The 144179-nt window shown below is 40.3% G+C and overlaps 1 protein-coding gene across 4 annotated transcripts; it reads right to left on the bottom strand.

Annotated features, from left to right (window-relative positions):
* Positions 1–80973: 80973 nt before the first annotated feature.
* Positions 80974–121280, bottom strand: CERK (ceramide kinase). 4 transcript variants are annotated; one of them, XM_079303520.1, is made up of 13 exons: positions 120980–121280; positions 112158–112271; positions 110996–111118; positions 108921–109046; positions 108343–108406; positions 104150–104295; positions 97269–97343; positions 95692–95844; positions 94797–94902; positions 92648–92718; positions 87813–88018; positions 84643–84851; positions 80974–83703 (listed from the first exon to the last, which is right to left on the bottom strand). In XM_079303520.1, exons 1-13 carry the CDS (start codon positions 121116–121118, stop codon positions 83604–83606), a joined length of 1632 nt encoding a protein of 543 aa, XP_079159646.1. In that variant the 5' UTR covers positions 121119–121280; the 3' UTR covers positions 80974–83603. The 4 variants fall into 4 exon arrangements, with proteins under 4 accessions (XP_079159646.1, XP_079159647.1, XP_079159648.1 ...); XM_079303521.1 differs by having other exon boundaries at positions 87813–88015; XM_079303522.1 differs by lacking the exon at positions 120980–121280 and adding an exon at positions 119591–119614.
* Between the last annotated feature and the right edge of the window lie 22899 nt (positions 121281–144179).

The raw sequence follows: 144179 nt of genomic DNA, 5'->3' as shown, positions 1-144179 counted from the left end.
CTGCAAGGATCTTCCTGAGGGATGTAGCAACCTAGGTCAGTGAGACAGTGTGCAAGATCTCCCTTGTGACTACAGGAGAGGAAATCCTGATGCCTGAAGATCCTGTCTGAATTTCTTTGAAGGTAAGACTGCAAAGAGCACTGGTGCCTTGGGCTGCAGGTGCAGGCCAAACATTACATGGTGGCATACAAGCAGTGTTCTCTTCTCCTATTCCATGCCTCTAAACCCTCTGCCTAGGTCTTCTGGCTGTGGATGTGGCCTGGCAGACTGTTTATGCACATTTGTGCTCCCTGGGTGGCTCATTGAAGCTGCACCTTTCTCCAAATCCATTGCTGAGATGTGGTAGGATCAAATCAAAAGCTTCTAGTAACATTGGCTGCCTGTGAAGCCTAAACACATGATTTTGGTATAGCATATGGGGCAGGCAGGTTTAATGTGGACAGGAATGGGGTCCACATCCCTAAATGCAGAATGATGGGGATTTATGCACAGCTCTACTCCACAACCAAAGACCAGGAGCAGCTCAGTCCTCCCACTCAGCATCCTGCACCAAGCAGCAGTCACCACCCTGGGACGTGGGTGCTGGTGATGGAGGGTGTTGTCTTTGGGCACGATGCTGTGCCCTGTGGGCTTCAGCTTGGAGTTAAGCACCATGGTGGCTTAACCATGGGGCTGGACACCTGCATGGCTGTGCTGCTCTGACATCTGAGCACTGGCACTTGCTGGGCACCCTCCCCAGAGGGCAAATCCCCAAATTTCGCACTGAATTTATCCAGCAGCAATGGGGAGGGTGATGCTTCTGGCAGAGCTGCCATCCAAGGCACTTCCATGGGATCCCTGACTGAGAGGATTATCTGCAACCAGCTCAGACAACAGAAATTTCAGGCTGCTTGTACGCTGCAAAACAAACAGGCATAGTTTCCATTTGTTTTCATAAGGAGACTAGATATGGCCTGAGGTATGCAAATACCTTGTGATGAAGAGAAAAAGATTCCAGGGCTGTGGAGGTGTGAGAGTTGACAAATTAGGCAGCATTATGGAATAACTCTAGATCTTTTTGCAAATCGAGGAACAACATGTCAGTATTTTGGGAGCAGAGGAATAGAAAGAATTGCTGTGACATCCATGGAGAGGAAAGGAAGGGAATGCAGCAATGAACAGGTGAAAGCCTCACGTTGTTATCCATAGGAGGATAAAAGCATCAAATCCTTATTTAATCCTTGCAGAGTTATTTAAAATATTATAAGTGGTGAGCCTCAAAGGGGATTAGGAATGGTTGCAGAGGGTGAGTTAAATTACCAAGTTAACATTTGAGGTTTTTGTACTCATTTGCAGGAGTACAGCAAGTACTTATTTTTCCTCTTTTTTGTTGTTGCTTTTTAATTGACAAAAATATGCACACCACATACTTAACTTACCAGTATTTGTGTCCCTTAAACCCAGAGTGTGAACCTGGAACCTCATTCCTTGCCCCAGTGCTCAGAAGTCCCCAGCCCCACTCACCTGACCCCTGTTTCTGCCACTGCTGAGAACTGACACCTCACAGGTTCTCAGTCAGTGTTAGTCTCCTGCCTTCCCTGCCTTTTTCCTCCTGGAGTGTAAGCAGTGATCTGATTTGCCTATTTCATGAAGGTGACACTTGTCTCCCCTGCTTTTTGACCTGGGGCTTTTTTATACCTTTTTCTCTAGAATCAAGGGATGAGTTGAGTCTTGTCTTCTAACTGCATCCTTACTCCTCCCAGTCCTTCCTTTGTCTTCTGGAACTAGTACTACTCAAGCTGTTAATGATCCCTTGTGAGAAAGGGAAAAATTAATGGTTAATGGCTCATACAGTTGGTCATTTGCTAAAGCAGCAGGTGCTCTGCTGATGCTGTGCAAGGTCACAGCCCAGGTGCACAGGTGTGCACAGCCCCACCAAAGGCTACAAGCTGAGTTTTCACCCAGATAAGGGAAGAGGTCAATAAGAAGCAGACCCTGCAGAGGTGGGGTAGTGCTTTTTATAATATCAAATTCCTCTTTACACAACTGGCTCAGGTGTCAATCTGCAGTGGAGGTATCAGAACATTCACAGGCAGCCTTGAAGGTGTCCATCCCTTCTGATGGGGCATAATTGACTCAGCTGTGCTGACCTGAGAGGCAGCTGAAACATCTTAGAAGGTGCCATAAGCCACCAAAGACCCTGAAGCACCCCCAGACTCATTTCTGAGACCTTCCACTGGAGGACTGCATGTGATCCACAGTGTTACATCAGAGAGTGTAAAACTCCCTGCCCCAGGAGGAGTATCTGGGCATTCCCACCCGAGCCTGAACCTGCTGAATGAACATTGTGTTTCATGGGCTTGCTCCTCCCCTGATCAATCAAGACTGTGACCACCACTGATCAATGGGCATCAAAATTGCAGCAATCAATTTCCACATTGGATAAATGGGTGGCAATATCCTTCTACTCTAACCCTTCCTTTTCTTCCTTTTCCTTATACAGTTTCTTAATTGCTATTTTGTGCTTTTATATTGCTTTATTTCTACAGATAATAACAGCAGCTACATACCTACTTTCCATTGCAAGCAAATGGTTTTGAAATAAACCTGCCATATGCATATTTATAAACACTTGTCATTTAGTGGTGTTTCATTCTAATCTGCCCCTAGGGATCTATTAAGAAGAATCTCAGTTACTCTGCCTTCAGGGGTGGGTCATAACATCCCTGAAAAGCTCTACTATTCCAGTTTAATTTACTTGCATTCATGCTGATGCATCTCAGACCTGCCCATCACACTCTTACAGTAACCTCATACTGGGGTGGATTTTGAGCAACAGGATCAGGAAGGACTGCTTGAGCAAAAGGCTTGGACACTAAAGCTCTTCAGCTTTAGTGACACTTCAGCAGCTGAAATACTTGTCTTGCACCAGGATGGAGTCAGTTTTCCAGGTGAGGTGGTCTGGAGTGAGAGGGGCTTTGGTAGGTGTTGGAGGATGGATATCCTGGAGCCTCTGACTCCAGTAGTTGAAGATTAGTGAGCTCTCTGAGACACCTGTCCACAGGTAGGGGAGTGCCACCTTCAGGACAGGCAGTGGAAGGTCCAATTTAAGTGCCTGTGTTACAAGAGGACAGTTTCAAATGTTCTGTGTGTATCTGAAACAACTTCATCATCCCTGCAGATACAGCAGGGACTAACCATGTGCTGCTGCTGTGGACACTGTGAGAAAGAAGATTCTTGAGCACCTCAAATGTCACTAGAAGCCTCTCTTTAGGCAACTGAATACATTTGGTTGAGCTCTGAGAGAAAGTTGTCCACCCAGCTATTGAGGGTGCTAAACAGAGCCTAAACACTTGCACTATTCTAGATGTCCCAAGTTACTTGGAACACTTGCTGAAGTGGTGAGCATGGCAACAAGCTGGGGGTCACTGCTGGAATGCCAGCAAGGTGCCTACAGCATCTCAAATGGCCCTTGGTGTCTGTGAATCAATGACTGTGCTAGAGAAAGCTGAATCACTCTTTGTGCTCCACTGACTCCATTGAGTAGGCTCCCCCTGAGTGTAATATGAGCTGAAACATGCAACTAAAGTGGTACCTTGATTTAGTCTGCACTTGAACCCTGTCTTTAGACCTGACAGTCTAAATGTAGCCCTGTATTTTGTTTTACATTTAGAAGGACCTAGCATTAGCATTTAACTTCAGGGGTTAAAAGTCTCAATAATAATGACAAATATCAGTGAAATAACAGAATTATTCTTATTTGAATTTGCTAAAAAGAAAGTCTTATTCATTCTTCTGTTTCTATGGCTCTGTAGTAAAAAAGAGACAAAGTTTATTGGATCTCCTAAGTTTATCTGTAATTACATTATGTATATTTAAATGAAATTTAGAATATGTTACATATTGCTCACATTAAGAAATAAAAACTACTCACTAGCAGAAGTAGAAACATGAAGATGCTGGCTACAGCCCCCTTGGAGCAATGAAAGTTCAGGGGCTTCTTGGAACAAAGCCAATTTGCTTTCTCTCCTCCACCTGGCACATTCAGACACACGGAGGGCTCCTGCCTGATGCCACGTTCCCCAGCCTTGGCTGCTCAGCCTCCCTGCTCTTGGCTGCTCAGCACTGTGCTGGCTTTGCTTTTGCTAAGGCTGGGCCAGCAGCACTGTGCTGGGATCTGCCAGAGCTGCCTCTGATAGCAGGGAGGGTGGAGAGCCTGGCTCTGCCCATCCTCATGGTTAGTCTGACGAGTCGCTCCTGCAGGAGGACCAACTGAAATGTTGTTTCTCCAATTCATCCTCTGCCAGCTCTAATTTTTCATTTTCTATCTATGCTCTACAACTTAGTTGATGCAGCAGGTGCTTTTTAAATAAAGGGAGAGAAATACTGCTTCCTCTTTATTTATATATGTTTGATAACTTCTAGGAGGACAGATTCTGCCTGTGCCATCTGTAAAAGAAACTGTAATAGATTTGGGAGATATGCTGCAATATGAGAGAGCCAGGTGTTAGAGAAGGGCTCATCCTCCAGGCAACCTTAAACTTTCTCCCATCAGGCAGGACTAGACTTTGCATACATGGTTTCTCTAAGGTTCTGCTTTAAACCTAAGCAAATGATCAAATGGCAGGAAATGAGATCTTCCTTCCATACTGGGGGTGAGGAGTGAGTTCATTGAATTTTTAAGGAAACAGTGGTGCACACCAAAAATGGCAAAAATTTGTACCTGACTTACACCTGGTGCAGTTACCTGTATTTAGGTTCCTTAGTGCTCTCCTCTTGGCTGTGGATTGTGAAGTGGGTTATTTTTACTCGTCTACAAAATGGCAGAGTTTGTTGTTGTACAGTAAACCCTTGCAGCCCAGGACAAAGAGGACAAAGCCCTGTTTGCCTGTTTTATAAAACAAAACTCTCCTTTGCTGTAGTGGGAGACATCTCCTGCTCCTCCAGTTCTGCCCTTAGCAGGTGAAGGGACAGAGGCAGAGGTGGATGGGTGGCACAAGGCTGCAGGAGGTGAGAAGGTGGCACTGGGATGGTGGAGACACATTGGGAACCAACTAACAGGGATAAGAAGGTGCTGAAGGAGGTGAGGATATACAGAGCTGGAAAAGAGCAGAAGTGTTCAGTTGGTGGGTGTGTGAGAGGATGGTTAAACTGTGTGCAGAAAGAGCAGCTGCATTGTCTGGGAGATTGGGTGGGGCAGGGCTGGTTCTAAGGACAGCAGTGAACAAATGGCCCAGGCAGAGAAGAAGTCACAGAGAAAAGACAAGAGAAGATGTGAAGACAAAGGAGATGGGAAGGGAAGGGGGCAATGCTGAGGTGGCATGTGTGAAACAGGGAACAATTGGATATGAGAAGAAAAAAAGCAAGGAATTGATGAGAAAGACAGAAGGAAGAAATGTAAAACTCTAGCTGCATTTCACAATGATTTTCAGGGGTCTCAGGGTGAGTCTCCTCCTGCATCCAGCCCTGTTCATGCTTCCAAACCAGCAGACACCAGGGACAAATAGCAGGATGCAGCTCCTCATGGTGCAACATCTTCCAGTGTGTTTGTCTGGACACAAATAATTTGATCTCCACCAAGATCCTGTACTGCAGTCTCATCAGTCTCCCTGTCAGTTTTATGCTTATGCAGCATACAACACCCCCAAAACATCAGCATCTCCAGTTTAAGGATGTACTGGCACAAACATGGATCTAGTCAAGAGATTAGTGCAATATTTGATTTGCTAAAAAGGCTTAAAAACTCTTAGTGCTTTTTCGTATTGAGCTTCAGGGTCTGTATTTTAAACTAAAGAGGAGCACCACTACAGTTTTCATTAATAAAATACCAGCTTATATGGGTTGCTGCCGGTAAGGAGAGAAATGCAGGAGATATGTTTTTATTTTTTTTATTCTACTTACTCTAAAATTGACCTGACAATTTCTAGCTATTCCTTGGTGACAGATTTCAAACTATTCAAACAGATAATTTTCAGCTCTGGCACTTCTCTTTGGAACTTTATGCAAAAATTTTCCCACAATATTTAGCATGTCAAAGGCTGTCTAACAGCTCTGAGCCTTGCTTGTAAAATACACATGCACAAAAATGTAACAAGGATGTGTTTTGGCAATAAGCTTAAATCTCAAAGAAATGTTCCAGTACCTTGATTAATTAAAGACAACCCAAGTGTTACCTCCAGCCTGCACTGGTACATCATTAAGCAGCCTAATTAATACTAGGACATACTGAAACAAGAGAGGTATTTTGGAATTTCAGTTACTAAGGGAAACCTAAGTGCTGTCTGTTAAATGCTTTGGCCTCCTTTTCTTGTAGAAAATGTGCTTTATAACTTCTCCATATGCTCCTGCTGTTCTCTCCCTGATGGATGTTGCTATGGAAGCAAACTGGGGAAAAAAAATCAAACAGCTAATAATGTTTCTGCAAATGATTGCACAGGTGGAGATGAAAAGTATGGATGACACAAGTTAGTTAAGCAGGGGATTTTAGCTGTTGCAACAATTTGAGGCCAAAAATCAAAACACACACATGCTTTGCTTTCTTTCCTCTTTATGCAGATGTTGTGAAATTACAGATCTTTGCAGGCTGTTGAGGTTTATTTTAGCCTTTATTGAGTAAACACATTCAGAAATTTTGCCCTAAAGCACAGAATGTCCTAAAACACTGAATAAAATAATAATAAAATTATGGAGGTTTAGAAGGGGAAGAGCAGGGCTGGGTACACAGCTAGTGAGTGGGATAGCCTAGGAGGATGAAGGTCCCTTGAGGCTATGGGATAAAGAACTTCTGTCTTCCACTCAAATTAAAAGTGTTCATTCCATTCTGCATCATATTTGAATATCATTATAGCAGCAGGGGAGGATGCACATACTGTTGGGAAGACAAACCTGTGTTACTTTTTTATATTCCTTCACAGAGTATAAGCTTTCTGACATAAAGCACATACCCAGGGAGTGTATGTGAGTGAGAAATGCACCAGCATGCTGATATAGAGCATCTAGTTAAGTACTGAAAATGAGGACACTGAGAGCCAAGGAGTGAGAGTGATACAGCTCACACCTGGCATCTCTCAGGCTGCCAGCCAAGGCCAGCCAGGCTGGCTGGTGTCTCCAGGGCACAGAACAGGGAGCTACTCTATTTACTGCTTGCTTGCTTTTCAATCATGTTGGCTGCTGCTCACTCTGACTCCGTGACACTGAACTTTTCTTTGGCTTTTCTGAGTCTTAGATAAAGTTACACTTATGGATTCACTTCAGGCTTATGCTGCTTAGTTCTGTGTCCAGGCATCCATTCCTCTCTGCTAACAGCTTACAGCCTGTGGCTTCTTCCCCAGACCCCTTAGACTTATTTTAAAGAGCTGCTGCACCCCCTGAATGCTCTGGGATGGGGCAGACTTGTCTGGCCTGGAGCTTGGTCCCCACGAGGTCTCCTGAGCCCACGGTGCAGCATGAGGATGGGCAGAGAGCACCCTGCCAGTGACCATTCAGCCAGAGGCCACTGCTCTCATTTCACCATCATGCTGTTTTCTTGGGTTCTGCTGCACACCACAGTGTAACATGCATTAGTGATGGTAGCATGGTGCTGGTGTATGCTGAGAGCCTGAGTGCTCCCTCCTGGAAGAGATCTGTGCTTATCACCTTGCTCTACACAGAGCTTTTCACTGCAGATGCTGCCAAGCAGAGGCTCGTGTGTCATGTCCTGTGTCTCATGTCTCGTGTACTAAATCAGAGTCCCATACATGTTTAATTTTAAGAAATATCCCCCTTCTGCCAAATCTCCTTATGAAACATTTAATTAAAGTAATACAACCCATCAAAACTTTACGGTGAAAGTTTTTAAACACTTGTAATCAGGAGGTGGATTTCAAGCAAGGGAAAGGTCAGCTAATCCACCCAGCTATGTGTGAGCCAAGTGCCTAAGGCCTGGATGACTCAATCACGTGTTACCTCATGGTGCAAGGATGAAGAAAAACAAGAATCAAAATATTCAAGAATGCATTAAAGCCAGTTGTAGTCCATACATACCTGGAAGACACTGGAACATGCACAGGTGCACATGTGGTCCATCACCCAAATCACATAAATCCTGGTGCAAAATTTGACCAGCCACTTAGGAATGGGACATGAATCACCTAATTCAGAGAGCCTTACATCCAACAAGTATCAAAGTTTTGGGGGAGGCTGGATCCAAACTCTATAAATTCATAGCATTGGTTCTCCATTGCCACTCCTGCTTAACGAAGGCACATGCCCAGGTCCATGTACACATTCTGCTGGTGGTGTGTCTCACTGTATATGTACAAGGACATAAGTAGCTTTCTGCTTCTAAAACTGGTTTAAAAACAAGTTTCCCAGCTCCTGGCAGGGGTTTTAAAGTGTGCTGTCCTGCTCCTGGATACATGACAGCTCTGACTTGACTGCAGAAGACACCTGATTTAGGCTATCCTGTCCCCTCACATTACTCTTTAAGAAGAAGAATCCTCTTTTTCTCCAAATGGAAAAACTTTCCAGCCACTTCCTTTGATTATTTTATCTTTTTCTGCTATGTCTGTGTGCTCCTGAAAGGAGGGACAGTGCACTGCATGCAGCCATAGTCACTTGGTATTCAGGGGAAGTTCAGAGTCAGTGAGGCGCCTCTAGAGCAGCTGCAAAGGGCCTAATATAAATATGAAGAGCTGCCGAGATTCATGATTGCACCTGGCTGTCCTGCTGCTTTACAGCCATTGCAAATTAATTCTTTCTGCATGTGAGCAACTAAGTCAAGTCACTTAAACTGGTGGCCTCCTGCTGTTCTCTTAGGAAAAGGAATAGATGATTTGCACTGTAGAGACCTAGTCCAGTGCCAAGGGAGCCACCAGCTACTTCACTGTGCCTTTCTGTGATTGTTGGAGCAGGACAGGGAAGAAATTTCAGTTTAAACTGAATAACCCTTGCTAAGGGTCAGTTACAGTCCCTGGACCAGCATTCCTTGGGCACACAAAAGGAGCATGTGGATCTGCTCCCTGGTCCTGGTAGAGCTCCAAGCACAGCAGTGCAGAGGAAACAACTGTGTATTTTTCCATTGGCTTCACTGGAGCATGCTGGCTGCAGCTGGAATGCAGGGCAAAGAAAGCAGAACCTGTTTGGGAAGGGGCATTGTTCAAAATGGCAAAAACTGCTGAGTGCTTGGGCCATGTCCTTGACCCCAGTGGTGGAGGAGCAAACTCTGGATCCCACAGGCAGCTCTGAGCTGCACAGCCTTGATGCCATTATGTCCCAGATTACAATGTAAAGATATGCACAAAGATATGTATTCTATCATCATCTGCTGAAACCAGGTGGGGCAGTGATTCTTATCTCTGTAGGAGATATCCTCTGCTAATGGACCATCTGTTAAAAACCAGATGGGGCATTGTTCTTTATCTTTCCCATGACCCACCCTTTCCCCATGAAGATATCTTCTGTTAATGGGCCATTGAGTCCCACTGCATGACTGATAAAGTTATATCATCCCATTGGGAGATGCTCCACCCAGGGGAGGAGCCAAGCCTTTCCTACCTAGATAAAAACTGAGATTTGGAACACCAAAGCAGCCCTTACCCACTGGTTTCCAGAGGACAAGAGTTACCAGGCCTTTCTACAGAATCACTGCTTCAAGCAGATCACTTCGTCTGGACTGCTATCACCACGCTAACTAGCAGGGTGTCAGGTTGTATTCTGACTCTGTCAGTGGTTTTTCTTTTGTATTACTGCATGTATTTTATTTTTCCCTCTTTTCCTATTAAATTGTACTTCTAACTTGGAGTGTCTCACTGGTTTTGATTTCAAAACTATTACACTTTAGGAGGGAACAGTGTCTCCCACACTGTGTGGGGATGAAGGACAGATCACCTTCTTTTTCTTTCCAGAGTGTCTGATTTATGGACACAGATCCCAGGCTCTGCAGAGGCCCTGTAAGCACAGCAGTGTTTGTGGTGCAGTATATCTAATTCCTCTAATGTATGCAAAGCTCTCAAAATGCTAACTTTTTATTTCAGTCTGTGAGAGAGAAATATATTCTCTCCTGAGCTGGTGACATTATTATCAGAGTTAATACTGTCAGAGAGAAATGTCTCATGTGTATCTGTCCTGTGCTGTACTCCTGGGTCTTCTGCTATGGGGAGAAAGATTCTACAGCCACCCTGAGAGTCTAGGGGCTCCTATGCCCATGTGAACATCACTAAAAAATCAATCCCTCTTCAAAGTAGGCCAAGAATGCTGTGTCTTCTATGTTAGTTTGCAGCAATTCACCATACATTTCTGCTCCTTCAAACACATCTGAAGAAAACATCAGTGCAAGCAACTGAGGGGGACTGTCTAATATGCTTGAACAATCTACATCTCTGTAACAGGCATTTGCTATTTAGGACATATTACTGGCCAATGGTTCAGTCATGTCAATAGTACAGATCTGGGAATCCAGCACATCCCACTTCCCAGGGAACAAGGCTGGTACACCCAACAGGGCTGTCACCTGAGCTCTGTGTCTGTAAATGTGCTATCTGCACCACTTAATTAGTGGCTTGTTTGCAGTTTCTTCTGTCTTCACTCAGAGTCAGCATTAAAAACACGAAGGAGACAAATTTTCTCATGTTCAGGCTTGGCTTTTTATTAAATCTTATCTAAAGTATGGAGACTTCAGCAACATTTCTGGCTACCAGCTAAAAGTGAGCAAAATTGAGATGTATCTAGCTAGTTACAAGGTCCTTTAAAGCTAAACAGCCCAATAGATAATTAACACCTATATTGTTTATACTTTTGACAATAACCAAACTTCTGTGACCTGCAGTGCACCACTAACTGTCCAACCAGAAACTACTACCTGAAACCATGAAGAAGGAAGAAGACAGAAAGATACAACACCCCAAATCCTCCATCTTGTCCCATACCTATTCCTATATTCTAAAACCTTCAAATTCAAAACCCTTCACCATGTGAAATCACACATTTCTATTTAACTATATACTCATGTCTTTAACTTCATCAGTCAAATTTAGAAGCCTTCTCCACTGCCTCAGGTCAAAAGCAGTGTTCTCCAGGGGGTCAGTGCCAGAAAGCACAGATAGCTCAAAATTCCCAGGTTTCTGGGGTCTAACATGTGTCCTTCCAGGGAGAGGACTGGAGAGGTAGGTGAAAGTCCTTTCAACCTCACACTGGTTCCCCACGTCCTTGGTAGAAGGGCAGTGTCAGGTGCCCTGCATGTCCTCCTCTGGTGGGTGGTTCTTTATTTGCTATGGAAGCCAAGGAGAGAGGGACAAGTGTGTCAGTCAATCAATTTGTTCTTAAATGGCCTCCAGCCTTCCTCACCCAGTGCTGGCTCTGGCTGCTCAGGGCTGCAGTGCCTTCACCCTCCTCTGGGACTCAACAGAGCATACCTCACCTGAAGGAAATGAATGTGAGATTGAATATTAGCAGAAGATTTGATGATGCATTCGTCCAAGCCTTATGGACCTGACTGAGTGCACAATGCTACACATACACATATGTGCTTGTTGCTTTTTAATGCCTGTGGCAATCATATTTCTGCTTGACCCAAGTTTCATTTATTTGCAAAAGTAAAAATGCTATTATTGCTGGCCATAAAATTATTCAGCCCTTTTATACACAGCTATAGGAGTTGAAGTGGTCCACTGATTTTAAAGGATGTAATTGAGGATTTGTGTGCAAGCAGTGCATAAATATGTACTTTTGTTGCTCAGATGTAGTTTGCCTGTCAAATAAGCATGAATTTGCTGTTTTTGCAAAAGTGGTCACTGCAGCAGCTTTTCCAAGACTCTCCAGCAATACAAAAATCCACATTCTGTCTCTTATCTGAATAAGCAATTTTTTCATCTCTTAATCTTCTTTTAAGGAATTGGATAAAAAAGGCTGCGGTGAATTTTGCTGCAACATAAAGAAATTACAAAACCATTAAAGAAATTCCCTCTAATTTTCAAAGAAGAATCATCCTTCTTTTTCAACTACTTCATCAAATTAAGACCAGACTCTGCCATCTGCCTAACAATAGTTTCTATGCATTGATTTAATAAACATATTATGGTACAAAACTAAAGAGAATTAGGATAAATACTAGGATATCTATATATTTATACTGAGATTTATATATTGAAAGTACACCCCAAATCCACACATTTACAATCTTCTTTGATTTTCCTAGCACTAATATAGCTGTGAAGAGAAATTTAAACAGAAGCTCATGCTCCTTTTAAAGGAAGGAGTGTTGTATGTAGCACTGAACACAGCATAGCAGAAAAATGCACATTGTTATGGACCTGCACTTGTATTCTCACTTGCATTTTGGAAACAGGATAATAAGGAGCTGAGGAGATGGATCTTGTCAGTTAAGGAATATTTCATTTAAGGACAAGTTGATTGGATTTTTTTCTGTGCTATTTATTATTAGGAAAATTCCTAATATTAACATGGTACAGCTACTTCTATCTCTTGGAGGTATGCAGTTGGAGATTTTTCCTTACTTCTGACTAGGATGTAATGTTACTGCACCATTTAAATTTGCTGTTCAATTTGTATGACTGTAGGGGGATTAAAAAAATCCTGTTAAGAAATGATTAATGGTCAAGTCACAGCAATGAAATAAAAAGCTAAAACTAATTAATTCATTATCTTACTCTAACTCCCCAAATGACTGTATCAATTGCAGCCTAATTCCTAATGACTGGGACAAAGAGGTGACATGTATCCTTGCAAGAGCTGAGGGACAAAACTTTTTGTATTCCACCAGATTTCCCTGAATATTTTTGCTCAGAAGGCAGAGCTCAGAAGCAAAAAAGAACATAGTGCTTTTGAGCTGCGGCAGTAAGATTTTTTTTCTGGAGTTAGCTGATGACCTTACCTATTCAATCCATCCCTCAGCCTTCAGAGTACTAAAATGAGTTCAACAGACATGACATTTGTATAATACTTCTTACTGAATAGATGTGCTGTTAAGCATGTTGCCCAGGTTTCCATGTCTCTTCACAAAGCCATTCCCTGCCTGTGAAAAGCAGTCTGCCTTCATCCAGATGTGCAAGCCATGCCTCGAAAGCATCACTCCTTTCCACCAGTGCCATTTCTCTGATGTCTGGAGCACATAGCATGCTGAGTGCCTCCCACACCTCAGCTCATCCCTCCCTCCCCTGCCAGCTCAGAGGAACACTCTGGGACCTTGGGCTTCCTCAATGCCTCTGAGGAGCAGGAAAGAAAAGTCTGACATTTTGCTGGAAGAAACCCAGCACAGGAAAGCTCCAATCACTGAAATTTGCAGCTAGGCAGGCAGAAGTAGGTCAGGCCTGATGCTATTTGCAGACTGATTTTTCAGGGAGTGGGGAATAGGCTAATCAGTGCCAGGGGTTATTGTAGATGGCTGTGATGTCAGTTCACCTGTTCCCCAAGGTGAGGTTTGTATTTGACCTCCTCCAGTGATGCCTGCATGCTCTTAGGACTTATTCTAACATGAAGAGCTACAAATCCATTCTTCCCATGCATATTTCACTCAGGCTGCTGTTGCAAAACCTTGGTCTTTGCATTATTCCTTTCTGCCCCTCTACATCCAAGGAAGACCTACATAATCTGTATCTCTCTATTAGGAAACTGAAGTAATGCTTTATATTTTATATTTGGCAGCTGTGTAAAAGTCATGTTTGGGCTCAAGTCTGATTTGATTTAAGATTCGATTTATCTTCATAAATGAGAGTTTATGGTTATGCTTTTATATTTGGCATATTATCAAAAGAGAGGTGTCCTGCCTGGCATTCTCAGGGCATCATTTATTTTCTGAGCATTTTCTGGAACTGTGGCAGTGTTACATAGCTGCTGTGCATTGGGATGTGTCATGGATATAGCAGTATCTTCCTGGGACACAGCTCACCCTGAACCACAACTCATTCCTGTTTTCACCAGGAAGCTCCTGTTGCCCTCAGGAGGCAGGATTTTGGTGAGTCTGGACAACATTTTGGCTGGAATGAATTAAAAATGATGATTCATAAGCACATGAATGTTGATTCAGGTGCTAAGAGGAGGTTATTGGAGCTTTGAAAAGAAGGAGATGCAAAACAACAAAGCCATAACCCCCATGCAGGGTTGGCAGATGGGTCATCACTCTTCCAAAATGTCTGCAATTCCAGGGCTGATACCAACTTCATGCTCTGCTTTGTAATGTTATGTCTTTCTCAGATATCACTATGGTGTGTGCTTAAGCAGGATCCCCTTTCCAAAAATAATTTATGTGGAATTTATATGGCAGAGACATCTGTCACTTTCTTTTGTGAGCCCATGCTCTGGTTTTGATTTAGTGTATTGGGTTCCTTCAGTGCCAAGAAAACACTCTGCTCCTCTCAGGCTGATAAATTCTGATGATTGCTCTCATTCTGTTTTCTTATGCAAGGAGATGTTTTAATACTGCCTTCTTATCCATCAAACCTCTTCTTCATCTCAGGGACTCAGGCAACTACCTGTTTGGGAAGTGATTTCTTGTAAGTGTCATTTTCTAAAGGTGAACTCCTCCTGGCCACTGCTTTTAATGGTATTTTAATGGGAAAGGGCTTGCAGAGGGATTATGTAATCAAAAGATGATTTTGCATATCCTCCCAAGGGTTTTGCCACAGCTGGACTCAGCCTGCTTTCCCCATCCCTTGCCTAGCAGTCATGGAGAGGAAGAGATGTATGCTGTTCAAGCTGTATGTTTTTCAAGCTCAGTTGACTATTAACCCAAAATGTTAAGTGGGAAGCAATTCCTGGAATCTGTGAGTCTCATCTGCAGAAGATACATGCATTTGCATTCACAACCACCAAAGCCATTTGGTTCTTGCATGAGTGTGCAGTTCACAGTTAATTGCTATTTGTCCTTATGTCCAGGGAACAAAAGATTGCAAATGCTTTCTGCTGGCAAGAATCAAATATCTTGCTTTTGTCAGTAGGTCTTTGATATGCAGGAGCAGCCATGGGGACAGTGAAAGCAGCCTTGTAGCACTGCTCTGCACCTGGGCAGGTGAGCAGCAGAAGGCTGTGCTGGCAGCCTCCAGAAACCAGTGACACCAAACACTGCTTTCCTTAAGTAAGGGAGAAATAACGAGCCTAGGGGCAACCAAAATTGTGTTTTAGCACAGCTTGTGTCTGTGTAGCATTATTTGCCTTCTGTCTGGCTCCATTTTAGGCACTTTGAGCAAAGCATCTTTTTTGGTATCACATTTTCAAGAACACGTGGTGTTTGACTCAGGAGCCAGATCTAATGCTGGCTATTGGTCAGAAATTACAGAGAATACAGTTTGTGAATAACCAGTCTTCAAACAATAATGAAAGAAAACCTTTGCTTCTTAATCTCAGCCCTTTTTGTGCTGGCCAGTGCTGGAGAAAGGGCACCTGACCCCTGGGAGGTGTTTTGTTCTGTCAGGAGGCATCACTGAGTTCAGAGGTGCATCTAAGCAATGTGTCACTCATTCTTCACCACCTCACTAGTAGCTGGTGAGGATTAGTGTGACAAATGAACTTGAAATATTTTACTACTGTGTTCTTTGATCTCTTTTTCTGTTTTTTTCCAGCCTCATTGATAATAAAACTCTGAACTTTTCTCTTAACCCTAAACTAGCATTAACCTTCCACCTGCAACTGAACATTGGCAGTTTTCCTCTGGCCATCACCCCATACTAAACTCAGCTGCCACCTCTGAAGCCTCTGCTTACCTTCTGCAACCCCATTTCAGTCTCTTTCAATCCTAACCCTAAACATGGGTTGGGAAGTTCTGCCAGACTCATATTAGGAAAATAATTTTTTAAAAAAGCAGTCTTTCTTTTCCTCTAGTAATAGGGCAAGGCAAGTGTTAGGAATAGGGATGGATATAAAGGTCACAAATGGGTTAGGACTTAGGTTGGGGCTGAGAAGAGAAAAGCTCTTGCTTTGCCTAGGGGGCTACAGCTTTTGGAAATGTTCCTAATGCTCTTCTCACTACCAAGTTTCCCCAGGCAAATCCCTCTCTGGTACCCTGCAAGGAGATGATTATTTCATAAGAAAATGAGGTAGTGCATTCCCATAAAAAACAACTTGTTTCCTGGCTTTGTTCCATGTACAGAAGAATCACAAACAGATTTATCACACTTCCTTGGCAGCCTTCATCTGGACACTGGTCACATTATTTTAAGGCATTTTTCATTCTGCAGTGCCTCTTCCCTGACCCCAGGTGTGGATTACTGCAGAGAACACATGGACAGAGAGCCTGTGCACAGCTGTGTGAGGTGGGTGAGCAATTCTCTGCTCCCAGAGCAGGTTTGTGTCCTGCCTAGCTTGAGCAAAACAGGTCTAGCAAAATTACACTGCACTAGAACTGCACTCCAAATACAGCAGTGACTGAGATGCTTATATTGTATATCCCTGGGGTGTAAGTATTTGGGGAGTAAAGGTTTCTCTTATGGTACAAAACCCTTCTCTGAGCTTAGCAGCTGACAAAACAACAAATGGAAATGTGAATAGTGTATTAACACAATCATAACAGGCTGCTTCTCTTCCCCCACAGGTGAAGGAGAAAGGAAATCTGAGTGGAGAGGGCTGGATTTCTTCCATTGGCACTGAAGAGCAAGTGCATAGCCCTGAACCCAGCATGGTGACATGCTGTAGGCAGAGTTGAAAAGCCAGCTATTGGCATGTCATATCTGGTTTTCATTTGTTCTCACAGGTCAGCACACTCTCTGGGTTTTGCAAACAGGCTCACTTGTTTTGTTTTTTTGTTGCTTTCATAATAACTCATATGGGCTCTTTTGTAAATTGCCACTGTGGTTTCTTCCACTTACATCACAGTTTTTTGACACTTCAGTTCTGAAGTATCATTAAACCTAGATTAATAGTATAATGGGAATTTGGACAGCTGTAACATACAAGCAGTAGGTGTTCATGAAGCACAATTATAGTACTGAGCTAATCAGCACTGCATTCAGTTGACTAATTCTCATCTTTTAAATGACAATAAAAAATCTCCACATAAGAAAAGTTAAGGATGATGCAAATGCAGGGAAAATTCAAGGCAAGTTCATCTGTTTCAGTGGGCAATGTGTCAGAGCTGTCCTGTTGGTTAAAGTCAGTACTATTATTGCACATCCTGTAACTCCTGCAGGTTTAAAGGCACAGGAGGGTAACACACAGCTCCTGGTGGAGGAGTTTAGGATGGGATGGGGGCAAATGGTGTACTAAAGTTGGCAAGGATGTGCATACTGGCACTCTCAATATCCCTACAGGAAAAATTGTTTTATTTGAGGCCTGCTTCAACATTCTCCATGCAATGGATGATGATGCATGTCTTATATTTCTACACATTGTCTCTAAAGGTTTTAGACTTTTTATCACGGATTTCCTTAACCTCTCATGTTACATCAGTACATGCTCAGTGAATCTGGAGGCAGAATGTACATCAATAGGTCAGATGAGTATTGGCTGACCCCAAAGAGTAAATTATATTTAAAAGGAAAAATTGCTGCCTCCTGGATCTGATTCTTGCAGGTTTTTTCTATTTTAATTTTAAATTTTGTGTCAAAACAGAGTAACTCTCAGAAAATGCCTGCCTCTACACCTGTCTCTTTTCCAAACTTGGGCTGTTTTCAAGACACACTGTGCAGAGTGGCCCCAGTGAAGTTCTACCTCTTGTTAAACTTGGGCTTTATCCATGCAGCAGTTTTAGCCCAGTGGTGGCAGCCAAGCCAGGCACACCTGCTGCTCTGTGGCTCTTGCACTGATTCTGCACTGGTGACCAGTCCCTGTCCCATCTCTGCTGCTCTCAACCACTCAAACCTTATTAGCAGGTCATCACTCATACATGGGCACTCATTTATGTAATTCTTTTCTAACTTTCACTCTTTGTGCCCAGAGACACACTTGAAATGCAAATATCTCCCATGATTTTTAAATACAAGTGCTCTCTGCCCGTCAGTGGGGTGGCACACAGAAAATAATTCTCAGTAAGGTGTCCGAGCCCTCCCTTTCAGCATTTTCTGAACTCCAGTGGCTTAGGGCTCAATTGAAAAAAACGTGTAAGAAAGGCTTCACTAAGTGGAGCACATCAAGAGAAAATAAAGAATGAGGCCCTGGTTCCATCCACAGAAGCTGTCATGATTTATTTGCTGTCACTTGAATCTACATTAAAAGGCTCGCTGCGACTTCACCAATTTCTTTCCATTCTGATTGTCTCGATCTCCGCTGATATTTGAGGCCTGGCTTGTTATATTTGAATTTGAAAGATATGTAGCCACCCGAGCCTGGCAGCATGCTAGCATTAACTTCTCCTGCCCAAGGGGCTTTTGCTGGTCCTTTATGGAAGATGAAAATGGATGAATCAACTTCAGAGGCTTTCTGGATTGTACAAAACCCATCCTTCTTCCTCCCCAAGTAAAGCAAGAAGTCCTGCTAATGAACCCATCGGAGGAGGGCTCTGTCTGCTGCTCTGTGGCAGCGACATCCAGCAACGCTGTGAACTTTTTGAGCAGCCATTTCTAAATTGGGAAGTCTCAGATTTATGTGGCCATTTTCTTGTTTTAAAAGAAGAAGTCAATACGTATTCACAGTTTGATCCCCATTAAGGGCTGAAGTGATGCCACGTTTCACCAGGAGAACGTTAATGCTATCAATTTTTCAGCTTTCTTACTTTATTTTCAGCATGTCATGTCCTTTCATATTTAGCATGTTATGAGGAACCACTGGAATTCAATTACTGCCTGTCACTGCTGTTTATATTGATTTATAGATCATCCATTTTGACAAGTTCATTGCCAAGCTTTAATATGCCTTAATAGCTTTATTGTTTATTAATGGCAATGCAGTGGTCCAATCCCCAGCCTGCAGTAAATGCCAGCCCTTCCTTTCAGTGCTGGACTGCAGGCTGCAGAGCATGGGTGGGCACATGGCCATGACCAGGGGCTTGGCAGCACCCTCCTCCCCCTGCCCAAATGCCACCAATTCCTTTGGTTAATGGCCTCCACAGATTTCCTCCAATAAAGAACTAAGAAGAGATTTGTTTAACAGCTTCTTGCCAGGAGGACTAACACACCCAGCAGTGCCAGCAGGGTTTTGGCACTGCCAGTGCTGTGGTGTCTCTGGGCATGGAGCAGCCCTGGCACACACCACACCTGGCTCAGCACACAGACCACACCTCACCCCCAAAAAGATGTAGAGCAACACTGAAACTGTGTTGCTCTGGTCAGCATATCTGAACAGAGGAACATAGCTGAGACTATTATGGGGAATGCAGAGGTGAAAAGTGTATGTGCATCATGGGGCTTTTTTATGTCAGGCTATGTAGAGTTTTATAATGAGGGCAGAGTTCACTGGCAATTATTGCTTAGGAAAGTTTCCATGGATAGCTATTTTTCTTTCTTTTCTTGCCAACTGGTTTTTTGAAATATCAATTTACCATAGGAAAAATCCTCCTCAAAAGCAGGAGTCCACAGGCTAAACTACGGGTCAGGATATTTCAATGCAACTATGCTGTAAGAAAAAGGAATGTCCTCAACAGTAACATAATGGCTTGCATTTCTTAGGCATAAACTGTTGCATATTGGTAGGATAAGAGATGAACAGCAGCACATTTCTGAGTATTTTCTGCCTAGAAACATACAAATTTTTCAAATGAAGCTGTAGCTGTTTCTCCATGCATGAGTTTATGTGTTTTCCCCTTGCCATTGTCAGCTGCTGTTGCAGCACCACACCAAGCATGCTGGTTTGTTTTTCAGGACTGTTTGCAGTCTCAGAGGAGAGCTGCTGCAGCTCAGAGGTGCAGGGCTGAGCTGTTTATCCAAGCTGGGGAAACATGAGGTGCAAATCATTTTCTGAACAGCAGCTATCAGCAGCTCAGCTCAGGTTCCTGGGCACAGAATTGCCCTCTCCTGTGAGCTGCTGGCAATGGCAGCCAAGGACTCTTTTCTTTCAAGACCCTTCCAGAAAGCTTCTTACTTCCCAATATCTTGCTCAGCAGTGCTGAGCACCTTCAGAGAAATAAAATTATGTGCTCATTTCTGCCTTGGTCTGCTGCATTTCCCCAGGAGCATTAGTTCACATACTTCTCTCACCTTGACTAAAATGATGAGAAATGTATATCACTTACAGTGTCTTTCTCTCTCTCTCTTATACACACAAATACACACATAGTTTTTAAAGAACCAGCTTAAACCTAGGTCATAGCCCAGGAAAAACAACTAAAGGTGTTTTTTTCCTTCCCTCAAATTCAGTTTTCAAAGTGAACTCAGAGGGAGTTGCCACTTTGGCTGATGAGATGTGACCTGTTTTAATCACTGCTGTCCACTATCAGGTATGTCAGGCAATTTAGCTTCAGGTGCATAATGGCAAATTATTATAGAGACAGAATGATTTTAAGTTTCTAGACAGTGGGAGCATTCCCAGAATCCATTACTGCCTGATTAAATTACTCAGATTTCTGTGTGTGAAGGTTTTGTACAGCAGCATGTAATCCACAAGAGTAACTAATCATATCATATTGATTTAGATGCTGCTAGAATGGGAAATCTAATTGTAATACTGTGAAAGCTTCTTGGGGAATCTGTGCTAATGATTGCATTTGTAATCCCATTTGCAGGTGAAAGTTCTGAAGCACAGCTGTGAGATGAATGGCAATGGACACAGCCCTGCAAAGCCCTGCTCAAGAGGAGACTAGCAGAGGTGGCCTGGTGACTTGGCAGCAAGTTTGCATCCTTCTGGTTTTCTCCACTGTTGCTTCCTGGGACTTACACATAAAGAATGTGAGCAAAAGGGGCAGGCAAAGATGAGAAAGGAGGCAGAATTCACCCCCTGTCCTGCTCAACTTCAGAGGCCATCCCAGGAGCCAGTGCTGCAGTCTGAGCTCTGCTGGGGTTTCACAAGGACACCACTTCTTTGTGCTCTCTCTTTTCTTTTTATCTGAGGATGAACACATTTGAAGAGCACTTTTAATTCAGGGAAATGAAATGCCTACCTGCTTTTCATTAAAATTCTTTATTGTTGTTTTATTCTTCTTTAAATGCAAGTTTCTATGGTGTTTCTTTTGTGTTTGATGATTGCCAGCACCTTGATCTGACTTGACCTTTCATGTCTGTGCTCTGGCAATTTCTGGAATATGTGGGCTATTAACATGTGAATTATATGAACTGCTTTTTATCTTTCCTCTTTGTGATACTGTTGCAGAGCTGTATAAATATAAAAACATAATGTGATGAATTGCTTTGCTCCCTTACTGTCATGGGATTTTTGTAGCTGTTGTTTATTTTTCACTTTTCTGACTTGTTTATAATGAAATATAAATAATCCTATCAAGAAACATTTGCATCTTTTGCAAGTGGTTTAATGGGTGAGAGGGCACAATTACCTGGGAGAAGAGCTGCCCACCAGCTCTGACAAGGATTTGAAATATCTGTGTAGGACAGGTAGCTTTCTGTAGGACAGCAAGCTTTCAGTTTGGGGGACAGTTTCCTTCAAGACACTGAAGCTTCCTTTCCAGTAGGGCTCAGCTCACTTTGCCTCTTTGGCCCCTGCCTGCATGTGAGTTTTGAGGCTCACACAGCCATGTCTCTCAGAGGCAAGGTGTGTTTTTAACTCTGATTTAATGCTCACTTTTGGAGAATAGTGGAAGAGACACCTTCATCTTTCCTTTGGGAGCTGTCTCAGACAGATGCCAGCCTGGACTTCACAGCCCTGTGTCCTCTCCTGCTCATCCTGCAACCCACACCAGGGAGCCCTGCAGAGCTCCAGGGCAGTATGTGCTGCCATCACCTTGCTGAGCACTCCAGTGGGATGATGAACTAGACCTAGGACAGGGATTTTCCTGGGGACCCAGCCCCAATCAGGACTAAGGACAGCAGATAAAAACCACAAATTTAATCTGCAGCCTTGCTGCAGGTGCTCTGTAAAGTCACCACATCCTGTTGTGAATCAAAGCCTGTGAAGAGAGGGGTAGTTCCCACCTGCCCTTCCTGCTGCAGCTGCCCAGAGCTTCCCAGTTTACTCTTCTTGTCTGTGCTTTGGGTGAATAGGTACAAGGCAGAGTAAACTGGGGTCTTGGGCAGATGCTACCTGGCTCCAAACAGGTTTTAAACTTTTTTTATAGTGAAACATTAATAATTTTTATGGCAGTGTATTTTCTTGCACAGTTCAGGTGTAGTTTAATTCCACTCATAACAGAAAGATTCTGAGTAACACAAGAGACAAAAGAAAACCCTGAGACTTCAAAATAAGCTCCTATTATGGTTTCTAGTCATGAACAGACGTTGCCTTGTATTGGAAGGATCAGCAAAACTGGAAATTAATTAAGCACAGTCTAAATAGCCTTTAAGATTTCCAGTTATATATAGGAAAGCATTTTGCAAGTGTGTTTAATGGATGACTCCTATCCTGTCTATTAGGTGTCATTGAAACCCCAGGGGTGTGTATTTAATGCCAAGACTTCTCAAAGTTTTAGAGAGCATTTGAATTTAGGATAAACTACAGTTTGCTTCCTTGACAAGTATGCAAAGGTCTAAAAAATGCTTTGGAAAGCCATCCTAAGGGTGTTTATTTTTGGTAATATAGATTCCCAACAGCTGTGAATCATGTTTCTAAAGAAGGTTTGTAACCAGAGTCAGTTCCTCAGGGTGGCATGGTCCCTGCCAGGCAGGAACAGGATGAGATGGAAGGAAGGTAGGAAGGCAAACAAGCCTGGTTCATATGCTGTGATCCTATACTCAAGGACCACCATAAATGTGTCATTAAAATATATTACAATTAAAATATACAGATTTTCCACATCACTGAGTTTTTCATGGGGAACCATACGGCAGTGCCCCAGATATCTGTTGCTGCTCAACAACCGACAATAAGAAGAGCATTTAATGATATAATTAAAGTTAAATCCTATTTAGTATGTGACTATCAGATCCTGCCTTACTGTGAAATTGCAGGCTCTTTCCCACAATTATATGAGATATACTTTCAAAAAGTCTCAGATTTCTCCAACAGAGATTTCCTTGAGGTCTGAAAAATGCAGAGCAGATACAGAAATGCTTTAATGAATGCAGTCTCCTCTACTTCACTGTATTACTTTCTTTTCTTTTTCTGGGCTGCAAAAAAAAATCAGTAGTGAGACGGGGACTCTCAAAGTGATGCTGACATCCATCCAGCCATTTCAGTTTCTCTGGAGATTGCTCCATGTCTATCAGCATCTAACTGGGTTGAGGTTTTAACTTGTATGTTGCCATCAGCTCGGCTGCCTTCCTGTCAGCTGGCAGATCTGAGATCTGAGCTGTCCTCTCTCTGATTTGATTTGCACATTTCTCCATCTTTTGTCTGTGAAGCAGTCTTGGTAAGTGTCTGAGAACTGTTTCCCAGCATATAGCATAGCTGAGCTGTGCTCTGTACAATGCCTGAGCCACAATCAGGCCTTGCTGAGCTATCCTGGACTGGACTCTTGTTATGCACCCCCACACCATTGTAGCAATTTCTAGCCTACAAACAGGGCTTTTTGGTCAACAACACCAGAGGGACTGAAAATAACTGTGTTTAAAGGTAAGAAGAGTATATATATGTGTATGTGCTGATGATAGAAAAAGCAGTAAGTATAAAATTGAAGAAAGCATTGAATAAAAAGTCTCAGGAAGCTGGCTCATTCTTTTGCCCATACCAGAAGGTATGGTGCACCCATGCTGATATTTTCAAAGCTTTTCCTGTCTCTCTCTTTCACTGCCCTTTCTGTGCCTACGGCAGGTTCAAACTATGAGGGTGCTGCTGCTGCCCAAAACTGTTCAGAGACCAAGTGCAAGCTGCTGAACAAAAACCTCAAGGCAGAGGATTTGGGAGGGATGTGTGTGCAGCTCAAGGCATGGCATCCTCCAGAGCGTGTGGACCTGTTTGCCCACAAGGCAGTGTGGGATCTGCAGAGAAGACATCCAACAGGGCCTGGCTTCATGCCCTCGGCTGGGGGCCACCAGCAGGGTCTGAGTCTGTGCCTGAAGCCAAAGGGGACCATTCACACCAGACAGAAGGAGCCCTGTTGAGAGAAGGGACTCTTCTCCCCTTGCCCGACTGCTGCCCGTGGAGTTTTCACCTCAAACCAATGCACCTGAAGGCATTTTGCATGATGTCTGAGATTTCTCAAAACAGCAGTAAAAAACAATTCCATCAAAAATCTCAACTCTAAAGGAGATTAAATCCTATAAACAAAACCTGTTGAACAGCTCTCCTTTATCATTGTGAAGCCATAAGGGGCAAACTTGCTCCAGCAGGGTGACATGCACAGGGTGCTGCAAGGCATCCCTGGCTGAGTGAGCCCTTGGTGAAGACAACCATGTCAGTCACTTTCTCTGGAGTTCTTCTATGATACTTCTCAAAACAGGATTACTCCCATTTCATGCTCAGTTTGTATGTTTAGGTTTGGGTTTTGTTTTTTTTTCAGAAAGGGAAAGTGATTTTTTTTTGTTTGTTTTGTGCTTCCCTGTAATTAGTCTGCAGCACAGATAGATGTTTTCTTGTGCTAGGTTTCTGTTTCCCAATATATTCAGGCTTTATATCTCAGTCAACATATTACTTCCCCCTGAAAAAGAATTATTTCTGTAATCAGATTAGTGTTGAATTTATACTAAGTCTGAAGAACAGCTTTACTCACTTGATTATTCAGTTTGCTGTAAATATTGGAAATAAATTCCAAGAGAATGAATCAAGCAATTTATTTTTTTACTACCCTTATACATATTTCTACTTATTTGCTATATACCTTTACCACCCAGCTATAGTTATACAGAGTTGCCTTGCAAGACTGTATGACCTATCTGAATGCTGAGATAACAGCTTTAAAGAATTTTTCCAGAAGAAAACTTCAAAAGGTTCTATGAAATTTTTTCTGAGGTAAGAGCTGTGAGGGTATTGTCATTTTTGGTTTTTTTAACACACATGGCTCATCTGTGATGCTAAAGAGATGTTGTGACAGAGAGCAACTTCACCCACTAATGCAACACGATTCACAGTTTTTGTGTATGTGTGAACTTCTATACGGCCAACCCATGTTGAAATGATCCAGGCTGGATGGTGTCTGTGCTTTCTGCACAGTGCTCACTGTGAGGAATATTGTTTGTCTTAAAGGCATGTGTTTTAGGACATTTCTAGGACAAACATGCTGGATATGAAATATAGATAGGTAGAAATTTCTATAGATAGAAATGTAAATGTGAATGTGATATGCATATGAACTGGGAAGATGCCCAAGTAACATAATTCTTATAAGTCCTAAGAGGTTTCTTTATTTTATAAAATTTAAGAGGATTGTTTCTTGAGTGTTAGGGAAAGAGTTAATAAAAGTAAAGTCTGAAGTTGCCAAGTTCTTAATTTTCCATTCAGGAATGGGTTGCTCTGAATTCAATTACCCTGCTGCAGAAGTGCTTCCCAATATTTGATGACATCTTAAAAGTGTAAACGCTGGTGGGCACATGGTGCTGCTCAGAAATGAAAGACTCTGCATGTCACATCAAGCTGGCCCTGGCAGAGTGTGCCAAGGTGAGACCCCTGTCCCCTGCAGGGCAGCACATCCCTGCCTGGCAAGAAGCAGCAGTGCAGGAGCCTGGTGTGAACTTCCTTGAAAAGCAATGGTCCATATATTGCCTTTGCTTTGATACTCTCTAGACCCAGAACCAGATCATCATTGCTACTGAGTTACTAGGAAAAATGTACTTCATGCTCTATTTCATCTTGCTCTCTAGTAGCCCCAAGTATCACCTGAAGCTGAAATTACTGCCTTGAATCTCAGAAGTGTCCTGTGGCTACTGGGGGAAATATGGGGAATACAGTTTTCTCTAGGAAGTAACCAACGGGCAGTTTTCAGTCTGTTTATTCAGGATTTCTCACTGTCTGGTTTAGTTTTCATTGTCTTGAGGGATGAAATTGCCAGTGTGCACATCGACAGAGTCACTCTGGAAGAGGAGCATTTAAATCAGCTCCTCTGGCAGGAAGCACTCCTTCAGTCTCATCTTTCCTAACCATAGTATTGTTCTCATTAATTTTGGTCTTAATAATATCTCTGTGGATGAATTATTCTAGTCTCTCCTCGGTTTTCACAACCATCAGGGATTTACAGAGCCTGAAAGAAGCCATGCACTAAGAGTGCTGTAAAACAGACAAACGTGCTGTACCAGAAGTACCACATTATACTGGCATAACCCAGGGCTCCCTGCTCACTCAGGTGGGTAACATCACAGTGCTCTTGCAGACCATAGCAGAAGGAAAACTAATAAATACTTTTAAGTATAGATTGCATAATCTTTTTTTTTTTTTTTTTTTTTTTTTTTTTTTTTTAATGGTGGATGGTAAGGGATTTTTTTCTGTTAAGTTGCATGTTGTTATTTAAGCACCAGAGAGCAACCTGAGGTGGGGCTATATCCCCTTTTGTCTATGTGTGTGGAGCTCTGAGATTTTACTAGTAAAGAATAATAGATAAATAATTTGCACACGATTTACTAACTCTGTCATGCTCCAATGAAAATACAGGGCTGCATATGCCTTCAGATGCTCAATGAACAAGCAGGAGCAATCCAAATTTCCTGACCAGTTTAGGGCATTCCCAGTTGGCCATCCTTGGCTAGTGCACATTCACAGGTGTCAGCACTGGAAGGAGGCAAAATTGATCTGCAAGGTATGATCTAGAAAGCAAATATTCTTGGTTTTACTTTCCCAGTGCCTGTTTTTTAAGGTCTTTACAATGGAATTGAAGTCTAGCAAAAATAACATATTTCTTTCCCCTCCCATCTGAATAGCTCCAAGCTGTCACACTCACATAGAAGTTTAGCATCATATGTCAAAAATACTGTCACCTCTGCTTGAGAAACAGAGCAGCCAGGGCCCAGAGGAACCTCTGGCAGTCTGCCCTGGGTCACAGGTATATTACATTGGGACCTGAAAAACCTGGTCCTTTCCCATGGTGTGATAGAGTGTTTCCTGGGGACTTGTCCCTTCTGCATCCACACTGTTCAGGCTCCAGGGGCTGGAGGCTGGGGGGTTTCCAGCTGTCAGCAGCTCCTGCCAATCTCTGGAGGTGGCTGGTCACCACACCCCTGGTGGCACCCAGGTCACATCTGTCCTGCACAGGCATGCTCCTGGCAGCTGTGCTTGTTTCTGGGTGGTTTTTTCTATTTTTTCACCTGGTATAAGAGGAGAAGGTTGACAGCCATGACACACAGCCTCTTCCTCAGGCTACTCTGCCAGAGCTACTTTTTTCAGCTGCAATCTCAAGTCGTTTTAAATAACTCCCCAGCAGCTCTAGCACACACTAATGTGATTAGGCCACTAGCTTCTTGACCATATTGCCTCATCCTGCATTTCAGACAGCAAATGCATTCCCCCCCTGCAGCCACCTCTCCCAGTTGCTCCTGGTGCCTGAGATGTTTATAGCAGTACAGGAATTCATCACTGTGCCCCTGTGGCAACAACTGCACTTGTGTTCACCCTCTCTCCTACCACAGACAACAGGCATTCTGAAAGATGTGAGTAAGACCAACTGCACTGTCATCCTGCATCCTATTTTGAAGGTGTGGTGGGATTTCAGGCTGTGGTGGAAGAGCACCTGCTCAGGGTGGGGACAGGGCACTGTGCTGTGTGCAGCAGGCAGCTGGAAGAGCAGGCAGCTGACAGCACAGCAATTAAGCAACACATTCTGTTTCCTGCTACAGGCAATATTTTCATAGACTGTAAAATCTCTTTTCCTAGCAACGGCTGTCCTCTTTCTTGATTTAGTACCGATGGTGCTGACAGTTTGAAGTCATGTTTATTTTACAGGTAGCTTAAGCAAATCTCTGGGAGGGTGGCTCTTGCCCTTTGAGGAAGATAGACTGGGTCTCTTTCTGCAGAGCAATGCCCTTAAATGGGTGTCTCTGGAGCTATGAAGAATTTGCTCTCTACCAGGGTTTGAGGGGAGAAAACTCACTCCCCTAGAGAACCTACATTTCTCTGGGGAGATCTCTTCTCTCACTGCAGATGAACAAGCAATCAAGGGAAACCCTTCTAAGAAAATAAATGTCAGAGAAACAGGGCTCCTGCAGACAGCTGTAGTTCAACCACATCTTCACTTGAAGGAATTTAACTTGATTTTCCTTAAGGAAAACCAATAGCCAGTGTTGTGTCACTGACCAGTGTCACTAGTGCAGACCTGGGCAGCCAGGCTGCTTCCCTGGGCTCCTGGGATCAGAAAAGCCTTTTCACTGAGCAATTCTCTGTTAGACAGCATGAGCTGTCAAATACAAAACTCTCTTAAAACAATGGGTCTCACCTTGATACAGCCAGTTAATTTTTCCAATGGTCTTCTCCTTCACTGACAATTGTGAGCACTATAATGTAAAGACAAGATAGGGAACTGGGCTTTATATATTGCAGTATGACATATTTAGTATCAGCTGAGTTTTCCCAGGACAGTAGGATGCTGATAACCAGCTGAAGAATACTTCAGCTCTTCAGGACTACTGGTGTAGTATATCAGTCTGAAAAAAGGTTTACTATCATCCATATATAACCCTTGTGACAATGTGTCATTTGCAGATTTTACAGGGAGAAGCTGTCTTCTGAGATTCACTGCCATATATTATTTTTATGCAGGTTTATGTTTAGATGCACTTACAGGTGACTAAGATAGAGTGGTTCTGTTTAGCATGAGATGAAGTTGTGTGAAATCCAGGCTGCACAATCACTGCACTCCTTTAGTCTGGCTTTGCCCTGTAAAGTACATCCAATATTGAGCTACAACAGGCTGGTCCTATAATTTGATTAAATACTTATTTCTAATGGGAAGGGAAAATCAGTTTATAAAAACAGAATCACATAATGATTTAGGTTGGAAAGGACCTCTGGATGTCATGGAGTGGGCAAGTGTCTAAGGAGAGCAGGTTGCTCAGAGCCTTGCCCAGCTAAGCCTTGAACATCTCCACAACTGGAGCCTCCAAACCAAACTGGGGTCCTTTTCCAGTGTCCAACCATTGTTACTGTAAATATTTATTTATTGTGGCAATCTGTCATTCCCCATGCCGCAGTGTTTCCTAGTTGACTATGTATCATTGTAAAGAGCCTGGATTTGTCTTCTCTGTGGTACTGGAAGTTAGAACTTCAAACAGGGTACAAGATCAGTGTAGTCCCCCTCAGTCCACATTTCTCAAAGCTAAACTGGGCCTGTTTCTACAGATTCCACCCACAGTCTGTGGTCCTGACCCTTAACCCCCTGAGCTGCACTTCTTCCAGCTAGTCCATAATTCCTTAAGCTTGTTGGGGCTGCTCTGAATATCCTCCCTGTCCTTCTGCATACCCACCTTCCCCTTAATTCAGTGTTCCCTTGCTGAGAGCACATCCTCTCCCAGCAGTCAGATCACTGACAAAGGCATTGTGAATACCTGCCCCAGTATCCATCCCAAGGAGCACCACCTGCCACTGCTGCCTGGGTAGACATGAAACAGAAGCCACTGTCCTTTAAATTCAATAATCTGGCCACTTTTTATGTCCCTTATTGTCTCTCTGTCTATTCCATATCCTTTTTCCCTGGCCACAAACTCACCATCTATGGAGCAGAATGTTGAAAGCTCTGCTAAAATCAACACTGGCTGTTCCCCTGTATTGCAGAGCTACACACTGCAGCACAGGGGCAATCAGGTCATCAGTGACCTGCCCTTCTTCCTGCCCTGCCTTTGTCTTTGATCAGATGAATTCTCTTACAGGACATCATGTGTGCCTCCAGAAAGTACAGAAGATGTGTCACTCCCTTCTTTGTTGGGAAGGACATGCAGAGGGACAAATTTGCACCCTGTTTAACCAAAGGCTTTAAGGATGTGAAAACTTTTCAGTGAAAAAATTTAAGTTAAGACCAGCACCTATCTCTTCATAGAGACAGATGATTGCTGAGCACAAGCACTCAACTGAAACAGTTTTTGTCAGCTCAGATTTTGCAGCTTCTGAGAAGAGATGTATCTGATTCAAACAAGACCTGGCTTTGGTTTCACAGTGCCAAACCAAGCTAGAGAAGCAGTTTTTACTGCAGGCAGCAATGTCAGTTGCCAAAAACTCATGTCTCCATGCACCAGAGGAAAGAAATATCCTTATTGCTCCTGTCACCATTATTTACGTATTCGTGTTATCATTGCACTCACAGGCCAGGTTTCCCAATGCAGGACACTACAGAAAGACAAAGATAACAGAATGGCCTCTTTCCTACAGCTCTCATTTACTAAGCCACTGTTTTCTCCTCTGCCAAGCTCTAGGTGCAGCTCTGTGTATATGCGAGAAACCTGGGCTTAATTTTTTTTTTTTACACAACTTGAAAGATTTGCTGCAGTAAAGAGCTATACCTTGTGGCTAATGAGTCAGAGGGAGAACAGCCTCAGCATAATTAATTTTGGAGTACTGCAGCCCCCATGGTGCTGACTGATCCCAGTAACTTGCAGGGGGTGTCACATTCTCTTAGCTCCCCATGCTAACCAGGATTTCATTTCTTTCAGCAATGGGATCACCAAATCCAGACCCTCCAGCTCTGTTCTGCAAGAATGTCTGGGCAGGTTTTATCAATTGCACACCCAAATCACATTCTCTTTCCTTATATTAGTTCTGAGGATAAGAGCAAGTGCTTTTGCTGGGACTTTATCAGGCTTTATAATGCGCTTCTGAACTGGGGTGGTGTAAGCTGTGGAGGTGGCACAGAAATATGCACCCATTTTATTTATATGACCATCTGTTAGTGCAAGGGCAGTAGCCAGCCATTCTAAAGTATGAGCTCAAGATATATCTCAGGGGGAGATAAACACCTATTAAAGAAGAGATTAAACCCATGGAAAGCAGTGGGAGCAAGTATTGAGAAACAGAGAGCACAGACTTTTTAGGAAGGTGCTGTGATTTTTGCATATTGATCACCATTACCAATAAGTGCAAAGACCAGGGAGTACTACACTGATGGAGAACACTGGGACTAAAAGATCAGAGTAATCTAGCAAGGAAAAAACAGAGTTTTGGTAGGATCAGATAAGCTAGTCAGAGAGGAGACATAATATTCTTATCATGTCTGCAAGTTCCCAGTCCTCTATAGTATTGTCCACTGCAAAATATCATCTCCGCTGTTCTAAAAACAGAAATTGTATAGATGGAAGCTGGATGTAAGGGTCAAGGTATTAGCAAAAATGCATTTGGCCAAACTGGTGCAAAAGAAGGTCACAGCTCAAAGAAAAGAAGATTCTTTCTTTAAATTGCTGCTTGGTCCAATACAGGGGTGTGCCAAAAAAGTAGAGAAGCACTCTGTATTTCCTCAAATACCACTTTGCTAAGATTTATTGTTGGAGGGCTGTGGCTTATGTCTGATACATGAATGCCTGCTCTTCTCTCTTGTGCCTTCCACTTGCTCTAAGAGACTCTGTGCTTGCCTGGGTCTGCTGGAATCCCAACACGATCTTTGCTGCTCGGCTCTCTCCCCCAGACCACCCTGGTGGGATGTGCCTTTGACAGCTGCTGTCAGAGGATCTCCCTGCAGGCAAATTCTCTTTTTAACATTCCTGACAGAAATGTCTTTTGAAAGGTTTCATTTTGTAAGTGCCTTTCATTTGCTCCCATACTGAAACCTGGAAACTGGATTACCTTCCCCTGGATGTCTCTGGTGGGTGTTCTTGTACCCAAATAAAAAGATGCAGGATACAGGTTTTCTGGTCTGATTAGAGGAGTAATTTATATTCAGCAGATATCCAGAAAGCATGTCTGAAGATCTACAGTACGTGACATCTTGAAATAACTGGAGTAGGGTCTACAGTGTTAATTAGGAATTACGTATGTCCAAAAAATATGTAAATAAAGTATAACAAGCTAGGAATGCTAAAGATCACAAAGACTGAAGGTACTCAGCAATGCCTAATTAAAGAGACTGCCAGTGTAACTAATTAATGAATCCTCTTTTTCAAGATGATCCTTCTAAATGACAACGCTCTAAAATGTGACTTTTTCATATTCATTTGAGATCAGGCACCAAAAAGCACATCCCAGTTAGAGACCAAAAAAAATATTACTGCACCATGACTAATGCCTGTGGGGTGGCCCCAGTCAGGGTGAAGGGGTCCAGCCAGGCTGTAGAGCAGGTGGCTGTGGACCACCTTTGGGTGTTGGTTTAAAATAAAATGTACAGCTGCTTCCTAAAAGATGACAGAGTGCACGGAAGTTCTGTCCTAAGCAAAAGCTTTCCAGAGCCTTGAACTTTTTTCCTTTCTATTACCATGTTTTTCAGACAGCATGGGATGGAAGAAAATGGGTTTGTAAAACAAAGCCAGACGTGCAGCAAAGTGCTGTAAAGGGACCTTTGTGTTGGAGTCACTGCAGTGCCTCTGAACTGATGCTTTGTTTCCCAAATAAATCACAGGTACTGAAGGAGTAGACAGCTTGGAGCATGGCTGTAAAGGACCTCTGTCAAGAAGGAGAAACTGCTGGCCACAATAAAAGGAATGGTTTTGAAGGCAGCTGCCCCACAAGCAGGATGGTGAAGCCACTCATCAGCTTATCAATCATGAGGAAGAGCTCAGGGGAAGAGAATATCTCAAAATGGGGTTGATTTCCCTCAAATTTTAAAAATAGGATACTTTGTTCTTGGGGTTTTAAAAATGATGGACAGAGTTGCCCATCCATGTCTCTGGCACATAAGCACAAACAAAGACACAAATATATAAAATACATATATGCATCTGTGTGACATGCAGCACCCCTTTGAAGTATCAAAACAAAGGTGCTGGCCCACCTCCCATGCACCCAAACTGGCCATTGATTTTTGTCCAGTGCTGTAGAGGTAGGACTGAAAGTAGATGTGCCATCAGCATGCAGAGATATAATGTATTGAGTCAAAGTCTATAACTATATTGCAAGGAATGGGTTACTCAAAGCTATTTAGTTTTTTTTAAAAGAAGAACGTCAGTTTATTTTTTCTTAATTTTTTTTTTTTTTTCAGTGTGGACAAGAAGAAATCATGTCTTATATTTGTTTATTTTACTCAAACAATATTACTAAGATTTGTGTTCAGCATTTCTGTGCAAGAATCTTGCAAAGTAAAATTGTTCAATGCCTGTGTCTGCAGTTTTGCCAGTAGGTGATGCTAGCAGCCCAGTTTTGTAGCCCTTCCTGGAAAATTATTGGTAAGGCTACAGAAGATTCCATTTTAAAGGAGTATGGTTTTTGAGGAAAATATGTAAATATAAACTGTTTGAACAACACAACTTGGGAAATCATGCTCTGATCATTTAAAGTCTGTGATAGGCACTTTTGATGGAGCAGTGTCCAATTCTTTACCCATTTTTACAGTTTCTGGATGCATCAGGTGCACAGGCTCTGCCCATGAAGGAGGTCACGTTTTTACCAGCATTTACCTGACCTGTGCACAGACTGTGTGGGCTGAGAAAGCACAGATTAGTTGGATATACACTTATTCACAGGTGTACCCTGCTGCTGAGCGTGTGCCTGGGCACACACTGCAGCACTCGGACCTGCTGCAGCTCTGGATTCATGCCTGGATGCCCTGTTACTATGGGGATTGGCTCTGCTGAGCTCTGTGACAGCAAAACCCCAGGCTTGCATCTAGTCATCCAGGGAGGGTTAAAAGGCAGAGAGCCCTTTGGAGGGGGAAAGCATATTTACTGCTCAAAACATGCTAAATGGGCATATATTCACCTGCACGCTTGAGTGCCTCCAAAATAGGGAAAATATTAATCCCATCATCTGAATAGCACTTATCAGCAGAGGATTTGCTTAAGAAGATTTTCTATCTTGGCCTTTTCAAGGAGGGGTGAAGCTGCTGCAGCAGCTGGTGGGCAGCTCAGGGAAGTCTGCCCATCAAGAGAAATAAGAAGGGAGGCTCAGGCAGTGAGAAGGCACGAGCGTGGAGGTGAGGAGTGCCTGGCTGTGGCTTGGGGAGGTGGTGGGGCTCAGGGCCAGGGATTGCATTTGATTGATCCTGCCAGACACCCCTCTGTGCTAGGGGGACCTTCAGAGGCAAAGAGCCAGAATCTCCAGAGCACACTAAAGTAAGCCCATGCCTGATTTCTGCTGGGATATGAGAGAAAAGGAGTGATGGGCACAGAGGGATGGTGCTTCTGCATGCTCTGTCTCAGAGTAAATACCCATTTATTTCAGCAAGAGGGATAGGGCTGATTATCTGTTAACCAGAGCTGTGGGGCTCCCCAGGAAAGAAGTGCTAGAGTTTTTCTAATTGACAGTGCCAGAGCAAGGAAGCCCCTACAAGTGTAAGATTAGTGCAAGTTTTGTACCAGCATATTTTCATCTGGGTTGTCTGCATCCCATGCTCTGATTTTGGTGCGTTCCACACAGCCCTCAGGATCAGCCCTCTCCTCAAGGAGGCAGCTGGAGTGACACCCTGTCTCTGAGCACCTTCCTGACCTGAGCTTTGCTGGGAGCTGGGGATGCCACGTCTCCTCTGAACAGTCAGACTGCACTTGGGGAAGGGCTGTGGGGCTCCAGGCTTCTACCTGTACACTGAGAGCATTTCTGGGGGGTGGTGACTGCTGAAAAGACCTAGAACAGGTGCTGCCCAAGGCCAGGAAGGGGATTCTGAATGGTGGCCAGTGATGGAGAGAGGACTTTGGGAAGGAACTCTCCTGTCTGCACTGCCCAGGTTTCAAGTCCCCTGAATTTTGATTTCCACTGCAGGGGAGAAAAAACAAAGGGGAGAGGAGTTATCCTCTGCAGAGCAGTCCCAGGGGTGTCTTACAGTGCTGGTTTCTGGAAAGGTGAGGGAGGAGTCCTTGCAGCAGGAGGGAATATTTAATTAGAACTACTCTTGCCCACAGAGAGGAGCTTGCGGGGAGCAGGTGGAAAAGGCTTTTAAACACTGCAATTGAACTGCCTTAATCAGAACATCTGGTAAATCTCTTGAGGAGGGTATGGCACTTTTGAAGGTGATGGAAGGAATTCTCTTCTCTTGACTGCCTCAGGCAGCTCCTGCTTTTCCAAGCCCCTAATGCTGAAAGGTGGCCAGCATCCTCATGGGCAGGCCCCATGTCTGTTCACCCACCAGGGAAAAGGGAAAGATTTAACTTGCAGATTGGAGTGAGAAAAAGAGACAGCTACTCATCAACAGACAAAACCTGAAATCTTGCCCAAGGAAAAGAAAAACTGACTGAAAATTCAATGAAACGTGTTTAAGGGCTCTAACCTCAGAAATCTCATCTGTTCTAGTGCCTGCAATAGGAATTGCTTTCTTTAAGTTTCATGTCTGCTTTGGTGGGAGCAGCTCCTCTGCCACAGGGCTCTGGCCATTCCAGAGCAACAGAGATCTGGAGTCTGTCCTACAAAAACACATCTTTTGCATTTTAAGGCCAGTGTTTTCTCCTCTGTGCAATCCCAGCACAATGTAGATTTGCAAAGATGACTGAAAAATGGGCTGTGCAAAGTCATTAGCAACATTGATTCTCATTATTGTAGCATATGCGAGTGCAAAAACATCCAGCATTTGCAAGATGGATGAGTTGCACCGGCTGGGCTGCGAGTGCCTAATTAGTTAAAATACACAGCATCATAAATGCCAGCACTGACAGCTGAGGCCTTGCAATGTCACTATGGTGAGCAGCATTAATTTGTTCTGACATCAGACTGCTCCCTGGGTGTGGATGCCAAATCCTTGCTGTCTGCTGCAGCCAGAGTCCTGCACCTAAATGCAGGGCTGTGTGTGTGTGTGTGATGAAACTGGCCCAAGGTACAGCAGGTGCTGTGACAGGCAACAGCAGCAGCAGCTGCAGCAGCAGGGACAACACGAGGCAAAATAGGCTCTGCAGGAGGCTGGCTAAGTGCTGTGATGTCCTTTTGCTCAGCCTCCATAACCCAGAGAGCTGCAGGAATGTGCAGGCAGGGACTCCCCACTGCTCAGCATGCAGCTGTCCCAGAAAGGGGACACAGCTTTGTGGTGTCAGTGCAAAATCAGAGCAGGGACTCACTGGATGTGCATCCATCACTACACAGCTGAATTGAAGCCCTCTGCTATCACAAAGTCTGGCTTTAACCTGACAGCAGCAGCTTGGACAGTGCCTGAGAACACTCTCAGCACATCTGAGGGGATCCCATCCTGCAGGGCTGGTGTGGGCATTCTGTGCCCTTATCCCACCAAGGAAAAGTCACAGCCTCCAGCAAAACGCCACAACTTCTTTCCCTGCTTCCCCAGCACGGTTAATGTAACCTTTGCCAGGGAAAGCATCCTGTGAATCAGAGGGTACCGTGCCAGCTGATCTGTGAACAATTTAACCGATTTTTCATTAACCAGCAGCTTATGGAGAAGTTGCTAAATTTTATGGGCCATTAGCAGCTTCTGACGCTGCAAATGACTATGAAATTCAGGGTCTTGCAGTTTTGAATCTTGTAGGCTTGATAAATAGCCCTTGTTAGGAGTGTAGATGTGAACAAACACACTCAGTATAGCCCCATACAAGAAAACTGTTGGCAGCATGGAGAATGGGAGATGTGGGAATGGGAGTGACCGCAGCAAGCCACAAGTCTGTCTACAGCTCCCCCAAAGCAGGAGTTTCCTTGAGGAAAGGTGATTTGAGAAGGTCTACAAAGGTCTTGAAGAGTGGGAGTGAGACAGTGAACAAGGGTCAATGCAGTCATTAAAACACCTGTTAATTGAGTGTAAGGGAGAGCTGAGCCTGCTGACAGCTGTTTAAGCATGTGTAGCTGGATATCTGCAAAAATGTCATTTATCCTCATTTTATCTTCTTTTTACACAGCAGCCTGCTGCCTGCCCAGCTAGCCCATACACAGGGACAAACTGACTTTCACAACTTCCCAGCTCCTGAAAGCGTTCCAGCAACTTTGCAGCAGAAATTAAGTTATTGCTTCTGCCTGGCTAGAACTATCCTATGTAGGAATGTTACTACCCATCCATGAAGGTAAGAGTAGCCCAGGCTCTTGGTAACAGAGCCCTTGGGGCTGATTAGAGTGACACAACACTGAACTATCAGTATTTGTAAATTTATATATGTAGGTTTATTTTGGAGCAATTTGGTTGCAATGGAAAGCAGGTATGTAGATGTTTTAGTTCTTACTATCTATAGAAATATAGCAATATAAAAGTGTACAAATAACACTCAGAAATGGATGAGGGGAAGGAAGGAAGGAAGGAAGGAAGGAAGGAAGGAAGGAAGGAAGGAAGGAAGGAAGGAAGGAAGGAAGGAAGGAAGGAAGGAAGGAAGGAAGGAAGGAAGGAAGGACGGAAGGAAGGAAGGAGGAAGGAAGGAAGGAAGGAAGGAAGGAAGGAAGGAAGGAAGGAAGGAAGGAAGGAAGGAAGGAAGGAAGGAAGGAAGGAAGGAAGGAAGGAAGGAAGGAAGGAAGGAAGGAAGGAAGGAAGGAAGGAAGGAAGGAAGGAAGGAAGGAAGGAAGGAAGGAAGGAAGGAAGGAAGGAAGGAAGGAAGGAAGGAAGGAAGGAAGGAAGGAAGGAAGGAAGGAAGGAGGAAGGAAGGAAGGAAGGAAGGAAGGAAGGAAGGAAGGAAGGAAGGAAGGAAGGAAGGAAGGAAGGAAGGAAGGAAGGAAGGAAGGAAGGAAGGAAGGAAGGAAGGAAGGAAGGAAGGAAGGAAGGAAGGAAGGAATCACCAGCCATAGATCTTGTGACAAGACTTGATTGTTGCAAAGCAATGTTCACAGTCTTGTTGAAGTGATGGTTGCAGTTTTGATCTCTCAGGGGTGGGGAGATGCTGTAAAACAGAGTTCAATGGGTTAATATACTTCCAGTCTGTGTGGAAATGCCCAGGCACCTTCCTAGGGTGGGGGACTTTCAGAACTCTGGTCTCAGAAATGAGTCAGGGGGCTTTTCAGGGGTCTTTGACGGTTTATGACACCTCTTAAGACATTAAAGCTATGCCTCATGTCAGTGTAGCCTTATGTGTGAATGTGAATATCCAGTGTGAGTCTGACCTTTCCTGGGAGTGGTGGAGAGCTAGGGGAAGACAATTGGTATGATGAGAAGCACAATCCCACCTCTCAGGATCTACCTCTTTTCTGGCTCAAAGTACATCTCCTAATCTCTGGTGGTGGTGGGTTTTACCTCTCTGCCTTGTGTTCTGCTATACATGGATCAGAAATTTTGTCACCCCACACCCAAATCTCATTTCCTCCCCTTGGGGGTGCAAACTCTGCCACAGCAAAGCACTCTGACCTTCCACAAATGGGCAATTGTTTTGAGTCATTAACCATTAACATTTCAGTTTCTCACCAGGAGTCAATTAAACCACAAAATTTAAGCCTAAGGTAAATGGTGAGACTTTGAAGATAGGGTGTTCAGGTTTTATTTTTATCTGATGTTCAACTTCTAATTAAAACAAGGCTGCTGGCAAGAATAGTCCAACACACTCACCCCCCCCCCCCCTCAAGGTCAACTGAGGACTGGACTTGAAATCTCTGAACTCCCTGACAGGCAGAACTCCCCTCTGGAGATGGGGATGTCTGGGGGCAGAGCCTTGCCTGCCCCTGACCTGCAGAGAGGTGCAGTCCCTGATCTCCCAGGATGAACAAGGGCAAGAACCCAGTGCCATATCAGGCTGGGCTGCAACCATGCAAGAGAAAATTTAGCCCAGGTGTTTTCACCAACAAGCCTTGTTAGCCTTTGACAATCCGTGCATCCCAGAACCAACTAGTGTGGCCACCTGAGCACAAGAGCATTTTCTGTGGTGCTCATTTTGCCTTTTGATGAAGGGATATGGGTACAGGAAGAAATGTGGAGGATGAAGCTTGGGTCTCACCCTGAACAAAGGCTCAAATGAAATTTCTGACCCTTTTCAAAGGGACCTGTGGTTCAAGGGGCACAGCAAAGCCCTTTTGGGAGGCTGCCCAGGCACAAAGAAGCCCTGACAGCAACACTTGCTTGCACAGCTTGGCTGGTGACAGGGGATCCCAGGACTCAAAGAGACAGATTTTGGCACCTGGCTGTGGGGAGGAGGGGGAATATATGCCAGTTCCATGCATTCTGGAGAAGGGTATGGAAAGCCAAGACTGACCCTATTAATGAAGGAGAAACCTGAGCTTCCTCCTGTGGCTAAATCTGCTGAGTGCTCCCTGGCAGTCTGCAGCCTGCTGCCCATCACTGGGATGAAAGCAGATGTGATTCCTGATTATTCCCAGGCTTGGTTTTCTTCTGCCCCTCAATATCACAGAGAGGTTCCCATTTGGAAGCCCAAGTTTATTTATTAGAGCATTGCAGAGGGATGAAAAAGTGAAGCAGCTTGTGCTCCCCACTGAGCTGTGGGCCAGAGTCTATCACTCCAGCACCTGCCCATGATGCATAACCACCACAGCTTTAAACCACAACTGCTACCAGAGTTAATATGAAAATAAAACGAGGAAGAAGTGTGAAATAGACTTCCAGGACTGAATGATGGTCAGCTGCTTATTGGCAAGTCAAATGTATAGAACTGGTACTGAGAATTGAGCTGGATTGCCATTTAAAAATTAAAAGAAGATTTGAAAATATGGAAAACATGACTCAGCTGTATGAAGTCACTGGCAATAAATGTCAGACTTCATTTGCAAGTGAAAATTTGTATCAGCCTCATGTCAATTGCTACCTGATGCCCCACGTCCAAAAAAAGATAAATGTGTTATTGTGTGTGTCACCCACAGCTCCCTAAAAATATAAAGATCCTGAATAGCAAGTCAGGTCAGGATGTTATTAAATGGTTGAATGGTGAACCCATTCCTGTAGGGTGTGCAGTTGGGGACCAGGGCAAATGTTGTCTGCTGTGAGCAATCAACACTCTTTTCAGTCACCAGCCCTGGTGATCTGGGGATCTTCCCAGAACAGTGAATGCAACTCAATAATAATTGAGAAAAATTATAAAAGTATGCATTAAATGCAAAAAGACTAGGGAAAAGTCAGCTTTGGCAATGTGAGAGTATGTGCCAATATACATTAGATCTCCTCTAGGCAGAAGGGTGTGCTCAGCACGTAATGGGTATGTTAGCAATTCAGAAGGAGATCAGTCAGGGTAATATTACAGACATTTATCTGTGCTGCTTTGATCAGGTTTTCTTTTGAAGTTTCCTGAGTCAAAAGTATTGAAGCAAATGATTTCTCTCTGCATTTTTGATACTTGTGCTTCTAAAGAGTCATTAAATGAGAAGGCCCAAGAAATGTGAGGAACATACCTCAACATCTGTGCTTACTATGTATGAGCCATCCAGTGTTTGCTATGCCCTTCCTTTCCTGGTTCTTCCCATGTGTGGATTTAAGGCATGAAAAAATTTGTTCATCACTTCCTTAGAATTTAAAATACTTCATTATTCCCTCTGTGGGCCAACCAATAGCCATCTCTCTGGGTGCAAATATGTTTAGGTGACCTGCCATCTAGCACAGCCATAACAGTTTGGAATCATGAATCAGCCTAGAGAACAGCACCATTAATTAAAAAAAATATCTTTTTTTAGAAGGCAATGGGGGACCCTTTGGGACAAGTACATGCCTGGAGAGTCCACAGCACCCAGCATAAGTGTCCACATGGCTCTGTACTCCTGGCAGTGTGTCTCTCCTCAGATTAGATCTGCCAGGTGGAGCTGTAGAATACAGAAGAAGCCCAGTGCTGGCACTGCTGGTGCACATGGAGCCACAGCCAGCATCAACACACTGACCTGGAAGGAGCACAGCACTTGGCTGACACATGCTTGGGACAGGGGCTGCCCCCTCTTTGCCCCATATCTCTTTCTTATCTCCCTGGACTCGTTGGCTGCCCATTCTTTGGCTAGAGAAGCAGTGTTATGGCACAGTCAGTGCTCTCACAGACACTATAGGCACTGATAAATTGCACAGAGTTTCACCTATGCAATGGTGTGCTTGGTTTAGAACTTACCTATTATCATGTCATATTAATAAGCCAGATGCAGCCGAGCTGCTGGCAATGTGAAATGCTCCTGTATCATCAGGGGAATGTGATTTGCACAGCGTTCAGCTCCTGAGGAGAGCCTCAGAAGAAAGTGTGCTGTATTTCTTTCATATTCTTTTTAAAAAGTCATGGCATGGAATTTTTATTAATTTGATATTCAATACTCAACCCTGTTTGAACTCTACTATATTTTCTTTCATTTTAAATTTCTCTCTGTTTGTATTTGTCATAAAAGAAGGTAGAAAGGTTCAATTCTGCATAAGAGGATGGCATAGTTTTGATTTCTATCAGCTCTTTATAGGTTGAAAATGCATTTAAATTATGAGAAAATTCCCACAGAAACACATTACTTCACAAAGCTGGAAAGCAAACAATTGGAGAAACACTTCTTATACATTTTTGGACTATCTGTGCTAACTTGCTTTGATCTTTTTTACCTTTGAACAACCAAAGAATTAGAGGGTCTGATGGATAATCGAAGTGTAAAAGGACATTCATTCAGGGTAAGTGATGACACAGCAGAAGAGCAAAATGGATATTTGCACCAGACTTTACCATGAAAAGGAGCCATCTCACACTGAAATGCTAATTGAAGTGATATTTAAACTAAACTGACAGAGTTAGTAGTAGTGAATCACCTGGGTCACAAAGTGCTTGTCAGAGAGTTGTGTGGTAGTTGTCACAAATTGCCCATTGTACCAGAGAGAGAGAAGGTGGGAAATATGTTCAGGGCTCTAGGTCTGAGAAACAGTCAAGTCTGATTTCTGTACCAGAAAAGGATTCTATGAAAAAGACCAAATGAGGCATGGTAAGACCTGAGCTTTTCAATTTCATTCCAATAAGCACTGACAGAAGACATATCTTTTTTTTTCCTTTCACATTAGTTTTACACATTATATAAAATACCAAATAATAATATGAATCCAGTGAATTTGCTTTTTATTAAAACACTGCAAAAATCCCATGAGTAGGAATGTTTTATCTGATTTTCAGATTTCTTTAAGTACGTAGTGTTGCTTTGAAAGAAACCAAGAGGAAATAAAAACCCAAACAACTGACACTAACAGAGCAGAAGGAGATTCATGATTTGTACTGGCATCCTAAATGAAGGTTCAGAACTTGGAGATCCAGTGCTGTTCAACAGAGCTGGGACTCAAGTCTCATTATTTTTGCAGCTTACAATAACTTAAATTTTATTAAGAAATGTTAGATTTGGCCTCCCAAACTCTGGGTTTTCCTAGCTCTTTATTGCTCTCTGCTCTTTCTAGACACTGAGCTGCTCACTCCACTCCCAGGTGGAGCCTCTCCCTTTGGCTTAGTGTTCTTGGCCAACCTCCTCTGCACAAGAGATGTCAAGCCACAATCAATCAGAGCCATGCATTTGCTTGCATTATCTTCCACAGACAAGCTAAAGCACTTTGGGGACAAAGTAAAAGCAAAAGAGCTGCAATAGTGCCAGAAATGTGAGTGATTGTTAAGATTAACAGTGTTTAGTTTTTGTTTACTTTTATTTTTAGCAGATTTTTAAAAAATTAAGTATTTTCTACAAAGTCTTGGAAGTATTTAAGTTCTAGTAGAATAGAACCCCTATGGAGTAATTATCATAATTTCTCAAAATATCTAATAATTCACCACTATCTCTTCCCCAGAGTATGGTTTAATTACTGCCATATCAGATGAATTGTATTTTGTCTAATGTGACTGCAACTGATTAGCAGGCATTGCTGCAAGCTGATAATGAGTTAAGCAGCTGAAATTTCACCTAAATGGAGGATAGAAATTGGTGCTCCTGGTGTTGATTAACCAGTATTTATTTCACAATTATAAATAAAGCTCTACTACCTAGCTGTCATTTTGCAGAATGTGTTTTCACTATGTCTTTTGGATTTAGAATAATAGGCATTTCTATGTGTTTGGTTTCTTAGTGCAAGAAAGCAATTTGTAAAAGTTGTTGATAGGAAGCAGTGTTTGTTACCTTAGCAGGGAATTTAAGCACAGATGTTTTTGGAAGATAATTTGTCAAATGACTCCAAGTCACTTCAAATATTTGCAGATTTTCAGGACTGTGGTTTGAATATTTTTTGGTGGATGAATAATTTGAACTGCATTTTCAAAGAGAATATTTACTATGTGCCACAAAGATTAATACTAAAGAACATCAAAATAATTCAAACAGAGGACCTTGCTGCCAGTTGATCTTTAGAAAATTAAAGACTTGAGTAAGTGTTCTGGGCATGGGTGACCCGATGTCTTAATCTAGCTGCCATTTGCTATTAGAAAACAGAAATCTTTGATTGTCCTGATTATCCATTTCTAGTTCTGAAAGGATTGTATTTAGAACTTATCTTTCACCAGTGTCACAGATGCCTGTATTCCTGGATCTTGCAAAGTCCAAACATTTTCACTTTCCCTTGTTCTGAAGGAATTAAACGATACAGAAATCACAAGTACAGAAGTCATTGTTCTGGTGGCTAGAGACAAGTATATATATATACAATATATAAGACCTACTACTTGGAAAAAGCTTCCATATCTATGAAATCTGAAATGAGTGTTTAGCACATCTCCTCCATAATCCCAAAGGAGATGATACTTCTGCCAGAGGATGTATTGCAACAAGCTTTGCAAAGGCAGGTAAACAGAAAGTCATAATTCATCACAATTTTGCTTTTGACATTGCCAGCAACATCTCCTGGGGTATTTTTAAACTCATCAGTCATAAAATTATAATTTTGTTGGTTTTTCCTGAGAGGTTCTGTTAGAAGGGGTAGATTTTGCTTGGTGCTTACTGCAAGCACAGGAACGAAATGAGCACTTGCTCAGGAAATGAGCAGGCTACATGAGAAGGGAAATGGTGAAGGAGCATAAGCAGTAGCCAAGCTGTGCTTCTGCCTGACATTAAACAACACATGCTCAACGTTTCACGACAAACTGATACACAGCAGAGAGATATTGAACAAAATCCTCCTGTCTGAGAAACTTGCCAGGGTCATCATTGTGCCAGAAATTGAGTGATGGAGATTTTTAGGAGCTGTATCACAATATCATGCCATTTTAAGAAGTAATGAAATATGGTAATTTGAATGAGTTTTATCATCCTAAAAATTGCCTCTTCTGGAGTGTTCTGGCCAATATCCAGTCATCTCAAGCCTTGTTCTTGCTTATGGCTCAGAGAAGAGTAGTGATTTCTGCACGGCTTGGAACAGCTATGGCTGAGCCAGCCCACACACACCATCCACTCTGGTGTCCTGCCCTTCTGACTAAGGGACACTTCCTTTCCTGGCATTGGCACCAGAATTAGTGCCTTGCATTGGTTTAATTGGAAGGTCCCAATGAGAAGTGGTTCCAGCTATTTAGAAATGACAGCTGTTCACTGTCTCACTGTAAATACCTGTGTCCCCAGATGATTAAACTATTTCAGTTTCTCTTCCTGTAGTTTGACAGACATTTGAATCCTTCAGTCTAATATGTTTAGATGACTATTAACTATCAGGTAGTTTTAAGGTCTGTTTTCCATGCATATGATATAGCACTGGCAGCCTGTCCTAACAGTTTTGCTAAAAGCAAAGCAAACTCCCAGATGCTGAGATGACCTGTCATGAAATCTTGACACACTACATTGCTTAAGGAAGGATTCCTAGCACCTTTCCCAAGGGAAAAGTTCACAGCCAGTAACCAGATTTCACATCTGGTGTGCTTGTCACATCCTCAGGGCTAACTCTTGCAGCTGCAGCTTCTCTGTGCCTGCTGGCACTGGGCTGGGGTTATGTGTAGGGTTAGGGCTAGGCACCCCTCAGTGTGAACAGAAAAGCAAATATGAAAAATGATGGGCTACGCTGAATTAAAGAAAACAGGCAAGAAAAATTCTTTAAAATGGTAAAGATATTTGGAGAGTGGAGGTTTGGTTCCTTTCTCCAGCAAATTAAAGAAATGCAACATTCAGACATTGGAACCTCCCTTACCTGCTTATGCCTGAAACTGTATAACAAAAAGACCCTTTGGATGTCTTCCCCAGCCCAAATTTTACACTCAGTTAATGAAATGTGTTCTTATTTTAAAAGTTATGTAATCAGAGAGCAAAAAAAATCTTTACATATAAACAGGGGAATAAAAAACAATGTGGAAAACAACATTCTTCACAACATCCCTGCAACTTCTGCCTCAATTAAACTCTAAACCTTTGAGAAGGATTCCTCCTCCTCAAAACGTGTCTCTGAGATCAGGACAGTGCTCAGCTGAGCTCCTGATGGCCTCTGCCAGCCCCACACTGTCAGCAGTGTTTGTCAGCTGTGGGATCCTGGTTCCCTTTGAGAAAGGAGCTTGTTGGTGGCACAGGAGAGTCTGCTCTGAGCTCAGTGCCAACAGCCTGTTTGAGAATGCTTGTAGTGGCAATCTTGAAAGGTTGAGCTGCCCATGTGCCTTTATCTTACCTCCTTTGCCACTGGTGCAAAATCATTTTGGTCTAAAAATAGTGTGAGGTAGATCATAGAATCATAGAATGGTTTGGCTTGGAAGGGACCTAAAAGATCATCTCATTCCAACACCCCTGGCCATGGGCAGGGACACCTTCTACTAGACTGATTTCTCAGAGTTCTACCCAGCCTTGCCTTGAACACTTCCAGGGATGGGGCAATCCCAGTTTCTCAGGGTTACCTGTTCATTACCTCATTGTCATGATTTTTTCCCCAAATATCTAATCTATAACCTCTTTCAGTTTTGAGCTGTTTTCCCTTGTCCTGTCACTGCATCCCCTTGTAAAGTCTCTCTCCACCTTTCTTGCCAGCTCCCTGCAGATACTGGAAGGCCATAATTAGGTCACCCTTAAGCCTTCTCTTTTCTAGGCTGAATAAACCGAATTCTCTCAGCCTTTCCTCATAGGAGAGGGGTGGGATTGGGAAGCAATTTGTGGGGAGGCACCAGGGGCCATTCTTTGTCTTGTTGGCTGTGTGGCAGTGGGTCAGGCCAGGCTTCATGGGCATTTTACCTACATGGGCATTTTACATTTGCATACATTTTACCTCTTTTATACCCTGTTTGCTATTAGTATTGCTGCTGTTACTGTTCATTTTCTTATTTTGCTGCTGTCTCCAGAAAGCAGTTCTTATCTCAACTCAGAATCTCTCCCCCTGTCACGGGAGGCAGAGGGGAGAGTGGCTGCATGGGGTGTAATTTCAAACTGGGTTTAAATGACAGCACCTCCCCAACAATCCTATCAGCTGCCCAATTGGAGCTCTCCAAAGAAATGCTTCCAGCCTCAAATGAATTGAGAGTCTTACATCAGTTAATGGTTTAAACTAAATATTTGTCCTCAATTTGTAAAAATATGTAGGTTCTTTCTTTTTTCCTTGCACTACCCATCTAACAACCTGACAAAAATCAAGACACTGTATTTTCTGCTCTTGTTAATAACCAGGAGAATTGCATCACATTTTGAATTGCACTTCAGCAAAACAATAGTCAGGCAAAGCCAGTGCAGCAGTGGCTGTCTCCATGGCTTTGTTGTACAAAGCCTGGCATAACAGGGCTTTGCTTTCTGCCAGCCCCTGAGCACTTCTGGAATAAACAGAATAATAGCTGACTGGAACCTTTGCTTAGAAATATTTGTGAATGGCATTGTAAGTGTCAGAAAGCTGTACATAAAGCTTGCTGCTGCTGTGGAGGTAGACCGAGCTCTGAGCAATTTTGACATTCAGATTTACAGCAGACTTTTGGCATCGTCTCTCTTTTAGAAATGAATAAACTGCCTTCACCCATTTGAATAAAGCTGTTGTTTCATTATCTGCTGCCTCTGTCTCCTCTTCATGTTATGTTTCTTTCAGGTGTGAAAAGTGACTACACAAAAGAATTAAAGGGTGGGAATTCTTAAGGCCAGCATTGCACTGGCACCCGCTTTATTTCTCTAGGAAGCTCCAGAGTGCAGCGTAATCTTGAAATGCCTGTAAAGATGTTTATGCAACATATTAGTTAATAAAGACCGTGGAGAACAGCTGGAAACACATAAACAGGTATTTGTACTCCAACATTGATCTGGTCCAACTGTTTAATTTCTACTTTGATTAGGAATAGCTAAAATATTGTTATCTATAAACCACACCAGGCAGCTCTCTCAGTCGTAAAAAAAAATTAATTTTTTATGTTTATTTTTTTTCCCTCAGTGAGGGAGGCTGAGGCTTTCAGGACCTAGTCTGACTTTGACATGCTTCAATATGTCTGAGCTGAATACCTGAGCAAGCCACAGAACACTTCTGTGATTTTCCTGATGCTACACCTAGATGCTCATTTCTGGAAACCCATTGAGTTGAACTTTGCCTGTGACCCCCTCATGCCTGGCAATGTCTCAACACAACTGCTGACCACAGCAAGTGGGTCTCTGAACAGGGAGGAGACATTTGAGTGACATGTGCCACCTTTTCAACAGAGCACTCTGTAGCACACCAAATTTTCTATTGTCCTCTCAAGCCTTGTGTGTGTTTAAGAAGGATAGAAACAAGTGCCAGGTCTCACCCAGCCTCTGGCCATCACCTGTGCCTGGGTTCTCTTCTAAGCCTCTGAATGCAGCAGAGCAGATTGCACCAGCAGAATGACTACTGGGTTTCCTTTGCAGTTTTCTGTGATCTACCTTGGTCATCATGCCTATTACCATGGCAGAAACACAGTGTATGATGATGCCGGTGCATCTTTCATGGCTTTCACTGTCTCCCCCTCTCTTTCATCTCTACCATTTCACTTTCTATTTCCTGCAAAACATCTCCTTTCCTGAAGGCCATTGTGCTGTAGTTTTCTATACAGTTTCCCTCTCTCACATCCCAGTAATCTCTCATTACACAGTCCTCAGCATCTGCACTGCCTTCCATAGGAGGCTAATAAACATGCACAAGCCAAATGCAGCAGAAATCTCTCCAAATACTTTTGTGGTAAGAAATGCCATTTACACAGTACCCTGGTGGATGAGAGCAGAATTTAGCCATCACTTCATTTGAGAGTTTGAAGGGCAGAGCTTCAAGTGAGAAACTTGAAACTGAAATGATAAATGTCTCACAAAAGCAATTGTTACTGTCTGAGAGGTAAGATTGAGGGAGGGAAGGAGGGAGCGTGGGCTGGGAGCTGAGTGGAGCACAGGAGCTTCAGCCTGAGTGATGTGTTTGTGGTGTCTCATAATTAACACCTGGTGGTTTTTAAGCTGATAGTAGGCGCCTGTATTGATCAGGACAATTTGCTAATTCTATGTCTGTGTCAGCTATGTCTCTCTAAAAAAATAAGATAAAAACATTTACCAAATGGGTAAAATTAATGTGCCTGAATGCTCTGAATCTTTGCATTCATTATGATGTCTGGAGCACTCTGAAAGCTCTACATGGAGTCATCAAACCCTCTTTGTGGTGTCTTTGGGTGTCTGCATTAGACATCTCTCTGCCTCCACAGACCAGCACAATTCTGTAAGGGAAAGGGGATCTTCTGTCATCCCCATGGGCCCTGTATGAATGGGTTTTTTACATGGCACTGAGTATCTGTGTTTGGCCAACAGAATCAAGACATAGGTGGTGGTTTGTATAGATTTCCTGAAATAATTCCCTGCCAAGACCTAGGCAGACCTCCTCTACACTAAACCACTCCAGCATTAAAGTCTTATATTTCACATGCTAGGTAATATGGGAGCAGCTTTCCTTCCATCTTGTCTGAGAGTCCTTGCAGGATGGACAGACATTGATGTGAGCAGACACAGGGGCTCAGATGTCTGGTCAGTGCCCTGACCACACTCAGCCCATAACACCTGGCTGGTCAACAGAGTTACAAGCAAAATCAGTTGAGGAAATAAATCCTAATCATGGTTAATTCAAGAATATAAAATCAACTTTTCCAAGGATAAATTTGCATGGACTCTGAATTTATGGCCAAGACATGGATGTTGGGACTCAGGCACAATGGTAACTTGCTAAATTACTCATTTTAGTTTATGCACTTTCACTAACCAAAGGAGTTTCAGGATATGTTTTGCTTGAAAGGGGGATTTTCTTTTCTCTGCCAATGGAGAACAACACTGCCTGAACATCAGGTACTTGGCTGAACATTGAAAAGGGATTTTCAAAGCCTTGAATTGCTTCATAAAATTAATACCTATTAGTGTATCTCAGGTTGTGCTCTTTAAGAACAAGAGGTCTGATTAAAATAAGTGAGCTTAGTGTTGTTGCAGTAGCATGTCAGGAGCAGTTATCATAGTCAGGCCAAATAATCTGGTCTTCTGCATTAGAAATGCAGTTAGAGCTAATGATGAATTTGAAAGATTGTAATCATTATCTAGCTCAATTTATCTATTCTAACCTCAGTCAGAGACCAAATTGTAATTGCTGTTGTTCCTGGTCCAATGATGAAGGTTACTCTGCTCTAATTCCTACCAGTTTCATAATAGCTCAGAGATAATAATGACAGAGAATTATAGACTTTGTTCAAATGCTGTCAGATTGGACTGGAGCATTACACAATTGTACTATACACATAACACATGTTGGAAATGTTAAAAAAGAAAAATAAGAAAGAAAATAGCATTAAATAAATCAATTATTAATTGGTGTCCTGCATTTGCCCTTAATATGTGAACCAATTTGTGGCAATTCAGCTCCAGTAACACCATGGTAGGTTTAATTTCTGTGCCATAGGGGAGCGTGTAATATGAATGCTTGTCTTACCCTGTCCCATACATTTTATCTGCATAGAAAGGAATTAAGTCCCATTTTTAATCTCTTTAATATTTACTTTTGTTAATAATATATTCAATTTTTTTAATGACACAAATGATGTAGGCAAATCATCTAGATTCATTTGCAATTCAGCTATGAATTCCAAGAAATGTGTAGTAGTTTTTTTTTTTGTGGGGGATTTTTTGCAGAGCATTTATAGCATAATAAAAGTTTCTTTTTTTCTTTTCTAGCCATATAATTGACTTGGCTCTTTATGGTCTTTGGCAAACATGACAGTAATTAAATTTACAGATCATACTAAATTGTAAGGTGTTGCAAAATCCAGAATAGATGGCAAAATAATAAAAAGAGACCTGCAGAATTTAGAGGTATAAGTTGGCAATAAAATGAGATTCAGTCTGGAAAAAAGAGCAGGCAGGGAACAATGAAAGCAAAATACAGAAATGCACAAGCTCCATGGAAAGCAGTAGTGAAATTTAAGACCCCGAGTGTTGGTTATGGGTTTATAAACTGCAGTTGTCATTGGCTGTAAATGCCAGCCCCATAAGCAGGTAGTTTGAGAGGAGACCTGTACCCATCCTGTGGTGTACCAGTACAACAAATTTATTGATATTTGGACAGTTATAATTCAATCTAAGATCCATTTCATTAATTTGATTAGTCTTTATTGCAGCACACATTGCTGCAGTGCCTTAAATATGCTGAATATAAACAGCGCTCTTTCTGAAGGAGCTGGGTACATAAAACAGGTACAAGAAATGATGCCTAGGAACTGCAAAGGCCACCACAAATGAAGACCACATAAAGAAAATGAGAATAAATGCACAATACCATCAGTAGTACAAGATTTATAAAAAAAATTAATGTCAGTGCTATGTGCTGTTGCAAATGAGAGTATATGCAAAGATGAAATTGCCAGATTCATAGTCCCACTTGAGAAAACGTGAGACAAACATCTCCAATGACAGCAGAGCAATCAGCTTGGGTCCTTCAAGGGGAAACCATTCTTGCCCAAGATGATAAACTGTGATGAAATGTTTGTCCTGGTAGATGATGGGATAACAGTGATTATGTCTGCCTGGACTTCAGTGAGTCACTGAACTCTGCTGTAAGACTGTCCTAAAGAAGGGCACCTGATGAGGTGTGGGCTGGATGAGCAGACAGTGAGGTGGGTTGAAATCCAGCTCATGGAAATCCCCAGGCACTAGTGGTCAGTGGCACAAAGTGAAGCTGGAGTTCAGTCACTTGTTGTGCACCCCCATAGTGCATTCTGTTCACAATTTCATTGATAACTTGGATGATGGTGTCCCCCCAACAAGATTGCTGATGACACAAAACTCTGATATTTGGAGGGAGGTACTGCCACCCAGAGAGGCCTCAGCAGGCTGGAGAAATGGGCTGGTGTGAAGCACATGAAGCTCAGCAAGAAGGCTAAAAGTCCTGGACCTGAGGAAGAACAGCCCCAGGCACCAGTTCATGCTGGAACCATCCAGCTGGAAAGCAGCTTGGCAGAAAAGGACCTGTGGTGAACACCAAGCTCAACATGAATCAGCAACATGCCCTCACTGCAAAGAAGGCTAATGGTATCATGGGCTACATTTACCAAATATTGCCAGCAGATTGAAGGAGGGGATTCTTCTGCTTTATTCAGCACCATTGAGGCCCTGTCTGGAGTCCTATGTCTAGTTCTGGTCCCCCCAGTAAAAGAGGGCATGAAGATGATGAAGGGACAGGAGCATCTCAGCTATGAGGAAAGGATGAGAGCTGTGACTGTTCAGCTTGGAGAAAAGAAGGCTCAGGGGATCTCACCCATGTATCACCATAAGTATCTGAAGGTGCAGAGGGGACAGAGCTGGGCTGTTCTCAGCTGTGCTCAGTGACAGGACCAGAGACAATGGGCACAAGCTGAAACTCAGGAGGTTCCCTCTGAATGTCAGGAAACATCTTCTCACTGTGCAATGACCAAGCACTGGCACAGGCTGCCCAGGGAGGTTATGGAGTCTCCAGTCTTGGACACCTTCAAAAGCCCTCTGACCATGTACCTGGACAACCTTTTGCTGGAGCTTGACCAGAAGGTCCCTTCCAACCTCAGCCACTCTGTGATTCTTGACAGAAGGATGAGCACAACATAGTACTTAATCTCTGGGAGGATAATAATGGTGGTCCAACATAGGCTTCTACAGATAAAACTTCAGTATATTCAGTCTCAGGAGATGATCCCTTTGTTGCCTGATTTTGATTAAGATTTCTGTTTAAGAAGATGGTTTGTATGTGTGGTTTGAATTTAAAATTTTGAATTACACAAATCAGCAAAAACATTATCTTTCTTATCCAGGATATGATGAACACAAATCAATGAATAAAAAGTCTGCATTTAATAAAAGCACAACACTCAAGCAATTTTAATGGATTTTTCAAGTAATCTCAGATACGTTCTCACTACATATAGAAAAGTGGGATCCATTCAGATTACTGTATTTTGCTACTAGACTATTTTTTCTTATACAGATCACTATCACCCCCATAAAAGTCTCAATATATTTTTCTTTAAAACTGTGCATATTCAATTTCACCAAGCAGTTCAGCCCTCTGATAAATTTTATCCAAGCTGCATTCCATATCTACTAAAGTGAGATTGCAATATATCCATCTTGGGGGAGGAAAGAGTTTTTTTATTTTCTGCACTTCCCTATAAAATGTCATCAATAAATTTCTTCTGCTGATTATATTTGCAGTACTGATGGTGTTTTCACTGGGTGTCCAAAGGACCTCATACCTCCAGTCTGGTTCTGCTGGATTTTGTGAGATGATGGGTGGCCAGGCAGACAACCTATTCACAGAATTCTTTGTTCTCAGCCTCAGCTGGACCTGCAGTCTGTTCTGCAGCTCTCCAGTAGCAGGTTTTCCACCAGAGATCCCCCTTGGCTTTACCTGCTGGTGGTCCAGCTCTGCCTCCTTCCTTGGGCTCAGGTGGTGCCAATGTTGGTGTTGAGCTCAGTTTGTTGCTGCCAGGATAATCCACTGGGTGCCAAGACCATCCTTGAGCCACAGACTTCAGATTTACAGATTGAGCCCCAGGGAGAATCAGAACCTCAGCAAAGTCATCACTTTTTAAACAGCAGACATTTATTTCCCACTTTCCTTACTGCCTGATATTTTAAAAAGCAGGAATGAGGAGAGATATAGAGTTTCATAGCATTAAGCAAATTGAAAGAGAGATCAATTTACCTTTCTTATAATACAACATCTTAGTCTTTTCAAATCATCATGAATTTCCCTCTTATAAAACTGTTTTAAGTTGTCATGAAGGAGTAATGTAGGATAGCCTTCTTCAGAAAATTTAGTTATTGAAATTATCTTCTCTTTTTACAATCTGTCATATATCATTAGTTTATGAATAGTAGAAACACATAAATAGATATAATTCCCAAAAGTTTTTTGATTGTCTTGCTAAATAATTGCAGAATTTAATAGAAACTAAAGAAATTTATAACCCAAAATGTGCATACAGCTGGAAAACACTTCAGTACAGAGATCTCTAAGCACACAAAATCACATCTAGACTTATTCAAGAAAAAGTTATTTGCTGGTTTTTTATTTCATTTCAAGTGGAGATGGAAAAAAACCCCCAAAACTACAAAGGAAATCTGACCAGAGTTTCTCATCCCTGTTGCAGCAGTGGAGCCTGTGCAGGACAGAGCAGCTGGGTGGTGTTTCCAGAAAAGGGTTTTGCCACTCCAGCCCCTCAGGAGGTAACTGTGGTCCTGGTGCTCAGGGGACTCTGCCAGCTGAGAGCTGACACAGCAGCTTGGGCAGCCAGGAGAGCCAGCACCAGGCACATCCTGGGCTGGCAGATTGCAAGGGTGCACCTCACCTTCCACATCTGTATGCTCATCACCCCTTTTCCTTGTTTAACAAACATGATGAGGAGTTTTTGTTTCTATTGAGAGATTTCTAACACAATCTCATGGAATGCAGCATGGCACGTGTCCTGGAGAAGAGAGGGGCAGAGCAGGACTGAAGGAGTTCAGTGACATCTCCTGAAGCAGCCACATGAAGTGACATTTGGTTGGGGTGAAACACATTCCAAAGCTGAATGGCCTTGCTGAAAGATGCTCTCTTGTTTTTGGCTGGGATAGAGTTCATTTTCTAGCCTGTAGCTGGTACAGGGCTATATTCTGCTTTTTAAATGAAATTAATATTGATAATACACTGATGGTTTAGTTATTGCTGAGTAATGTTTATTGTCCTGTCAGTGAGAAGACTGGAGTGGCACAAGGAGCTGTGAAGTGACACAGCTGGGACAGTTGTTGGGGATGTAGGTGGTGTTCCTCACCCTGTGGCATCATGCTCAGCATATGAAGCTGGGGGAAGCTGGCTGGGCACCAGTTGGCAAGTGATGAGCAATTGCCTTAGGCATCACTTGTTTTGTGTATTTAAATTCTTTTTTTTTTTTTTCCCTTTGTCTTTTTCTGTCCTATTAAACTGTCTTTATCCCAATCCACAAGTCTTCTCACTTTAACTCTTCCCATTCTCTCCCCTTCCTGCTGGAGGGGCAGTGAGGCTGGTGGAGCTTAGTTGCTGACCAAAGCTGATGTTTGCTGTAACTGTTATTAAGTTGTCATGAATGCAAGAACAACTGGAAAGTGGACATGAACCTTCAAGGAAAGACAGGTTTGAGATATGCAGTGCATTATGCAACTAATTTTCACAGAGCTATGAAAAAATACAGGATTTTTTTGCTACACAACTGAATAGCACCACAGAACAAATCTTTGCTTTTGATGAGTGGTCTGGAGCAAAATAGCTGGGCAAAGTGTGGATCTGGCCCATGTTTTGGTACACCACTGACTGGTAATCACTTCACCCAGGGTGTTAGAACCAGGCTGTTATACCCAGCCCTGCAGATTGTCAGATCTCAGAATAGAGATTGGATCACTATTATTAGCAGATAACTTTATTTTTTAGAATTAGATTCCACATGGATGAACAGAGAATAGCAGGAGGGGAAGGCAGTTGTTTTTATAGATGCAATTTTTGGAATATACCTGCTGACACAACAGTAAAAGTTTGAGGCACTGCAGGTGTAATTTAAAGAAACAGGAAGTTAAATTCCCTTTTGAGGTTGGAAGTGGATTTGTTCATTTCATTAAGCAGCAGAGTTTGTTTGAGAAGTAAGTGAAGTCTGTCCACACTATCAGCTAATCAGGATTACCACATTCCTGGGGAGAGGATCCAGGTTTAGCTGAATGCTATTTTCCTGGTTTGTGTCTGTCTGCACTTAAAGGCATGTTAGGTTGGACCTGTGAGAAACTCCCATGGATGTCAATAATGAGAAGTGCTTTATTGCTTTGCCACATGTCAGACCTAGCACAGGAATCACAGCTCTCTAAATCACAATAGCTCCCCTGCAGGGCAGAGCACAGCTGGAGCCTCTGCACACTGCTGCCAGGCACATGGGGGCACATGGCACAGCAGGGTTAAGCAGAGACAAAAGGCTTGAGGACAAGAGCTCTGCAGCAGGGAGAGACTGTGCTCTGTACTGAAGAGAGCCCAAAGGCTAATGGGCTGGGCACTGTTAGCTGCCCCATGCCTGGCTACACTCCTGTGATGCTCTGAGAGCGGGTCAGCAGCTGCCCAAGTAAGGAAGATTTTACACTTCATGTGCAGGGGTCTGGTTTCTCAGAAGTTTGCCCAACCCACAGAGGCTTCTTTACCCTTCCTCTGGCACCAAGGGGCTGTCACATTCTCAAGGCCAGGCACGGGCTAGACAGGAGCTGGTGGATTCAGAGGGGATGCCTGGTCGAGTGAGCATTGTCCTGGCTGCACCCCAGCACTGGCTGAGCTGGTGTCCTGACAGGGGCTGCTCCACATGCAGAGCTCTGTGTGTGCCCACTCTGGCTCTCCCTGCATGGGGGACACCTCCACTCCTTCTGCAGGGGCTGACAGAGCTTTCACCCACAGCAGCTACCCGTCTGCAGCACAAAGTAAAGCACAGCTTAGACTGCTCAGGCTTTATCCCAGCCCATGACTCCAACAGGGGCCCCAGCATTTTGCTCTTTGCTCAGGGCAGCTCTGCTCACCAGCATTGACAGCATTATCTGTTGAGTACCTTGAACCTTTCTCCCCAAACAGTTCCAGAAGGAGGAGCTGTTTAAATGTGTGATAGGCTCATGCTAGGTACTGGGAGGAGGAAGGTTAGTCTCAGTCTAGCTCCACCCCACCTTCCTTGATCACTGCCACAAACCCAGTGAGAGAGTAAATTTACAATAAAATGTCTGGTATTTCACACCCACCAGTGCTGATTTCTGTTAGCAGCTTTGCATGCTGTGTATATTGAAATAGATGTGTGTCTGCTGAGCTCTGGACCTCGCTCCTTGCCTCAGCTCCAGACTCCCATGGGCTGGGAAGCACAGCAGCTCTGATGGGGAAGGGCACACCTGGCAAGCAGCAACACCAGTGTTTGTGTGTGTGTGTGTGTTAGTGGCTGTCACCAGCATGGTCCCTTCACAGAATATGGAAAACTGATTTATACTGGAAAAACTGGCACAAAGAGGGCTCACTCACTCCCTGGGGTATTCATTCCACACTGGAACTCAAACAGAATATTTCAAGGACTCTTAGAAGCCTGGTAGCCAGTTTTAATAATAAAAATAAACTAAATTAAAGAGGAAACACTGTTGGGAAATTAATTTTTTTTTTTTTTTTTTTTTTTTTTTTTTTTTGCAATAAGTGTGTTTGAAGGCCACATCTCAGAAGTGGAGGAAGATCAGTAAAACATTCAAATTAAAATGCACAGTCCCACTACCAGAGCTAATTACAGGAAAGCTCCTGATGGTTCCAGGCTATGAGGAGCCCTATAAACAAAGAATTCTCTTTGCTAAACACAACCTGAGTTTTAAAGGTGATATAGAAGTGACTTTAATGAAAACAAAAGAAAAGGAAAAAAAAGGAGGAGGTGTGGGTAGATGGGACAGGCTGAGTGTATACAGTTCTTTTAATCTAATCTAGAGTTGAGAAGTTATGATGAATTACAGGTTTATTCATTTTCTGAATTGATGTTTATTATTTTCTGAGTGTCCATTTCAGTGGATTATGAGGTTTTTCTCTACTGCTAATTTTTCTGTGGCAAAGATTAGGTAGTAAACAGTATTAGAAAAAATACAAATTACATATTAGACAAAATCTTCACAGTAGAGAAATTTCATCTTAGTTCTCATCTGTACATTCACATTTTTCTCAACTTAAGAGAATATTTATGTTTCTTTAATTCCAGCCTTGCACAAAATGCAAGCAAACTCTCAGAGACTTTTCAGAGGAGGAGATTTCCTTCTATTCCTAGCATTTGACCATTTTCAATGTTCATTTTACGCAGTTTTGAGTTGCAATTGATGCACTATCTTAAAATATTTGTTCTCTGATGAATACAGTGCTCTTTCTGATCCATCCAGCGTGTAAATCTGTTTATGAAAATGTTGCTGTCAGCTGGTGGTGATCCCTAAGATTCAGTGGAAATGAAGAGTTGAGGTGCTGACAGCAGGTGGGTGGGGAAGGGACAGGCATTCCCTGGGTCCTGCCCAGTAGGTGTCCCTGCCAGCCACAGCACTCCCCACAGCACAGGGATGGGATGTGGGATGAGCTGTGAGCCCAAGCTGCACTGCAGACACCTTTCTCTGGAGAGAGATGGACACAGGGAATGTGACAGATAGAGAGGCAGCAGATTACTTCATGCACTCTGGGACAGAAAGCTTTTGAGTGGATAGTGTGGAGGAAGATGTAAGACCTGATATAGAACAAAACCAGTATTGAAATGTACCCTCTGTGAACACCTGTATCAGAACTAATAACTGGAAAGTTAACAGGAAGCACAATGACAAGGGAATTCTGCCAAAGTCAATTCACTCAAATATGACATAAAGAAAAAAAACACTTCAGTATCTTTGATTTGCAGAAATGGTTGAAATTTTATCCCAGTTTTCAGCCCAAGTATCAATGAACACCAGACTTTGCCAGAATCAGCCTCACACTGCACCTCTAAGGAAAAATGCTGGGATTGCATTGCTTTTGCTGCCAACACTACATCAGGAGTTGCCTGCAGTTTTTTGTCTATGGTTGCTACATATTGAGGATGATTCTCATTAATAACTTTCTTTTGGCATTCAAAAGTACTCAAACACCCAGAAAAAGGCTTCCAGGTGAACCCCATTCAGAAGAGGCTCATTCAGGTGTTTGCCTCCTGATGTTCAGGTTCTGGCAGTTTGTAAGCAGGTATGACCTATGTGGAACAATCATGCAAAGGGCAGAGTGGTCACTGGGTTTTAGTATCAAATCTTGAAGACATGGTCTCTGTGAATCCCTTCTTTGTCTTATGAGTTATGGTCCCATGTCAATATTTTCCCCCTCTCCTTTCAAAAAATATTAAAGTAAAATAAAATAACAATTAAAGGTTATTTTTATCCATTTGAGAGAATAAAAAATTGTAAATCTTATTTTCCTCTTTAAACTCATTTTTATCTCCTGCCTTAGAGGTGCTTAGAGGTCTGTGTTGTCTGGATGCTTTCCAGAGCAGCCTATGCACTGTAATCTTAAAACAAGGATTCAAAAATAGATGAAAGACTTATGTGCTTTAATCAGACCATCTCCTGAAATTGCAGTTCCCATTCACTCTCTCACAGAAGCAGCTCAGACCATAATGTGACCTTCTTCCAGCTCCCCTTGTGCAGCACATGGCTGATCTAAGGGACTGCTGAAGAAAATTTCAGCCCTCCTTGGTGTCCTGACCCTGTGCATTCTGATAGGGAAGAGCTGGGGTGAAAGAGGGAAGATTACTAACACTGATCAGTAGTTCTAAGTGAGCTGGAGTTTGCAGGCAGTTTTTTATGTTTTGGAGTGTCAATCAGCAGCTAGATGAATCCAGATGCCAGGAAATAAATATTGAGGAAAGTAAAATTTTACTGAAAAGGTCTGAGGTGGAAATATCATCAAGTGAAAGTACAGTAGGAAAAGGTAATAAAGAGATGTCTTTCAAAAGTTGGATTCTACCATGCTATTCATAAAAAGATATAATCTTTGGTTTTCATATATTTTTTCCTCTCATGCTTGCTCATATTTTTTATCTCACTGTACTGAATGAGGCAAGAAGATGGATATGATACCAGCTGTGCTTAGAGCACTTAAAAAGGGCTGCTCACCTGAGGGGAAAAAACAGCTCTCCTTTTTTGAGAACAATTGGACAGCCCAGGTGATCCTGGGATAGGTATATGAGAATGATTTTGTATTTTTTAAGAATTCAGGTCCTAATTTGAGTTTTTGTATAATTTGGTCCAAATTATGATTATTTGTAATAATAGTAGTAGTCTACATATTCATTATAGTAGTTCTAATTAAAAATTCCACAGAATCATCCCAGGTTATTTTCATCCTGACTGCTCTAAACCATACTGAGTTCCATAGGGTATTGGTGTGCTTATTTTTACCACAATGTCCAAAGTTTACATGCAGTTTCTCACAGAAGCCTATTAAGAAACTGAAATCAGGTATTGGTATAAATTATTGCACTTTTTTTTCCTGATAAGGAGTGGCATTTATTGATTGCCAGAAAGAATTTTTCTATCAAAACATTACAAGAAGCTTCTATGGAGACCTTGCTCATGTGGTTATGCAGAGAGAGCTGCTACCATACAGCAGCACTGCCTGTTCTGGGTCCCAGCAGAGAGCATCTTGTCTGTCACATCTGACTGTCATGTAGTCATAAAAAATATCTGGATGGTTCTAGGAATATGTTTGTATGTGGTTTATTTTAGGAGTGAGGATGACAAGCACATGTTCCTAAAGTGGTTGTGTGCTTTAAGAAAAAAAAGGAAGGAAAATATTTTATTATCCCTTATAATGTTGCTTCTATTTTATAAGCAAAATGTGTGTATTTTTCTTACAGTCCTCTACACCCTAGGAAAATATTTTAACCTTGCAGCTCTTTACAGCACTGCCCATTTAGGCTGTCAGGAACTAAACTAATTAAACAGAAAAGCTGCTCACTTCTCTTCCTGTATAAGCTTAGGAAAAAAGAGATACAATTACTGGTGAAAGTAGGACACTGAGCATAATTTAAAACTATGTGCAGCCTAGAAGCATTATGAATATGAAATCTTTGTTGCACAAATTACAGCTTGCATGCAGGCCTGGGCACCAGCCTTCCTAGGAAGATGATGACTAATTATAAAGAACTTTAAGAGGGATAAAATGCCTAACATAAGGGCTAGAGGAGATGATCCATGGAGAAAGCACCTACGAGCTAAAGATTTTAAGATGTCTCACATGGTATCCAAAACTGCTATAAGTGTTTACATGTGCTTGAAAGATACAAACAAGGAGGAATTAGGTGACTGTTTAGAGCACTTCTCAGGGGTATAATTGCATATAAAGGTAAGAAAGTGAGCAAATGGAGATTTGAGTTGACTACTCAGCCAAAATTTTAACAAGGACGTGTAATCGACTGTGAAATAGCTTCCCTAGAAAAAGTGTTAGAAGTCACATCTCTGAAATGATTTAAAAGCAGACTGGACACATCACATGACAAGGTAATGGATGGAGAATAGAGAAGTGGCTCACAGTATATTTCTAACTTTTGGTTTAGGCTGTGCTCCTGCTGCTGCTGTGCTGCAGGAGCAGCACTCACCTCTGCCCCTCCAGCTGGGAAAGGAAGGCACAGCCAGGTATTTCATGGTCAGAAAGGATGACCCTGTTGCTTAAATATTAGGTGTTGAATTGAGTGAGTAGGGTGAGTTGTCTGCAAGGGGAACCTGTGTGCCATGGCCAAGGATGAGTGGTGGCAGCACAGCCCTTGCTCTTCCATGAGCAGCAGTGCCCAGGAGGTGCTGAGCACCTGGTTCACCACCCACTCTGGGGCTGAGACACTTCCCAGCTTGAGCTGCCCTGTTGTGGCTTCTGCTTTCTTCTTCTGAACTCCCCCAGCTCTTAACACAGCATTACATATGCACAAAACAAACAACAAACGTGAGGAAATCAGTATAAAAATGTCAATTTTCTGTGAATTCTCTGTGTTAATGCATTTTCTGCTCTATTCCTGCAAAAGCGTGCTGCACAGAAGGTTTCTCAGTAAAAATATGTGATGAATTATTGCATGGAATGCATGTTAGAGAAATGCAATTTGTCCTTGTGAAAGGAGTTTGTTATACCTGTTCTTAGATAGTTTATTCATCCAAATAGTCCTCTGCACTGCAATATAGAGAAGGAGAAAAAATTGAAGATTGAATATTTTCCTCTATCAGTTCAACAGGGCATCTGCTGAAACAATGGTGCTAGCAGCAGCAGTAATAGTACAAATGCATCCTTGAAATGAATGGTAATGATGGATCTGTGGTTAAGACCCAGAGTAAGGAGACCAAGAGACAGACTTATGGCTTCCACACAGGCTATCCAGTAAGGTGAATTCCCTATTTCCCTCCAGTTTTGTGTCTTTCATCTATAAAGCAGAGATAGTAACATGCATTTGCTGTATTAGAGTGATGCAAGTCACAATTCTTTAGAATTTGCAATTCTTTAAAAGCCTCTGGCAATAAGGACCTCAACAGCAAAGGCTGAAGAGCAGAAGCAGCACTGGTTGTTGATACTGGTGTGAATCATGCTGGGCAGGAAACCTTCATCCCTGAAAATAGCAGGATTCTCCTGGCAGGAGATGTTTAGGTGCCAGAAATTTGTTCTGACTGAATTAGTTGACATGCAGCTATAAAAGAAATGAACAGGAAAATACATTAAGCGCTTAGTCTCAGAATCTTAAAATAATCTTTGCCATACAAAGCAGTTATCTCCTTTCACGCTAACTCTTTTGATCTAAGCATGATAAAAACATGATGTGCCAAATTTGAAACAGAACAGCCAAATAAATCAATGGCAGCCATTGTGACAAGCAGGCAGCATGACTTGAGTTTTGTTACAAACCTGCAACCACAGGGCCTGATGAATTTTGTCTAAAAACAGGAACACAAACCCAGCTTTCAATTCACTGATAAAAATGAACTTCCCCTCTAGCTGGCCAGCTGGAAAATATGAAGGAATGCTGAGACCTTCTCTACAGATGATCAATACTTGATTCCACTTGATAAATGCACTCAAACATTGGAAATAATTGCCTAAGCACTACAGTGCTGTTACGTGTTTGAAAAATTAGCAAGAGGAAATGTAAACCAGTGGAAGAACAAACTGGGGAGTACATTATCATCAAAAGCAATATGTTCATGCAGATAAAGTAAAGGCTGTGGGGACAGGGCTGCATTTATATGTGCAAAAGGTCTGGAGACATGACTATTTAAATATTATATACTTACTTTCTACATGTTTACTTTCCTGATATCATAGCAACTTAGTAATCTAATTATCAAAAGTTTAAAACTCTAAAATATTTTCTATGTATTTAGCACTCAAAAGCTACCCAAAAAACCATTTTCCCCATTTCACCCTGACTGTCCCTGGGAAACTGCATCAGCCAGTGCTAAGAATGTCCATATGTACTGTCTGCCTCTCCCTCCCCAGTGGAAGCATGTAGCAGCAGGTGAACAAATAATCAATACAGCAGCCGAGCTCTCGTGGGTGTGATTTGGGCAGAGATTGTTTTGTACAGTCTCACACAGCCCTGACCCAGGGAGACCATTTGGCACAGCTGTTAATGGTTCCTCAAACCCTTCCTGACTGATGAGGCCAAGAGTAAAAATTAGCAAAGGGGCTGGAGGAAGGATGTGGGTCTGGTGGAACTCCAGCCTGGCTTTTGGCTGAGTTCCCAGAGACTGGTGTGCTGACAAAAAGCACTGGCCCAACCTGGTTGTGACCCCCAGGGGCTCAGTTTCATGGAGTGGGGCTGGGAACACGGGCTCCTTCCCGGGGCAGGGACATGGGCCCAGGGAAGCTGGAGCTCCACTCGGCTGCACCAGAGCAGCTGGCTCTGTTCAGAGTTCTGTACTCCCTGCCTCTCAGTCCCTTGGTGCTCAATCAGCAGAGCTCACACCCACATCTCACAGGTGATATATAGTGGCACATTTTGAGATCAGGATGGACTTACAGAGATACTTTATATTTGAATTTGTCATACACCTTCAACCACTTTATCTGCTTCTCAGACCTGATCGCCTAGCTTTTACTGCAACAGTCCCCAAACAGGAACAACTTCATATAGCTAATATTTCCAGGTTTTTTTATTTCAGACACAGAGTTTCTCCTAAAATGATACCTGTGTGAGCTATTAGAAAGGTAAGAATCGGTGTTACAACAGTGACAAATTTTCTTTGCCTAGAAATGTCAGAGCTTTAATGTCCTGTATATACTATATTGGATATGGCTAGAAATAGAAACCTTTATGCCAATTGAAAGGAAAGATTCTCAGTCTCCCAATTCTAGAAGACTTCAAAATATCTGACCCTTAAAGTATGAATCATTTTCTATCATATAAAACCCATTTTTGAAATGTTACAGCTAATTCTTGGCTCAAAATATCTGGACTAGTAATCATAAAAGCGCTTGGCTCTTGAGATTGAAAGAAGATATGAAAAATGTACCTTCCAGACTACCAAGAGTTCTCTTAAACTTTGTAAGTAGGTTGTTTTTAATTTTGTTTTCTGCTCTGTTTGTTGTTTCTCTATTACAAGCTCATGGACTGGGTTAATTCTCACAACAACCAGGAACACCCTGATTTTTATCTGCAGCACATAAATAAGAGAATGTACTGCTGCTCCTTCCCAGAAGGCACAAAATAGCTCAACCAGACTTCCCAAATTCTTATTCTTTATAAAGCAGAACAAACAGCAGCCCATAATGCTCTAACTCCAATTTAAAATTTTGCATTTTGAGTATGATTCGGGGTAGGTTTTTTAGGAAGAAGGAAAAAAGGTAAGGCAATTTTGCCTCTGCATCTGCACCAGCACTTGTATCTCTTACCCAGATAGATCATGGTGGATTTGTATTCACACAAACTCACACAAAACTGGGCAAATGTGGTCTATAGATCTGCATATCTCAATGCTTCCCAGAATTCATTAGTAAGCATTTGCTGTAGGTAACAGCCGAGACAAGTGGAAAATATTTCACAATTAGCTTGTGAGGCATTGCTTGGGCATTTTCCCAATGACGTGACATTTCAGCCTGGCAAGGTTTCACTACTAACCTTCTTATCAGTGTGTGGCCATTTTTTGTTCTTATTGTCTTGCTCCACATCAGGAATGTTGTTCCAGGATCTTTGAAATACACATTTCCTTCCCCCACAGAACACCTTTATTGCTCTGCCTTCCTTGTGCCTGGCAGCAAAATTTAGGTCGTGTATCCTCTACATTGAAGGCAAACTAATGTGACATTAAACAAAAATTCATACACGGATGAAGAAAAATGGGAGAAAATATCTGAGCATGCTGAGGATTGCTATGATGTGGTTTATCTGGAATAGAAACATCAAGCCAGTTTTCCTCGTGGTGTCATACCACAGCAGCCATCAGATCATCCTGTCTGCCTCCTCTGCTTAATCCAGCAGAGTCTGAGGCAGCACTCGAGTGGTGCAGGCACAGCCCCGACTGCGTGGGACCACAGGATCACTCAGCCCCACACAGTGTGGGCAGGGGTGTGCCCTGATGCCTTTTTTGGGATGCAAACCCCTGACTGCCTCTGCTGCAGATCCAGCACCCTGCCTTGGTGGCAAGTATCTATCCCACGTCATTCCTCCCTTCTGGAGGCAGTCTGCTGTGACAGAGGGAGGCTGCTTGCACTGCCACTTCTGCTGCACATTTCTACACCCTGCATGTCTTGCCAGGTATTTGCAATGTACCAAATGACAGGTGCGTGTCTTAATAAGTTCTACCGGGGGCAGGAATTAGTAGATGAGGGAGCAGGCAGCAGTGGAAGCATCTGGTAGGAAGAAAAAAGATTGTCTTGTACTCTGTCAAGTGTAATTAGAGTTGCCAGTTGTCATTGCTGCTAGCGCTTACTTAAATAAGTTTCTCTGATGAGAAACTATCTGACAAAACTCAAAACCATTTAAATTTGTGAACAACATGGTACCAAAATGGTCTTTTTATTAAACAATCATGTTGGAGTTCAATACTCTCTGAGCAGCTTCTCTTGGCTATGCCATGGGTAAAGGGTGTAAGGCTAAATGTCAAAGATACCCATTTGAAGATGTTATATAGGATTTCTGATCTAGCAGAGTGATGTAAAATATACTGAAAACATAATACAAATGTAAATTTGTAATTTACAAATGTAAATTGCATCCACCATCCAGTTCAAGTACAGTACAAATGTTATTTCTCATTTGCCATTCTCTTTAATATGCTCACTATCACAATGGGGGAAGTCCCCAGTCACCAAGAAGGAATGTGTAGATTGAAGCCAAGGCCATTACTCTCTTTGAAATGCTTTTGTTAGTTGCCTGGTTAAAACTCCATGTGAGCCTTCTTCCATGGCTGAGCTCTATTGGTCAGTCTAAAGCCACCAGCCTTACTAGAAAAGAGGTAAAGATTTCAGCAAGTTGAAAAACTGCTCCATTAAAAATGCTCAAAATAATTTGCTTTCAGCAGTAAGCTTTGGGGGAGGTTGGTGATAAGTGTTCTACAGTCTAATTAAGCAGGATAACCATTTGTTATTTTTAATTGTGTCTGACAACATATTTAATTTGCCCCTCCTGGAGTGCAGCACAGAGGGGCACTCCAATCCACACCCCAGCACACTCTGAGGGTCTCATGCTGGGAGAGAAGCAGTGCACATCATCCAGCTGCTGCAAACAGCATCTCAGCTCTTGTTTTAGATTTTAATCCTTCCTTTAATTAATTATAAATATTTGTTATTTTGTTATTATAATAGTGTGTCATTATATAATGGCTTTGTTCCTGTCACCTGAAAGAATTTGGAAATTATTAAAAAATGATGATGCATTTTTGTGTTTTCTTGGCTATTTTAAATTCTGATTCTTACACAAAACATCCCACAGCTGGACACCTGTATGACCAGTGTAGTCCATGTCCAGTAAGGAGTTTGACTTTATTTTGGGAACTATCCTATATTGTACTGGGAGATGGAAAGCATAAATAGACACCTCTGAGCACAGGTTTTAAGGAATAGGAACAAATGAAAAACATGTTTTAAAAGTGATGGCTGTGGAGAAAATATGTATTAGCCAGACATGAACTGCAGTCAAGTAATAAGCTCCCATAAAATCACAAAGAACAGCAGCCCTGCACCCCTCTCAAGACACTTCAGGGAGTAATACTGACTGCTGGTTTGTGAGGTCCAAACAGCCACATGAAATATTTTTTAAGAACAGAAACAAAGTCATGAAAATAGATGAGCTAAAATAACATAATATACCCTAAACCAAGGAGTAAAGTCCTGACCCTTTAACCTTTAACTGGTGCAGACCCCCCAAGACATTGTAGAATGTGTAGGAAATAGAATTATTTTCCCAATTTATACAGACTCACAGCATCAATGAAAGCCCATAATAATTGTAATTTTTGAGAGAATGTAATCCTGCTCTGTTCCTCCCAAGGGCAGATTTGTCCCCAGGCTTGGTAAATCCAGGTGGATGCTGGCATCTGCCTACAGTCAGCTGGGTCTGGCAGCACCATTGTTCAGGCTCCTGCTCTCTGAGCTGTGGGTAAGCTTTCAGAGCCCTTTTGTCAAGTCATATTGGCACTGGAGAAATATCACAAGCAATCTACTTTGTACATGAATTACTTTTTAAGTAATACAAGCAAATTAATAAAATAATAAAGGTTGTCTCTTCTGGAATAAAAGACAAAGAGAAAAATGGCTTAAATGTATTGAGAGCATTATTAATTATCTATAGGTCCAGTGACTGAGTTTCAGCTGCCCTAGTTAGGGCTCTCAGAGAGTGAACTTCCCCCTCTGGGTATGAACTTACACTGAGAAATGATGCAATTGCCCCAGACAGCAGATCTAATTCCCCTGGATTGCTAATAGCACCCAGATGTCCAGACACTATTTGGAGCCACTCAGCCCCATTTAGGTTCATTTGCTGGCTCCCCCCTCATGCCCAGGAGGTGACTGCAAGATGTGCCATCCATCACCCAGCACTCTCCTCCCAGAGGATGCACAGTCCTGCTCCCTCCTGCTGCAGGGGCCCAGCAGGCAAGGGAGGGACAGTGGCTGGCCACACACCTGAGAGCCATGTCACAGTTATCCATCTCTTGGAAACCTGATTAAGGGATGGGGCTGCCTGACAGGCTGCCTTCCCCAGCCACAAGTGCTACTCCAGCACAAATCTCTGGAGAGGTGAGCAGTCCCCAGTGCACAACCAGCCTGGGTTACTGGGATCCTGTCCATTATCCATGTCATAATTCCCATGTTTTCAGGCTTCCCTTAATTTTTGATAGACATGTGCACACTGTGAACTTCAATCCTCCTGGAATAAGCTGGAGACAAGAGAAGGAGAAAAATATGGAGGATATTTGGTGATTGTGAAGGAAATAAGGAGTTTCCCATACCCAGCTTCCCACTCCTCACACATACTCACTACAGAAGAGCCTAGAGAGGCAGAAAACCCCCTTGGAAGCATCCTCAGATGCATCAGAGTCACACAGGAGTGTCATACCCCAACCCACATGCATGACTCACCAGCCTTCCCTATTTTCAGAACATCATTAAATGTTCTGCCATTAAAGACCATACTGGGACTTTTTCCCCATTTGGCAGAAGTTCCCCTGCATTCACCTTCCAAGGCACACAAACAAGCCACCCACACAGACAGGGGATCCCTCCAGGATGGAAGCTTGGGAGATGGTTGGCGTGTCTTGCCTGCATGCCTCTCCAGGGATCAGTGAGAGCCATGTCAGAGAGTCTGGAGGAGATGAGGAGCCAAGGACAGAGAGGGTTTATGTGGAAGGGGCTGATGGAGGAGAAGCAGTCACAGCTGTCATTCAGACTGAGCAGTGTGCTCTGTCTGCCTGCCACAGGACAGGAGTCACCAGCAGGAATTTGGGGAGTGTGCACTGCCACCAGTCACTGCAGTGGCTTTTGTTGTCAGTGCCCCAAGGTGGAAGCAGCACCATGGGCTGCAGAACCAGTCCTTTTCACCCCTCAGCCTCAGGTTAACGGGATGGGAAGGAGCTCAAGGTCTAATTTTGGCCTCATACTAGAGAGTGTGCTAACAAATTAGTTTCTTGATGTACTTGCAGGGCACGTTCACAGATTCCCTCAGAGACCAAGCACTAACCAGTACTAGTCATCAGCCTGGGCATGCATGGAAAAGAGCCAGCGGGCAGAATAGCTCCAGTAGGTTTCACAGACATCTCAGGAGAGGTGGTGACAGCAATTCTGCTGACAGCCTGTCTAAAGGCCATTGCAAAGGCACTGCATAATGCACATGCCCTGCTTGACCTAAGATTTTTGATGTAGACCTTGTCTATGAGACCTGAAAACTGGATTGTAGATGAAAGTCAAAGGATTTAACAACCAAAGAGCCTCCTGCAATGCCCAAGTCTGCTCCCTTAGGTCCTCTGGGCAGGAACTAGTGGTAAATGCACCAGGCTGAGTGTAGCAGCTTGCATGCAGGACCTGAATTCTGTCTCCTGCTCTCTGTGTCTGCAGGTACAACCTCTCCTGCTCCTCAGCCCAGCTCACCACCCTTTCCTGGCCAGCCCCACCAGACCCTAAAGCATCATCCTGCCCCACAGCCACAGTGCTTTCCCCAGTGCAGTGGGCCCTGGCAACACATTCAACCAACTTATTTACACCAATCTAATTTATTTGATTTGCCAAAAATATTAGCTGTTATTTTTATCTCCAATACTTTCTAACCCAGGTGACATAAACAAACTGAGACAATGATGACTGAGATTTCAGCTGAGTACAGGACTCAAGCAGAGCAGCTGCTGTGGGAAGAGCTGTGACCCCCAGTGCTGTTGCTCTCACCTGGGTCTGAGTGGGCTCTGTGACATTGGGAGGCTCATGCTGGAGGGTGATACCTTTAAAGAATGGGAGGACATGGCAACAAATGGATTTTTAGCAGAAAACAAGCCATGAATGTTGACTGGTGACCATGTTTTGTCTTAAACCTGTAAGAATGGGAGAATGACCCAGATTATACAAGTATCATTACTTTTTGCTTTGGTATTGTTTACTATTCTAGTTTCAGGAGTTGTTACTTTTTTTCCCCCAGATGTTGACATGAGTAGATGGCAATAGCATGGTCTCATGCATTTAATACCATTTTGTGGATGCTATGTTGAGTGTACATTATTTACTTCTTGCACAAAGAATATATTAATTATTCAATAGGGCAAGAATTGAGTGTCAAAATGCCTCTGCTAATCCTGAATTATAGATTGATCTGTATTTATACATGTTTTGCTCTTATGAATTGTACTTTTAAGACTTTCCCTCAGTGAATTGTTCATCAATATGACCCTGATTCATTCCAGTAATCAACTATCAGCACAGGGATACACTCTGTCATTGGCAAGGCATCTAGCCTTCAGCTCTGTGGCCCTGTTCTCCTTACTCTGACATCAGGGACTAGCCTAATGGGAAAAAAAATTAAAAAAAAAAAATTAATGTTCACTTTTGTCCTGATAATTCAAGAAAGACACAGAAAGAGGGTGCTAAGGAAGGCTATGAAGATGAGCAAAGAACTGGAGAACCTGCCCTTTGAGGAATGACTGAAGGGGTTGTTTTTAATCCCTACAGAAGGGAGGGGTCAGTGTGGACCTCATTAAGTATTCCAGTATTTAAAGGGGTGCCTACAAAGAGGATGGATGTCCCTTCTCTTCACAAGGCAGCTTGTGGAGTAGACAAGAGGTAACAGGTACAAATTGTACCAGGAGAGGTTTTATCTCAACATAAGAAAGAAATGTTTTACAGTGAGAACACTCATTACTGGAATAATCCCCCGAAAGATGTGCTGAAGTCCCTGTTGTCAGAGGTTTTCAAAATGTAGTTGGTTAGGATCTAGGCTCCTTCTCCCATGCAAGTTTGGACCAGATGGTCTTTTCAGGTCCCTGGAAACCTGGGCAGTTCTCTGACTGTCTGGTTATTGCCTTGTATGAAAAGCATTCCCAGACAGAGTTCTGCTGTCTTAGTGATGGCATCATAAGCATGTACATCCATCTCCTGCTTCAACTCTGAGTACAACCATCTCCCAGTTATGTATGGACCTTCTCACAAATGGCAAAAAGTAAGGGAGCACTGGCCACGTGATAATCTCCTCTGAGATTGTGGGTCTGGAAAGGGCCATGGAGAATCTAGCTCAGGAGTCCTTAAGAGCAGGCATTTTTCAAACCCATGAAACCACAGACTGTTATACTTCAGGCACTTGATACAGCTGAAAGTAATTGCTCCAGTGCTGAAAAACAAAATTGTTCTCTAGGGATGGTAGTGTTCTTTAGTTAAAATCACAGGAAAATAAATAACTTACTTTTCTAAGAGAAAGCCAAAAATGTCATTTAGAGCAGAGCAATCATTTTTAAAAGGCAGCACTTGTCTGACACGACTACAGAAACAGCACTCCTCTCAGGAAGGAGCTTCTGTGGTTATTATTGTAATTTGTGCAGGTCCAGCTGCCTTGCCAGCAGCATGTGGAGCAGCTTTAATCACCATTTTAAACTAATGTGGCAGATATTTATGATAAAAACAGTGGTGTCAGCTGTGTCAGATGCTGTAAAAAATCCCTCAAAACAATCAGCTGTCAGATTGATTAAAACCCCCCACATTTTCCTCTGAAAGTGCTGAAGTAATTTAAGAAAAAAAATTATAAAGAGCAAAATTAGTCTAATCAAACTATTTCAATTATAAATTGCAACTGGAAAAGCCGCCTGGGGTTACAAAGAACATGTTTATATTGTCAGGTGTGTCAAAAAGAAGATTAGATGGAGATATTTTATTGACAGGGAGAAGAAGGGAAAATTGTTTCTGTTTCTCTCAGTTCTCTGCTGTTGGAGCACCCCAGAAGTGCCATATCCCACCCAACATAACCAAGTGATGTCCCCTGACTGCTCTCTGTGCCCACTGTGCAAAATGTTCATCAGGGGAAGGTGGGGCTAATCCAGTGTGGTTTATATGGCAAATGCAGTCATAATCCATGCTGAAGAGTAAGCACATTAGAAGGGATGGGTGTGAAAGTCATCAGACAGCCCTGTGTATTACTCTTAAATTTGGGAAAGAAAAACCCCTAAACTCATCTCCTTGGTTGTTTCTGTATTTTCAATGGGAAAGTTAATATGGGGAAAAATGAAACAAGCTGATCACTCAGTGTAATGCATTAAATGTTTTCATTCAAGAGTGTTGTACACAGAAGACAGCAAATATTGTATATATGTCAGGGATGATTCAATGTTACTGAAATAACTTGAGAACATAAGCTCTCCTTACCACTGTCAGAACAGCTAGACGTGTTTGATTTAGTTCATTCTGCTGTGCCATGTTGCTCTGCTTTTTCTGCTAACTCTACAATTCAACCCTACAATTGGGAATTCAGATAACACAGCCCTTCACTTCTGATCTTAGCTGAATACCAATGCCATAATTTTATGCTTCCTTGCTTTCTCTACTCCCTGACCTTTCATGTTTCTTGAGGGACATCTCATTTCCTCTAGCTTTCAAACACCCTAACACTTATTTCTTTATATTGGTGATACAATTAAGTACACATCCTTAATTGAGTTACAAGCAAATACATAGAATAATAACAGGGTGTTTATCTTTGTCAACCCTAGACAGGTAATTAAAAAGTCTCCTTCACACTCTTCTAGGCAAACAGAACCCTTTAAACTGATATGCCTCCTTTACATAATGTCAATAGACTGTCTTCTCCTCTCCTGTTTAGATGGCCTTGTGTATTCAATAGAAAATGCAAATTTGCCTTACTCGAAACCCAGTTGGAAATAAACCTAACACTCCCGTTAGTCTAGCTCCTCCAGTTCAGAGTACACTGAATTAGAATAAAAAGTTATTTTGTTTCTAGAGCTGACAGAGAGCAATTTCAGAGGTCACACCTTGGGTGCAAAGTCTGTTCAGATTTTCAGTGCAATAGTCCCTGATATGTGCTTGGATTTAACATATATATCAGCTAGGCAGAGCAGCAGATTTTCATCTGTGGTAAACTGGTGTGGCTCTATTAAAGGTCAAAGGAGATGATTTCCATCAGCTGAGGACACAGCTGATGTGCCACTCATGCCGTGTCCCTTTGCCCTTCAGAAGAGGAGGAAACCCTCTGGCAGGCAGCAAGGTACTGAGGGCCAAAGGCTCTGTTGAGGAACAGCTGAATCTCAAAACATTTATGTCAGGCTCTTGAAGAGCAATGGTCACATGCCAAAGGCTCCCAAGCACAGTCAGTTTGGATTTTGTAATCAACATGCCACTGGCTGAGACTGGGGCTCAGCCAGTAACCTGACCTGGGATCATCAACTTGCAGAGGTCTGGCTGCAGCTTGTAGCTTGCTCTGCTCTGTTATTCCTCCACTGCTCCCCCAGAGGGATTGGTACTTCTCCTGCTACCTTTTCAGCAGATTTGTGGTCTGTCTTATCATTTTCCTCTACAAGCCCCAGGGGTCTCAGTGCTCCTGAATTAAAAGATGCCCACAGAAACACAGAGTACACAGCCCTTGTGGCCACAGGAGCAGACATTTCCCAGCTTATGGCTGCTGATGAAAGCCAGTTACAAGCATTGGGATGGATGCACTTCAACAGAGTGTTGAGTGGATTATGGATCCCATTGTAAACAAGCCAGCTCATAGTACAAAATGCAAGGAACATTTGCCCTGAAACCACTCCTCTCTATTTTCTGCAAAATTGTTCTTACACATATATCAGTGCTCTGCTATAGAGAAGAAAACATGTAGAGCATAAATATTGACATTCACATTGTTCATACTTGGACATGCTAAAGAAATTATTATTTTTTAAAGGCTTTCAATAACGATGGCTGTTGGAAAGTTAAGAGAGGGAACAAACACCTTAGCAGTGCCTCACAGTAGCTCTGTTTCCTTGGAGATACGTTTTAATGTAGAAATAAATAAGAAAAGCTCACGGTTCACAGCAATGTGCCTCTTTTACCTAGTCCTTTAGACAGAAAAGAAGTATGAACATGGCAGTGCCTTACCCCAGTGGTGGTGTTATGTAGCCTCACATCAGTGATACTTGGTTCTTAAATGTTCCCTTGGGGAACATGCACTTATTTGCAATTGAACTATACATAATAAATAATAATTTTATATAGTGCTATTATTATTCATGCATTACACATCAATATTTCCCCTTGATAAAAGCAGTTTTGGAGAATTTTCAAATGCTCAGACAGAAAAGCACTCACAAATCCACAAACCCAAAGCTGATCTTTGGGTTTGTATATACCATAAGGTAAAAAACCCTTGGTTGCCCAAAGACATGTCCAGATGTCAAACATCTTTTCTCAGATATCACAAGTAAGTGAATTCCTTGTTTCAGATATATGTCTGCATCACAAAATCAAACAGAACAACACAGAGGAAAGCTTGATAGCCTGTGTGCTGGAGCAGCAGGCAGCCAGACTGCTGGAACAGAGGGAGTGCAGTGCTGGAGAAATGGAGACCAAAGGAACAGAGAGCAGTATTATCAAGCCAGTAATACAGGTACCATACTTGAACTCCAGAAAGGGCCAGTAAAACAAAGTAATGGGAGTAGAGGAACGGCAGGATGGTAATGACGAGGTGGAAAAGCTCAGGGAGACCAGGAGTGCTCAGAAATAATGCTATTGCCACAAAAGGAGCAAACAGGGCTGATTATGAGAGCAGGAGCTGTCAGGGGAAGAAAACCCACACCATATCTAGTCAGGTTTGCTTCCACCTCCCATACACACATGGCACTGACTGAAAATGACAGATCATCTGGTCTGTCCCTGCAGACTCACTGCCTAACAGATATGGCAGCTTAGGGCAGAGCAAAATGAGAACTAGAACTATTTCATACCTGGTGGATATTAACTTGAGGTCTTAAATATTAACAAATATCTTTAATAGTGTGCTTAAGATACTTGCAACATACAGGCAAATTCAGCTGACTTGAGAAAAGTGGTATATGAACAAGGGTCCCAGATGCTAAAATTTATGATTGTACTTTTCCCCTGCTTGACCTGTTTCTGTTCCTTTTTAAGTAAGACATTGTTCACATCGTTCAGTTTTTTTGAGGCAAAAAACAACTACATAGAATTTATTATTGTTTGATCACATTGAATCCTATAAAGAAAATTAAAAATAGAAATCACTGGTGTGAAGTGACATATAATTTGAACTGAAATATGTTACTGAAAATCTCATCTGTAGGGAGCCATATGAAATGAAGACTATCTTAAAAATGACTGCTTTATTTTGAAATGTGGAGTTATTTTCAAGAGAACAAATTTTCAGTAGAGGGAGCTGCAGGATCAGGTCAGACTTAAATCACTGAATAGCAGTTACTGCAGTAAGGTAGATTTAAAAGTATTTATGTTAACACACAGAATTATTAAACAGTACCAGAGGGTTCATTATCATAAAATTATTTAAACTTTAGAACTCTCCACTGCATCTTTGGGTATGGAAAAATAAGTGACATATATAACTGCATGTAATGGCATTGTTTGATGTTTTACTGAAAAATAATCTTCTCTTTCCCTGGATTATAGGCCCTGATTTGTAACACAAAGACTCCAAAAGCAAAACAAAGCTATATTTCTTCCCTTATTGAAAGCTAGTGGTAATAGTTCTGATATGGTAATTTTGGACTGCAGGTTCAGAGATTCAATCAGTGCACGTGGGAGAGCAATAGGCAGAGTTCTCTGTGCTGTCTCCATCTGCTCATATTTGTATGCAAAATAATCTGCTTCTACCCAAAGGCAAACTTGAGTGTGTGCAATTTGCTGTGGCTGTGTCACTTTCAGGGGTCATCCTTTGGGCTCAGCATGCACTGAGCCTTTTCCTCTGACCAAGGCAGGCCAGCAGTGACATCTGAGCACTGTGCTGCTCACAGATGTTTAGCATTGCTCAGGCTAGCAGCCTTCTCTCTGCTGACACCACCGTGCTGGCAGTGTCAGCCAAGATGGAAAAACAAGATCTTGACAGGTTCTTGAACACAGAAAAATGAGGTTACAGCAAAATATTTGATGTTATTTACAAATCTCGGACTACATCCAAGAATGAAAGCGTATCTTCCAGTGGACCTGTGTGAAGAGGCCTCAAAAATAAATACACCTTTACACACAATTATTTCACAATTTTCACAATTAATAATAATTTCACATTTTTAATTAGAAATTAATAATAATTTTCACAATTATTTCATCGTGTCAAATCGTTCCCAAATATTCAGGGTCAAAAATATGCTGTACCACAGGAGCAGCAGCAGTAGGGCTGCTCTTCAGTCACTCACTTCACTGCACCAGTCCTGTCCATGACACATCCATGTCACCTGGCACCTGCCACAAACCCAAACGACAAGGCTGAATTCCTCTGCACCACACAGGCCCTGCTGCCCTGTATAACAGGTCATGGTGCAGCAACCTTCCAGTGTCACTATTCTTCCTGCTCATTGGGAGGTTTTAACAGGCTGGTATTCACAGAATATGCTGGGTTGGAAGGGACTCACAAGGATCATCAAGTCCAACACCTGGCCCTGCACAGAACCGTCCCTGCAAGTGACTCCATGTGCTGAGAGCATTTTCCAAACACTTGTTGAATCTGCCAGTGCTGTGACCATTGCCCTGGGGAGCCTGTTCAGTGCCCAAACACTCTCTGGGAGAAGAGCTTCATTCTAATATTCAACCTAAACCTCCCCTGACACAACTTCAGGCCAGTCCCTCGGGCTCTGTCACTGTCACCACAGAGCAGAGATCAGTGCCTGCCCCTCCTCTTCCCCCCAGGAGGAAGCTCTAACAGTGAGGTCTCTCCTCAGTCTCCTCCAGGCTGAACAGACCAAGTCCACTCCTCACACAACTTCTCCTCAAGGTCTAGTTGGCTGCAGTAAGAGAAAGGCAGATTAGCAAGGAGGAGCTTGGAGGGAGCTTAGGGTGGGTGGGAAAGCCACATGCTGTGCCCCAGAACTTCTCAGAAGCCATGCTGCCCATGCCATTATTCAAACAATGGAGCACGAGTAACTTGCTGGAGGCCACCACTCACGAGATCAGGCTTACCATGTCTTAGTGACCTGGGACTTGCATCAGGACCTTTCAGCCTTTCCAGTACAACACAGCCACCTACAAGTGCTTTATTTTTAGATCAAGTCCTGACTTGCCAGTGCAGGCTTCCATGTCTCATTGCTGTCAGTGAGCTGTCTCAGCCCCTGCAGCTCTGTGGCACTGCAGGCCACAGTCACCACGTCCACTGCAGACACTGTTAACACCATCTCTGCCTTCTCTACTCTAAGTTGTTCTGCCTGCTCCCTGTTGGCTGTTGCTCCCAGTGTCACATCTGCACTCTGGAGGAGGAGCACAGCCTGTGCCAGAGCCATCAATGCTGTGAACATCCTAACACGAGCTCCTTTGCCAGGCAAGCTCCACATTGGTGCTCCTGAGGGCCACAGGTCACCCCTGCTCACCCACACCAGCTGCCCAGCCATGGAGATACCCACCCCTTCCTCTGGTACAGACCTGGGTTTCCCAGCACACATTTCAACATGTATGAAAGACAACTGCATAGTCATCAGCAATGTGCACTTCTCTGCTAAAACATCTGAGGCCCCAGCTCAAAGATTGTGGCCACCTCATTTCCTGATGGATGGTTACACCTTCACATGGCCCACAGCCTGTTGGTGCTGTCTAGGGCATCAGTTGATGTCAGTAGAAAGGGCACAGAGGGCTCATTATGGCCCAATGTGGCTTCCCCAATCTTTCTGAATATAGCAGAGATGCATTCCCACCTGAGTGGCTTCAGGAAAAACACTAAAACCAGCAACTGTAGTTCCTTCCACCAATACCTTGCATTAAGAGCATAGGCATTTTCCATTTCACAGAAAATTCTGGCTGTCACTACTGTGGTGTCCTGGAACCAAAGAGAATTGAAATGCAGCTATTTGTGCTCTCAAATGGGAATAACATTCACTCCCTTAGCCACTGCCCATGCCAAGTGGAGAGCAGAGTTCTGGTATCTCAGCTTTGTTGGAAGGTAGAAACCAGAACTCCTGGTAGAGACCAATGCAAGCAGCCATAGCCTCCCACTCCCCTTGCATGTGCAGTGTGAGGTGCATTGTGCTGGATTACTTCAGTAAGAGCAGTGGGAATCAACAACCCTTTTTGGCCTCCTTTTTCTTCTGTTTTAGTGTCAGTGAATGCACTGAACATAGTCACTTTTACCAATAAATTCCTGCTCTCTCATAGCAGTGTTACAGGACAGATTTATCTCAAACCAGTGAAATTTCCTCCAACAAATGAAGGCAGGGCAGAGAGCAATGGCCTTCAGTCCCAAACCTGAGCAATTGAAACAGGTATGGGGCAATGCTTAATTTACTGGATGCATGAATTTGGACTGCTGAGTCTACACAGCCAGTGATCTTTGGATATTCCTGCATCCCTCTTCTGCACTCGTCCATGCATTGGTGCCTGGTGTTCCCACCACAAAAGCTTCAGGATGGACTCCCTGAACACAGGGAGGAGCAACCTTGTGCTTCACCTTCCTCCACTGTAAACTCTTTTATGCAGCAAAAAATACAATTTTTTCTGCTGGCTCAAAGCTTTGCCTGTACACAGAGGAGAACAAATAGTACTATCTGCTGTTCTGGTGAAAGAAAACACCTATGTTAACTCTTTCCCAAATCTACTACCAATATGCTGAGGATTTTCTGAAAGTCTTTACTAGAAAATTATAACAGCAACATCCAGGTGTTCAGGTTTTGCCTGTTTTACATAGAAAATTCAAACACTGTGAGACACAATGGAAATGGGAGCCTCCAACTACCTGAGAGCTACTTATTGGGTTGTTCTTTGGTCTTGGGGCAGGGCAGCATCTACCAACAGAATAATCCTTAGAGTAGCTGTTTATCTGATAGGTATTGCTGAGGGGAAATATCTACCTGAAATGCATCCATCAGAGCTTTTACAGCATTCTGTGAAAACATGGTATCTAGGTACTAAACAGTAGCTGATTTGATTGAAGACTTTGCACAGCTACTCATTCTAAAGCAGCCCTGCCAGCACCAGCTCTCTTCTACAGAGCCCCTTCTTTGGAGATAAATAAAAATCAGCTTAAAGTGGTTTTTCATATCAATAGGTACTTGAACATTGTAGGGTTTTTCCTTCTCTGTCTGAATAGCAATACTGTTTAGGCAAAGAGCAGGAGACTGAGAGGCAGCAGAATAGCCCAGGGAGTGGATTCCCCAAAGGCCACAAGTTGTTCTCTGTGCCCATGTAAATACAGCAAGGGAGATTCAGCTGAGTGATCAAGGGTTTCTAACTAAAAATCTTTTAGAAATCTGTTTTGATAGCTCATCTGCTTTGCTGAACATTCATCACTGAAAGCTCAGAAGAACAGATTACACAGATTACACAATATTCTAGGTATTTCTGTAGGGAAACCTTTTCTGTGGGGACTTCCCCTGATGTTACAAGGTCTGTGGGACAGACCCTTAGCTGGGGTTGAGCTGCTATCCCACCACCTTGACCTCAGCAGCACTGAAACACTAACCTAGCATTTCTTCTTCTTGTCCAATCTCCCCTTTCCTAAAATACAGCTGCTAAATATTAACATGAAAAAGAATATTTTGGGAAATTAAATTGAACAGTCATTTCAGAATGTTTCACATTGCAACAGGAAACCATGAAACTGCTTTTATAATTCTCCTTTAACAGCTCTTCTAGCTCTGCTGCTGTTATGGTAAAGTTTGTGAGTGGAAACACAGAGGGTGACATAGCATTTTTTTAGAAATATGTCTTCGTAACAGTGATGAAGCTTTTATTATCCCTGTCAGTTGTAAATAGTCAAATTTCTAGCAATCTACTCAAACATTTAGTGCTAGCTTTACTGTGCAGTTACAAGTACAAGTACCCAGGCAAAGCTTTCCAGCAAAAAAATAAAGGGGGATAAAATCTGTATTTTGTTTTCTTATATGTTTTTTTAAATTTTTCTTCTATTAATAATTATTTCGCAGTTGTTCTCTTTCATCCTTTCTGGAATTTGGTTTTCATGGTTTTTTAAATCAACATCACTTCTGTTACTTGTTCAATGTTTTTCTTTTATGAATAATTATTTTTCCACTTACATTTTTCTGTCCTATACTATTGAAATATTGAAAAAAAATTAAAAACCTGGTAATTTTATTTATTGCTGGAGTATTTCTATAAAATAAGCCAGAAAATTGCACCTTAGGTGAAACAGCTACCTACAAAAGTAAATCATCCTTTCAGACATGCAAGTCACAAAGGAATAAAGATTTTTTGAAGACAATCTCATTGGCAATTTTGGTAGGTACATATTAAGAATAATTTCTTAATAGCAGGAAATTGAATAAAAAATATCTAATCCTCTTCATTGCAGAGTATTTGAAAGGCTTGACTGAAGAATGAATGCCTCACTCCTTTCTAATTAATTGGACTAGTCATGTATTAATTAAGAACATGCACAAGCCTCTGCAAGATGTAGATCATGTACATGGAAGTGGGTAAGAGAAGCCTGGGCAGACTGTTGCTTCATTATGGACAGAGCTCATTTACTGCAACTTAAATACCAGTTAGAATCTATTAAATTTCTTAACTCTCCTGTTGAAAAATTGAAATAAGAACAATGTCACTAATGAGAATAAACATTAATTCCTACTACTCACTTACTTCTTAGGGATTAAGGCAGGAGTTCTAGGGAAATGAATTGTGTTTTCAGTTCTAAGCCCCTCATTAGAAAAGGTGTGTCCAGAGGACAGCAATGGATCTAGGGATATGTCTGGAGCACAGGTCTGGTGAGGAGCTGCTGAGGGAGCTGGGGGTGCTCAGCTGGGAAAGAGGAGCTGAAAGAGCTTGTAGTCAGGTGGGGGGCAGTCTCCTTTTCTGTATAAAAGCAATAGAACAAGAGGAAATAGAGGAAATATCCTCAAGTTGAGGCCAATATGATCTTTAGACTCAAGTTAATCTTTAAAGTTCTTTCCAGTCCAAGTTCCCAAGAAGTCAGGGGAGGTTTAGACTCAGTATTAGAAAAAACCTTTTCATGGAAAGGATTATCAAGTATTGGAACAGGCTGTCCAGGGAAGTGGCTGAGTCACCATCCCTGGAGGTATTTAGAAGACATGCAGATGTGGCCCTTAGGGACATGGTTTAGTGGTGGATTTGGCAGTGCTGGTTTAAGGACTGGGCTTTATGATACTAAAGGTCTTTTCCAACCTAAATGGTTCTATGATTCTATTGTTCTAATACTTGATCTGCAAGACATGCTTGGAGAAATTTTTGATTCTAAACCATCTTCCTCAGGACAGGGTAAAAAATGATTGAATAGCTCAGGGGTCAAGCTAAGGACAGGGAGGCCCCTCAGCAATTAAGAGTCAGGGGCAAAACAAAGTCATCTCAGGGAAAATTAATTTAATTTATTGCCAGTTAATACTAGAGTAAGACAGAAATAAATCCAAACCTAAATGCATCACCTCCTCTCTTCCTTCTCTGCCTCACTCCTATGCTCAACTTAATTTCTGACTCTTCTACCTCATCCATCCTGCTTTGAGCTGTGCAGGGGGATGGAGAATTGGGGGCTCTACTGAGTTCAACACTTTCTCTCTCTTGCTTCTTCCTCTTTCCTGAGCAGGAAAGCATCCCCCATGGGCCACAGTTCATGTATGTGCTCCTCTCCCCATGGCTGCAGCCCCTGCCAGGAAACTGCTCCACCGTGGGCTCTCTGTGGGTTGCAGCTTTCCTGGGGACACCCTTGTCACACAAGGGTGACAAGAAGTTACCCTTGCAGCCCTCCAGCTACCAAAGTCTTGCCAAACAAAAACAACACACTTCAAAAGCAGAAGTGTCCACAGTGCTGAAAAACATGTTCTCCTTCTGTGCCTATTATTTATCTACAAGGGACATGTTTTACTTATTAGAATACATACCTCATCTGTACCAATTACTGAAACAAAATTCTAGACCCCCCCATCTATTTACTACATACTATTTAAAGTATTGTACATATTTTACACTTCTAAGAACAGTAGGGTTTATTTTGCTTCCATAGTAATTACGACTCTATATACCTGCATTATGTAAGTTTCATTTTTAGTTTACCCTGGTAAAGTTGCTTAGTATTAGCCTAAGTCCAGCTCACTAGTTGCTGGACTAGTCCTTCACTCTCAATGTCTGGTCACACTCACACTTGCCACAAAGCTGTTGTCAACCCAACTGGAATGTTAAGAATTGCTTCACTTGGTTTGACCTGCTCACAGTGGTTACACCAAGCATACTACTGCCAGATTTCTGTCAAAATGAAATTTTTTTTTTTCCAAATCAATTTATGAAAAGAAGACAACCAATGCACTGTTGTACGATGCAGTTTTATTTTTTTAATGAAATGCCCTAGCATCATAAAACAGGACACATTTTCTAATCTTGAAGCCAGCAAGATTGGGGAAAAAATGAAAAATCAAAGCTGAATTTCCTATACATAATTTCCATACTAAGATTACATTCGGAGAAGAAAATCCCTAGAATTAAAATGTAAGCAGACATTACTAACACAGCTCTCTTAAAAATAAACTGGACATGTCATACAACTCACATATGGTGCTCTGCTAGTTTAATATGCTACAAATAGAATTATTCAAATGCAACTATGCAGCTTTTCTATTACCTAAGACCTTTAAATTTTATTATGTTGCAATACCTTCATTATTCACTTCACACTTCTTGACCATACTATACAATGATCTTGTGTTCTTTTCTGGTGGCTTTTTCTCACTGTGGCTTTCTTTGGAAACACCAAGCACTCAGTTGCAGATAGTCAAATGCTCAAAGCATTTCAATATACATTCACTATGAGATTGAGTCTCCATTTTTTAAGGGGGTCTCATGACTTGCTAGGAAACTAATGGAAAGAGCTGGTTAGTATTTATTCCAGTTCTCATTGATGAGAATGTGGTCTGGAAAGCTGCAATGCCTCAAACTCCCTCGCTGTTGGTAAGCTGAGTGTGCACCATTACCTCCTGCACAAGAATTACTTTAACTTGGAAGTCTGGGTACTCTCATAATATTCACAGATTAACCACAATAACCATAGACATTTTTAACAACACTTTCAAAAAATATTCACATTTTTAGAACTGCATAATTTCATTTTCAATGGGACATTAGTTCAAAAGTACTATTTCACTTATTAAACATGGCTTTAAAAATACAGTATATGTAACACCTGTGTTACAAGTGTCAGAAAAACACTGGATTAATCAACACTTCAACTCATTGTATTAATAAGGAAAGGAAAGAGCAGTAGTTTTGGAAAAGTATTCAAGTATGTTCCTGAAATACAATATAACAAAATAAAGATCCTAAACTTTGTATGATTGTACTTGAGGCAAATATAATTTGCAAGTGCTTTTTGTCATATAGAGCAATATGACTAATACTTTGTAGCAAAGATATAGAACACAATTTTGATAATACACAAAACTGGAATGTAAATAACTTCCATAGAAAAAAATAACCATATATAACAATATTCAAGTGCTTCAGTAATGAAATGACCAAACACCATGGCTTACATTGACAACATATATGAGAGACATGAAACAAACAAAAGCTGGATGACAGAAGTACCAATAAATATACACTAATCAAGAATCATCAGCTGTTTGGATGCAAAAAAAAGCCCAAACCCTCAGATGAAGTTTGTTTTAAAGAAAACTTGAAACTTCAGGAAACACTTAAAAGAAGATAGAATAGAACAGGGGCTAACTTCTGTCCTCAAACAGCAGTAAGTCTGTACAAGAGCAAAATTTAGCCCCAACCTGGGACACAAAACATGTATGTGCCACAATACACAAAACTATATACAACTTAAATAAGCTCTCCATAGCTCTATATGACAATCTAATGTTTTTTGTTACAAAAACAATCTGCACAGTGAATTCATGATTTGTCAGATGCCAGTTTCTTCCCTTGGCTTCACAAAGCAAAGTATTTTGTTTCATCTTTAGTTAAATTATTTTAAGGATTTTCAATCATTAAATAATTTCAATCATTAAACTTAACACTCGAACATCTTATTTTGCAAAGACATTTTAATGTATGGAGTAGAATGTCCAAAGAATTGTGTACTGAAGAGGGAAGCTGCTTTTATAGGTTAATATCAGACATTTTTAAAAATTTAAACTTGCTGGTGTTTGAGAACTTAATTGTATTTTCCTATCCTGTGCCTTCCTGATATTATACAAGTACTCCTGCAATTTGCTTGCAAGACTTTTCAGTTGCACTGTGTGGTATTTGGTATCATCCAAACAGTAATAAACCTTTTAAAATCCCAAAAAGCATGATGCAAGGAAAACCTTCAAAAGACAGAATATATAGGATGAGGTGTGACCTGTATATAGTTGTGCTTTTATTTTTCAAATAACTGTACATTATTATTGTTATTACTTAAAGCCAGGAATGTGTGTTTGAATTGCATTGATAAGTTGCAAGGTATTGTCAGAATTACAAAATGAAAGATTTTAATTTAAAAAAAAAAAAGTGAATGACAACACCGTTGTCCAGCATTTAAGCCACACACAACTACATAGCACTCCCAGCAGAAAATGTCTTCTCAGACACTGAAAATATCTTGGTGCCAGTGGGAAGTCCAATGTTTCATAACATTTAGAGATTATTGCAACACAACTACTAAATTAGCTCTCTAGAAAAGCACAGAGAATTTATCATCACCATGAATACACAGATATAGGCTGATGCCATCTTTTCTAACATAACAGATTACATTGCTCCAAGATATATTTTAATGATTACAACGTTTTTAAAAAAAAAATGACATAATACAGTAAAATGTCTAAAATTATAGTGAAGCCATAAAAAAAAAGTCTAGAAGTTTAAAATACTTGTCAATTTGACTAAAATGCATATTTACTCAATTTCCTTGAGCTTTTATTTTTTCTTCTCCCCATTGGAGGAACAATGTCTATAGTAATTGCTCAATGCTACTCTGGCTGTAGGCAGCTTCATCTTTACAGTTCTCCTCAATTCCTCTTGCAAACAGTTTCATTAACTGGCAGTGAACCCTGAAAAATATAGAAATAAGTAAGAAATAAATCAGTATCACATATTTATTCCTAATAATTTAAGTTTAATAATCCATTAATTTCAAACAGCTGGACAAAGTTTCTTACACCTGACTACAGAAACCACATCCTCATTTTAGATACAATCCTCCCCCACCAAGACGGGTGGATGCTTTCATGTATCCTCTTTTCCTTTCCTTATCCACACAAGAAGTTCTAAGGGCACTTAGATGAGGCAATCTTTTACAATAATACTGCATTCATAAAATTCACCTTTGGACTGCTAAGTGATTATATTTTAATGCAACATACTTGTATAAGTTTGGTTCCCTTTGTTCTAAAAACAACAAACAAAATAAGGAACCAAAACTAATCCAAACAGAAAACCAACCCAACAAACAAAAAACCCAAACAAGCAAAAAAACCCTTTCAAATTTCACAAACTTCATTTCTAATTTGATTATTTACACAACTGCAAAAGTCTTTCTCCATATGTGAAGGCTAGAGATAAGACTGCTGTGTGCAAAAAACCACAAAGTCTGGGATATACTCAGTATTTCTGTGAGACAAAGATGCTTACTTAAGCTAAATAGGAAAAGCTATTGCTTAGACTAATGAGGCATCCCACACATTTAAAAAGAATCCTTCCAACACCATCTTCACTTTCAGCACTTAAACACTTAATTCCAGTTCCTAAGAAGTAAGTATGACTTCAAAGGTAGGGCCATCCATCTCACTCAGAATGATCATTTACAACATACATGATTGCAGTATTCTCTGGAAAGGATTCAAAATAGTAAAAATATCAAGGTTTACTATCAGAAGACTCAAATTTGCTATGCACAGGCATCTTTTTGGGATCTTTTTTTATAAGCATCTTTAAAATCAACGAGAAGGCTTAATGTGTTCTGCTATATAGACAGAAAAATTGAAGCTTACCTCACTTCAATTGCTGAACTATCCAAAGTTTCTCCATCACAATTCCAGGTGCTATTAACAATATTACAGCAACAGGCTGGATGATCTCTGCAGAACTGGCCAAAACGTTTCTTTCCTATGTCCATGACATTGCTTTCATTATCTTCTGAAAGCTTTGATGTAAATTGAAAACACTTCACCCGATAAACGTCTACAAATGGAAAGTCAAACTACAAAACAAAAAAAAAAGGCAAACCAGGCAATTATAATTAAACACATTTGCTGCGTAAAGCAACTCAGCATACAGCATTTTGTACTCAAGGAAAGTCTGTCCACTCCAATTTTCTAGAGAAGCTTACATGAGGCATAAAGTGGTATTTATTTTTGAAAAGCTACACAGGTCAAAAACAATAAAGCCAAAACGAAACCTTATTTCTCAACAGTCACTGTGTAGTGCCTATTACAACAATACTGTGTAACAAAAGCTGCAAGGAAGACCATCCCACCCTGAATTCACCTCCTGACTCAGGCCCTGGACTGCAAGCTGATGGAGACAAGTCAGAGAGACTCAGGTCTGGGCTGGGGGAAGAGAATACACTCACAGGAGGATTAATCCCTGCATCTCCAGGGTGGAGACCAAAGCCCCAGAGCTATCAGCTGCCAGGCTCGAGCAGACACAGGGGGAGGAGGAGAGGATTTGGGTGTGTGGTGAAAAAGCCTCTGGTCAGAAGCAGTGAATGCCCACCCTCCACAGGGCAGAGGAGCCCCAGGAAAGGCACATCCAAGGGATCCACAGCAGGGACAGCAGAGGGGTGTCATGGCCCATAAAGGGGTCCCCAGATCCTGCATCACAGCACTGCACATGATGCAACAGATCCACAGCCTTGCAAGGGACAGTGTCAAATGTGCCCCCTTTGGGGAGGCACCTGGGTGTACCACCTGCCTAAACATGCATTAATCCATTGGATTCTATGCTTTTTGCTTAACCTGTCCTTCCCCTCCTTCCTTTCCTTCCTTCCTCTTTTACTATTACATGAAATGTCAAGTTTTTTGGTATCAACACCTAATCTCATTTGGTTTTAATCAAGTTTTGGGATGTACTTTGAACCTTCCTGTGTTCAATCCCTTTTATTCTCAGTGACTTAGTTTTCTTTGCTCCTCTGTGCTTAGACTGGATCACAACACAAAGTCAGAAAGATTTGGATTGTATCTTTGCACCATCCTTAGGACCTGTTCAAGCCCAGTCCTTAAGACACATAGGCTTTTCTGAAAGTCTTGTGCTTTTGCACTTGGAACAATGCCCTCAAGGTGAGATTTCCAGGGAAGTATGAGCCCTTTGCCTCTCAAGCTTTCCCTCAGCCTCTGTGATCAAACCACAAAGCTGGGGGGGGGTACATGAAAATAAGAATGGAGGGCAATAGTATTACATTCCAAAAAAATAAAAATAATTGTAATTAGTTAATTCAGCTAGAAAAAGCAGGTCAATTAGAAGACTGCTCTTAGAACCAAGGCTGCAGATTTACACTACAATATTGAACAAATGCTTTAAAACAGGCATCATTAATTGAAGGGACAATAAATTAGAGGATGGCCCCATCTTGCCCTGAAAACAACTTAACATATATGGAACTAACTATTCATCAAGCTGTATTGAATACAGACAGGCCACTTAGCAAAGGTCATGGAATGTGCCTGTGTATCTATGGGAAGGGGATGGCAGGGAAGCAAATGTGAAAAAAGTTTACTCACAAACCAGTCTGTACTGATATACAGTCACCCTTTTTTTTTTTTTTTTTTGTTTTTTTTCCACATTTCCCAAAGTATTCAAGAAGGGTTTCCCAAGAAGAGTTTTTATTGTGGACACTAACCTGAGCTAAGGACATGTGAACAACCCTTAATTTAATCTCCACTGCAAAACCAGCATATCCCAGAGAGAAATGGGAAGCATTGGAAAGGATATGGCTACAATGACAACCAGAAAAAGCAGAGATGGAGAGACCCCCTACATCTTAGCAAAGTTTCCTCAGCTTTTAACCATAAATAAACTGTGAAGTCATTAAATTCTCTGCTTGGAAGCAGTGGCTCCTGGACCCAAAGGGGCTCACTAACAGTGTGCTGCTCCAAACAGCTCAGATGCAAATGCTGGTATCCATGGCTGCATTGTCACCTGTGTCTATGCAGAGAGTACCTGAGCTCTCATGTCTCGAGTCTAAGCAGAATGTTGTCCCCTGATAAATGTTACAGCCAATTTGAAAGGTAGCCAGGGATGGCTTCAAATGATTGAAAATATCAAGGGAACAATGAGTGTGGAGTGAAGGGAAGAGGAGAGTGAGAACAGTGGGAAGGATGAATACAGACACATTCACAATGTGGAAACAAAGGAAAAAGAATCTATGCTAATTCCTTCACAGTGGAAGAAGACAGCATCATAAACATGTGGCATTTGTTACTGCTTTTCTGCAGTATTATGTTAGATATTACGTTAGTCCACTGTTCAGATAATTTCCAGATGATGTTAATAATATCAGGTTGCAACAAATATTAAATATGTGTAGTCACAATCAGCACTGTTTCAAGAGATATTATGAACCAAAGCAGTGATGAATCTTTCCAACTGACAGCTTCAACGCATGCAAGAAATCATTTTGAAGCTGAATGCATAAAGCTCATATCCTGGTCACTTATATGTAGTAAAATACATCTAAAACCCTGCAGTTTACAATCAAATTGCAGTTCTGGTAACTTTCTTCTAAATCACATTTTTATACAGTTCACAAAAGTGATTTATTATTCTTCATCACATCTACCTCAGCTATTCATGCTGTGAGTAGTTCTTCATGCTGTGAGCAGTTTTTCATGACAACTACATGAGGGCACAGTTGTGATAAAATAACTTTAAATATTGTTCAAACAGAAAATACACGCAACCGTTACAAAACTGAATTCAGTTGGCAAAAGTGGAATTTTATTAGAATGCTATAGCCAAGGAGCTGACTTTGGTAAAATGCTCTGAGCTGCCTTTTTATTTTTTTTTTTTCATGGTGCACATACTGATATTGCAACACCCAAAATGTATAAATTTAAAAAAAAACAAACAAACCTGCTTTATAGCTATTATTTTTGTCCTCAAGAATACCAATATTTACACCTTTGCTAGACTCTGTATAATTCACTGTCAAAAGAATACCCACCTGATCATCCTGGTTTGTGTGTCTGACAAGATACCGTAGAAAATCAAATCTGGAGCATTTCCGAACTAGAATGAGGTCTGCTGAACCATCTGCCAAATGAGCTGCTGGTGAAAGACCTTTTGGACTTCGTGGACATGCACAGCTCATATTTACTGCATTGATGGCTAGAAATTTCCCTTTTATAACCTTCCATTCTTCTTCACCTTCTGAAACACATCAATAAAGAGGTAATCATTTGATCTACTCACAAGAACACTAAAAAGCAATCAATGGCAACTTAAGAGTTTCCCTAGGCATATTCATGCACTGTTAATAAATATCCAAAACAAACTGCATTTAAAAATTCCATTTTCAAGTATGTGTTTTTCATACACTAACAGAGAACGTTGCTTTCTCCCCTCAGACTGTGACTATCTCCCATAACTGCTTGCCTGTTCTGGCACATGCATGTCAAATTCAGGATCAGTGCTATTTGGGTAAACCTGCAAAGCCACAGGAAGGGAAAAGAGGCAAGTTACAACTCTTGTAGTGTTAAAGTTCAGAGGAATTAACTTTTTAAAATTCCATTTCTGCTCTTCAACTTGCTAATCTTAAATAAACAATGATGCAAAGATTGTAGTTTAGTATTTGGTCTCTAAAGCAGGATTCCTCTTCTGACTCAATGCAATAATTGAATATTTTTAAAAAGTCAGAGGGAAAGGATGACTCAGGGTGCAGCAAGGACCAGCAGGCAGTGTATCAGGAATCTGCTTCCACTCTAGCTCCAAGTGTCTTAAGATTAGAACTGTTAACAGTTAAATGTTCCTGTGTGCAAATCTTCAGAGATTCCTGGAAAATGACACCAAGCCTCTTCTCAATACCTTGAAACTTGGTTGCAGATTACATCTAGACTAACCTTAAATGTGTGCTGGCATTGATACTACCAGGAAGCAGAGGAATTTTCTAGAACAAAGAAGCATTGATAGGCAATGCAGAATTGTTGCCTAAGCTGTGTTTTCTTGAATATGCATAAAAATACATGAAAAATGCCTTTTTTATTTTTAGATTACACATAACTGTTTTCCTTATCACAATAAGAAAAAGCCAAAAAGCACCCATAACACTCTTTTTCTCCTACCAATATAAGTGGACTCACTTCAAATGAACAATTCCACAGAAGTAATGACTGCAGAACAGACTATGGACATACATGTTGTTCTAAGACTGGAGTGCCTGTCTAAGAGTGAAAAGCCATGAGGGATAAAATTAAGAAGTGAACAAAAATGTTTAAGTTTGTTTATGTAAACAAGGTAGAGATTTTGAGGAATGTTAACTGCTGTGGATTTGAACATCTAACATCATTCAGTTCCCCACAGTTTGGTTAACTTACAGTGATTTTCAAGGTGCTTTTCTGATGGGAATACAGACAATGTTTATGCTATGCATTTCATGCCCTGACATTCTGATATTGCTTACTGCCTCAGTTCTAGGAACTTGACATTTACTTTAGAGAATCAGTATTACAGTTGTCTAGGTTTTTTTTTGAACCTGAAGTCTATGATGCATTGTTTCCAAAGTATTTGTAATTGTTCTTCACTCTTTGAACTTCTCTTGTTTCCTGGAATTCACTGAAACTTCATACTATCCACTCTCTAGTAGCAGAACCAAGAAAAACAGTTTTCCAGGAAAAAACATGTAAGTTTATAATGTGACAAAACACTTAAAGAAAACAAAAAACTTTATCATAATTTTTCCATTTAGACTATCTCCTCTACCTTCTGAGAAGCAAATCAGAAACAACAAGAAAAAACCCACAGTTGTTAAATTCAACATTTTTGCTTCATTTGCTACAGTACTTTTTAGTATTGCTTGCTTTACTGCTGATCTTTTTATGCTGCTTTCAAACATAACATTACTGAAATAAGTAATTTAAATCAGATTCAAAATGTGCATTTTAAGAGAGATGAGACAGACCTAAATGTCAGACTATAGAATGACTGTTCAGGCTGCAGGCAAATGAAAAGACCCTGCTCTGAGATGAAGGTAACTGAACAGAACATGAACTACTGGAGCTGGAAACAACAGGTATTTTCTGATACACAAACAACAAAATGGAAAAATCTCCCTTTATTGATAAAGTCTTCTGCTGGTTCTCCTAGAAGCCTTAGGAATTTAGTCATCAGAGTGTCTAGATATGTATTAACATTTTAAGTATGCTCACTGTAGTAAATGAGTCTCAAAATCCTTAAGGTAAAATGCTTATTTATGTTACTGTAATAAATGGTTTTCATCTGGTATAAATCTCAGCATGCTACCCAACAACACGTTCAAAGTAAAAATAAAGTCAGGGTATCAATCACATTTTAAATGAACAACTGTTTTCATAACCATTTTGTAGTGTGTATCACTGTAACAGCACAAATTATTTGCTCAAAATATCCAACAGTAGGGCAGTCATAAGCAGGGAGTGTATAAGTGGCATTCATTTCAATGGCCTATTGTGCACACACACTGAAAGATGCTGAAATCAGCATAAAGTACTAACACTCAACATTTACTCAGCACATGCACAGAGACTCCTGCACAGTAAAAAGAAATATGTTCAGCAGCAACCAATCAAGCATCCTTCCAAACTTATCTGAATTATACATAAAGCTAGTAGGAACAATGAAAGAGTCAGCCAAGACACCCTGCTGAGTGAAAAGCTTATCTGAAGTGGAAATTTAAAATCCTTTCCATTGTGAATCAAAAGTAGCTGATTATATTGTTTCCTTACCAGTACTGCATGGATAAGAGACTGGACTGCAAAGAAAGCCAGTTCCCAGAAGTAGAATGGAATAAAGTAAACAATGTCCTACATAATCAGCTGCTTAACGTCATCTGCAATGTCAGCTGAACCTGTCCTGATTGCTAACTAACCTGTAGCATTGTACCAGCTCCTTTGCTGGATCAAAGGTAACAAAAAGGCAGATTTAGAAACCAAACCAGCCAACCACCAAAAAAACCAAACAACAAACACAAACATGAAAAGATGCAAATAAAACCCTGACAAACAAAAAAAAAAGGTTGGCAATTCCTAACTGCAATAATTTCTCAAAAGTTTTTTTCTTACCAAAAAACCCAGTCATATTTAAATGATTATTAATATACATTATTTATAAAAAAAATATGTAGCTGAATCTGAGCATAGATTAAAATAACCCAAGAAATATTCCGATTTGACCATCTCTTGACTGTATCAAAGATCTGAAAGCAGCAGCTAGGATGAAAGCAATAAACATGTGTAACAGGAATTTAAATTGCACAGAAATCTTTATGCTACCAGCCAATGTCCACAGTATGATCTTTCACTAACAAATGACTAGAACCTTTTGCACAGTCACAGTGCAAAAAACTGCAATTGTAAGATAGTCTAGGTCATACAGACCAAAGGTTTGCCAGGAAAATTAAAATTGTATGCACTGGGCTCTACAATAAGAAATAAAAACAAGAGTAAAGGCAGAAAGCAGCACCCACAGGAAGCCTGCCTGCTCTTTAAGAGGGGTTTATCCACGATGATGAACCAAAGCTGGAGGCAAAACTCAAGTGAATCCATGTACCTTTCTCTAGCAAGGCCAAAAATGTAGCAATATCAGTACTTCTTCCCATTAGGATGTAGTAGCCAGACATAAAGACATACAGCTAGGGGAATGACTGAACAGAATTCATGAACAGTTGTTTAAATGAGAGGAAAGCTATGCCCATTAGAAAAAACCTCACACAAGTGTACACAAGGGTTAGAATGGGGATAAAAAAGAGAATAAGGATAGCATAACTAGACAAAGAGAACAGAAATGTTATTTATTATTTATAGTGAATATTGGTGGGATGTGGTGCAGAAATACTAAAGTTCACTAGATCAGCTACTAGCTGTCCAAGTTCACAGCTCATAGTGAAATTTGTGCTTACAAACATAAGTTTTTAATCCTGATCTATTCTAAAAGTTGTCTTAATGAACTGCTTTCTTCTATGACACCTCACAGCTTATCCATTCAGTCCTTCTCACAAAAAGCCATTGTCCTATCTCACAGAATACAATTTTTCCTAAAGAAAAGAAACTGAACACACTGAAATATACAAGTAATTAGTACAATTTTATCAGAATTTTCTGAAGTTTGGGTGCAGAAGACACCTTACATGTTTTTCCACCTACTTAGAATCATAGTATCATAGAATCATTTTGTTTGGAAAGACCTCTAAAATCAGAGTCCAAATGTCAATTTAGCAGCACTAAACCATATCTGGCCAAGTGCCACATCCATGTCTTCTGAACCCTTCCAGGACACCACTTCTATGATCAGCCTGTTCCAATGCTTGACAACCCTCTCTGTGGAAGAGATTTTTCCTAATATCCAAATTAAACCTTCTCTGGAATAATTTGAGGTCATTTCCTTATAACCTGGAAGAAGAGAGAGAACTCCAAAAGGCTACACCCTCCTTCAGGCAGTTGTAGAGGGTGATGAGGTCTCTCCTGAGCCTCCTTTTCTCCAGGATAAACACCCCCAGCTGCTCCTCACAGGACTTGTGCTCCAGACCCTTCACCAGCTCTGTTGCCCTCCTCTGGAGATGTTTCAGCACTCAATGTCCTTCTTAAAGTGAGGGGCCTAAAACTAAACATATGATTCAAGGTGGCCTCACTAGTGCTGAGTACATGGGGGCAATGACACACATGTTTTCTGTAAACTGAAATAAACAATGGATTATCCAGTAACTCAGTGTATTTTAGAAATCAAAATACATGCACACTTCAACTGGTATCTTCTGAAATAGAATAATTTGTGTAATACGACCACATTTTACATTTTTTGACAAATTACCTTCATGTTTTAATCCATGTTCCTTGGTCTGTTCTGCCAGCTGTTTCTCACTTTTCTTACAAATGTAACATCTGAAAACAAAAATACCATTCAATTCCTGAAAGACCTCCACGATTATTCATTTCAACTTTTTTTATTTTACCCACAAGATGTACCACAGCACTGACAATCCTCATGAGGCATGGATCATCATAGCCCTGCAGGCAGTGCAGCTATTTAAGTACAGTTCCAAAGATTACTCAGTGTCAGAGGTAACAGCAGCGAGATCACACAGGTTGGAAGGGACCTCTGATGTGATGAAAGCTGGTCTCACAGGAGAGCTCAAAGTTGGTCTTTCAGGATCAGAATGTTCAGTGTCTTATTCAGATGAGTTTGGAGGATTTGTGAGGGTAAAGTCCACAGACCTCTGGGCACCTTGTTCTGACATTTGACAGCTCTAACAGTGAAAGACACTGACAACTGGAGACAGTCCATCTCACAAGTGCTGAGTGCAGGGGAAGAGTCATTCCTGACCTGATGACTTACAAAGCTCAGTATAAGATGGGTTTCCCTTGCTGCAAGGACATCCTGCTAACTCAGGAACGGCCACTGCTCACCAGGATCCTGAAGTTATTTTTTGCAGAGCTGCCTTCCATCCACTCAGAGCCCAGTTAACTCTCTTGCATGGGGACAATTCCACCACAGGTACAGGACATCTACATTTTCTGAACTTCAGGAGATTCCTATCAGCCATTTCTTCAGCCCACAAAGATCCCTGTGAAGAGCAGCCCTGACTTTCAAGAAAAACCACACCTCCCAATCTGGTATCATCCACAAATCTGCTGAGAGCACACTTTCTGAGACTGTCCCAGTCATCAATAAGGATGTTGTACAGTATTAGGCCCAATATTCCCAAGGGACACCACAAGTAATTGGCTGCCAGCCAGACTTGGCATTCATGACTTTCCTAGTAGTCTAACCAGTTTCTCACCCACCCACTTACCTAGTCTATACCTCATCAACTTAGATTTTTGTCTCCTGTACTTTTCTCAGAAGTTAAAACTCTATAATCTCACAGTCACCACTGCCAAAACTGCCCTCAACCATCAGGTCCACACTTTTTATCTTCTCTAACAAGACCAGCCAAGCAGTTGTTCTAGCCAGCCTGTCAATCAGCTGCATGATCAATCTCATTACCACACTCCAAGATTCTTCTAAATTCCTTATGTCCAGCCCTATTGCCTTTCCAACAGTTATCAGGAAGTAAAAAATCCCCTGTGAGGCACCAGGCATTCCTTGCTCCATTCCTGAGACCTGGAGGACACTTTCTCCCTCTGAAGCCTCTCCTGCATCAGGGCACCTGATGTGATGGGTTGGGAGAGTTGCTGCAGCTGATTCTTGAGTCTGATCTCTACTGTATCACAGCACTAACTGTGCAGAATAAGAGTAGCAGTCTTACTCTTTCTGGACAACATTTGTGGCTCCTCTGTATCCTGCTGTGCTGTTTTGTGCTGTGACAAGTACTTTATCTCTGATAGCTAAATCTATATATAAAGAATAATAATAAATACTAGAGCATAACTTCAAGCAGGTGAAAGCAAAGAGAAAGGAAGGAGCCCTGGGAGATTAAGGCAAGCCCCTTGACTAAAGAAACAAGTGAAGAATATCACACAGATTTCATACTGCATCATAATAACAGCCAAAGAAATAGGCTAAATAGGCTGATTCCTGAGGGGAATTGTCCTTGGGACAAGCCACACCAGCTGTTGCTACAGCACTAAAACTACTAAAACAGATCCAGTTACAATGTGAACACTTGAGAATTTCTGAATTATTTCCATTTGTAGAAGCTACAAGACATCCAGATTTTTCTTTCTTAGTAGTAACACAGCATACTATCCTCAGCATCTTGTAACTGGGTCCTGTGCTGTTATATTTTGCTTCACTTAAAATCGAGAGGAGAACCAGCTAACAAAATTTTATTAGATTTTTGTTTAATGACCTGATAAAATGAGGTGCTCTTTTTAATGAGCCAATAATTGCTTTTACAAGCTTATCTCTTTTAGAGTAAGTGTTTTCATATTAAAACCAACAGTTCTATAACCTCTGTTTATGTATAGGTCTTTATAAATAGTTCACACCAAATATTGAGAGATAAACATTAGCCTACCCCGTTCTGCAGCTCTCTTTATCTCGTGGAGATCCATGTGTGTGTTTTGCTGGTTGATAAGCAATTGTTCCTTCATAATAATGATGAGAAAGAAAAGTCTTGAAGCCTACATAAAAAGGCATTATGCAGCATTAAGTCATTATAAATCCACATGGCAAAGACCTCTGCATACCTTCCTTGATTTTTTATCTCTTTTGTTCTCTAAGGACTGTGAAACAATAGTAGCTCTCCTCAAGCTCAGAAATCTTTTTCTTACGATGTTTTTGACTGTAAGGAACAAGAAAATATCACAGCACCACTCCAATGTTTTAACATTTGTCAGAAGTGCCATTATTTCACTTGACAGCTTTAAGCTCAACTAAAAAATTTAGCTATATATCACTGCTGAATCTTAAGATTGGCCTGCACTAAAACTCTCCTCATGCATCTTCTTTCCCTAACACAAGATAAATCAAACATGGCAAAAGATACTTTCACTAGCATAGGATTTATCCAAATATTAGGTAACAAGACTAAATTCACTCATCTCTTTCTAATCAGTGACAATTCATTCCATCAACTGAATGTTCAAGACAGAGGAGTGCCTATCTCTCTTAAAGTGACTATAAAGAAGATCAAAATTATTAGGCCAGAGAAATTATTACTTTTTAGGCATTTTCAATAGGTGGCACATATTAACACAACTTCATTCAATTCACTGTCAATGTTAACCCCAAAGTTACAGAGCTTTACAGAATGTGATCCAATGTACTTGGTGCTACAGGGAGTTTAAAATCAGGTTCAGTCTCTTTCTTATGTTTGCAAGGTTCAAAGAAGGTTGGTTTGGAGAGAGTAAACCAACTGCTCCAATATGTTTACATGCTGACAAAAGAATGAAGTAATTAAAAAAAATTACCTGAGTAGTCATATCTCATTGGACCCATCCACCGCTTCTTCTCACTATCTTTTAATATATCTCCATAAAAACCATAACCCAGCAATGACACAGAGTATTTCAAAAATGTGTTATTGTGATGTACAGAAGAGACATCCAGAGGCTGACAGTCACCTATGAAGATCAGAAGCGCAAGGGTCTGTCAAGACTTATTTTATTTGCAGCTGCAAGCATGATAATAACTTTAACAGTAACGTCATTAAAAAAAAAAATCATATTGCATTTATGTCAATATATGTCATAAATGCATGCACTTCTTACACATGAAAAAAAGAAAATATAATTTTTAATAATAAATAATAAATCTCATACTTTAAAAGCATTAAACACTAAGTGAGAAGAAAGGACTCACTATACTAAAAAGGTATAATGAAGAATTTGCCATCTTTTACCCTGTAGCAGTAGAAGGGGATAGAGGAACTATTTAGATTGGAAAAGCCCTTTGGGATCATCAAGCCCAAATGTTAACCCAGCCCTCTCAAGGCCACTATTAAACCATGTCCCTAAGTGCCATATCTACATGTCCTCTAAGTATTGGCACCCTGTGTCAATGCTTGACAGCCCCTTTCCCTGAGCAGATGTGCATCCTCTGGGTATTACTTAAACCTCTGTGTCACACTATCAGAGGATAACTGCAGCTGGAAGAAACCTTTGAAGGTTTCTCATCAAACCTTCCACTCAAGGCAAGTTCAGCTATGAGGTCAGATCAGGTTACTCAGGGCTTACCAGTCAAGTCCTGGAAATCCCTAAGAACAAAGACTACACCCCTTCTCTGATGTCCTCCTCATACAAGCTTTGGAGTGATGCTGAGAGTAGTAGAGGTGGGTTTTTTGCTTGTTTGGTGTTTTGGTGTTTGGAGGTTTTTTTGTTACACAGGGATGTTGGACCAGCTGATCCACTGTGGTCGCTTCCAACCTGACCCATTCTGTGGTTCTAGAACTTAATAACACAGCTAAACTACTATGATATAGTAAGGCCTTTGGACTAGGATTGGAAAGATGTGGCTTTAACTCCACAGATGCTGAACAGAGTTAACCATAGGTTAGTAAGAGAAGCACACCAAATGCTAAAACTGCAGCTGTTAGATACTCAGTAATCATACCAAGAGATATTTTAACTCTGACTTGGCAAGGGATCATTGAATTGCCCAGGAAAATTGGACAACTAGCACTAAATACCATTATTCAAGTGTACATGCATTTCTCAGAGCTTTCTACAAGAGAGAGATATAGCTCAGCAACTGATGCTGCTTATTGCATTCTATTATTTTCAAAAGAATGACAGAACTAATAAAAAAATTAGCACAACATTTTTGAAATATTATGATCCCTTGAAAACAACGAATTACTGTAGAAAGCAATTAGTTTTTAAATTCCAGTATTTCAAATCAGAGACTTAAATCCCAGAAAAAATCTTTGTATTTCAACTAAGCCATTATGTTCAAATTATATTTCACAGACAGAAAGAACTAAATGAAAATAGTGTTTTGGGCTACTTCCACCATTTTTGTAACAGAACAGGAAACTGCAACCACCCACCTACAATAATATGAAGAGCTGAAGTTACTGGATCAGAAATGCCAACAGTTGAATAGCATATACAATCTGTTGATCCTGAAAAATAAAAAAAATTGGCATCACTTTGTATCTTGGCAAAACATTGGCACAGTCTATCAAGTAAAAGCATTGTGTTCCTTTGGTTTGCTCCTTTCTGCTTTAGGGAATAAAGTAAATATGGGGATACTGCATTATTTTTTTTTTTATTAAAACTGTAGCATTGCCCCCTCCCCCCCATGAATACAAGTTATTGCTCTCCATACAGAGTACAAAAATTTCACAGTATAAGCAATAAATATGTAGCAGTTAGTGAAGGGAACTTACATGGAAAATTTCATTATTACATTATAACTTTTACATCAGATGAGGCAGGCATACATTGATTCTCCTATAAGGTTTAAGATTTCTTGCTCATTGAGATCTCATGAAAAGAAGAGAAATTGACTGATCTGCTGTTTTTTGTGGTAATGATCTAAATTCCAGGAAGTCATATTGTACCAGAAACTTTTGCTCTGATCTATTATTTGAAAATTAGTAAAAATACTTGCTTTCAGGAATTAGTTTCTAGATAGGGTAACGAAATGGATAGAGATGTACCTTTACAGTCTTGATACAAAACACCTACAAGGAGAAAGGGGGGAAGCTTTAGGTTTCACCTGAATGCTGTTTAGAAATGGCCAATTCTCCCTGTTTCCTATGGAAAACGAGCCTAACATAGGGATCTGGTTTCTACTCTGCAGCAGGGACTTGGAACTCACATCCAGACATACAGAAGTATTATTTGTTGCAGCACCTAACTAAAAATTTATCTTACAGTTTCTCCCATTGCTTCCATGAAACTGAATTCCTTCAGTCAAGGGTAGATATCTTAAAAGATAAACTTTGTCCATATACATGTTCTCATATTTCCTACCAGCACATTATGTGGAAGAGCAGCTCAAATGAGTGTATTTGATTTCTGAGGCCTTATCAAATGGATACAGAAACTAAAAATGAAGGAATGAGCAACCACTATTTGAAACCACTTTTAGTTCTTTTTCACTTTGAAAACAGTCAGGGCATTAGCAGTTAAGAATAGGAGCAAAGAAAATCCTTTCCTTTTCAGAAAATTGATACCACTTCCCCTGCCTGTAAATGGCACGACAGAAGCTTTTACCAAGTAAACACTATGCAGAAATCTGCCACAGTGAACAAGCAGCAACTCCAGGAGCCAATTAAAGAGAATATAACAGAACTGCAGAACAAAAGAAACAGTGACTAAAGAGACCTCTGGCCACAAGGCTGAGTTCAAGACAGTGCCAGTGGACCATTACAGGCATATGCTGTTGTGGGACAGAGGACTCCAATTTCCCTCAGTATCACAACAGATGAGGTACACAGATGATGATCTTGTGTCACTTTTAAAGTTCTGTAGCAGAAAATATTTAGTGGACTTCTGAAGCTGAAGCTATACTTTACTGCCAAGTTTTATATTGTCTCCTATGCTCACAAACAGTAAAATCTGAATACTTTTCAAAAGAGAAACAATTACTGAGAGATCTGACCTAAACTTCTACTGCTGAATGTAGAAACCTAACACTTTATCCAACATTTCTCATTTTTCCCAGATTTGTGTGCATTCTGCTCCCAGAATTACCTCTATTACATTTGTCTTGTCATAAACAGAGCTTCCAAGTACACTTTACCCTACAGATGTGAGGAGAAGAGGGGAATTCATGCAAGTTACATTTCAACATCAGAGGCTCATCTCCTTATGATCTATATTCAATTAAAAGCTGATTCACCTGTTTGGCAATTACACTTATTTCTATTATTTATTCAATTATCAGAACTTATTTTCATTTCTATTCATTAACTAGAAAGAAAGAGCTAAAATTAAAACTGAAGTATGAAATTAATTCTGAGATTGTAAAATAGGAGACTGGGGAACATAACAACAGTAAAACACTGTTGTTTTTTTTTTCCTTTTGGAGCTGGTAGTATGGAGCAACAAAACCAGTGATCTATTTACATGGATGTAACTAATGTGGAATTCCACACACATGCAGAGAATGTAACTTGCCATAGCACCACACCAAGTATGAACCTAACAGTACTTGTTTAAAGGTCACAAAAATGTTCATGATAACTAAGAGCTTGAATTCTTTTGAATACTCAACCAAACAAGCGTCCCAGATCATCAGATGTGGAATCTACAACTGCTGAAACAGCACTCTGAACAGATTGACACACAAACCCATCAAAGTCTGGGTAATTTCATCAGTACAATTCTAATATGAAAAGCAGGATCAGAAAATCAAATTAGTATAAGAACAGAATTTGTAGTGAAAACAGAATAGTAACTTCAGTGGGATTTCATATTTGTGCAGAGTTTTTGTGAATCCATAACTCATGCATCCATCACACAGATGAAATGTCTGGGATGCAGCTCTAATGACAGAGTAACTGCATGCTTTTGGATCAAACAGCATGTAATATTTTGAAAAAAATCTACAGAACTGCTTTTCTGAGAAGTGATTTTTAAATGAGGAGCTGGCACATTCAAAAGTAAGGGAGAAGCTACTACTACAGAGAGAGAAGGGTACAGCCTTACACTCATATACCTACTCAAAGTTTTATGCATCTTCTTTTCTGCATACAGAAACCATCTGCAGAACAACAGACTGGCTTAAACACAAATGGTCCAGAAAGACTTTAGTGTAGGATTTTTGGGTAGATAATTACTTCAGTGTAAGTTCAGTAACACAGGACAACAAAAATGGATTAATCTAATACTGACAGATTTTAGAGATGAAATTAACATCACAGTAATAAGTAGTATTACTTGTCTCTGTGGCAGGCCTACTACATTAAATGTGGTATTTAGCCCTAAGACTGTAATTTCAAGAAGTTTAATGGATCTAAAATACTGAAGGAGGAACATAAAACATACACTTCAGATTTCAAAGTGGATATAATGAACTTTGAAATGGGATGCTAACTAAATGGCAAAGATCATTAAATATTACAAGCATTGTAGCTGAGAAGGCTGAGAACAGATCACTTGGAGTAATTAAACAAAAAATATAGCTTTTAATACAATGCTTTAACACATTATTTAAAAAATTTTTACACTCTGACAGCAATATGAGTCCAGCCACACTTCACAACTTGACTTGAATCTATTCTTTAAGTTTGTGAATGAATCCTCCACCTTCTTTCTGTATTACATTCATACAAGAAGCCTGTGTTGTCTTTAGCATTCTTAACTTCTACAGTGAAACATTACATAGCTGACCATCAGAACACAGAGTGATCTTGATACACTAGAAGCCTAAAATCACTATAGTTATTAACTTTGTGTCTATACTTTACTGAATATTCCCAAGTGCTTAGATTTCCCCCACGGGTGGCTGCAGACTTGATTTTTGCAATGAATGCAGTGTAACACACTATAACACCACAGAGTGAAGTGGGGGTCTTTTTCCTATCTGCTAAGATCATTAAGAGTATTGAATCTAATAAGTTCTTTTAAACTAAAAAGGAACAGCAGTTGACAGCTTTGTCCTTCTATGTCAAGTGTAATAAGAACAGCAAATTACTTTGGCTGACTCCAGAGGGTTCAATTTTAATACTAAAACATTTGGATGAAACCTCAGTGTCCAAGTATCAGAAATGACTCTCTGCTTTTAAGTTCTATGGAGACATATTACTAGTCTGGATACAGTGAGACCACATGGCTGAAAGTGCTTTTAAGGCTAGTAAGAAATAACTAGCTTTTAAGGCTGAGAGGAAGAAATAACTAAGCAGAAGTTCTCAGAGATGCACTACAGCCTCTCAGTACCCTTAACTGCAAATCCATTTACAAAGACAAACAGTCAATTTCCACTGGCAGATTTGAAGAATGGCTGCAACTAACAGAAATTCAGAAGTTAAAACTGCCATTGGAATAGAAGTCTTACCCATGTCAATAAAACCACAAGCTGTTTCATAGAAATGTTCCATAATGCATAAGAATAAATGATATTTTTCAATCATAAGATACACTAAGGAAAGAGGCTGTCAGGAAACTGACACAACTGTCCAAGAAAAGAAAAGAAAGAAAAAAAAAGGAGCAAAGTGGGGACTTGCTCCAGAAAGTTAGAATCATAATTTACAAATAGTATTCAACATTCCAAAAAGAGCCTGCACAATGGAATTCTGCTACGAAAAGAAGCTTATCACTGAAACCCAGTCATACAGATGAGTGCTTTAGCATTAAATCTCTTTAATTTGTAATTTCAAACCTTTGTACAATTAAATTGTCAGTCTCTGTGCAAAGACTATGTGCTGAATTAAGTGTCTGTTTGAACACAGAAATTGTTTAATCACAACCACAAACCACAACCTGCCACGTTTCTCCTAACACAATGTGGTATCAGGAACTAAGTGACAAAAAAGGCACAAACACTGATCCACTGTCATCTTACCCCAGGCTCCTGTCACCACTGATTAAACCATCTCTATGTATCAGAAGACACAGAGAGCTTTAGACCCTCATTGCTGAACTACAGGTAGTCTTTGTTTTCAATATCTATTAATGAGTTCTTAGAATATTTTTTAAAAGTTTGGTTATAAAAAAGTAGAAAGAACACAGTGAATGAAGTTTTATTAGATGTATGATTAGTATTTCATTACTACTTTTGACCTGTTGTATTTCAGGACTATTGGTTTAGTTTAAGAAAAGAAAAAAAAAGGTCTTGAAACAGACTTCTTGCACTAGTGATAAAATTAGAGAAGACTGTTGGGCTCAATACCTGGCCAGAACTCCCTTATATCAAGCAAAGATGAATAGAGAACAGCTTCACCATGGGCTGGAAAAATGCAAACCAGAACAAAACCCCAAATCTTGCTGCCTTCAGGTAGGGTTTAGCTATTTCATATTCAGTTTGAGAACACTGTAACTACTAGATGTGTCAAGATTTGTTCAGTGATTTGACTACTTCACTCAGTAAATATGCACTGTCCCATATGTAGAGTAATGGATCATTTTAAATACTGTACAATATACAAACAGATCAAGATATGCATTACCCTCTCTATTTCCAAACATTTAATTAATTGAACTTAAAGGCCAGCTTCCTTACACATCATTATAAATAATTTTTGAGGGATTTGAGTAATGATTTGGAGAAAATATTTGAACTATAGCACTGATTACAAGGCTGTACCTCCTGTCAATTCAAGAAATAGAACATACAGTACACATTTATATAGCAAAAGGATACAGTGGACAAAACACAACAAAGAAAACATTAAAATATGTAAGAGAAGTGACTTGATACATGTTAATAAAATTAAAATATCAATGAAGATCATACTTTTTTGGGTGCAATTGGAAAAAATGCCTTTAAAAATATTGAAAGAGCAGAGTTAATCTCTCCTGAGTACAAAGAAACAGCTCTTAATATTGAGGTTCTGGTTTTTCAATTGTATCTTTTTATGGTCACATATCACCAGTAAGCAAAATCTTCTGAAACCAGTCATATAAGCAAAAACCTGGAGTTCAAGAAATTTGCCCAAGCAAGCAAGAAAAAAAAGGAGAAGAACACTTCATTCACTATTCTTGTGAAATTTATTACACATACTGGCTTTAATACAAAGTTTTAACAACTAAAATCAGAATATACTAAATGTAGGAGGGCAAAAAACTATAAGGGGATATTCACATTGTAATCTTTAAATACCCAACATTTATTATACTGCAAGCAGAAAAGGTTAAGCTTCTTGCAAGCAACAATTCAGATCGTTTGGGTCTGGATACATTTTTCACAAAAATGTAAGGAGTATAAAATTAGTCACCCATAGCTTGAGTACAAATGTACTTCACTTGGTATATTTTTACAGCCTGTGCTAAATTTTCTCAGAAGACTTTATTTTAATTTTAACCAGAAGCTCACAATGTTTATTTCATGTCCATTTCTTTAATTCAAAGCTCAAGCATCAGACAAGAAAAGTGAACAGCATAGAAAGGCTACTGGACTGTGCATTTGTATTCCTACAGAGACCTCAAAATTACTGATTCTGTTAAAGAGTTACAACAGTTAATTCAGTCCTGCAAAAGAAAGCAAACTTGTTAACCTGTTTTTGAAGGAATCTTCAATGACCAAATGGGTAAAATGAGGCAACAGCTGGGATACCACATTGAAAACAGCAACACTGATTCAAAGAATGCCTTTATGGTCAATAATAATAACAATATAAAGAAAGACCTCAATTTGAAGAATGAGTTCTCTCAAATGACAGCAGTCAGGACTGAAAAGGTGGCTGACATTGTGAACTGTGAATGTGTAGCACCTTTAACAAGGGGCAGAAACTGCAACTTGGTCTGGAAAACAACAACTGTTTCTCAGCTGTAGATGCCCTGTACTTGGGCTGTGAGAACAAATGGAAGAGAGTGCAGGAATGTTAACATTTATTTGGAGTTTGCCAGACCAGTAGAAAGCTCTCATTATAATTCTAATTAAATTAGTGGAGGATTTGGAACTAGAAAAAATATTTATTTGGTAAATTTCTGTTTAGTAAATTTCACTACTTAATGTGTTTAGAAGGGTATTACTGTCAACATCTTATCTCATATTAACACACAGTAAGCCAAAAAAACGAAATAAGAATTAAATTCTGATGTTATACATTAAGGTTTTATTTCCTTTACAAAATATTCTTCCTAAATAAAATTGCATGTGATCAATAATTTTATATGGATACAAACAGCTTTAGTTAGGTGCCTGGACAGAGTATCATTGCTCAGATCTGACACTTAGGCCAAAATTCAAGAAGTTATGAATAAGAAAATAATCAAAGAATGAATGAATAAATTAAACTGAAAGTTAACCCTTTCTTACCAGCAGGAATTATGCCAATCCTGATATTGCACTGGACTAACGATGCTTTGGGGTTATTTTGGTCTATGCCAGAGTCCTTCTGCATTCTTCCAATGAGACCATGCATCACTTCACTGAACATGCCGTCCCCACCAACACAAACAACACTGCCAGGAAACACAAATTAGAATGCACACTAACAGGCAATAAACAACACAGCAAGTGTTCTACTTAGGGCATGCACTGGGCACACCAAAAATAGTTGTTCTATTCTTTCTCCATTTTTACAGGATATAGGAGCCCACAGTCAGCTAGGCAATTAAAGAAAAGCAGAAAAAAATTCAAGTTACAAAATTGCAAATGCACCTAGACATATCTGTAACATTAGGAAAAACTGTTGGAATGCAAACTGCAAAAATCTTTATCCTCTACTGCTGTGTGCAGACAGACAAATAGTAGTGGAAATTCACTATACAAATAAAACACTGAACAGGACTGTACATACAGCTTTCAAAGTACACAAAATGGCAACAGGGCACCTTTAATAAAAAAGGAAAAGTTAATATTTGCCACTTCAGGCAGAAGTATACTTTAAGTATTTAACAGGAATATACACTAGATGCAAGTCAAAATCCAGAGAAGTGGATGCAACTTCTTTTGAACAGGCTCAGATCCCATCAAACAGAAGTCATGTACATCTATACAACCATTCAAAATGGGACAGAGTTCAAATGGTACCAGATGCAAAACTTTGTTTCACAAATTTAATTAAGGTCAGATGTGGTACAGCAGCTGCACAAATCCTGAATATGCTAAAGCTCAGCAGAGATACCACAGTCAAATAAATAGTAGGAAGTAAAAAGGCTCTTTTACAGCAGCATAAATTTCATGAACAACAATCAAAAGCACTCTGCATTGTAAAAGCATAAACATTCTTTGCCTAAAAAAAACTAATTCACATACACTTTAAAGGAGCACATGAGTTACATATGTGGTTCCTAGCACAGAAATCTAGGAATGTGTTATCTACAGCAATAATTTCCAATTCAAACTAATACACTTTCACACCAGCAACAGGCACTGCAGAATGAGCACTCATTTCACAATACAAATTAATCTAATTTTTAGGTATAGATATTTAAACTTAATTATCATTACACTTTCAGAGATGGAAAGTTAGAAAAAAACCAGTCATTTTCTTCCATGAATGGTGAGGACAGTCTTAAAAACTTAGTCTCCAATTCTAAGTTAAGACCTAGGAGACTGAGAGAGAAGGAATAAAACTAATAAAATTTGTTTTCAATTTATGTGATTTTTTTCCTTTTCCAATAGTTTAACAACACTATTCCTCAATTTTAGTCTTATCTTTCTCTGCAAACTCAAAAAAATGGGCTAAAGAAAAAGTAATTTCCATGTCAGTTGAAGGTCAGTGTTGTCTCAGTTCTAGTTTGCTCACAGCTCCATCCAGCCTGGCCTTTAACACCTCCACGGATGGGGTATCCATGATCTCTCTACAGTCTGTTCCAGAGACTGTCCACTCTCACAGCAAAGAATTTCTTCCTTAAACCTAATGTAAACCTCCTCTCTTTCAGTTTAAAACTATTTCTCCTTGTCCTATTGTTACATGCTCTTGCAAAATGTCCCTCTCCAGCCTCCTTTAAAGTCCCCTTGAGGTATTGAAAGATGCTCTGAAGTCTCCCTGGAGTCTTCCCTTCTTTAGGCTGAACAAGTTCAGCTCTCCCAACCTCTCTTCATAGAAGAGGTGTTCCAGTCCTCTGATCATCTTCTATTGCAAACACTATATTCAGATTCAGAGGGGACAGTTACATGAATGTCTATATCTATCAAAGGTAAATATGATAAAGAACTTCACATATGCAATATCAGCATATCAGAACCAAATTCACAGCAAACAGAAGATCAATACACAAGTCAGACATATGCTGCACATGTGAAGGCCCCTGGTGAAGAACATCTGAAAGAAACATCTTAGAGTGATTTTTACTCTTGGGCTTTATTTTGGGCTGGAGGGCAAGCATTTCACTTTTTATATAGATGATAACAGCAAGCAACATCTGCTAGAGGTTTCAGAAGCTAATCCAAAAGTCAAATGAGTTTGTAAAGAACTCAAGCCCCTTCTAATCTCAACCATTCTGTGAACTAACTCAAAAAGTAGGAAAAAAAAAACCCAACCAGAAACAATTTTGCAAAGGCTTGTGCAACAGACATATGCATAAGAAAGCAGAGATACATGCCACTTATTCCAAACATGGCTATTATCCACATGTTATTACAGCATGTTCCAATTTTTCTGCATAGGGATGTACAAAACCCTGCTATATTGTAACCAAATGGGTATTTTAAGTAACTGTGCTTAAAGAAAAGCTTTTCTATCACTGAGCTATTATTAGGTGACTACATTCACCATAAAAATTCCTATAAGGCAAAATAGGAAGAACAAACAGGAAACACATGTAAGATATTTAAATTAGCTGTCTAAAGTAAAACACTTGAAAAGAAGTAAAGCAGTTATCATTAAGAAGCCTGTATCTACTTGCAAAATTCCATGTATTCCATGGCTTTGCCAAAGAGGAAATCTGGAGATGAAATGAAGAAATTCATCACTGATTGAAGAGAAAGCCACACATCAGAACCAGTCTATGGGAACAACTGAACATCAATTAGATACAGAAATCCAAAGAACCTTTTACTGTATGTGAGGAAACCCAAACCTGAAGCAACACACATTTCTGTGGTTCAACCATTTTTTAATTTTTTCAGATGACATAATCTGCTATTTAAAAAGTAGTTTCAATTCAGGAAATCCTTCCTAACATCACTGTTGACCACAGAAAAAAAGTGTTGAACGTGAGGGACTAAAGTCAGGCTTAGAAAGACAGGCTGCAGATCCCAAGCAAACTGCCATTCAAGCCCAGTCCAAGAATAGAAGAATCATAAGATTCTAAAAAGATGCATTTCCTGGCCTATTGTTCTTGGCATGTTAAGAGAGAGAAAACAAACAAAAAACAAAACAAAACAAAACCCCCAAAAAACAAAACAAAACAAGCCCCTCCCCAAAAAAACATAACAAAACAAAAAAAAAAAACAAAGAAAAAAAGCTTCTACAATACGAGACTTTGAATCTGCCAAAACCCACCATAATTGGTCACTACTATTTGCTGTAAAAACCAATTTCCTAGGAATGCACATAGATTCATTTGCCTCTCTTTCTGCTCTGTATTGAAATTTCACCAACCATCAGCACACTTATTTCAAATCACAAATCAAATGAAAAGGAAAAATAACAACTAATTAGGTTTTTCTAGATCAATCTTTCCCTTCCTTGAACTTCTGAAAAATTAAGAAAAATTACAGCATAGACAAAACTGCTTATTTGAAGGCAAGTCATTTTAAAGCAGGTAAAGTCTGGGAACTCCACCTATGAATGTCATTTCTTACTAACACCATTTCCCAACATCATGCCCTTACTCAACACAGATATAGCAAAGTACTACAGCAAAAGTACTCTGGAAAGACTGAATGTGCTTTATTTTTGCAACTTACCAGTTTAAACATACCTGTCAATAGGCACAAGATACAATTTTAAAAGACTGTAGTTATGAGAGTTTATCTGCATACATTTTCATGTTTTCCAGACTTGTAACTTGTTTCATGTCATGAACTGGAAACTGAAATTACTATTATTTTTATTAAAACACTCTGCTTCTACAGCAGACTTAATACTGGAATGCAAGATTACCATTCAGTCAGGTCTTCTTTTAAAGCCAAATTTTTCATGACAGAAGAAATGCAAATAAAGCCAAAAATGCAACCACTATTGAACAGTCATATACAGCAAGAAGAACTACCTGAAACATTTCTGAACAGTCCATGTTTTTTTACACACAGGCTGAATGCTACTGGAACAGTGTTCTGAACTCATGTATGTCAAGACCACAAAACATTTCTGGGTAGCTTTTGAGCTATAACATGCTTGAATATATTGTGTTGAACAAGTTTACTGAAACAGTTTAGTTTTCTTTTTATACTCCTAAATTAGGATCTACAAAAAGGAACATGCCCCAGGACTTCCAGCTGTTACAATAAATGTATTAGTAATGAATGCTACAATTTTAAATTAGAGACAAGAACAGACCAATAACATAATATACCAGCTCAAAAATAATAAGAAAAAGGCATGTAAAGTTACTTACCCATCATATTTATAAATATTAACTTCAAATAAGTTGTCCTTAGCATGGTTGGCATGCTCAGTTACTATGAAGAAATAAACACATTAAAATTTATTATTAAAAATATTACTATAAAGCTGTATATAATAAAGAATTATAAAAATCAATTCATTAATAACCACGACTCTATTACCAACATGCCTACAGAACAGCCTGTCCATAAGATGTGTCTCAAAAAATTTTTGCCAGGGAAAGAATTCAAGGAGACATACACAGTATATATGGAAAAAATATTTCAGTAAAAATTGTGCAAATGATCAATTAGTTTTAACAATGAAACTGAAAAAAAGAAAGGTGGCATTTTTTATTAAGAGCTCAAATAGCTCAGGAACACCAGAAGTTTTATTTTAGTAAACAAGAAGCTGATGGAAGGTTTCCATTTATCTGGCTATCTATGCTTTAATTAGAAAACATTCTCTATAATTTTGTTTCATTTCCTTAGTAAGAAAAGGTAACTAACAGAAAGAACTTTAGCTACTCAGGAATGTTTTAAAGAGTTCATACTGTGTTACTAAGAAATTTAAGTATTCATTACTCACTAACAACATCAGTGGTTATAGAAGCCAGATTGAAGAGTGGAGCAACTTTCTGTTCATAAATCCTCTTCCCTTGTCTTTTTCCTCCATAGGGATTAATATACACAAGCAGCTGCTTTGGTCTAGACTCTGCATTAAGGAAAACCACAGTATACTAATTTTGCACACAAACCAAAAATTCATCAAGCCATACAGACCCAAACCTATTAACATCAAAGCAAACACAGCATAAAAGACTTGTAACTCATTAACAAAGAGCTATAAAAGCCTGCTTCATCTGCTCTCTTTATCATACTGATACCAACAGTATTGAACAAATTAATAATAAAAGAGCAGGTGAAATTCAGGATCATTTCTTCTGACTCACTGTCTCACATTCTTACTTGCCATTCTTGCAGCACCTTCCCACTACACAATTTACTCTAATTACATGACTATTGCATGCAAGACAAAAAGGGCAGCAATAGCAAAGCCACTTTTAAGTGAAGCATACATAAAAATACTTTTAGATAAATTTATTTAAACTTTCTTCTTTCTTTAATAACATGGTTAAAATCCATTTCCTTTCTGAGATCAAGTCACACTAAGAATGCATCATAAAACTACATGCTGCACAGCAAGTGCTTGCCCTACAGTGTTAGCTGCCCTCAAGTGTTACCCCTCCCCACCTCCAGAAACACCTTTGATATTGCTGTCTCAAATTTGTCCAAACAGTTACGGATTTACATTAGTAGCATCAATGAAAACAATTATCACACCTCTGTATTAACAGAGATACAGAACAGTAATACTTGCTGCACCTAGAAATCCTCCTTTTTTATGGAACAGACAAAAATCTTAGCATTTGTGCTTCCTCAAATGGCATTCTAGATTATTGGTTTAAAAGGAAAAAATATCAGACTTATTACATCAGCACATTTTTACAACAAATCCACCCAAGCTAGACAGACTGAGTAGTTTAAATTAAATCTGTACATTCAAAGCACTGTTCACCCCATCTGAGAACATATTCCCTTTCCTGAAGGAATTTGTTACCAATAAAATGAACAATTGCATTCAGATGGAACTGACTGCTCAGGCCACAGTTCTAACAAGTGTACTGAATGGGTGCACAAACCCTATTTTTTGAAAAAGACAGATGTATCTTTTTTAATGTATACAAAACAAAAACTTGAAGAATGCTTCTACTGCCTGTTCAGAACAGTTTTTCTTAAATACTCATTTTCATTCTGTAAGCCTTTAGTATTTGCTCAAGTCTCACTGCAGGTGTACTTGTATCCAATTTCTGCTCCAGCTCTGTATTTCAGATGGGCCTCAGTCCTGCACTGCAGGGAGCTCAACCCTAGTCCTGTCTCCAGCTGCAGCCTCCTCTGGACAGTAAACTGGACCTGTTTCTATCCCCATCCCTGCTCTGCACACCCTTCTCAGACACAGTGGGACCCTGGTCAGCAAGGGCCAGCAACTGCCTCTGCTATGGTCACCCTCCACCTCCTTTCTGTCATAGAGCTACTCTGCTCCTGCTGCTTCCTGACATCTATCAAGGTATCTCTTTCAGGAATAACTCCTTCAAAATTACTTTTAATCTCCCATGAAGTAGATTTCAAAGAGTCACAGAAATGATTAATGGAAACTCTTACTACATAAGACACATTTTGTTGATGACAGAATCTGGAAAGGTGAAACACACCCATAAATCTTCCAATTGCTACAGTCCTTGACCTCAAATCTCTAGAGTACCTTAAATCCCTGTGCTTACATCTGCCCATTACTTCTTCCAAAGCTACAGTCATTTAAAGCCTTTGCTAAGCTTCCAACGTGCCTCTATTTTGTGAAAACAATTTACATCTGGGAAAAATTATATGGCACCAACAGTCCTGACTGATTAAAGCACTCAGTACATCTTAGTGAATATGTAAGATAAAGGAGTGGCAAAGAAACAGTTCAACTCTTGGCTTCTTCAATTTTTGAGCATAAGCTGCTCTTAAGAGTTCAAAAAAGCAGATATATCAAAATAACACTGATTGATGTAGAAGCTTACAAAATGATGCTGCAAATATTCATAGTTTATTCAAACTTACTCTGCATTTCAAGTAATTCCTTCAGTGCCTGTGTCCACTGATTACATAAGTGCTCATCAACACACCAAAACGTCACATCACTGCACCGCCAGCGGTGATTTCGAGCTCTCTTCACATAATACACTATTTAAATTAAAAACAAAACAAAACAACAAAACTATAATGAGATGGATATGTGAAATGAAAAATGCATTGCAGAAAGATCTCCACAGCACTGACCTGTAATTAACCTCCACTACACACTTCTATCAATGACAGAAGTATTCAGAGTATGACCAGCACATTTGTAAAGAGTCCAAACGAAAACATATATGAAAACACTCTGTACAAGCAGACACCTAAACAAAGACTTCTTTTTAAAGAAGCCATTTCTCATCAACTTATGGACATACTTGTCAGAAGCTCAATGAGTTTGTGTATTATCTGTGTGAAAGTCTGCAATATCTGCATAAAAACACACAAGCTTAAGAAGATAAGCCACACTGATATCGAGTCTCAGGTAATCAACAGGGTGAATTTCATTCTATAAAGCTGAAATTAGAGAAAAAAAGATTTTGTTTTCTTGTGCATTAAGATCTTACACTTCACATATAGTAGCTCCAATCACTCTTACTGGAAGACTAAAGCTGAGGAAAATACTCCACAACATAAAATTTTGGTGTGACATCTGTTCAGCACAGAAGTCACCACTCTACCAGACACTTATTTCTGGCACTTTGTTTTAAGAATGCAGTCAATAATACGAAGAAACTATCATGCATACATCCTGATGATTAGAGGTAATTAAAAAATCCCAAACATTTAGGATTTATTCTTTCAGCCTCTCTCAATTTTCTAGTCAAGAAGTAGAAAGCTGCTTTTTTTTGGAATTTGGCTTGGGTTTATTTCAGTTTGGGATTTTGGTGGGCTTTTGGATTTTTGGGTTTTTTTGAGGGGTTTTTTTTTGGTGGTTTTTTTGGGGGGGGGGCTGTTGTTTTTGTTGATGTTTTGTTTTGGTTTTTAATTGGATTTTTTGAGGGGTGGACTTTTTAGAACACATTTCTGTTTAAAAAAACAAACAAACAAACAAATAAACTCCGACTATTGACTATTCCTTTTGAGTCTGCCCTAAACTACCTCAACAGAACAAGCACAAGCATCCAGAAACTGTTGCTTGCCTTACCTGTGAAAGCATGTAGCTTTGCCATTTTTTGCCATCTGCCAATGTTACGTTGTTTCTTGTTAAATTCCCTTTCTTCTACAGCAATGATTTCAGAGATTGGTACAAAACAGTTTTCTGCATGAACACAAGATTTTGCATATTAGAATCTTCAAACATCACCTGAATTATTATTTCTATGCCTAATATGATACAGTTAGATGAGTTGCTAAATAAACACTTGGTTGCAGCATAACTAGAAATTTTCTGAATATTTTCAATTTTCTTTTGTCTTTAGTCAAAGCTCAATCCATACCCACTTACAAACTACCCAAAACAGTATTTCAAATGTTTAGGATTTCTCAGAAAATTATGTATTTTGTACATAACAATATTTTTGCATGAAGCAAAAATCCAGCAACATTGATTTCAGAGTAATTAAACTGCCCCTTCTACGAGGCCTAGCCCAGATACTTGGATACTTGACAGTGAATAGCACAAGCTCTTTCAAAGAATGTACAACTTAATCTAGTGCACAGACTACAGAGGCTATTTGTTATTCTCAAGTAGCTGGCTTATGAAAGAAGGGCATTTAAATGAATTCTTAAGATTTTAAATCTCACTAAGCTTTTAAAGTTTATCATCTCTTAAGAAGACAATTCTAGATGTTATGTTTATGTACTGTGAAACATTTTCCTCTTATCAACTTCAAAACTACTGCTTTTCAGAATTAAAGGCCTCTTGTCCTCAGACTGTGAAATAATTTCCTCCAACCTTATTCTCTTTTCTCTTACAGTTCCCAAACATCATCTCAGACTTCTTAACTCCTGTCAAATTGAAGACTTTGGTCTCATTTTCATTACTGATTTCAACATTGTTCTGTTGTTACTTCATCTTAAAAAAGTGAAACTTCAAATGCACATTTTGCATTTATGTACATGCAAGTGCTCTCTGTATACATACACAGTATAAAAGATTCAATATTGTTATAACACAGTCTTAGGTAAATAATCTCTTCTATAATAAGAATAATAATATACTTGTTTCTCTCATATGCAAAGAGAGTGATACCAAGATATTGAGACATTCAACACGTAAAATACAGACAGAAATACCATTGTTACTGGGGTTTATTCTACATTTCATTTTCCACACTATTTTGCAGTGGTACAGTGGTAGTGGAGAGGAGTAAAATGAGTGAAAAGTTTTACTGACCTCTTCACAGTAATGACTGCAATTCATTAGCCATTAATATACTTCTATTATTTTTTTATTTATTTTATTATTTTTTCCCATCATATTTAATTGATTTAGTTAAAAGAGTTTTTACATATATTTACATGTATTGACAATTTGTGGACTACTCACTCAAGGGGTTTTAGCATTTGACATGATTTATACTTATTTAGTGATTTTATCTTCCCTGATTTTTTTAGAATGATTCAAAAGAAACACAGCCTTCAAAATTTACACTGATGTCCTTTAGGAATCTGGCTGCATTTGGATGTTTCAACTTAAAAATAAATTTCAGCTTATAATAATTGTATTTACTTTATTCAAGATACAATAGGGAAGTGCAGCAGTCACATAAGCTGTTATAAAGATTCAACAGCAGGTTGCTGAGATGTGTGATATATATACTGTACATATGCACATGTAAGACTATATCTAGTACTGCACAGTAACAGTTATTTAATCTTCCTAACAGATACAAAATCTGCTAGGGATCTCAATATGGTTAACCTATACATTTATCCAAGGAAAAAGGAATACAGAACAGACATGGAACAATAAAGGAAAGGAAGCACATTCTTTCATCTTTCTTTCCCAAAATTGCTTTTACTTATTTTTCAACTGGCTCTGCCACCAATCCATAGACCAAAATATGAAAGAAAGCTTGTTACATCTATAAAGATTGCACTTGAATGGTAACTTATTTTGTTAATGCTCAAAGATATGCTATAAACCTTAGAAACTACATTTAGGTCAAAATTTAAATGACAGAGCTCTAAATAACCTTTTTGGAAATAGTTGTACATAGTGCATACTTATTCAGATGTATGCTGAGAGCAGCAACTGAAATAATTGTCTTATTAGGCATTTTTTATATAATAAAGCTGTCCAACTGTACAGATAGCTAATAGATTTTAAAGTACTTCCAAATCTGTATCACTGAAAGCATTTCTCTGGATTATATACTTCAGCACATATTATGCAGCTTCTATTAACCTTGAAACCACTTATAAGCTCTCCTAATTTTGTGTTCCCTCTCTGACAGTTGCATGAGTGTTTTGATTTTCCAACAAATCTCTTCACAGACAAGAGCAAAAAAGCAAAACGTAAATAATTTTGGTTTACATGTAAATTTTTTTCATCTTGTGGCACCAGAGTTACAAATCTGAAAAACAGATTCCTGAAAAATCGGGAGGGAGGGGAGGGGATGATGTCAAAGGAACAAAAGTGAAGAACAGATCCCACCTTCCCTCTGTAAATCTCTGGCTTTGGTGAAAGTCTAAGGAGTTTCTGTTCTTAGAATATCAGCTCTGCTGATTATACCCATCAGTGCTACTTAGCACCATAAAAGCATCAAACAACTCCACTGTCCTGACAGCATACTCCAATCTCAAGGCAGTCAAAATCACACACTACTGAACCTGGTAATTGCAGAGGACCAGAAAGATGCAAAGATGGCTCAAATAACATCTGCTATTCAGAACATTCCCTACCACTTATAACAACAAATTCTAGTGTGCTTGAATAGAACTCAAGAATTTCTATCAATCCAAATATCTCTATCCCTATTTGACTTAGTGCTACACAGAATATTGTTTAATCACATTGCAAACCAACTACTTAGTCCCACCCCTCCATCTTTTCCCCAGATGGAAGAAGCATTCAGTTTGAAGCAGAGACCTTCAGTATGAGCACAACAGTCCTGTTCCTTTGTCAATTAGTCACCAAAACCTGCCTCATAAAAATAGTACTAACCCAGCCTCTCTTGAAGGTTCACATAGGTACTAATTACAGTCCTTTCCCACACCTACATTTGTAGTATTTAGCCTATTATCAAGTAGCATGAGTTTATTTCACTGATATAGCATAAAGGTGCTTAATCAAAGGCCTTCACCTTCATGTGTTTCTCCCAAAACATGGAAATCCTTATTGCCATATTAACAAAACAGACACAAAAGTTGCTTACATCAGTACTACAAGATCAACATTAAGGAAAAAAGGTTGAAATATGGGCACAGACAATATCAAAGAAAGAACTTTATTTGGCTCAGTCCAATTTGTTCAACCAAGTAGCACACAACAGCTTCCAGACAGAATTTTCACCAAGGTCAATGGCCAGCATATTAGAGACAAACAGCTGACCATCCAGAGAAGGTGGATGAAAGGGCATGGCAAAATAAAAAATGAAAAGTTAAAAAGCCAAACAAAACACACAGTAAACAGGTGACAGTCTTCTCAGCACTCTGGCTGTACTAGTCATTACTCATTCTGGGTACAGTGCTCTTAATCTTAACATTCTTCCTAAAAGCAAACTGATAAGTCAGCAAAACACTGGATTAGATGCAACTACTTTTCCCACATTAAGCAAGTGGGAGAAGAGAAAAAACCCCACAGAAACAAAACCAAGATAAGTGCATTAACAGTGGGCTTTCTTCGTGCAAAGTGCAGCCCGTAAGTGGGAAGTGTCTTTTTCTGTGTCAAGAAAAGATTTTTGGTGTGTCATTGCTGTCTGCCACTCCCACAGAACACTTCCTGAGTTTATAAGCACTCACTCAAACTTCAGTCAAGACTTGTTCATCACTGCCACTCATCACATCCCACAGAGCAAACTTCCCCCTCACAAATGTGGTAGCTCAAAGCAACCTAGACACATGCTCAAGCACAAAAACATTGCTGATCACAGCATTTGGTTTATTCTTAAAATTCAGCTGAGGCCCACAGACACAGTGGCATTTAGAATTAATTTAAGCTATTAGCATTTTCTCATTACTTAAAAATATTAACAAGTAAAAAGCTGGGATATTGGTTTAAACAAAAAGTGTATTTTCAGTCACTTTGAAAACTAGTTAGCTGTTAGAGCCCACATGAAGGGTCAAGCTTTCAGGTTTAAGATTTGCCTTAATCTAGAAGCAAGAGAACAGGAATACTTTCTGTCACAAGGTACATGGTATTATATCAATCATGCAGTACAGAAAGACATGTTCAATAAACACCAGAGTAAGAGAAGGAAGAATATAGAGCAGAATTACTGACAATTCACGTCCTAAGGGAGGGGGAAGAAAAAAGGCATCACAATTGATCTAAATCAAAACTGTGAAGGAGTCACAGAAATATCCTAAGACCATGATTTTACCATGTACAGCCATGTATAAGGTAATCTGCTTCTTTTATTAGAAAGTAAATCTTCAAGCACTTTGTAAACCAACAGACCAGTCTCTACTATTATCACACAGCTACTTCACATCACACAAATCTGAATCAAAGTACAGCAACTAGAACTTGGATCAACTTGAATATTTAAATCATATTATTGAATGTCTTCCCATTGCTTCTTCTGCATTTTCAAATAAAATCTTTTCTGCTCAACTATGAACATTTCAGTGACAAAACAGTGAGCAAGATTTATTTATTCACCTTAAGAGGGGAAAACAACCCAGCAAAAAGGTGTATGCTAAAGAACATGCATTGTTTAAAGCAGTGTGCATCTCCATTTGAGTAACTATTTTCCAAAGGACAACACATTCCAAAGAAGCAATGTCTCCTAGAGCAATTATTCCCCACATGCTACCTGGATAAGGTAGTTGTGGCATTACCTACAGGGAAATATGGTTCACATTTCTGCACACACCCACTGCCAGGTGGGAATGACTGATGACAAACGACCTTGACTAAGGATGTGGCAACACTCTGCAAGTACCAGGTGCTGGACAGACCTTGCTGCCAAGCTGGTCCACCCTCTGCTAAGTACCCTTTTTATCAAACTGAGCTTTCTTTAAAACCTACTAGAATGATAGCAGTGTTATAAACACTAGTACTGAGGCTTCCTCAGGCAGTTGTTTTGGAAAAGACACATGGAAGAGAATTCTGAAATCCAAAGGCTAAAAGAAAGCGCACACCATAAGTGAACACAGAGTTCAGGGTCTAGTTTGATTATCCCCTTCATGTTTGCACTCTAGAAAAAAAAAATTCTAGAAAAATGACAGGAGAATCCCATTCTGCATTTTCAATGCTTTAGTACCAGGCACAATAAAACCTTAGCCAATGCTTCTGAAATACCTCTAAGTATATATGTACAAAATACACTCTGCTATGAATCTGGTACAAAAAGTTTTATCACGTGTTACTTGAGAAAAACCTGATTGTGCCATCAATATGAGGGAAACAATTTAGCTGACCAGCTTTGCATACACTATTTATGATTAATGACTAAATCTCATGGACAAGGTTACAAAGTTGAAAAATGTTCAACAGAAAATTTGAAGATGAGGACATCCCTAAGAAAAAAAAGATGATAGCTGAAAGTAACAGAGAAACACATGAAAATTTACAGGTAAAACTTTTAAATGTTTCCAAGTTCAAACATGTCTAATCATCAAAGAACAGGAAACAGGAACCTCATTATGCTGAAGAGAGAACTTGAAACTACAATGCTGTGAAACAAAATCTAACAATAGGAAAAAATTGTATTTCAGAATTTAAAAATACACCATGACTTGAACAAACATTTGATGTTTTTGTTATTGTTGGTATCTTCCAAATGATAGTATTAAAAAGAATTCTCCTGAATTAATACTTCTGCATTTTGACAGAATAGGGTTTAAATACGTACATACATATATATATATGTATGCATATAAATATCACTATAGAGAGATAATAAAACAGAAGAATCACCCCATACTCTCTAAAACCATATTTTCCTGGACAACAAGACAAAGTTTGTGTTGTTTCCTATCTGTTCCTGATTTTGGATGCAACAGGGAAAGGTGAACATTTAAACACTTCAACAATACACCTAGCTATAGATTTAGTTCTGTATATGTCAAAGTCTGAAAACCTTGAAAAAACACATTCCAAACAACTTTTATTGCAAACTCAAGGCAGAAATAAATGCTCTGAAAATAAGTAGCCCTGAGTTTTTACAGTTTAAAGACAACTGCTTCACTGTAATAGCTACCTACTAAACAACAAATATTGCACTTTTATACTGCATAATTTAGTCTGTATTTAGACATAATGTAGACATGTAGTCAAAGGCTAAATGGTAGAAAGATACTAATCTTGGTCAGGCAACTCTTCTGAAATTATATGCTTCTAACTAACCATCTTCCATATTATTAAGTTTATTTATATATTGTCATGTGTGCTGCTCATATTTCCAAAATAATTGTAGAGAACTAAATGAATCATCAAAGGTCTTAAAAAGAGCTTGGGGACAACAAAGCAGCAATAATACAAAACTGTGATGATTATAAAGCTGGAGTGCAAGGAACACATGAATTAATGAGAGTGTTGAGAAGGTACATTATCTATTGTATTGATCCCCACATAAATTATACCTGTGGTTCCAGAACACTTGGGCATTTCTTTTTCTTCTGTTTTCACATCATGTTTTTCAAAATCTTGCAAATAGCTGTGCTACATGACAGCAGCTGCACTCAGTTACCTCTTAAGGCATCTCCAGCTGAGTACTACTTCAGAAACTGCCTCATATAGACTCTAATTTTCTGTCTCCTTCCACCATTCCCAGAATTCTGACGTTTGGAACATGTTTCGGGGCAGGTTCATACACCATTTGGTCTACCAGGAATAAGTCAAGGAAACTTACACCTTAAAAAGTAGCAAAAATTCACAACTGCAAGCAGCTGTAAACTTTAGAGTGCTCATGTGAGAGCTAGTGTGAATCTGTGACACTCGTGCTTGGTCTAAATGAAAATCATCAGACAGGAGAATGGCACATCCCTTAAACTTGCTCTATCCTACAAATCAGCCTCCTGTTGATATGGCAAAGGCATTTTTAGAAGGATTTTACACAATTCAACCAAATTATCTCCAAACTGGGAGTTACTTTACCTAGTGGGAGCAACTATCTCAAAAGGCCTTGAAACTTTCTATTTTAAATTTAAGATCCAGGTACCTTTATCTAGATTAATTTTATTCCATTTTGAAAAGTATACAAGCTATTTTTACCAACAATGTATTAAGCTTGGCAGAATGAAATAATCAATTTGTCCTTAAAATCTTAAATTTCTTTTACTGAGAAAAGTTCAGGAATTCTTTATTACTTTTTTTCAACAGTATTGTTGATAAACACTAAATTATGTCAAACTACTTGCATGATAGCACTGGAATGATAACAAACTCTATTTTTACATTACTAATAAGTATTGTACTTAAAACATAACCAAATCTCAGTTATGCAAACTGTAACACCAAATTCTTACAATTCTTGAGTTATCTTCCTCCTTTTTGCCTCACCTTCTTGAGAAAAGCCTCAGGCCAATAAAATATTATGATAAAATCTGAAAAATATTTAGCAAAGATATATCATAAGAATAGAAGAACTATTTAAGTTTGGGAACTTGCCTGGGATTTGAAACATCTATACTCAAACCTTTCTCAGATAAAACTTCTAGTCAGCCTTTCTATTATTAGTTTCTCACTGTCTCAGATCCTGCAGCCTCTAAAATGAGGATGACAGCAGTTTCCAGCTCTACAGCAGCTGCTGTGAAAAAAGGGACATTACACATTTTCAAATGTTCACATGGCATGTTAGTATGGTTACATTAACAATAGAAATAACTACTATATAAAACATCCAAGGTAAAAGACACTGAAAAAAACACCTCTTAAAACTACAGTAGAAAGTTTGATATGCAAACATTCTCAGAAGTTAATTTGAATTTTTTCAGGTATTTTCATCAGTGACTTCTGAGACTGGCAGTTTTGTACATGCACACTATGTTAATTGCACAAAATGGGAACTATAGAAATCCTTCTTACCACAATGCAAACTAGTAGCTCATATTAAATATTTCTAAACCAGTAAATCTCAAAAGTTAAACTTCCTTTGTAAAATTTCCAATAAGCTAAGAGTTTTTTAAAAAGCTCAAAAAAAACCCAAAAAACCCCCCCAAAAAAACCAAAAAAAACGAACCAAAAAAACCCAAACCCAACAAAAGTGGTCATTGCCTGAGACGCTGCCTCAGTATGAAAGTGTTTTTAACCACAAGTCTTACTGTAACTAAAAAAAAAAAAACTGCTTTTAAGGTTTTCTAAGTCTCCTATGTACTACTACAATTACTTTAAATACATGACAAACTACACGCCGGTCGGTCCTGGCGGCGCCGAGAAACAGCGGGTTTCAGCGGGACAAATCCGTGTTGGGCTGTGCCAGTGCGGGGCCGGGCGTCCCCCGCCCTCAGCCCGGACAGAGGCTCGGCCGCGGGACGCTGCGCTCGCTGCGGGGGCTGCGGCTCAGCCAGAGCCGCTCTCGGCTTTGTTTCGGGAGGCACAGCCCGATCGGCGCTAGCACGGCCGCCACCGTCCCGCCCGCACCTCCCCGCTCCGGGCCCCGCCGGGATCGGGCCGCCTCCGCCCGCCGGACTCTGAACCCGCGGGCGACGCGCGGGCGCCCGAGGGCAGGAAGCGCTCTCGCCGGCGGAGCTCCGCGATGCTCAAGGAGCCCCGGGCCGCAGGCCGCCCCCGCGCCGCCGCCGCCGGGGACCTGCGGCCGCCCTTCCCCCGCCGCCGAGGGCAGGCGCCTTTCGGGCGGCCCCGGCCCGCCCCAGGCCGCGGCAGGTGCGCCCGGCCCCGGCCGCCCCCTCACTCACCGCCGGCGCGGCGCGGCGGGCGGGGGTCGCGCCAGGCCAGCCGCCCCCGCTCCTCGTCTAAGGTGACCTCCCAGGAGCGCCGCCCCAGCCCCAGCGAGGACACGAGCCGGGGCCGGCGGCCGCCGGGGAGCCGCTCCATGGCCGCCGAGAGCCCGGCCCGCCGTAGCCGCTACCGCATGGCCCGGCGGAGCGGGCGGGAGCCGCGGGCAGAGCCCAGCAGCTGCTAACGGCGCCCCCGGCCCGCCGCTACCCCGGCCCGGGCGGGGCGGGCCCGGCGTCAGCGCTACGCCAGCGCCGCGGGGCGGGGCCGCGGCTCCCGGATCGCCCCGGCTCCTTCATCGCCACGGCCCCCATCGCCCCGGCTCCCGGATCTCCCCGGCTCCTTCATCGCCACGGCCCCCATCGCCCCGGCTCCCGGAGCGGCCCCGGCTCCTTCATCGCCACGGCCCCCATCGCCCCGGCTCCCGGAGCGGCCCCGGCGTCTTGATCGCCCCGGTTCCCGGATCGCCCCGGCGCCTTGATCGCCCCGGCCCCCCGAGCGGCCCCGGGCCGGGACAGCGGGACCCGCTTTGTCTTCTCGTCCCGCCGGAGAGAAACGTGCCCTACGACCCGCGGCTCGCCCGCCCCGAGCTCCCCCTCCGGGCAGAGACACCAGCGCCGACCCCGGAACCGGCTTGGGTTGCCTTCGTGGGGTTTTTGCGGGACAACGAAGCACCTATGTCAGTGACGATAGACTTTTCTCTCCCTTAAGTCAGTGAAAATGCAATAAGTACCTACAAATGTCTGATCATACAAACCTCTCCATCTAACTTCACCTCCCTTTACATAGAAACGTTTTAAGTTTGCTTTAAAATATGAGGAGAGTAATTCACTATAATCGAGCTCTTAATTCTTAGCTGCCCTCTCTCCTTGATGTTACCGAAGTGTATAACTATCAGCATCCTACCAAAATACAGGCCAGACAGAGCAGCAGTACCCGCCTTCAACTCCCTCCAAATCTGAGTACTTCCTACAGAGTTTAGTAGAAAACGTCTCTGGTCTGTTCTTACCGGGGTCCAGCCCAGGGCCAGCACTCTATCTGCCTTTGTTCTGCCTCAAAAAGCTTCTGCACTTTACCTCTGCTCTGAGCCTTGTAATATACTCACATTTCAGTCACATTTTACAAGGGAGAATGACTTTACACATTAGCAAGGGGGAATAGAGCAAGTTGAAAGTTGAATGAGGGTAGGTTTCAACTAGATATTGGGAAAAAAATCCTTACTGTGAGGGTGGTGAGACACTGGAACAGATTGCCAGAGAAGCTATGGATGCCCCATTCCTGGGAGTGTTCAAGACCAGATTGGATGGGGCTCTGAATAACTAGTGGAAGGTGTCCCTGGCCATGGCAGGAGGGTTATAAAGAGATGATCTTTAAGATCCCTCCAAACCTATTCCATTCTGTATTTCTATGATTTCATCATCTGAAAACAAATGAGCTAGGCACTGTCATCCAAGTTACATGTTGAAGATGGTCTTCCTGTACAACAAATACTAGTTTATTCTAGTCATCTATCAGTCATTGCAGTAGTCTTTCCTCTGCCCTTGAAATACATATTACCTTTATTGGTGAACAAACCTAGATATGCCACACTTCCACAATTTCAAGGAATATTTTGTCTCTCTCAGTTTTATTCTTTACATTTTTAAATCTGTCCCACCACAAACACCCGTAGAGCTCTTTTTACTGAGACTTGTTTGTTGCAGAAATCCTTGTGAACAATAGTCTGCCAAGTGCATCTCTTATCATCCATCTTGCACTTGGATGGTGTAGTGGGTGGACCCTGTTTGAGTGCCAGGCATCCACAAAAGCCTATTGCTCCCTCCTGTAGCTGGAAAGGGAGAGAAAATATAAAAAGTGTTCATGACTGAGATAAGGACAGAGAGATCACCCACCAAATACTGTCACAGGCAAAACACATTCAAATTGGAGATATTAATTGAATTTATTACTAAGAAAATTAGAGCAGGATAATGAGAAATGAAGTAAGATCTTAAAAACACCTTCCTCCACCCCTCCCTCTTTCCCAGTTCTGCCTCCTTTCCCCTGCAGAGGCAGGGAAATGGGGCATGGGGGTTACTATCAGCTCATCACACATTGCTTCTGCCACTGCAGGGAGAGCTCCAACATGGGCTCCCTCCCACAGGAGGCTTTTGCTTCAGACATGCTACAAGATTGAATGGATCACTAATACAAAGCTGTTATCTTTAAAATATTACACAGGAGTACTTATTTATCATTTCTCCAGTGGGTGAGATAGATTTAATCTTTTATAGCCTACAGTCGCCAGAATCAATATTCTTCCCCTGTAAAAATTTCATTCCTTCTACCATTCCTGCCTATGATGATTTCCTTTTATTCTTATTAATTTGAAAACTCCTTTTAGCTTACTTAAGGCTAAACTCTTGAATTGGAAAATATGGAAGTGATAAAATATTTTCTGGTCTGTTAGAAGCCTACTAAGGTGAACTACCACAACTAGCAGAAATGGCATCCACATTTCTTACTTGTTTAGATAAGAAACCCCTTCTTTCTTCCTCACACACTGTATTAATGCTTTGTTCACAGAGTCAGAGAATGGATAAGATTGGAAGGGATCAAAGTAGGTCATCTGGTTCAACCTTCCTGCTCAGTCTAGGCCATCTTAGAGCATATTGCACAGAATTGCACCAATTAGAGACTGGTGCAATTGCACCAAGTGGAGATTGAAAATCTCCATTGAGGGAAGCTCCACAACTTCTCTGGGCAACCTGTTCCAATCCATGGTCAGCTTGACAGTAAAGAAGTTCTTTCTTATATTCAGGTGAAACTTCCTGTGCATCAGTTTTCACCTATTGTTTCTTGTCCTATTGGTTGGAACCACAGAGCAGAGTCTGGTTCCACCTTCTTGACACCCACCCTTCAGATACTTACAGACATTGATGATGTCTGCTCCTATTCATGTCTTCTCAAGACTGAAAAGGTCCATCCTCCTCAGCCTTTCCTCATAAGAGAGATTCTGCAGTCCCTTAATCATCTTTGTTGCCCTCCACTGGGCATGCTGTCTCTCTTGAGTTGAGGAGCCCGTGATATGGGATACACCTTGCTGCTACAGGAATGTCTTACAGGAATTCTTGCCTGTGCTTTGTTGGGTCTGCTGTGGTACTCTCTGGTAGAATATCAACATCTGTCTCTACAAAGTAAAGGTCAAATTTGAGCCAACCAATTTTTATTTTCAATCAGTTTTAGTACTTGATGTTTTTCTTCCCTGATTGTAATAGAGAAATAATTTCTAAAGGATGACTGATTAAGTAGACTAAAGCACACACATCAATTATTGTTTTACTACTTATTACTTAAGCCTTTAATTACCACTGAGGGGACATTGCTGTGGATGCAGTGATGCCAGTAAATTGCAGGATTTATTGCCTTGGTGGTAAAGACATCCCATCACAGGGCTACATCCTGAGAAATGGCATGGTTGTAAAAACACCTCGCTTTATTCACAGGTCCAGAGAGGCCACAGGAAAGGTTGCAATTGTAGTTAACTTGGGAACAATAATACATTATGTAACAAGTACAACTCACAATGTCAAATGGGAAGAATGCAGGAAGGTAGCACAAATTATAATTTATTGCTATGACCCATTTACTACATATCTAGAAAACAACACAGTATTTAAAGCCAAATTTCTCTCCTCAGTGTCTGAGTTTAGAGTAGGTCATTCATTTGAAATGACACCAAGTTAAGTGGTGCAGCTGTTACTCCTGAGAGAAGGGGTGCCATCCAGAGGAATCTTGACAGCCTTGAAGAATGGCCCTTGCCAACCTCAGTAACTTCAACATGGGAAGGTGAAAGGTCCCACACCTGGGCCAGGGTAATCAGCAGTATCAGTACAGGACAGGGGATGAAGGCATTGGGAGCAGCCCTGAGGAGAAGGATTTGGGGGTGCTGGTGGATGAAAAATGGAACATGACCTGGCAGTGCATTCTTGTAGCCAATTTATATCCTGGGCTAAATCAAAAGAAGTTGTGGCCAGCCTGCCTCGCCCTGGGAGACATTTCTCCCCCTCTACTCTGCTCTTGTGAGACCCCACCTGGAGTGGTGAGACACTGGAACAGGTTGGTCAGAGAAGTTGTGGATGCCCCATCCCTAGAAATGGTTGAGGCCAGGTTGGATGGGGCTTTGAGCAGCCTAATGTCCCTACCCTTAGCAGGAAAACATTCTATGACTCTGAGATCTCTATAAAGAGTACTTACTGTTGTATTGAACAGGATCATTACATGATAATGCAGGCAGTCAATTAAGGAACTCTTCTAAGCAGGTACATCTATTTAATCAACAGTAGCAGAGATGCATTCTTCAGCATGACCTGCATTACCAAAATACTGATTTAAACCATTACAAACTGCAGTTATCACTCTTCCAAATCTCTTGCAGGTATATTTCTTCATTAGAATCCTGCAAGTAATTTATATTCCATAGTAAAATGACCTTGTATTTTGGCAAAGGTAAAAAGTACTGTATATCCAATCTTATCTGATAGAGTGGATCTATGTAGTAACTATAAGTAACTATGAAGTATTTATTTTCTTCTAAAGAAAAATACCCCAAGAAATATTTTAGAAGACTGTTTAGGAGTCATAAAAATATTTTATCTCAATTCATGTCAGGCAATTTGAAGTACTTACACATGTATTAAATTCTATTCTGGAATGCACAAGTCACATTAGAACAGTGTAAATAAATTAAGAGGTCAAATTTGGCAATTTAAATACTTTTGGAAAATGAAAACTAGCCAATAAAGATAATGAAACAGAGGAAAATAATTATTTTTAAATATCAAAATACTGACTAATATTCTAATTCCTTTTCTACTTATCAGCAAACAAAGACTAAAGCATGAGTAAAATATTCTTTCTGCTGATGGAAAGAATGACATCACCTTCTCAAGAAAAATACCTGAGCTATTTTAAAGCTCTTCTACACTTTTATCATAAAAGTTTAAATTGCATTTATTGTTGGAAATTATCTGGAAAAAAAAAATAAAAAGAAGAGAGCAATTTTAAAGGCGTGTTAAAAAGGATGATTGCAGCCCTTTATTTACTTGAGCCAAAAGGTAATTGAGAAAGTTGTTGATACACAGCATGATGTTGGAAGAGACCCAGAAGGTGCTTTGTTTTCTTGCAAAGGGAAATGTTACATGCTGTTCCTGAACCATGGAAATTTACAGAATCCTTCCTTTCTTCCAAAGCTCCAATCTCCCTATATAATCTCTGCATAAACTGCCTGTCAGTGTGAAAAATACTAAGTATTTGTTTTAAGCTATTGTAGTTATGGCTCCCACCTACAGATATACACAGAAATACTGATTTGTGTTTCTTTGTTTAGTTCCTTATTACTATTTTAATTATTAATCTCAACCAAAGTCCCAGAGGAGATGTAAGATCCCCCTCCCCCTCAACTAACTGCATCCTTTTAAAAAACAATGAAATCTAAATGTCCCAGTCTGCCAGAATGATGATGCTCTTTTTTACGGTGGCATGGAGTGATATGACAAGGGGAAGTGGTTTTAAACTGAAAAATGGTAGTTTAGATTGGATACTGGGAAGAAATTCTCTAATGTGAGGGTGGTGAGGCATTGGCATGGGTTGCCCAGAGAAGCTGTGGATGTCCCCTCCTTGGAAGTCTTCAATGCCAGGTTGTATGGGGCTCTGAGCAGCCTGGTCTAGGGAAAGGAGTCCCTCCAAAGGCAGGGTTGGAATGAGATATTTGAGGTCCCTTCTAACCCAAATCACTCTGTGATTCTGTCAGTCTATGAAGAAAGTGTCGCTGACATCAAAAAGTTTTTCTCTTCTGTCTACTCCTAAACTGTATAATAAGAGTCAATTTTTCTCTGCAAGATATGCTTTGCTGATAGTTCCAGTCCCTCAAAACCAGGCTGGTGCAGACCTTGCCTGGAGCATGCCCAGCTGCTTTTTAACAGGAGCATATGTAGGGACCAGTTCTCAAGAAGAGCTCTAAGAAGACATAAATCTGGGCAGGCAAATAATTTTTTATAGTTCTGATATCAAAGTACTATCAGACTATGCATCATGTTCAATAGCAACCTCCCTCATATATAGTAACTTTTATACATTCTTAGTATGAGAACAGTAGGATTTTTTTAATGGTTTATAACTGCCTAAAGAGTGTCTTACACTATTACAGGAAATGTGTGTGCCACCAGCATGACACTATTGACAAATTTCAAGTGGGGGCTCCAACCTATGCAATAAAAGAGTCTCAGGATGGAAGTATTGTTAACATAAAAATTCCTACCATAACCAAAGCAACAATTTTTCTCCCAACTAATTTTTAGAGCTCTAAGTGGAGCCATTTTAACTGGATCTTTTATTCCCAGGGTGCTTCTCTAAATGCTTTGCTTCAGCAAGCAGGACTCTAACCCATATCAGGGCTCTTCTAACTCACACCAGGTAGTATGGCCTTCCTAAACTAAAAAATTAAGGAAAATTATTCTTCCACTTAAGATAGAGAGACTTATTTTTATGCCACTTTTAGAAGAACACACTATAAAACTACTGATCAACACTGCAAGTGAAATAATAGCAAAGCACAGAGGAGAAAATAAAATGGCATGGACTGTGGAGGCAGTAGAAACAGCCCCTTTCCAAAAATGATATCAACCAAACCAGTTTCTGTTTCTCTGAAGCAGAAAAGAAAAAAACAGGAGAGTATATTTGTAAGACTTAAAATAATCAACTAGTGAAATATTTTAAAAATAAAACAATCTCACAATAAAAAAATATTATTTACTTCATTTCTGGATAGCCTTATTAACAACACAGGAACTAAACAGAAATACAGATAATCAGATTATCAACACTATCAAATAAGCACAGCCCCATTATTTATTGTGACACTTCAGACCAAATATTACCTAAGATACACTTAGTTGGACTAATTGGTCTAGCAGATAAAACCAGATAAAGTATGTAGCACTTAGGCAACGATGGAAGCATCTCTGCATGCACCACTTGTGGTCTTACTGTAATAATATATAAATACTATATAAATACCCATTATTATCTTACTCTAAGAGAATAAAAAAAAAAAAAAACAAACATATAAACAACAATGTCATCCACGACAGCCAAATCAATTCTTAATTTCCAAGTATCAGTGGAAACAGACATCAGAGTGTTTATGTGAAGAATCTTCATTCCTAAAAAAGTTCTTGATTCTGTATTGCTGCCAGAATTAAAAATTGATCTGATACAGACTGAAACAGATGAAACATAAACCTAATTCATATTATTATGTTAAATAATTTTCATTTTTAATCTTATCACCAAGGGATTGGCCCTGATGTGTCATTTCTGACTAAAGCTGTAATCATTCCTGTGAACATAGGTGGATTGAGCTCACTCAGGAACTAGTGAACTGCTTAATGACCAGTTACCAAAAAATCCTCCTACTTCCTATTTGACATTTGGAAGGTTCTTCAACACTTTCATCAATTTTTCTCCTTTTGAACTTTTCACCTATCAAATATACTATGAAACACAAACATTCACACCAGCCACATTCACATTTTGACTGATACTCACAGGCTCATGTGTTTTTCATTCCGTCTACATGACTATGAATAATTGGTTAGAGGTGGATCTTGAATTCCATCTTCTTACAGGAGCAAGAAAGGTTCTAAGACACAGCCACTGTTTACAGGACAGCAGACTTACTATATGAGGAAGAAGCATGTTCAGAAGGGCAAAGATTTTTACCTAAACTAAAAATATTTGACATACGAAACTCTTTCTTGTAAATAATGTAATTTAAAATTGGACATCACAGAACTAATTTTGCTGAAAGTCCATTTTGAAATATTATTTATAATCAATATTTCTATTTTCATATTTTCATTTAAAGTATTCCACCATTTTGATTTCAGCAGAAAAAAGCAAACCAACACAATACCTTTAGCAGAACAAAGTTATTCAGAAAATATGGAAGTGCATTAAATAAAAAATAATATTTCTTTTCTCCATCTTATTAGTTTTGGAGCACAGTTTCATCAGTCATATTATTCATTCATTATATAATTGGAAAGTTCAGAGGTGCACAAGTTTATTTTTTTATAACTAACTTTGTAAAGACAAAGATCCTCTTTGTAAATTCTTTCAGAGTTGCATTTTCAGAGTTAAGGTAAATGAAGGAAGGGGTTTTTTTCTTTGAATAAGAGTGAATTTTCTCCTAGTTTAATGAATTCATGTGATTTAATTAACAACATTGCTTTCTGTGATTAGTCCAATATTTTAAAAATGCAATATAAAAAGTAAATGCTTAGAAATGTAGGTGAAATTCTCTTTTTCAGACCAAGGTTCTGAATGGTAAGATGAAAGATGGACTGAAGCAGTTCGTCTGAATAGAGTAATTTTCACTTTGATTGTTTTTCAGATTGCTACTGTAGTAGAGATGATGACAGCTGGTATGAAGTTGTCTGAATCAGTGATACTAAAATGCAAATGCATTATGCCAATACTTTGCATAAAATCCACAAAGCTGAGTTATTTATGCATATGCTTTTTGACATCTCAGCATGCATGTTGACTTGAATTGACATACTCTCTTTTTGATTTTCTGGTATTATATTTAAATGGGAAGCTAAGAACAGAATATAAAATCAGGCAAAGTAAAAAAGAGGGCAATGCTGAAGAAAGAGGTTCAGCTCATAACTGAAGTTAAACATTTAGTTCTAGTAAACAAATAAATTCAAGAAACTTTGCTGTACCCAACTTCATATTTGTTCAAAGGAATGACAGTCATTTTGGGGATAGTTATGTGTATACTGAAAAGAAAATTCCAAGACTGAAAAGTAATGTAATAAACATTTATAAGCTGTTTGTCTTACCAGGTGGCAATGGCTGACTAATTTGGAGCACTCCATTTTATCGGAAACATATTTAGAGCTGACTAGTCTGCATGTCATTTGAAATACAATTTATAAAAATTGTAGCTTTTGATGAAAGTTATATGTTTTTAAAAGATTGCACAGGGTTTTTGACAATCAGCTAATTTAGGCAGAACTATGAATCAGACTTCAGTACAATGCTTTGAAAAATCAATCACCTCAAAACCATCTCCAGACAGTGTGATGTGAACTGTTTTGCAAAAATCATGACTCTGAAAGACACAATTCTAAATCATTATGGATGAGAAATGTCAATTGGGAGTAATCAATGTTTCAAAAAAGAACTTAAGTGTAAAGGAATGATTCAAATAAATTGCTTTTATGGTTGTAACTGTAAGTAGGGAAAAGGATTATATTCTTAATGGCAGATTCTTTGTCTTGATTAGAAAAGAAAATGCAATCATGAAACTTGAACTAATAAAGCATTTGTACAAGATTTAGCTGTTAAAAACTTCCTCCTCTGTCACTGTAGGATGGGCATGAGCCCATAAAGAGACACAACAGCAACTATAATAGAAACCAGGGAAGTAGTATCGAGTTAAAATATTTAGTCTAAAAACACTCCATTCCTTTTTTTCTTTAGGTTAAGAAAATTATGAGGCTGTGACTAGAATTCTTAGGACAGAAGCTAATGTAATGTTGTACATGTCTTTTACAGCCAGCAATCACTGGCTAGTGAGAAAGCATGTGTGACTTACTGTCTGTACCATATGGTTAATAATCTCAATATCACAAATCCTTCTGGTCTTCCATGGAAGCGTTATGAACACTATGGGATAGAACATGAAGTGGGAAGAGAGAAATGGAGAAGTATGCTACAGACTGCCTCAGTAAAAACCAGAAGTGCAACTCTAGACTTAACAGAAACTGACAGTACCCAACAATAAACAGGACAAGCAGAAAGAGATAAACCCCCACATCTTCCCTTTTTAACCAGCACAAGCCCCTGTACTCACAATGCAGTGTTTCAGAAGACAGACAGTGAATGTTTCATGTGGCTGATTAGAGAAACATGCATAGCAGTGTCAACAGCAACACAGCATGAAGTTAGGTTAAAACAGACAAACTGCTCCTACTTATTTGAATCAATGACAATGTGGCTCTCTAAAAACTATCAGATAAAAAGCGACACAAGTAATGACAAAACTGAAACATGTTAATTCCTTTCACTCTGAAGATGCTGCCAAGCATGTGGGTATGGGTGCAGGTGTGCATGTACAGCCAGATGGGAATATTTGCCTGAACCTCCAAATTCACTGGGCAATAATGATGTTAACACCTCACCCACTACTTGACACTTCAGAGTGATGAAAGTATAATGAAGCCAGACTTCTTTATCTTTAAAACTTAATTTGCTAATCCTAAAAATCCTGAAAGTTTCTCCTTCCTGTGCTCAACTCTCTGGTAATCTACTTAGCTGCTCAGAGAGGTAATATATGAGAATAAATCATTCTTTCTTCACAGAAAGTGAGATACAGCCTGATGAGTGTGTTGTCTCCCAAATTACTTTTGAGTGTATGTATTATGGAAAGGCAGAAACATATAAAGATAAAGCAGACTTAAAAATGCAAGTCCTCACCCTCACTTTCTATCCCTGTTCCACTTCCTGGACAGACATCAAAATTCTGAATTTGGACCCAAGCCATGGAATCCATTGGATTTGCAATCTCCTCTGACATTACTCACAGCTTCAGGTTTTTTCCAGATTTTTTGGGTTGAGTTTAGCACATACTTGAGTGCTGAACCCAACTGTGATCCAGCTGCCTAGAGCAAAGTGCTAGCTGAGAGGCCTCTGGATAGCCAAGAACAGATAGTCTGGAACAGGCAGATTATAACACAGGGTCTCAGAAAAGATCCACATGCTCTGTAGCAGTAGCCAGTGGCCGGGGAGTACCTTTCAGCTACTCTACATCTAGAACAGCACTAAATGCCTAGGTTTGAGCAGCAGAATATCATACCTCATGGCTGACAAGACATTCCTATCAGGGACACCTCAAGAATTTTATCATCTAAATCCCCGGACTAGTGTCTTAGCCAAGGGAACTTCTAATTATACTCACTTTGTCCTTTACTAGAAGTGCAGTCATATCAAAGTGTGTCATTCTAAGTCTTCTTACATATCCATTATAAGAGGATTGGGAGGCTCCCCCTTGTTTAGATGTGAGCTGATTTCCCAGTTAAGACACCTCCATTATGTCCAATGCTCAAGGAAAAACAGGGCACAAACTGGAGCACCTCTTTGTGGTATATCCCCCAACCAAATCAGGAATATTCTTGAACAGCATTGCACCACCTGATTTGGTGTTCTTCCAAACAGAATCTGTTTCGAGGGTACCACAGCTGTCCTCAGAACTTACCTAACAGACTGTAAGTGAAGTTTACCAAGGTATTTCCTTCAAAACTTCATTATTGCTCTGAACTATATTGCTAAGCTAGATCTGGTTACAATGCTCATGCAAAACTTTGATTTAACCCAGGGCCACAAGAACAGATCATTTATATGGTTTTATCAGCTTCATTTTTTGGTGTAGTAATTTCCATGGTTTAGAAAATATTATCTTTATAAAATAATGTACCTCTCCTGCCTTTACTGGCCTTTTTACATCACCCAAGGCTCCAAATCATCATGAGCACCTGGCAAAAATGGATTAGGACAACTCAATTAATGGCCACTACCTGCCTGATCTTCCATAGTTTCATGCATTTCAGGTTGAGTGCAAGTATTCAAAAAGCCAAACAGGTTTCAAGAAAAGCGATGCCTGAGTTATAATAACCTTAAGCTGTTGTCTCAGTAGCTTCAAGAGACAGCAGATAATATAGAAACATTTTGGTGACCACTGGACTAAAATAGCCTGGTTTTAAACAGTTTTGTAAGGGTGAATTTATTATCAGGCTCAAGCAATTCTTGTACTCACCCTATGGAACTGAATCTAAAGAGACATCCTCTACAAAATCCCTATTTGGCTTAGTAGCTTACCTCATTATTTCCTCTTCCCCAATCTACCAACAATATAACATATAGTGCTTATTTGTCCACTGCTACAAGTGATCCATCACACCTTAAATAAATAGTATAGAATGTCTGATTCCTTTCATATCTATTTTTTTATTGAAAGATGTAATGGACACCTAGTTAAATGGCAACTCTGTGAAATCACAACCATTGTCATGATGCTGCTGCTATAAGGAGGCAAATGCTAACACACTTGTAGCTACTCTAACCCCACGTAGAAGACTCCTGGTTTTGGTTTAGGAGTCCAGAAGCACTAGCTGGCAGACTATGTTCAGTCAAATCTGCTTCTAGAGTATATCTTAGTTATTATCATACCATACTTCCTCCTTTTCACATATTCCAGCTGACTGTGCAGGATTAACTTAGTGACTGTCATACAGTCTACCCAAACCACACATACTGCCCAGTGCTGCTGGGACATTTTTATAAATGACTCACTAAAGATGAATCAATCCAGCTAAACCCAAAAAGGTATCATATAATTTTCTTAAGAACAGGTACACAGAATCATCCATTAATCAGAAATCCACAGGTGGATGAATTTTCTATAGAAATCTCTGACTCATGCAGGAGCATGGTAAGCATAGAAGGGCTGTGTCTGTAATTTGGTGTGAAGAAGATATTTCATGCTGATGCAACAACTAAACCACCCTAATTTTCAGTTACTGATTTGTTTTCAGCCTGTTTATGTAGGGTCACTACAATATAAACAGTAATGTAAGGGATGTTCTTTCTGAAAATTCTGATGTGAAGAAACAATCATTCACATTTGATATCAAGCAAACATAGCAAAGAAGACAGAAGCACTGCACATCACTCATTTCAGATTACTTTTATATTGAAGTCTTGGGAAGAAATTAATCATTGCTGTAAGTAGGCAGAACACAGCTGGGAGTGGCTGAATTGTGCTTGCAACCAAGGCAAACTGCACAGCACTCTGTAGGGCAGCTCAGCTGGATTCCTGAGCAGTGAGAGGCTGCTAACCACCACAGCTTTTAAAACACCACAGTAGTAAAAGCCTACCAAATGGCTGCAAGGAAGTGTTTGGTCTCAGACCCAGTGGGAATTTCCTCAGATATCAAATAGTGGGGGCCATATGCCAAGATCCCTGCAGCACTTCCTAGCTGGAAAGTAAACAGCTGAAATGTATTTGGCACAGTTTTTACTACTGCTGTTCAAGCAGCTTTTGTATGAGTTTGCACAGCTATCACAGCACTGGAATTAAGAATTCTTTTCTAAGTCAATAATTTTTGCCAAATCTCTGGGAAGTGTATATAGGGAAAGTATGAATTGACTAAAAAACCACCTTAAAAATAGATAAAGAAATATGAAGGAATTTTTACTCATATCAAGCAGAAATCACCCTCCATTCTTCTATATAGAAGGACAACACTTCCCAGTGTGGTATAAAGTAGGATGTGCTCCTCAGAATTCAGGAAGGACTCTTTTTCTCCTTTCCTGTATTAACATATTTCCATCACAACCTTAATGTTGTCAATGTTGCAGTTACTCTAAGAAAGACTTTTTTTTTTCTAATATATTAATTAACAAAGTAGGTAGGTTCCAAAAATGCAGATTAGCCACCCCATGGTCATGCTCACATGAGAAAGGCCAGGTTCAAACATCATGCAAGAACTCCTTGGTCTGCAGCTGACTGACACCTGGACACGCTGCAAATGTTGCCTGACTTTTTCTTCAAGACTGAGATTACCAAAACATTCAAGACTGAGATTATTGCTGCACTGAGCAGTAGCAACACATCTACTCCAACAGTTCTTTTGCTGTCAGACTCCAGGGAGATCTGTTATAATAATCTCATAATGAGACATTAATGGCAACCTCAGAAAAATCTGCTTGCTCTTTCTCAGAGAGGAATTATCAGTGAATGTGAAATTCCATTTATAGTAGTGTACAGGATAGAAATGCTAGTGGAAAGGAAGGTGTTCCCAGCTCCTCCTCTGCAAGTGGGAAGATGCTTCTGAATTATGTCCTTCTTTCAATAGGAAAAATGGAACATTTAATGTCCAACACTTGGTCAACAGAAAACTGAAACCAAGACAATGGGCTTTGATGATACTTCAATATGAGGAATAATAAGACAAATTTTTTAATTTTGCCTGTTTAAATGAGAAAAAAAGCATTGATCCTGTGTTAAAGGATAGCAAGAGCTACTTATACATTGATGCTACAAGTACATTTTATTGCATAATAGAGAACAAATGAAGTCAACTAATTCTAGCAGAAGGGGCCGAGTCATAAAGCACAGTCCTCTCAAAAGCACACAAGGCTCTTCTTTCTTGGGTCTGTTAAAAAGTTATCATTTTCTGGGAAAAAAGTATTTGCTCAAGGTTACTGTTCTTAGAATTCATAATATTTGTATCTGAGCATTTTAGAAAAATCAGTGTTTCTCAGAGCAATGTGAAACCTTTCCACCTAGGTTCAGTTTCTCCCAGGTGTCGTATATCTGTATATTGAGGCCTATCTGTCAGATAAAAATCAATAACAATGCAGGTCAGATGTGCAGGTGGCAAAAGAAAAAAGACTGAAAGAACAAACATTCAGAGAACCACAGATGCCTATTGCTAGCTGATTTCTTCAGGACTCCTAAACTTACAATAGATCTCTCAGATATTGATTCTTTTTCCTTGGTATCAAAGAGAGGAACAATCCCACTGAAGTTTTCAGGAGCTGACAGATGCTATGAAAGGCTTTTCACAAGAGCACTGATGAAGTTCCTTGCCTGTTTCTTCAGCTGAAAGATCATATGGCTTCACTGTTGAAAGAAACAAAACAGCAAACAAACACGCAGGAATTCTTTTAAGGTGAAATGAGCATTCTGGCTGACCTTGCTTCCAGATACAGTGAATCACATTATTTCTGAATGAAAAGCAGGCTCTGCATTGTTTAGGTTTGCAAAAAAGAAACATCATTTTTGTTGATAATTCTGAAGTGCTTACAAGCCTAATGTTATAATCAGTGTTTTGATGGTGGATTGTAGCAATTAAATTGAGCTAGAACGGAAAGTAATTTTTCAATATTTTCATCATCCCAGAACACAAGGAAGAACCAGGGAGCATTTTTGACAAATTAGGCCTGAACAAGTAGGATAGAAGAGCTAAGAATGCCTTCTGTCAAGGTAAATATATCTGTTTACTCTGATAACACCAATGAGCAACTTCTCTCTCTTAAACAAGTCAAATTCATTCAAAACTGTCCTAGGTACTGAGTCTCTATCAAGCTTAGTATAAACAGACAATCTAAATAGAGTAAGGAAAATTTGTATATCATGGAAAGATTTTGAATTCTCCTTTTTTCCTCTCCCATGTTAAGGTTATTGGACCTTGGATCAGTGTAAAAAGACCCTCACAAAATAATTCCATGTCCTTAGGCATCTAAATCCTCAAATTGGATTACTTAGGACTTGAGCCAGTAGAAGAATTAAAGGAGTCAATGGGAGGGTTAAATGATGCTTTGATATCCAGCAAGGTAGTGTTTTCTCCTCAGGCTGTTCATAAGGAGCTCCAGGACATCCATAGAGCCTTTTTGCTAAAGCCACTGCTGACTGCAGGAAAAGGATACAAGAAGACACCAAAAAAGTTTTTAATCCATTTTGCTAACCTTGGTTGTTCTTTCTAGGGATATTATCCAAAGTGATACTAGTTCAGCACTCTGAACAACACTAATCTCTTCCAAGACTGGTTTCTCAGCAGAGAGCCCTTCAGCCGTATCTGTCCCGCCTTTCCCAATGCACTGGCCCAGAGGCTTGTGGCTCTGGTTTGTCTCAGCTGCAGGTCCCAAGGCAGACACAAATGTCAGCACTGGCACTGCAGCCTGTCCAGGGAGCTGACTGGGAGGCAGGGGGAAGGTCTGCAGCACTGCACTGTCTTCAGGTCTGCAGCACTGCATCCTCTACAGGACTGCAGCACTGCACTCTCTGCAGGTGTGCTGCACTGCACCCTCTGCAGTACTGCAACACTGCACCCTCTGCAGTACTGCAGCACTGCACTCTCTACAGGACTGCAGCACTGCACCCTCTGCAGGACTGCAGCACTGCACCCTCTGCAGGACTGCAGCACTGCACTCTCTACAGGACTGCAGCACTGCACTCTCTGCAGGTGTGCAGCACTGCACTCTCTGCAGGTGTGCAGCACTGCACCCTCTGCAGGACTGCAGCACTGCACTCTCTGCAGGTGTGCAGCACTGCACTCTCTACAGGACTGCAGCACTGCACCCTCTGCAGGACTGCAGCACTGCACTCTCTGCAGTACTGCAGCACTGCACTCTCTGCAGGACTGCAGCACTGCACCCTCTGGAAGTTAAGCCTCTGTGGGCTCCCAGCCCTTGCACCTCACCCACTGTAGCTCTGCCAGGGCTGTGTGGTCACACAGACCCAAGGGTAGGCTCATCTGCTGTCAGCAGCAGGAAAATGGCTAAAACATTTTCCTCTCTTCTCCGCTGAGAGTATACTATTTAAACTATAGGGGTTGAAAAGGCTGAAGTCTAATGTGAGCAAAAGATGCATTTTTTCTTATTATCTGAGGTTGGCAGATATGTATTTACAGATGAATCAACTCATTTTCCTGGGCATAGAGACAAATCAAATCCCTAGAGCTTCATACCACGGGAAATGCTTTGGAGTGTATTCCAAGTGGTCCCTTATAAAATAACAATACAGTTTTGAGCCAGCAGCTACTCATCAAAGTATTGATCCTTTCCTGGCACAACAACATCTTGTTTAGATGATGACATAATGTTTCCAGTAGAGCCAAGGGCAGCTCAGCCCCTCTACAGACATGCTTGAGCACATCGAAAAGAGCAATGAGATGCAGTGCTGATGAATGGCTCTTTGCCTTCAGGAAAGGAGAACTTGAATGCAAACTAGGATTTATTAACATTTATGCTTGTTTCCCATTTTGAGAAGGGTGAAAACTAAAGCTTCAACCTTATAAATACAACAGAAAATTTCCAAAGCTAAGTTAGATACTGAAAGGTTACAGAACAGTAAGGGTGTTAGGAAAAGTATCACGACCAAATTCAAAGACTACTAAAGGCAGATTTATCCTAGATCCATATTTGCTAAAAACTAGATGAATACTGACCAGTATTTCTCTGCCATAATAATTTTCTCATTAAATTTATTGGTTTACAGCATACTGCCAACTATTGACAATGCAATAAAGTGGACATTTTCTTCTATTGGCCAGTGTGAAAGAGAGAAAACTGGGATACTATAAAAAATGCATATATCTGCTGCTGTGGTGATTTATTCCTTTGCTGCTCCCATATATTCAACTTCAACTGGGTAATTATTTAAGAACTATGGAGTAATTGCCTGTTTCTGTTTCCAAAGGAAAAGGTTCCCAGACAGACCCCCTTCCCATAAACCATGTTAGAGAAGGTGCCAACTCTCCTGACTTCTCACTGATGAGAGACAGAACAAACTTCCAGACAGAAGTTTAGATTTTAGTTTGACTGTGCAGAGCCATATGGCCTCCTTTCTTCACTACACACAGATAAGCTCATTTTGAGACCTTAGACACAGAAATTTAAATAACTTTGTTCTGTTAAATTTAGTTCTGCCAGAAAGATGAAAAGTCCTGTATTCTTAGTGATAATCTAACAAAACCACATTTTTATTTGATTTCTAAATGAGTAAGCATCTGTACCTAATATGCATTCATATATATACATATGCCATATCTGAAACAATATAATACAATTGAGAGTTTAATTCAGCAAAAGAGAGTTAAATAATACCAAGAAATTACAAACAGAAGAGTTTTGAGAGCAATTCATAGGTTGTGCAGCCCAAGGGATGGTTATGATCATCTCTTCTGATTTTCTGCACAAAGAACATAAATTTTTCACACAGTAAAAACCTCAGTCAGGACCAATGAATTATAGTTAAAGCATAGCAAAGTTTTCAGCAATATAACTGAAATTAATAACACTTTCTCTAGCATTACTTCCCAACAACTAATTCGTGTTATAGCTCTGCTGCATTCTGGAGTAGTGATTGCCATTATCATTCCTTGAAACTTTTAATTTTTGCCATGAGTGATTTTGAATTTTTAGAGCATTAATAAAAATGTTGGCTAGCATTGACTGACACAAACAGAAGAGCATCACATACAAATTTATATGCCATAGACAACAAAGATGGTATAGGATCAGACAGATAGTAATAATTACAGTATTATTAATATGGGAATAATTACAGTATTATTAATATGGGAACAAGAATACAGTATGATATGAGCTTTTTTTCTTTAAGGTTTGTAAAGGTATAGTTAAAGCTTTGTCTGGTAGAAATCTATCTGTTCTTCCCTCGGCTACATTAATTAGTCCAATGTAAGACACAATTAAGACACCTTAAGCAAGTCTTTCACAAAACCAAGAAGAAAAAAAACATAGAAGTTTCCAAACTTCATTAGAATTTCAATATTGTTCCTGTTCTACAAGCCGTGGCTGAGTTTCAGTGCAGGAGACATCTTTGAAAAATTACACATTTAACGTATTTATTTGCTCTGGTTACTTGTGAAATCTTACTTTAATGACCATGCATACTAGACTTATTACCACTATATTTCAAGATTCCAGTAGAAGAGATTAAACCTTTGAGCTCTTTCAATTTAAAATGGTTTTAACTTCTGAGAGCTTTCTGTGATTACCTTACCATTTTCTCTTCAAAACTTAGGGACTCTCTGGTGGTTTTACATCAGTATTTTCAGTTCATTTCTTGCACTAAGATTGCCAGTCCAGAAACAACTGTCAAGACCATTCAAGCAAAATTGCAAATTTTCATTTCAAGGTTTAGAAGCTAAACTGTTCTCTTTTATTACTTTACAACATGATGCTACATGCTGTGTTATACCAGAAAGTGATAAGAATAGAAAAATACTTAAATATTGCTTTTTAGCCCAAGTTAGTTTTTTTTTTTTTGTTTTTTTTCCATTTTGCTGAAAACTGTCTACTATTCCACTTCTAAAAAGTAACAAGATCTAAACAATTCACCAACAGAATACACCTTTTGGATAAGGCACAGCAATACCTAAATGCATAAAATATTTTGTTAACTTTATAATATATTTTTTCACCCAAAAATCTGTAGTTACTTCCATTTTCTTTGTGCTATAATTTTGTTTATGTCTCTTTCACCAAGCTCTCAATCTCTCTGCTACTAAATCCTAAGCCTTGCCAACACTCTCACTAGTAAAATGGGCAGCTCAGCCAAGAGTATTACCCCAGGAGCACTCAGTAACTCTTTTCTACAGAAAGTCATGCTTGAAAGACTCTGTTGCTGGCATTATCTTCATTACATTCATTGCTCAAGTTTACATTTGCTCTCCAACAAAATATACACAAGCCACAAAACCAGCAAGAAATATTCAGTAATGGACAGTTCATAAGACCTGATACAGACTTATCTCTTAAGTAGCAAATTCCATTCCTCTTTGAGGAGAAAAAACATGACTTTGATGCAACTCACTTGAATTGAATAATAACTATAATGTATTACACTGAAGATACTTCTGCAAATGATATCTCTGCAATACACTGTAAGTCCAGCTTTAATTTTTTTATCTAGTATTTTTCGTTCACTTTACATTACCTGAACTTACTCTACCACTAATCCTTTCTTATAGAAATTGTATTAATATGATTTTTATGCTGAAAATACTGGAACACTAAGAAAGAAGCAAATAAGACTCTTTTCAGTTCAAGTGTACATTTCAAGTGCTATGCAGAGAAACCCTGGAATGGGATTAAAAAGCAAACAGTGAAACTTAATTATCTTCTAGTATGCATTTGGATCAAAGATAAATTAATTCAGAGATAAATAGGGTCAAATAGCATGATAAAGGCTTTGCTCTCTTCAAGAAACAAAAATCCCTCCCACAGACACAAATTATATGAAGAACTCACTAACAGGGGCTTTGAGACATGAAATGAGATATCAGTGGTAGACTTAGACACAGAGATCCAAGGAAAGAACCATAAAAGCACTGGTGATGAAGCTGAATAGTCAGGGACAAGACTAGAGAAAAAAAAATCCCCAAGCCCCAAAACCCAAATCCTGCAGCTGTCAGTCATAGATATATTGAGAGCATGTGTGCTCTCAAGATAAAAAGTAGATGTCAATTAACACGTCTTCACTGCTCTTAGACACATGTGAGGATTAAAGATTTACTCCTAAAGAGTTTTTTTGACCAAAACATGGAAGAGAACAAGGACATGATTCATGCTACTGCCTTGCCAAATGCAATGCTTCCATGCTGAATACATCTGGGAATGTTGGGCCAAATATAAAGAGAACTAACTAAAATAATGAAAAAGTAAATAATGTTGATAAATACTTCTGTCTGTGTCTGGTGTTTTTCCTGAAATATGAGATTAAGTTGTCCATTACTAGAAAAGTGACCAAAACAGAGTGGTTGAAACAAAGCACCTAACCTCGTTGTTGAATTCCTTCTCAAAGTTACAAGACACTTTGTTGCAGGTACATTCTTAAAAAATGTCCATAATACAAACAGTGAAAAGAAGAAAAAAAGTGAGGCACTTAATAAGAAGATTATGGCTGTTTAAAACAGAAACCAAGGGATCTGAGAGTCCTGCTCACTCTCATATTACATGCCCAAATCTAGTTTTGCACTCAAGTACATTACGGATTATTCTTAAGGGAAAAAAACCAAACCAACTGGTAGATTCAGAAAAGCTCCAGACACACATATTTTACATTGTCCTTGTCCATGCCCAGTTTTTAGCCTAAAGCAATAGCTTTGCTATTTGTTATGCTTTGCCATTAAAAGAAAAAAAAAAAAAAAGATTCTGTGTCTGTTCCAAGGAGCTGCCTACTCTTACTGATCTTAGAGAAATGGTATTGCCTATCCCCTCATCAAATCACAGTACTAAGCAGGTCTCCTGGCATCTCTAAAGCTCTCCCAATGTCTTGGGACCTTTTTATTTCAAGAAACATATATTAATGCTGCAATGATTTTGCTTTTCACCTTGTTCTGATAGTAAGTTGAATGTGAAATTCAGAAACTGATATCAACTATATAATTTAAACAAAGTAAGTTTCTCTCAACAATGAACATAAGAGAATTGTCATGGCTCAGAGAAAAATATACACTGATTTATTACTCTGGGCTTGAATTTCTCTAATGCTATGTTTAAATACTTGCTTTATGTAGAGGAGGCACAATTTCAAGTAACTAGAAATACATTTGAGAACATTTGAACAAGGACCTGTTGTTTTTGCCAACTTCTCTCTCTTCTACCCAGTACTTCTACTTAAAAAGCATCCTCCTTTCTGAGTCATTTAAGCCTTAACTGCACATTGCATGACACTTCAGGAAAGAGCATTTCCATCCACTGGGCTGCTGGTGAGCAGCACTCCCTGGACACAGAGTGCAGAGCCCGGCGACATCCAGCAGGCTGTGTCAGTTGATGGGTGGACATAGACAAAAATAAAGAAAGACCCTTCACCTAAAATGCATGAAATGTCAATATAAGCATTGCCACTCATGTTTTAGTGAATGACAACTTTTGGAAACTTTTGGAAATCACTCTTCTAGATGGTGAAACAAGGCAAAGACCTTTACTCCAAACCAGCACATACTCGTTTATTTATTTTGTCCCACAGGGTTTTCCACTGATATTGAATAGAGGGTGAGCACACATGATTCCATACATCTGCATTACAAATGTAAAAGTATTTTCACAAATTTGCCATTAATTTCAAAATATTTTTAAACTCATATGTAATAGGAAGGGCCACTTACAGGGAAAAACTTACAAAATGCTACAGTGATGGCTTATTGTCAATGATGACTCCTCCTGGCCATTACTATCTCATGCTGATTCCTTGTCTCTCTTTTCCTCTGTAGTTTCCTGGAGAAAAATTGCACTGCTCTGACAGAGGTGACTATGTGATTTGTTGGACCGTGTCTAACCTCTTTGAATGTAGCTATTGCTTATCACTCTTCTTTAACATCCCTGTTTTCTTTCTTCTTTGGTTTTACATGATTGCTTATTCCTTTTATCTTACCTTGCCTCATATCTTTTTGACCAAGTACCATGTACTGTACACTCTGGGATTGTTTTTTACCCAAGAATAACTGTTGTCTTCCTCTCTCTGGTTCTACCTGAATTCTGATTTTGCTTGATGACTTCACTCAATTTGTTCAGTTTTACATTCAAGAACTGCTTCTTCCATGATGTTCACAACAAAGTCTGGAGACAATGGCTTGGTAGAAAGGCACCGACTAAAGAGTGACCAGCAGCCATAGAAAGCATTGTGTGCTTAAAATAATGCTTCAGCATGGAAGTATCTCATTTGAATAAACTTTATTTTTTCCTTATTGACTAAAGCAAACAGAAACAATGCATGTAGAAACACATGGCCTTGTCAGGTTATGTAGAGTGAGTTTAAACCACACCTGGCTGTTGCAGCATGCTGCTGACACAGAAGTGTAAGGACCAGCATGAAAAAGCACTCCCCAGATTATGCAACTTTATCTGCAAATCCTGCAGCTAAGTTAGCAGTGGAATCCTGTGTCAGCTTAGCTAACTATGTTTAGGAACAATCTATATCTCACATCTGTTGTCAGATAAACTTCTTTTCCCAAGACACCACTGCACCTCCACAGAGAAATCCACCTGTGTAACCACACCAGCACACCAGAATCTTTCCAGATATGAGCTAAAACCCAAACTGAATGTTCACCTGGGTGCACAACTCACCAGCTACCACACTAAATAAATTCTCACAGCCTGCTTTGTTCAAAACATGGCTAGTGCAAGCTACAATACTCCTAATTTTGGTCAGCCAAGAACATGGCTACACATGTACATTCTAGAACATACAGAAACTTCCCAAGCAGCCTCAGTAACAGTCACCAACTGTATGCAGTTATCTGATTCTGAAAAATGCTCAAGTTAACACAAAGAATAAAACCCAAAACAGAAAAATAAAAAGAAAGAGAATTTCAGAAGGGTAAAAAAAAAAAAAAAAGGAAAAAGAAAGAAGAAAAACACCCTGTAGCTCAATACATTATTTGATCATACAGGCAACAGACCACTTCTTAACTATAAATTATTGCATACAACTTTTAATGAAAGAAAAAAATACTACAGTAAATATTTTAATATTTTTTATTATTCTGAAATAACAGAAAGTGTGCCTGAAATATTATT

The sequence above is a fragment of the Erithacus rubecula genome (genome assembly GCF_903797595.1).
Source record: "Erithacus rubecula genome assembly, chromosome: 4".
Taxonomy (NCBI): Eukaryota; Metazoa; Chordata; class Aves; order Passeriformes; family Muscicapidae; genus Erithacus; species Erithacus rubecula.
Note: the sequence above shows the minus strand (reverse complement) of the source record. Positions and strands in the feature narration are given on the sequence as shown.

Excerpts from the sequence above, each read along its gene's own strand:
- CERK (XM_079303520.1), bottom strand. The coding sequence starts at position 121,118 with ATGGAGCGGCTCCCCGGCGGCCGCCGGCCCCGGCTCGTGTCCTCGCTG. Across the intron at positions 104,296-108,342 it reads AATATTTATAAATATGATGG|TGTTGTTTGTGTTGGTGGGG; the intron begins GTAAGTAACTTT and ends GTTTCCTGGCAG. Across the intron at positions 88,019-92,647 it reads ACATGGATTAAAACATGAAG|AAGGTGAAGAAGAATGGAAG; the intron begins GTAATTTGTCAA and ends GATGTGTTTCAG.